Raw genomic sequence first — 120,777 nt, 5'->3', positions numbered from 1 at the left:
TTAATTTTTACTTTTTATTTCTCCTTCATAAAATATTTTTATCCTGATGTTCCTCCATAAATATGCGGATTTTCAGACAATATAAACATTAGATTTTTTTCCAAATAGTGTTTTTCCAACTCTTATCCCTTTGGCACAGAATTTTTTAAAACATATTTATCATCCTTTTTTCATTATTTCATAATAATTTAAATCAAAATAAGTGAAAAGTATTTAGCATTTTAATAATATAAAATAGAACAGGAAACGCTGGCTTCTTTAGGGATTAAAGGTAAAATCTTACGAATATAACTAACTTCCAAACAAATTTGCACTTATTTACAGTATTTTTGATCTAAGAAAAAGTTATTCATCCGTGAAATTTCTTTAATTTACAAAATCAATTGATAAATTTTTGAATAGGAATAAAAAATAAAATAAAATTTAAAAAAAATAAATTTTTCTTTAATTTTTTGTTTCCGTATAAATATAATTCTGATAGTCTAACATATTTTTTTAATAACTATTAGAGTGCTCTTTATGTTTAAAAAACATCAAAATATATTTGTAGGTCTAAGGGCTATTCGAATTAAGTCTCTGTTTAAAGTAAGATGATCACATTATTTTTTTCTACATTCATTCAACCTTTTTTTTTTCTGTGGTGCTTTTAAAATTGTCCTGAATTTCACTAGGTAATTAAAGCCCTTACTTATAATTTCTGCAGGTAAAATCAGTGATTAAAATTAACTAATTATACTGATCTTTTTTTAAAGAAGTATAAAACAATATTTGTTGAATGCTGTGAACTTTTAGTATTGTAAAACTTTGCTGAAAAATAATCTGCATATTTGCTGCTTACCATAAATTTTAAATTATAAAATTGTCAAAATTAAATTATTTGCTGGCTAATAGACCTGAAAATTTAAATTTTTAGCTAGTAGCCAGTGGCCCCTAAAGACTTAATAGCCACTTTTTTCTCAAACTCAATCGCTCGGTGACCAGTATCCGTAGGTCCTTTTGTTTTAGGTAGCTACTTTTTGCATTTTTTTTTTTTGCTTAGATTAAATTTTATTTTTTATTCATATTAAAAATATTCTGTATCCATAGGTCCTTTTTATTTAACTTGCTACTTTTTGCAGTTATTTTTTGCTTAGAATAAATTTTATTTTTAATTCATGTTAGAAATAATCTGTATCCATAGGTCCTTTTCATTTAACTTGCTACTTTTTGCAGTTATTTTTTGCTTAGAATAAATTTTATTTTTAATTCATGTTAGAAATAATCTGTATCCATAGGTCCTTTTCATTTAACTTGCTACTTTTTGCAGTTATTTTTTGCTTAGAATAAATTTTATTTTTAATTCATGTTAGAAATAATCTGTAGCTGTAAGAAGTTAATTAAACAAAATATATATATGTATATTAATTTGTGGAGAAATAATTTTTTTATACACACTGACTTGAAAGAATTTTCTGTGAAAATATTTAGGGAGCAAAATACACTTAATGTATGCATTACAACTTTGAAATATGTGAATTGTTAAAGAACTCTGCATCCATTTAAAACTTACCACCACAAAATAATGGATTCTGAAGGATCAAAATTTTGAATGGACACATTGGGAATTTTAATAGAAAACTGTCACCACTTTTTTTTTTCCGTTGTTGCTGGCTCGCTGTGTGGCAAGTGATTATTTTCAGGTTTCCTAGCTACCATGTTTTCAGTTGTGGTACTTTAAATGTTTATCGAAACGGTTTATTAATTTTCTTTCAGATAGCTTTTGTACCTTGACGTGTTCAATGTGTTTTACCAAGAGGGTTGATTGTTTTTAAGGGAAACTGAATCTTCTGATAAAAAAAAAAATTGTGTGACTGTGATACTTTTTCTGAAGTTCTTGTGTATAGTAAATATGTATAACAACTTGTATTTTACAATCCTTTTCATCATGTCTTCATTCTTTTAAAGGGAGAAAAAAAAAGAAAATGAATGTCTAAATGTATTATTTATTGCACTTAATTAACTGAGAAGTCATTAGTGCCATTAAACTTCTAATCTAGTCACAGAAGACAGTGCCTTCTTATGTTAACAGTGTTGTTCCTGGCGGCAGAAAGAGGGTAAAACAGATTTCAAGTGTTTAATGATGAGGCTTGTACTGGAATGGTGTTTGCTTGTGCAGTAAAACTCATTTTAAAAGTTTCATGATAAAAGTTTTCCATTTCTTAATACTTAGGTCCTTTGCTTCCTTATGGCAATGTTCTGATGTCTCGTTTTCTCTACATTTCCCCCCAAGACATTTTTATAAAACAGATGTGAAGGTTAAAAAATAAAAACTGTCTAGAACTTTTTCCTAGCATCCATAGTTTTTTTTGTTGCTACAGTGACTTTTTGTTCTAAAAGCTTTTGTTCTATTTTTTTGACTTAAAATATTTTTTAAAAAATAGTAAAGGTATGTTAATTCGAAGTTTTTATTTACATTATAATTTATTAATGAGTTATACTTATTAAATTTTAACTTGATATTAACAGACTTAAATACCTGTTTATTGTTTGGTATAACTCCTTGCTCTGGTGCCTCATTTTTCTAATACTGGTGTGAAGGTTAAAAATAAAAATAAGAAACTGCTCTGAACTTTTTCTAAGAATTTAATTGTGTGTTTTTTTTCCCCATCTGAAGAAAAAATACATAGTTGAAAAGTAAGTTTTTCTCTGATCTGTTTTTATTTTTATCACTTAAAAACTCTCTTAAATTATATTTTTATATTCTGGCAGCTATAATTGAAATTTCTAATTGGTTTTGCATTTTATAAACCTGTTATAATTTTAATTGTTAAAGACAATAATTTTTTAAAAACGAAAAAACCTTATATGTGAAATAAAGTTTTTTTCTTCTTCCATTTAACAAATCCTTCTGATTGGATTAAAATAAAAGTGGATTTAATGTGTCTCACCTAACAACATTTCTATATATCTAAACTTGAAGTCTAGCTTTATTTCTGTTTAATTACTCTTTCATAAAAGGATTTTTTAAAAAATCTTTTCACATCCAGTACAAGCCTTGCTTAATAACTGAGCTTATATGAAATCATCCAAATTATTCTGTCTTAGCATTTGCCTTACTCTAAATACTTTTTGTCCAGGGAGGGAAAAAAAAGACATTTCTATTTTTGTTATAATATTAAATATAAATGTCAAAAGTAAGATTTTTTTTTTTTTAATGACCAGTAACTGTCTTTTTACTTCAAAAAAAAAAACTTTTAAAGATCTATTTAAATTGTTAAATTTCAAAATCACTTTATTTATACTTTTAAAAAAAATTCAAAAGATTATGTACCTTTGACTTCCTATTCATTTATTTTTGTGCAATTCTAATTTTATTTCTGTAAAAGATTAGTTTATATATAACCAAAATCGTAACTGCTTTTTGTTTCTTAATTTAATAGATTGAGATAGGTACTAAATTCATTTCTGTGCAATTAAGAAAGAAAAATCTTTATGAAACTTTTTTTTTTTTTTTAAGAGTTATAATGATGAAAGTAAGGTATATTTGTAATCAATTACTTTTACTGATTCAGTATTTTTAATTCATTGTTATTTATTTGAAGTGGTACATGTTAAACCCTGCCAAGCCCACAAAAAAATAATTCACAGTAAAGCTTTTGCAAGTTGACCTTTCGTAGGTGAACAAGAGCAATTCAATTGCCTACTTAGAAAAGTGTTCAACTTATAATAGGAAATAAAATTGCTTTTGCTAGTTAGGTAAGTGATCATTAAAATCGACTTTGACTGGCAATCAACATAATGAGGTGGTCAACTTTACAGATTTCACTTAACACATTAGCATTGAAATGTGTTAATAAACTGTATAGCCTCTTTTATTGTTAAAAAAAACATATAGCTTTTCTGTTTTTCAAAATACAGTTAAATCTATGTAAGTTAACCACTTTTGATCCTCCCAATTGATGGTCCACTTAGACAAGAGGTCAACTTATAAAGAGGTGATACTATTTTTGCAAATATGGTGCTTGATTTTAGAGGGCAATTTAAACAGGTTGTCACCTTAACAGCTATATCTTAAAACTCCTTAGGTTGAATTGGCAGGATCTAATAAACATCACCTCATTTGTTTCATCGTGTTTGAAATATATTGCTAGGCCTTTATTTATTATAAAACTTAAATATGCGAAATTTTTGGCTTGCCCCATAATTTTCTTACATTGGAACCTTTTGTTTATAAAATAAACTTCGAAATAATAAATATGTATCTGAGAATCGTCTAAAATAAAAACTTGAGATAAGTGGAAGAACATGTTAAGTCGCTTTTTTTTAAAGTTTATTATAATTAATAGATTAAAGTGAGTACTCAATAATTAATAGAATAAAGTGATTTTAAAACAGGATAGGCATTCTGTTCGGAAGAAATCTGTTTCTTCCGTGACTTTGGTGAAACTGGATAAAATTTTAGAAACTAAAGATGATCAATACAATTTAGCAATAAGTAATACAAGAACGCTTAATATTAAGCAAGCTGAACTTCATATTTTTATGCAGAATTTTAAAATCTATTTATTATTTAAGAATCAGTTTAATTATTCATACTTAACAGTATTTGATTATAAAAATTAATTTACTATTTGTAACTAAATTAAATGCGATTTGTAGTTATGTGTGTATTTTTTATGTAATTTGTTTAATAATTTGTATGTATTGAAATTTTATGATGTTTTAACAATTCTTTTTTTAATTAAAAATTAGGTTCATTTACGTAAAATATTTAAGAACTATAGTTATTTTAATTTCTTAAATTCATTAAATTAATTTTTCTTTGCAATTATTGCTAAAAAGTTTTCACTTATTTAAAATGATGTAAAAGGTTTAGCTAAAAAGTTTTCACTTATTTAAAATGATGTAGATTGGAAATTATTTACAATATTTAAACTAGATTGTTATTATAATTGATTTATTATTAAATACTTCTTTTTGAAAAATAATTCTTTCTGTTTGGGGTGGAAGATACCTATTTCTGGCCCTCCTTATGTTAAAATAAATGAAATAAAAATAATTAATTTTTTTAATGAAGATAAAATTATAATAGCTAAATGATTTGTGAACAACTTTATGTTGTTTCGCTACATTTTATATCTGATTTTGTCTTAACATGCTGTTCCACTTCATTTTTAAATACATATATTTTAATACTTGTATAAGGTTGTGAAATTTGTATTCTTAACTTCTGTTTTTCCAAAATACGTTTGTTTTTAAAAATTTATTTGGTTGAATATCGTAACATATCATACAAATTGGCTGTAAGGTGTAAACTTATAAGTTATTTTTAGAATTCTCGCCTATTGCTCTATATAGAGGGAGACATTACATTTCATAACACAAACATACCTATACAGCAGCTAATATTGTTCTGCTGTTGTTGTCCACAAGACATTTGTACATAAACATTGTACACAACATGTACATAGTCAGACACTGTACACATGTATAACACAAAATAATGTGTGAAATGTTTGAAAAAAATTGTATCTGATTGAAAAAAATTTTGTTCAATAAATTCTGTGTTGAAGATTCAATATCTTTTTTCCCTTCTGCATATTACAGCACATAAAATATATGATAAAGCAATTGATGGAAATATTTATACAGCAGCTTATTCTATGTGTTAATACCTGTTTTATCCACGAGGTTGTAATTTGCATATACTTATATTTTGCGTGAAAAAATTGTCAGTGAATTTTAAGTTCTTTGATTTTTTTTTCCCCTTCATCCACTAATTTGTGGACTTTCGCCAATCAAAGATTTGTAAGGATAAAAAATTTCAGGGAGATTCGTAAATCTGAAATTTAACGTTAATCTTTATTCCTTCCATCAGGGCTGATTGTGCTCCGGAAAAAATCCGGAATTTTCGCTAATAGTGATCCGGAAGTTTCCGGTGATCGAAGGTCCGGACGTTTCAAAAAATCATTGATCAGAAGTTTCCGGAAATCAAATTTTCAAAGGTGGAACTTAAAAACACAGTTCATTTTATTCGTTTGTAAGGGAGAGCCAGAGAGATACATTATAAGCTTATATTCATGATTAATATTAATTTTTTATCAGTAAATAGTTGTTATAATCATAAACTCAAGAAAGAAAGACATATTTGTAAATTTTAATTACTTCTCCAGGTCATCATAGGTATGTGTAAAAGTTTAAATATATTTTAGGTAAACTAAGAAATATTGAGAAAAAGGGAAAAAGAAACCTTGTTTAAAATTTTTCAATTGTTCAATCAATTGTAAAAATGTTTTTTTTTTTTAACTCAAGAAATTTTCCGAAATTTTGACTTAGGCTCCCAATCAACCCTGTTCCATAACAACAAGGCTCGTAGGTATTATATTCTTATAACAAATGTTTTGTCCTGGTATTCCTGACTTATGTGTCTCAACCGAACATTTTTATACAATTTATATATGAATGAAAATACGAATAGCTATTGTCCACCGAAAGGCAACTACTGAGTTAACATTTGAAGAACTGACCGAGATTATTTGTTTTAAAATTCCTTTTTGTTCAAAAATTTTTGCAATTTAAAAAAAATAAATTTTTTTAAAAATATTTATTTGTTGTAGAAAAAAATTCCCTTGCGATTTTCATTTTATAAGCTCGCGCTTGACTAAATACAATCTCAAAGTTGAAGTGACGCTAAAAAAAGTTTCGAGATGACTAGTTCAGAACTAAATATGTTCAAAAGAGTAGAAAAATATATTCTAAAATATTACTCATATCGTGATTACTTATATTATTATAAAAGTACAGTCATGGAACATAATAACTACTAAGAAATAGATATGTCATGATAGTCGACTATAAGTCTAAATACAACAGAGATAATTTTATTTTTAAGAGTTAATACAAAAATAATTATGCATTAGGTATATACAGGGCTGATTGTGCTCCGGAGATCAAAGGTCCAGACGTTTCAAAAAATCATTGATCACAGAAGTTTCCGGAAATCAAATTTTCAAAGGTGAAACTTAAAAACACAGTTTATATTATTTGTTTGTAAGGGAGAGCCAGAGAGATACTTTATATATGCTTATATTCATGATTAATATTCATTTTTAATCAGTAAATAGTTGTTATAATCATAAACTCAAGAAAGAAAGACATATTTGTAAATTTTAATTACTTCTCCAGGTCATCATAGGTATGTATAAAATTTTAAATATATTTTAAGTAAACTAAGAAATATTGAGAAGAAGGGAAAAAAAAACTAGCTTAATATTTTTTCAATTTAAATTTTTTTTTATTTTTAACACAAGAAATTTTCCGGAATTTCGACTTGGGCTCACAATCACCCCTGTATATAAAAAAGCAATTGGTTGACAATAAACTTAAATTGTGATTTTTCTGAATAAACTTACATTGTAATTTTTCTATTTCGAAAATGGAACATCAAGACACGCCTTTAAAAATGGAAAAAAATCCATTATAGCGATAAAAAAGAATTTTAATCAGGAATTTTTCGTAAATTTACATTTAATTATGTAAAATCGAGCTAAATTAACATTTAGTTTTTACAGATTGAAATGGGAAGAACATGGTTGCTGAAGTCATTTAGTTGATCACGTAAAAGACACAATTCTTAGAAAAAAGAAATAAGCCATGACTAAATACTTAAATGATGAAATTTTTTTTTAAATGAGATAGTCGAAAAATTTATGAATTTAGTTCGTCAATTGTTACACAGGTATTAAATTTACAAATTTGCTTAGAGTAATTAACTAATGTCGATAGTATTAGTAGGTAGTAATTAGTTGTCAGATATTAATAATAATTAGATGTTTCCTTTTCTTTTTTTTACCAGTTTTTTAAATTTTTCTGGAATTGGTATTCCTTGTATTACTACAAACGACCTTGCCTGTAAAAAATAAAGTGGTAGCGCTATGCATGAAATGAAAAGAACAAGGTTGCAGAAGGCATTTAGTTAATCATATAAAATAATTGAACCAATACAAAGTACTTAAATGTTGAAAAAAAAATTACCTAAAACGTAATAAATATGTTTTTAAAGGGAAAAAAATATCCTAAAATTTAAAAGATTCAATAAGAGAAAAAATCCTAGCCTTAGTTGTTAGTATTGCTACAGGTGAATTACACTAAGGCACAAAATTTTGTTCCATTCAAGCAAATACTTCAAATCTGAAATTCGTTTTGCTGCTAAAACTACAGATTCTTTAAAAATTACATTATTAATCTTTTTTTTGTCGAAATGGACAAGTTTAAAACGTTATATATGAAAGAGAGTTAAGGCACATCATCAGGATTAAAATTGCTTAGAAATCTACTCCCGGAAACGCTGTCATACGTGGCCAGGGGCGTTTCCCCTTTTTTAACCTGTTCAGCAGCACCACTAGCGGCGCATGACGGCATTTCCGGACATGGATGCCTATGCAAGTCTGATGATGTGTCCTAACTCCTTTAGAATTTTCTCGCAACATTTACGCGGTATATATAACCTTTTTAAACTTATATATTTCAACAAAAATATACTAAAAATGTCATTTATGAAATAAGAAACTGTAGCTTGGAAAGAGAAATCGATTGCTGAATTGAAATAAGTGATATGAATGTATCTAAGATCTGTTAAAAAAATTTATGCAAAGGAGAGAAAAATTATTCTCTAGCGTTAAAAACAACCTTGCTCATCAAAAATAATGGAAATAATAAAGGATGATAATGCTTGTATGAAAATTGTTGCGTCATGCTTGAGATAAGAGTATTAGATCACTTCATAATAATGAAGTTAAATGTTTAGATAGAGTTAGGTTTTATTATGTTGAAAAAAAATTTAATTTATAACTAACTTTTATTTAATAGTGGCTTGCTAAGTGAGTATGCTCTGAACTTACTTCTAGATTAGATAAACATAGATGATAACTAAAAAAAAGCTAATTTTATGAAAAATGAAGAAAAAAAATCTATTATCTTCTTATTTTTATGCAAATGTATGCGGAAATTATTCTATTGTAGAAATTTATTAATTCCAAAACTTCAGTATTCAGTTTGTTTGAAAATCATATTTCATTCTTCCTAAAATATTTTGCTTAAGAAAAAATCCTAATAAAAAAATTTGCTTTTTTCATATTTGATCGTTGTTCCGATGTTTACCAAATTGCAACTGTGTGAACATAACTACTATAAAATAATTCCTAGGCTATTAGTGTTAAATATATAACAATAATCTCTTCGTAAATTCTGCTTCCAGGTCGAAACATTGTTCAGTTATTGAGATTCATTTAATGAAGTTTGAAGATTGCAAGAAATGTTTTTTGTAAAAACGTTTTTCTTTTCTGTAACTTAATTATAGGCTTAGTCATTTATTCCATTTTTTAGAACTATTGTGTAAAATTCAGCTTAGATATAAAAAAAAATTTATTTATAATTTTTAAGTACCAAACTTTGCAACTTTTGCTGCATATATGTAAGGTTAAGTTAAAATTGTACAGTAATAAATTCTGACAGTTATGAGAATTTTAAAATAAAATTGCAAGAATTTTTTTTTATTATTATTATTATAATATTTTTTTTTTTTGTAAAATATGTTCTATAACTGCCGATTTATGTGCTTATTAACTGCCGATTGCTCTCTAACTGACGAACTGCTAATTTCGAAACGTTTTTTGTGGCTAGTATTTATTCTAAAAAATGTTAACTTCGATTTCACGCGCTGTTTACATGTTTCTTGCGCTTTGACATTACGACAATCATAGTTGTTACGAAAAAATGATGCCATCGCTACGACTGAACTAATACACCTGATTTAATTTTCGATCGTTTTCTTAGAAAAACAAATGTTTGCAAAAGATTTTTTTGTTAATAGATATAGTTTATTGTGTATTGCTGAAGGAAAGTAAGAATCTGTGATTATGAACTTTAGTTTTAAGGCTTAGTGATTTTGTGAAGTAAATTAGTTGTTCGCTTTTCGAAAAATGAGTCAGTTTAGATTAATTTAGAAACTAGGTTGTTCAAAGACAGAAAAAGAATAAGTGTCGAATTTTCTTTACAGGCTTACTCATCCTTGACGGTGGCCGCGAGTGTTTCTGTAACGTAGTTTGATACACTTAAAAGAAAGAAAAAAATGGTTTTGTTTGTTTTCAATCTGGGTACAAATGTAACCATAATAACGGAGTAAAATGGATAACAGTAGCGATGATAGTGAAGTAAGAGTTGGACTTTTACAATATGAAGAAGATACGGAAAATGGGTACGTACTGTTTCTAATGGCAATTGAAGAGAAAATTGCCCCTTTTACAAAAAAAAATCTAGTAGGTAAATTCTGTGAAATTAAATGAAATTTAAAGTTTATGTTCTCCTTTTTCTAGTGTCGAAGGATTTTTTAAACCAGTTTTTTTTATTGCTGAAATAACTGAGGGATTCAGTGCAAGAACAAGAGTAATTTAAAAACATCATAGCTTTATTAAAATTTACTCATTGTCTACAGGCGAGGACTGACTTTACACTTGTGTTTCAAAGATTTCTACATTTTATATATATATATATATATATATATATATATATATATATATATATATATATATATATATATATATATATATATATATATATATATATATATATATATATATATATATATATATATATATATATATATATATATAGCGTGCATTTTAGCTTAAAAAAAGAGAGGATATTTTTATGTCTGTTGTGAAATCGTAGTAATTGTCATTTATAATTCGGCTAACTATTCATGATTTTACTGTTAAGGTGTGTTGATCCCTAACTCTCTATCATTAAGAAAATGGCAAAAAAATTCCACGTGAAAAAATTACGTAGTTTTTTTTCTTCTCTTTTCTGTTCCCTTTCCGGAACAGAAAATTTTAGTCAACAAATGAGTCCTTAGACAGTACATGCTAAGTAGAGTCATGATAGCTTTGCAGGGCCAGATTTAAGCTTGGCGGGGCCCTAAGCTACTGAAAATGATGGGGCCCTTTTAAGTTCAATTCTATTTCTATACACCTAAAGTAAACTGTCGTATTTTTTATTGCTGAATATTAACATTATATTATTAAAAATTTGATAATATTGCTTGATTGTTAAATATATTTATTGTGATGGGACTATAATGTAGAGCCTTTCTATTATTACACATATTTTTTGAACGAGGAAAAAGCAGAAACTCATTTTAAGAACATCATAAGCGCAGAGTAGAGATTTGGTATGTTAGAAGAACCATTATATGTTTAACAGGGTTTTTTTTTTCTTGAAATTCTGAATCTATGTTATTTAGAATTTTAAATGATTTTTTTTTTCTTAATTGTTTTTTTTTTTCAAACGTTACATTTCGCTTTGTTGCTCTATGACTTAGAAACATGAAATTATGAAGGTGTCTCAAAAATAAGCAAGGAGTTAGAAAGAACATAAGAAAATACAATTTGATTATTAGTTTTATTTTTTTTTTATAACCGCCGTTGAACAACCGACTTAATTTGAGTTTACGACTACAAATGTTTAACTCCGTATAATATTGAATAATCACGTTATAATTTTGAACTCTATCCAGAAGACAAGAGAATTGGATCAGTACCCAGAGGTATTGATTTGTTGTGAGGACTTTGTGACCACGACAGATTTAACATGCACCAGTCACCATTTTATACATGGGTATTCTTCTGCTGGCTGGATTCGAAATCCCATTCTCACAAACACGAGTTCAACGCCCTGCCAACCAGGCTATCCCGGCCAAATTATTAGTTTATTTTATAATAGTCATTGAACAGCCAACCCAATTTCGAGTTTACGACTACTAATGTTCAACTTCTTCTAATTTCTTCTAATTTTACTTCTAATTTTAAACTCAATTCAGAACACAAGGGAACTCCAGGATCAAGTATTGGAAGAAATTTTCGTCTTGGAGGGGGACGTTTTGATGGAACTGACCAGCATTTAAGTTACATTATGAGGAAAACCACAAAAGCTTTCCACTGTCAGTCTGACAACAAGGGGACCTATGATCCGTCTACCACTGAGGATATTTTACTTCGGCACAGTGGCTGGTGTAAGCCGGGTGTAGAATTCGTATCGACCAGTCAACACTAGGATTCGAACTCAGTGCCCTTGAGTCCACTGGATAATGATTCTGCAGGAGGTACCAATTTTATTGATTTGCCAAATTTTAGTCATTTTCAAAATGTAAATAGAAATTCAATCGTAATTTTTGTAGAATAAAAAGATGGAAATAAACCGCTTTTCCTCTTAATCTGCAATGATTAATCAGAAGCAACCATGAGGGTTAGTGTGCAAAATGAACAGGGGTTGTAGCTTTCTAGTTTTTTAAATACTTGTTAAATTATTAGTTTTTAACATGCATACTTTAAAAAAATTAAGAAATACATTTTTCAGCATTAAGAAATAATAATTAAAAACTGTCATCAGCTGGAAAAGAAAACCCGAAATCTCACAGTTTTGTGTTAGATTTCATAATCATCAGCCCCAAATATGCACACATGCCTTGCGGACATTTATATATTAATATTATTTTTTTTTTTCAAATTTAATAAATGAAGTTATTTGGATACTTGACATTCTTGAACTGAATACTTTAAATGCTTGACATTCGTTATTACAGAATGAAAAGCTTGGAAAGACAAATATTAGTTAATATTTAATTAAAGAAAAACCCGTATTGAAATCTAACGAATTGTCCCTGATAAATTTTGTGGCAGTAAAAAAATATTGAAGCCTGATACATGTCAGGATTTTTGAAACACTTTCTAGTTTTACTATTTAATCAAATTGGTTTCGATGTCTTTCCCGCCTGTCTCATTAATAATTCAGCATATTTCGATATCATTTTTGATTCGTTCTTACTTAATATTAATTTGTTTGCGACAATTAATTTGTATAACTTTTTTACTACATTTTTGCGAGGAGTTTAAAAATATAATATCGAGGGCATTAACTGAAGTTAAATTTGCTTTTTTTGTATGCCTCTTTTACTTACATCATCCACACACCCACACGCGACCTACTGCTTCTTAGAAACAGATATTAAATAGTCTCTTGATCAAATGATGGGACAAAATTTGCCTTTTAAACAAATCAAAAAACTTTTCTACCTTTTAAAATTGTTTATTTTTAAATAATTTATTAATACTCAAATTGTTTAAAAGATATGTTCCTTTTCATTGCCAACACAGTTTTATATTTTATCTAGCCATTTATTTATATTTTTAAACTTATTTTTTATTTGTTTTTATTTTATTAAATTAGATGCACAGATTTAAAATAAAAACAAATCTGCCAAAATTTTATAAATAGTTTCAATTTGCAATTTTAAGAAGTTATTTCGATTTTGCTTTAAAAATTTGAAATCCTTATAAATTAAAAAATTTGGATGCCCTATTAACTTTAAACACATAATAACAACAAAAATCAGGGAGTCAAAAATAGAAACAAGTATGATCAATGAACAATAAAAACATAAGCTAACTAAATAAATGAATTTTGTGTACGAAATATCATATTTTACAAATTAAACATAATTCATATTTCGGGGATACATGGAAAATTTGGTCAGACAGGAGTTTTGAACAATATTTTTTACATATATATTTAAACATTTGTTTAGCTGATGATCACTTGAATTCAATGCTCTATCAAGCAATATCACATGCTGCTTCTGTCTATTAGCAGGAAGTAAAATTACCACATCTGTTATCTCAATTTCATCCAAAATAAACCAAATCAAGAATTTTGGCAGATGGGCCTGTCAAAGAGGGAATTGAATGGTGGCCCACCATTTAAATAAATAAAGAAAGGAGTTCACGGATTCATGCACGATTAATTTGGCAAATAACAAATTAAAATCAATTACAATAATTAAGTAAATTAAGCAATTAAGCTAGTTAAAACATTTAGGATAATTAAAAGGAAAAAAAGCTTTTGTAATAAATTGGAAAACATATATTTTGCAAAAAAGAAAAGTTAAAATTAAACGAGAAGCTCCTTAACGACAATGAGACACAACGGAAATATCGAAACAGAGTGACCCCCCACAGCCCTAGAAATTTTTTGCCCAGAAATCAGACAAAAGGGTGTTTCTGTGGACAAAAGAGCCCACAGCAATTTAAAGAAGCTGAAAACATTTCCCACAATGTAAATTGAGGCGACTATTTGACTACTCCATGGAGTACCGCTTTTAAGGATCCATGGACTACTCCCATCACTGGTAGCTACGAAAGCTACAGGATATTTTCATCAGTCAAAAGGCCTTTTTATTGCTCTTTTGGTTAAAAAAGTAACATTTATTTTATACTTGTAAACACTTCTATTAGATTTTGAAAAGCGTTCGCCAATGTAATAAAGAAAAAGAAATGTATTTTAGGCTTCAGAGGGCTCAAGCTCCGAATAAAACTTTAAAAAAGAAGGAAAAAGTCGGATCTGGGGGCCCTTGCCATCTCGGGGCCCCCAGCTACAGCTTATTTAGCTTTTACGTAAATCCGGCCCTGTAGCTTTGGGAGCTTTTTGGATGAGTTCATGGACTTGATTTAATGCTTCTGTTGGTCAAGTGGGCATAAGCAACAATAACAACATGCTAAGTAAAGCGACACACGTTATGCTATTTTCTATTTAAAGAACAGTTGTTGCTAAACATCTAAAAGCAATTAGTAATCAGTAAATCAGATAAAACGATTTTTACATAAATATAATATTATTATAATGTCTCTCCAAAATGTATTTATAGAGATTTCATACTACCGTAAACCGGGGCGAGTCTACCCATTTTTTCAGTTTGTCAACTTTCAGGTGGTCAAACTTTTGTAAATATTAAAGAAAAAAGGCTTTTAATAGGTGTTTCGGAATCGCTATTTATCCCTCTTTAAAGCTGTGAAATCGATTTTAGAAAATATTAACAGTTACGCTGTTACTGTATATTTTTATAGAATTGCTGATAAATCTCTCGTATGGGGCGAGTCTACCCATTCTACTAAAATGAATGTTAACATTGTAAATAATCAAATTTTACTATTAAATTATTATTTTAGTTACTATATAGGATATTTATGAAGTAAAATTCATAACTTTATTATATATTCCATTTTTTTATTCATAAAATAACACAAATTGTGTATTTGATCGATTATCACATTTTGATCACAGTTTTGCTTTTATAATCATTAACATTATAAAATAACATTTTTTTCTGATTATTGTTGATAAAAATAAATTAAAATTAATATAAATTTACAATTAAATAATTAATAAATAATAATAATTAAAGATTATTAACAAAATCGAAATTCAAACATTGGGAATCATGAAAAATCCTTTTCCCATTCTTTTGGGAGGTGTGATTTTTCTTACAATGTTTTCTCGTTGAAATATAATATTAAATAAAAAAAGTTAATTTTGTAATATAAAAATTGAAAAAATAGGTAAAATAAACATATTTTATATTTACATTTATATTTAACCTACAAATTTTCTTATTAATGATAAATTTATCAATGCAGAATTAAAATAATATACTCAAATTCATTTAAAATGACTTAATTTTAATATAAACAAAGTTTTAAATTATATTATTATGCTTTATTAAAACTAAATACGAATGGGTAGACTCGCCCCGCGAATTCTGGCTTTTTGTTTACAACAGCAAAACTTACATTCTTTTTGTTTTTTTTCCTATAAAATTAATGTAATCTTAGTCTTAGATAAGTTTATCACTTAACCAAAGTGAAAATAGTAATAATAATATTATACTTACGGAGCACCTACTAAAAGTTTGCTGATTTTCAATACAAATCTCTCAAAAGACGTTTGAACAGGTCTGTTAAAAAGACACCAAATAAATAAAAACGGATCAAACTACTACAGCGCCATCTTCCTTAGAGTCTGAACTAAGTCCTCCGTCGGTAAAAAAATTTTTATTTGCAATTTAAAATAGTGAAAATTAAATAAAACTAAAATGGGTAGACTCGCCCCTGGATGGGTAGACTCGCCCCGGTTTACGGTATAAGATTATATTTTAGTATAAAAAACAAAAATAAAAAAATTTAATCAAAGTTCGTAAATTGAAATTTAAAATTGGTATTTTGTCATTTAAAGTATGTCACAAAAAAAAATTTCATGTTCAATATTTTTTCTTGCTTTTTTAGAGTGTAAAAAAAAAATTCATGTAGAAATAGCGTGCCCCCCCCCCCCAAAAAAAAATTATTTTTGCTTGACCGCCTAGTTTGCGTTTATTTGTAGAATTGCTCATATGAGCAATTCTGCAAATAAACGCCAATTTTTATACTAAAATATATCTTATAGTATGAAATCTCTATAAATACATTTTAGAGAGACATTATAATAATATTATATTTATCTAAAAATCGTTTTATCTGCATAAATGGCTCAGATTTATCTAAGTACATCAGAAAGAGTATGTCACATTTAAAGTATGTCACAAAGAAAAAATTTAATGTTCACGATTTTTTCTTGCCTTTTAAAGGTGTAAAAAAGAAGAAAATTCTTGTAGAAATAGTGTGCCCCCACCCAAAAAAAAAGAAACATATTTTTTTTGGCCGCCTAATTGGCGTTTATTTGTAGGATTGCTCATATGTGTCAGCCTCGGAATATTTTTCGAAGTCTTGAATTGGCATTTCTTGGCCACGTGTCTGTTTCATTCGTTTCGCGAAACAAAATTCTGCATAAATTCTCTGGAATAAGACCTTTCAAATAGATTGATAAAAAATAGTTGTCATATTTCTGTAATCAACTTACTAGATCCATCCATATTTACCTCTAAATTATAATATGCTGTCGTCTTTAAATATGAATTCTTTATGGTGATCGGAAATGGAGATTAAAGATTGTGTTCTTTTTATTTTTAAATATTTACAAGATGAGAGTGCGTAAAGTACTTCTAAGAGAATTTTCTTGAATCAACAAACACATCTAAACTAATGTCATTGAGAAATTGTTTTTGAGAATGGATCTCTTTTTCTTTATTTATTGCTATTATTGTAATTTATGCATTATCTCAGTGGTTTCCAACTGGCGGCCCCGGGGCCGCATCCGGCCGGCGAAGACTTTTTTTGTGGCCCGCGAACTAAAATATATTATCTAGCGTTCTCCATAATATTATTTTGCATTAGTTTTGATGCTATATAATATTAGATTTTGTATTTTCTGATATTATTTTGCGTTGCTTTTTATTTTTTTGGAGTAATCAAGGGAAGATATGGATGGTAGTAGATAATTCGGCGATATAATTTTACTTAATTTTCGGTATTGTTGTGAAGCAGTAAAACATAGAACAATACTTTTATGTCATTCCATGCATTATTTATTTAGCAATACAGATAAATAAAATTATAGTAGCGAATTCTGCTAATGTATGTATCAAATCACGGTTTGTAAGCAAAATATAGCTTTGACAAACCTTGCGTTTACATTAAAAACTGTATTCATTTTGCATAGAGATTGGTATTTTTCGAATTGTATTAAAATCCCCAATGTATAATCGTTATAAAAATACTGGTCACGTAAATAAATAGCAGTTATCTGATGTAAACATTTCTCCAGCTGCAAATTTTTATCTCCTATAAACCGAGTTCATCCGGACATATTTGAGGGTCGCTCGTAAGTGAGTGATGAATTATTTATCAAAATGAATATCAGTTTCCTCATTTTTTTTTAACCGTGCATTATTTATGATCAAAATAAATGAGAATATAAATATTTCCGTCTTGTAACGTTTGATGAACGTTTTAATATTTGTTTACCAACCGATTTCGAATCTAAAGTTTCCCTGAATTCATCCTTTCCTTCGCAGTATTAGAATAGCGAATGAAAGCAATTTTTTGCCCAATATGATATATTTTTCTGTATTCCAAATAAGCCGATTTCGAATCGAAAGTTTCCCTAATTCATCCTTTCCTTCGCAGTATTAGAATAGTGAATGACGCAATTTTTTGCCCAATATGATATATTTTTCTGTATTCCAAATATGCCGATTCCGAATCTAAAGTTTCCCTAATTCATCCTTTCCTTCGCAGTATTAGAATAGCGAATGACGCAATTTTTTGCCCAATATGATATATTTTTCTGTATTCCAAATATGCCGATTCCGAATCTAAAGTTTCACTAATTCATCCTTTCCTTCGCAGTATTAGAATAGCGAATGACGCAATTTTTTGCCCAATATGATATATTTTTCTGTATTCCAAATATGCCGATTCCGAATCTAAAGTTTCCCTAATTCATCCTTTCCTTCGCAGTATTAGAATAGCGAATGACGCAATTTTTTGCCCAATATGATATATTTTTCTGTATTCCAAATATGCCGATTCCGAATCTAAAGTTTCACTAATTCATCCTTTCCTTCGCAGTATTAGAATAGCGAATGACGCAATTTTTCGCCCAATATGATATATTTTTCTGTATTCCGAATATGCATATTCATTTTTATAGCGACTTCTTTAATTTTCAAAAGAATAGGTTGTTCATTTCAATTGCAAGCAAGTATAAAACAGATTGAAGTGAGTTGATAACGAGGATCTACGTTATTGCTTTTCTCCGCTGTGCCTTGAGGGAGTTGAGATGTGTTTAAATTACAAGGTGATTGCGAAAATTGCTGAACAAAGAGAAAATTCAGCGATCAAGAATAAATCTGATTCATGGCATGGTTTGCTATGGATAATGTAGATCATGATAATAATATAGTAAATATAGTAATAATATAGTAAAACACTCTCACTATATCTTGTTCAAATTTTCAATCGTTAAAGACTTTTTATTCATCCACTCAAGCTCAAATACATTTTTTTAAAACTTGTAGTGGATTACACTTGATGTTAATACAGTTTTTCCAAATATTAATTCATTAATTAAATTTAATTAATTAATTTTTGTTTTACATGGGAGAAAAAATAGTAATTATTAAATGAAAAGTAACTAAAATTGAACATTTCTTTCTTGATCTAAGAAAGAATTTTTTTAATACTATTACTTGTTTTATTGAGAAATTAAAGGTAATGAATTGAAATTCATAGTTCATACTCTCTAGAGTTTGGGGTTTTTGCAAACCTTTTTTTTTCCAGAGGTATAAGTGACTAAAAGCTAATAAAATTTATTTTATAAAAAATAACATTTTTATGAAGCCTTTATAAAAATTTAACTGGTTAGAGCCCAGTGTCCTATTTATAGAAGAGCTTATTTTTCAAAAAGTGTTAGGATTACTGTTTCAAGGTTATAATTTCTGTGGGGGGAATTAAAATATCCTCACCACCCACCATAATTTATTTATGATTTAGGTGTCCTACTACTAGTGGGCTACGCCACCTGATCGCTAACGCTCGCCAACCCCCGAAAATTGCTATGCAATCTTATATGGTTTGCTTCGCAAACCAAGCTCGCTTCGCTCGCTGCTGACTTAGGTACAATGCAAATGCACAAAATTCTAAGAATTCAAAACAATCATTCAAATCCATATAAAAACTTTTTTTTTTAAAAAATTACATCTTTTTAGTAAATACTAATTCATTAAAATAAATTTGAATTCAAATAAATGACATGTAGTTCGTTAAACTTATTAGAAATGTGCTATAGTATAATTCGTAATGTAAATCAAAAATCGTCAAATAAATTCGTAATATATAAATTCGTGAAAAAAAGCGCTTTCGACAAAATACTAAAATAGAGATCTATCGACAAAGACTACTCACTTCTGCCTAGTTTAATAGTATGAGATTGCTGCAGCTGATGCTCTCTGGTTATTTCAGTCGTTTGCCTCCGGCGGAAAAGAAATGCAGCCAAAATTAAGGAGTCACGTAAGAGAATTTATTAGATTAAATACCAGTACCAGTAAAAAATATATGCCTAAATTGAATACCCATCACTTTCTCCATATAACAATTTTTTTTTGTATCACTTCAATATAAAAGGTCGTGATAAAACGGGACATGACTATTTGACATAAAACATGACTATTTGCTAAATATTTTGACTATTGTTACATGACTATTTGCTAAAGGCAATTAATCCTTATATACCTCTACAACTGAAAATAATCGTAACTAGAAAGTGTGAAAAACCGTGATCATGAATTAAATAGGTTTCAACTATTTCTTTGTTTTTTTAATGTTTGCAAAAATTGAGTTAATTGAATTGTGACAAAAATTGACTTCGTGCTGTCCTCTGTCGTCAATAAGTTTTGTCAGAAATTAATGTAGCGTGATCAATGGTTAACCCCTTGGGGACGGGTGATGCAGAAAAGCATTCGTACAAAATTAGAATCAGGATGTAATGAAATAAAAAACGGTAACTTAAATGTAATAGTTGCTAATTTGACAGACTTACTTTCCTTTTACTTTAATTATTGTTAGTTTAATCATATATACAATCAATGTTAGCTCAAAGTATAACTAAATAGTTTTATTTTGGACAAAGTAATGGTGAATTAAACAATTATAACTCCGCTCACAAATAAACTGCTAAAGAATTACTTTGATTACCAGTTTTATCTTTTTACCCTGGTTGATGCGGTTTTATGCAGGCACGTATTTGTGACAGTCGGCGCGAACGGGTTAAAGTACCGGCAGTTTCAACAAATGACGGATAATATGCAGAGATGCCAACTGCTCCGGACAGGCCAAAATTATTTAAAAAACGGTAAACATCTACAAACCTAAAATTTGCAAATATTTGACTAATTTTGCTTACTTTTTAACAAGTTCAGCGGGACTTTATTGTAATAAAGTGGTGAATATATAAGTCTACGAATTATTTAGAAATAGTGGTAGATAACAATCTACTAAATTGAATTTATTAAACAAAGAATCGCAATTAATAAACTACTACTCGAAAATATTTATTCGCTGTCCGGAGCAAGTTGGCATCTCTGAATATGAAAAATAAATTGAAGAAAATCAGAAGGAGAAAAGATTGAGAGTTCTTTAGAAACTAGCTGTTTTAAGCTCAACAAGTTTCGAAATTAGCTACAATATTCATCAGCAGACGGCGATCTTAACTTTCATAAACTACGAAACATTCATATAACCACAGTTAGTAGCAACAACATTGTACAGTATGGGAACGAAACTAAAGTATATGTATCTAAGCCGCGATGGCTCAGGGGATAGAGCGCTCGCCTTCCAATGAGGCGAACCGGATTCGAATCCCAATTGATTCGAATTCCGCATCTGGCTTGCACCAACCACAGTGCTGACGTGAAATATCCTCAGTGGTAGACGGATCATGGGTTAGAGTCCACTTGCCGTCAGGCTAACCGTGGGGGGTTCTCGTGGTCTTCCTCTACATGTAGCGCAAATGCTGGTTAGCTTCAACAAAAAAATCCTCCACGAAGGCAGATTTCTTCCAATACTCTATCCAGGAGTTCCCTTACTCTCTGGGTTGGGTTCAAAATTACAAGGCTACGGAGTTGAACATTAGCAGTCGTAAACCCATAAAATTGGGTCGGCTGTTCAACAACGGTTATAAAATATAGTATGCATCTCGGTACCAATCTTAGTATATTTAGTATATATTAAAAAACAACAACAATAGTAAAATTAATAACCGAACACAGTAAAAATAGTGCATATCATCAACATTAATTAAGCATCATTTGCGTCAGTAACAGAATGGCTATACAGTTCTCATAGTACCTTTTTTTCAATAATTTAGCTTTTTGACACAAAATTTATTATTTTTTATTTCAGTATGTACTTGTAGCTAAAATTAATTAATTGCATATTCACGAAACTAATTAGCATCAATTCTAATATTTCTATTAAAATTTTTGGCTAACTGATGTCGGTACTTATTTCGAAGGCCGTAAGAAATCGCTAAACACTCTTTGATGCCAGTGATGCTTAATTAAATGTGGTAACGCCCTCTGAAACGGATAAGTAACCTAATATTATCATAATACACCGCAGGGCTCGAAAAACCACCCGTCCTCGGCGGTCAAAAATTCCCCGCGGACAACGAATTTCTCGAATCCGACGTCCGCGCGGACGGCCATTTTCCCGTTAATGTTGGTGATACATTTTCAATTTTTGTTATCTTACAAGAGTCTAGCGCCTCACTTCTAAAATGACCCTCTAATCTAGAAATACAGCAACATTCTGCGCATGGTGGAATTGATGTTTTCTCTGACTCCCATACTGCAGCGGTTGAAAGGGACTTTTCAGCAATGAACTTACAAAAAAAAAAAAAAAGCATTACGTACTGATCTTAAACAAGAAGCGTTAAGCGCAATTATGAATCTACCTAATGGAAAACCCCTTTCTGATTTTTGTGCAGAAACCTCAGTAAATCACTAGCTTGATTGTGGAACTGGCAAACGTCATATTTGATTCATTTAAAAAACGCAGTACCCTCGGATAAATTGACATTCCGGATAACTTGACATTTGTCATTTAAATTATTTCATAAAAGAAATACTACGTTCCTATTAGTAACCTAGTATTCCTTTTATTACTGTATAATGCAATCCTAGTATTTGTAATCCTAGTAACAATTCATTGTGCAATTTATATAAACTAGGAGGCTTTGCCCCCTACTCGCTGGCGCTCGCCAACCCCCGGAACTGCTTTCGCAGTTCATTTCGGATTGCTTCGCAATCCAATGCTCGCTTTGCTCGCTCATTGGATACGTTCTTAACGTCTAGCTTTTGTATACTTTTTTGAATACTGATGTTCCGAAAACTTTTCACTGTAGAAAATTCTAAACCTGTACATTTCAATATTAATTTGAAATTGCAAACAGTTCACATATTTTGCTTAATCACACTATTCTAAATTTCAATTGTTGAGAAAAGTAACTGTTGTAAGTTTTGTTTTAAAGTCTTTCCCACCAGAGGGCTAAAGCCAAGTGTTGTAAAACAATATGAAATAGTAGTCTGTCACTGAACCCCGGATGTAAAGCATCGGCTTCGATGAAGATAATTTTGTATTTTTAATTCTCTGAAGGGCACCACCATAATAATATGGAATTTGTAAAATAAATGTATATATTTTTGATTGTTGATGAAGCCCATCATTTTGTGTTTTCATCAGTGTTCAGAAGCAGAACAACTAAAGGTTTTTTGATTTTATCACAAAAATATAAAATATATAAAAAACAAAGAAAAGAGTAAAAAAATGAGTATAGTCATAGAAAAAGTTTAAATTATAATATAGTATTTGTCAGTTAAAATAAAACTTTTTGTTTAATTCATTGTTAACAATTCAAATTTCTCCGAGGCAATTCTAAACCTTAATTTTGTTCTAAATGTCAGTATTCAGACACATAACAGAAGTTTAATATGAAGTTCTAAAATGCATATATATATATACATATATATATATATAACGTCGTTGCCGAGTGGAAGGATTAAAACAGGTCATAGGTCGGGAAGGAGGGTACAAAATTTATTTATTAATTATTAGACAAGAGCAGTCATGAGAATGAGTAAAAGTGTCCATGAAAAGTTGCGCTCCTTGGTTATATGTTAGGGAAAATCTTGCAAAGTAAAATGTCTTAATTTAGGGAAAGAGGGAAATCTTAGTAGTTGCTATTGGTTTATGAAATAGATCGAACGTTTCCCACACAAGAGCAAAGGGAAAAATGTCCTGCTCTTAATTAAATGCATACTTGAGCCAAAAATAGATTTAAGAACAGGATGTGGCTTTTAAAAGTGTGAGAAAGTATTTCAAATAGAATAATTAATTAGGAATAAAGTAGGAGTTGTTTTATAGCAAAGAAACTAACATAAAAAGATTAGTTGAAGCTTTTTATGTTACATCCCCCCTCGCCAAAATGTTTAATTAGAATCCAAAAATTTTGAAATTATCCATTTGCAAAATCTTCCCTATGGTAGAAGTACAAATAAAATAACCAAATTTGTAATGGTAACAATATATAAAAGTAATATAAATTATAAAACATTTACATATGTTCTCATTGTAAAAATTTTAACATAATTAAAATTCTGTAGTAGCATCATCAGCAAATTTAAAATTTTCATTTTCAACAGTTTTTTTGACTAACAGTTTTTTCAGTTTCAAAAGTCTCTTGTTTAAAAATCACAACACAGCTATTTCACTATAAGAAGTATTCTTCATAAAAACACTATTTAAGTTAACTCTTCAATCATGATGACAAAAATTTATAAACATTTGTTAAAAATGTGTAATTTAAAATGTAAAACACAAAAAACATTTTTACAAGAAAAATTTCAATCTGGAATTAGACTTGAGTATTGTTTACCTTGTTTGAAAAAAAAATAAAAAAAAATGACACAGTGGTTGTTATTGTCAAGTCCAAGATTTCAGTATTGTCTTTATTTCACTTTATTTATTATTTACCTTACATATTTATCACTTTAATAGCTAATTATCCGAAAAAAATTTCTTTTTTTTTCTTTATGTCCAAAATATGCCTTCTGTAAAATTTTTCTTTTCCTTTTCTCTCTTATTTTTCTTCCTACTTTCTTTTCTTTTCTTTCTACTTTCTTTATATTTATTTATTTCTACTTTTATTTTCTCTCTTGGTATTTTTATTGCAATTATTAACCCGGATTTCAGGAAATATGTGTACAGACAAATTGCTTTCACAATCAGAAAAGGTGATCAGTCTTCTCAGATTTTACATTACAACCCGTTTAACACAACTTATCACTAATTGAAATCTAAAACAAGCTTTCAAATTTAATATGGTAATAAGGTAAATCAGTTTTTAATTTTTGACTGATCTAGCTATTTTCCTTATTTTTAATCTGAAGTGCAAGTTTGGTTATGTTGCAAATTACCTTTTATTTCTTTTTTTCATTTATATCTTTCATTCTTTCTTTTTGGACACATTTTTTTTTTTCAAAAATTTTACTTCGGATATTTTTTAAAGTAATTTTTGTGCAGAGATCTTAATTGATAATTTAATTTGTCACAATTGTTAGAGAATTCAAATATTTTCATTTCTATTTCTTACGTGTTTTTTAAGTGAATTTGGTTACTAATACCTTTCAATTTGTATTTGATCATTTTCCTATCTGTATGCTGGAATTGTCACTCAGCAATAAGAGACTTTGTTTATTTATGGACATATCTGAGCTAGAACTGAGCTATGAACTATTTACCAACGTTGAACTAAAGCATTAATGTCTGGTTTCACATTTCAATTCAAATTCTAAAAACAAATATTTTATTCATTTTTCCAAACTATTTGCATTAGTTTTAACATTTCTTGATTTAATTTTTGCCACACCGTAATTGCATTCATATATTAAAAGTGAATCTCAATAATTATTGCAGTTGCATTACGAAAAGAAAAAAAAAATTTAAATGGCATTTTCATTTAAACCCTAATCACTGTAAAACAAAAATATAATTTCTACTACCCAAAAAATCATAGAAGCTGTAACACATAAAACAATATGAAAATAATTTCTTGAAACACTTTTCAATCAAATAAATCAATTAACTGAAAATAAAAATTTAAAGAAATAAAAATTTCAACAGTAAATATTATCAATATATAAAAAGTAGTTTCACTTTGAAACATCAAATATGGGAAAAAATTAAAATCATAATCATTTAAGATATTGATTTATGAGAAATGTAAAAAACTTTAACTCAAAGGATACCTGAAAAAGTTCGAATTAGTCCGAGATATTTTGAAAACCACAACAGAGATGGGAATGCGTTGAAATTCCGTAAACACAATTCCAAAACCAAAGACGTGAGCTGCTAGGGAAAAAATTTGTTTCTTCGTTAAGATGAATCGTAAATTAACACCAATAGTGACGGAGAAATTGAAGCTTATTTTTCTTTTGAATGTCGAATATTTAAGTAGACCATCGTGGGTGTGAGAATAATTATTCATCGACGATAAGATCCAGCTCAGCACTTAAGAGTGGCAAAATCAACGCTTTCTCAAAGGGATAGTTTCAATAAAACATTTTAATTAACAGGAATTCGATGCAGTTTTTCTTTTTAGTCCAAGGAAGGAATTGAAGCTCAGCTTTCTAGTATTCTCAGGAACGTAGACAAAATATGCAGCATAGACATGGAAAACGGATGATCGTTTTGTTCCACTGTGCGTAGGTATAATTTATAATAAACTAAACGTTTGATGATTGAAGAGATTATTTTTTTTTGATGAAGATACAGGATGAATTAATTATTGCCATAAGTTGAAGAAGAATTTGACTGCTTATTTACCAAATGTCCATTTGAAAAAATGATTTGAAGTTATTCTATATTTTTGAGGTACCCTCTTCCGAATTTGATTTATTTAATTTCAAATGAGATATTAAATATCTTTAATGTACCGTACGAACTGTACCCCTTCCCGACCGTTAAATCCTGTCGACTTATAACGTCGTTGCCGAGTGGAAGGATTAAAACAGGTCATAGGTCGGGAAGGAGGGTACAAAATTTATTTATTAATTATTAGACAAGAGCAGTCATGAGAATGAGTAAAAGTGTCCATGAAAAGTTGCGCTCCTTGGTTATATGTTAGGGAAAATCTTGCAAAGTAAAATCCGTAAAATGTCTTAATTTAGGGAAAGAGGGAAATCTTAGTAGTTGCTATTGGTTTATGAAATAGATCGAACGTTTCCCACACAAGAGCAAAGGGAAAAATGTCCTGCTCTTAATTAAATGCATACTTGAGCCAAAAATAGATTTAAGAACAGGATGTGGCTTTTAAAAGTGTGAGAAAGTATTTCAAATAGAATAATTAATTAGGAATAAAGTAGGAGTTGTTTTATAGCAAAGAAACTAACATAAAAAGATTAGTTGAAGCTTTTTATGTTACATATATATATAAGGGATCATAGTAATTATATAAGTAAAAATTAGTATTGTTAAGTTGAAACACAATATTTTTAGTTTTGATGTCAGCAATACAATTCAATTTTTTCACAAAAATGATTGTTTCCATTATTAAATTCAGTGTCAACAATTCAAATTTTTCTGAGGCAACTCTTAACCTCTAAATATTATTTTTTGTATGTACACATTTCTAAATGTCAGCATTCAACCACAAAACAACTTAAAGTCCTCAAATTTAGCATGAAGTTGTAAAATGTAATGAAAGAGGGTCATAGCAATAATGTAAGTAGAAGTAAAGTTAGTACTGTAAAATAAAAACAATATTTTTAATCAATAAGCCAAGTTCTTCAAGAAGCAGTTGTAGAAGTAGCTGGATAGAAAATTTTTTATTTAAAACTTTTTATAGAATTTCTTTAAAAACACAATTGTTAATCTGGGCATTTGGCGATACAACACTTATAGAATTGAAGGATTTGTACATCAAGCCATCAGGTATCATAATTTTGATCTAATTGTGCTTCTATGTCATTTTGATTTATGTTGCTAAGTTAACTTTCAAAAAATTCTATGACTGGCAACAGCATTTTTATTTTTTAAGTTGTTTATTTTTATTTCTTTTAGAATTCGTAATTTTTTTAGCGAAATGTTTTTTAACCTAACAGAATTCTTTGCCGACTGTTTTCTCTATAAATGAAGAAAATAAAGTAAATATTTAAGTGTTGTGAAAAGAATCTTATTTAGTTGTACAAAGTACTTCTTTAAAAATGAAAACTGTTGCCACCAGCGGAAAAGAAATACAGCCAAAATTTGGGAGCTACGTAAGAGAATTATATATAATAGATGTTTGTAATAAATAAGAGAAAATTATATTTTTATTTATTTAGAAGCGACGGGTTAGTTTCAAAGGAGGACGGGTACATCTTTGGACAAGCCGTCCTCGGGGACGGGTAAAATTTTCGAGTTTTTTCGAGCCCTGATACACCGTATTATTTTTTGTTATTGATTGCACATTTCGTTGCGGCTTCATACTTATAGATCTACCTTAATATAAATTTGAAATTCCGCTCCGAATTCCATTTACCTTTGTGGGTAAATAAGCTTGTAGCTTTATATTATTAGTGATACTTTGTAAACGACAAGCACGTCGCCGTCTTATCAGTGGACATCTATGACGTATTATGGACGGACTAAGTGTTTCGAGACAAGCTGTTAACGTTCTTTCGCACAAATGTCAACTGATCGAATTCTTGAGCACTTAGGACTCTCAATCACTTCGAGACGTTGTGGGCTAATCCTTTGTTGGTCCTTCATATTTTAAGGGTGAACTTTGTTATGGACTTTATTTTACTTTGCTGATCGCTGGGGATAAGCAACAAAAACAAAAAAGATTAAGTTGTTTAAGATTAAGTAATGAGTTAGCAAACATTCGAAATTTTGAGTTCGTTTGAATTTTTCCCGTATTCCAATTGTAATTTCAACTGCAGTGGTTTGATTTTATAACCGTCGTTGAACAGTCGACCCAATTGTTTGGGTATAATAAGTACAAATAATAAATAAGTATAAACTTTAAAAGAGTAAAAATAAACAACCAAAGGGGAAGAAACGTCGAATAAACAAAACCCCTAATCAATTAAAAAAAAAAAAAAAAAAAAAAAAAAAAAAAAACGAAATTGAATTGAAATTACGAGGAACACCAAGACATTTTTCACTCAATTTCTTTTATTTTAATTCAAACATTTGGCTAAATCGGTGACGATTTAGATTTAATTATGAATATTCACAGTTAATTACACCCTTTTGTTTCTCCCTTAAGTATAAATGATTGCATGGCAATGACCTTCTCTCATAGAATCTTTAAACTAACTTTTAAAGAGTTTAACGCAAATAAATTATTTAAGGCGATATTTGTTATATTGAAAGGACAGGATGTTGTTTCTTCCCTACTATCTTCAGGGTTATTCATTCTGCAATTATTACTATTAAAAATACCCTGTTTTGTTTTTAATTAACATCTGAATTCAAGACATCTATTAACTAATGTTTTATCCAGATAAAATTAGTAAGTATACCGGTAAAAATGACTTAGTAAAATGAAATTAGATTTTATTACTAGACCTTAATGTTATTAATAAAATTGTAATGAATAATTTAATCTTAAAATAAAAATATTTCACTTACCTTAAAAGAAATGCATTTTTTTAAAAATGGAGAAAAAGAGCAAATTTTTAAAAGGACTTTTCTTTTACGAGTGTTAAAATTCAAATTTTAAAAACAAACAATCTTGTCTAGGAACTTATGGACGAGTACATTCCAGAAAATGATTGCATTGCCGAAGTTTTAATTAGTAATCAACAAATTCCTTTGACCCTTTAAAAAAAATAGATTGATATTTACTTCACCTGCTTTTTGAAACAGCTGCATTTACCAGTTAGTACATGGAACAAAAATACCCAAATAGCTTCGTAACGCAGACGATTATTAAGTCAATAATTTAAAATCTCTTACTCTTTTTAAAAGTGGCCTTTTATCTTTGATGAACGCATTAGAAGAAGCCAATAGAAAAGAAAAATAATCTTTATTTTAGTTTGGTTATTAAAAAAACGTTTTTTTTTTAAATGTTACAATCAATCGTGGAAAAATTTGCATTTTGGAAAAATATTGGGGGAGGGGACCAAGAGCAAAACATGAATGGTTGGTCTTCATAAGGAGCTTCATGTTTTGGGTGCTCAAAACAAGACTTTTCTTCCATTTCAAATATGGAGCAAAACGCGTATTTTACTTTCCAAGTAAACGAATATTAGAGTTTGTTCATCGACCTCTATAAAAAAAGATAGCAAATTTAGGGGGAATAATTTTCGTTGTCAATATTTTTCGATGCCTAATAGTCACTTTTGTTGAAATCACCAAAGACATTTACTTACGGGCAAACCTCCAAGACTGATTTCGAATACAAAACCAATCCATTCTCAACAAACTAGACAACTGCGATTATTCCAGCGACATCAACGATGCAGCTGTTGCGAAAATTAACATATCGTAGTTCAGCGCTTTTGATTTAAAGAATGTCTCACATACATTCATTTTCATTCTTGCTCTTGACGAACGAAGTAAGGAATAAAATAAGAGAAGAAGATGATCGAAATAAATTAAAACATAGATAAATTGCGTAAATGGTGATTGAATGGACTCTTCACTATAAGGTCAGTAATCAGATTGCCTCTCATTCGCTTTCAGGGTTTTGTTGAGATCACATCAGCTGTCAAGGAATTCTTTCTTACTCTTACGAGAGTCCAGCTCGGTTACAGTAAGTTCTATATTTCTGTAATGCTTATACTATCAATGGAATTAAAATTTATGCTATACTCTTAGCACTGAAAACACTAAAATACATGCAATATCTGTACCTATGTGAATGTAATGTCCGCTTAAAATTTCGTGTACGGAATTAAAATGTATACCAAACTTACAATTTGTTCAGTATTCAATATATTTAAAGCGGGATTATAGTTTCTACAATGTTTGCGATTTGTTAAATAATTAAGACATCAAAAATGTATAATGACACCGATATTTATGTGTATAAATAAGGTTTCGTTTTAAAAATATTCTCGTATGGAATTAAAATGTATTCGATACTTATAACTCAAACCATAATTAAATTTTTAAAAAAATAATTATAATTAAAACTTATACAATACTTAAAATTTTGTCAGAATTTAAAATAATAAAAGTGAGATTATAATATTTACAAAATTTAGGATTTTTTGAAGTAATTAAGACATTTGTGAAGTAATTAAATGATACCGATTTATATGTCTATAAATAATGTTCGTTTCGAGAATTTCTTTGCATGGAATTAAATTGTGTTCAATGCTTATAACATACACCATAATTAAATTTTTTTAAAAAATAATTATAATTAAAACTTATACAATACTTAAAATTTTGTCAGAATTTAAAATAATAAAAGTGAGATTATAATTTTTACAAAATTTATGATTTTTTGAAGTAATTAAGGCATTTGTGAAGTAATTAAATGATACCGATTTATATGTCTATAAATAATGTTCGTTTCGAGAATTTCTTTGCATGGAATTAAATTGTGTTCAATGCTTATAACATACACCATAATTTAATTTAAAAATAAATAATTGTAATTAAAAGTTACACAATACTTTAAATTTTCTCAGAATTTAAAATAATAAATGTGAGAGTATAATTTTTACAAAATTTACGATTTTTAAAGTAATTAAGACATTTGTGAAGTAATTAAATGATACCGATTTATATGTCTATAAATAATGTTCGTTTCGAGAATTACTTTGCATGGAATTAAATTGTGTTCAATGCTTATAACATACACCATAATTTAATTTAAAAATAAATAATTGTAATTAAAAGTTACACAATACTTTAAATTTTCTCAGAATTTAAAATTATAAATGTGAGAGTATAATTTTTACAAAATTTACGATTTTTAAAGTAATTAAGACATTTGTGAAGTAATTAAATGATACCGATTTATATGTCTATAAATAATGTTCGTTTGGAGAATTTCTTTGTTTGGAATTAAATTCTACTCAAAACTTATAACTCACACCATAATTAAATAATTTAAAAATAAATATTTCTAATTAAAAGTTACACAATACTTAAAATTCTCTCAGAATTTAAAATAATAAATGTGAGATTATAATTTTTACAAATTTACGATTTTTAGAGTAATTAAGACATTTGTGAAGCAATTAAATGATACCGATTTATATGTATATAAATAATGTTTTTTTTGGAGAACTTCTTTGTATGGAATTAAATTGTGTTCAATACTTATAACTCACACCATAATTAAATTTAAAAAAGAATTGTAATTAAAACTTCTACAGTACTTAAAATTTTACAAAACTTACGATTTGTAAAGTAATTAAAACATTTGTAAAGTAATTAAGACATTTGTGAAGTAGTTTAGTGATACCAATATATATAATGTTCGCTTGGAGAATTTCTTTCCATAGAATTAAAATGTGTTAAATTCTTGTAGCTCACACTATAATAAAATTAAAAAAAATATGATCGTAATTAAAACTTATACAATATTTGAAAATTGCTGAGTATTTAAAATATTTAACGTGGGATTATAATTTTTACAAAACTTATAATTTGTAAAGTAATTAAGACATACATGATACTGAAACCTATGTGTATAAATAATGCTCTCTTGAAGAATTTCTATGCATGAAATTAAATTGTGTTCAATACTTATAACTCTCGCCATAATTAAATAAAAAAAATAACTGTAATTAAAACTTTTAAAAAACTTATTATTTGCTCAGAATATTAAGAATTCGATTTTAGTTTATTCTATATGTACAAATTGTAAAGTAATTAAAATATTAAAAGTACATGAAATACCGATACTTATGAGCATAAATAAAGTTCGGTCGAAACTTTTTGTAAGGGATTAAAATTTATACGAAACTTACAATTAACTTTATAATTAAAGCGTTAAATATGTGATTGAAACCGTAAAAATGTTTACTAGTTACACAGTAATTAAATTTTTCGTAATTAAATTTTTCTAATTATATGTGATATCTGTACCTATTTGTAAAGAATATGAAATTTTATGTAAGAAATTTAAAATTATTCGATACTTACATGTTGCTCAATATTTAAAATATTAAAATTAGGATTATAATTAATGTACGATTTGAATGTGAATTTATGGACGAGTATCAAAAGATCATGTGATCCCGATACCTATGTATATATACAACGTTAGTTTGAAAAATTGAATTAAGCTTTATAAATACTTATAGTTTACACAATAATTAAAGTGAAAAAAAATTTTTATAGTTGTATTTAAAACTTAAACAATTACCATTTTCTTAAAATTTTCGCAAATATTAAAATATGCAAAGCGGAGTTGAAATTCATCGAATATTCTCATTTTGCGCAGTTAAAAGTGGAATTAAAACTTATTTAATGCTTACGATTTGCACAGTAATTAAATTATTAAGTGCACGCTATATCTTTAATAGTATATATATATAAAACTGAACTAAAACTCAGTGGTGCGATAGCCCTATAGGGCCAAGGCCTACTGCGCCCATCTCAGTTTTCTTGACCTTGGGCTCTGGGGTGCAGGAGCAGATGTTCCGGTCAGGTGGCCAGCCGAACGCGGAACCCCCAGTGTTTAGTTCCCAAGCATGCTTGGTACTCATTTATCGACCCACTGAAGGTATGAAAGGCTGAGTCAACTTTGCCCGGCCCGAGGATCGAACCAGGGACCTGTGGCAAGACAGCGCGAAGCGATACCGCTCAGCCACCGGGCGTCATTTTATATATATATATATATATATATATATATATATATATATATATATATATATATATATATATATATATATATATATATATATATATATATATATATATATATATATATATATATATATATATATATATATATATATATATATATATATATATATATATATATATATATATATATATATATATATATATATATATATATATATATATATATATATATATATATATATATATATATATATATATATATATATATATATATATATATATATATATATATATATATATATATATATATATGTGTATGTGGACTGATCGTTAAGACACGGCTCCCAGCAGATCACCGAAGTCAAGCATCACTGGCTACGGTCAGTGTGCGGGTGGGTGACCACTTGGATCAGCCTGCGTAAGGACCGAGAGTGTGCGGTATTGGTCCTCGTTAAACTGTGCTACCGTAAAGTGCTCGACTTCGTAAAGTGCTACCGTAAAGTGCGCGCAGGTCGTCGGGCTACCGCAGCGGGGGTGCTATCCCCTCCGCAGAGGATCAAAATTGTGATGGCATGTCTTCGGATCATCCTCCGGGATGTTTCCCAGACCGTCGCCAATAGCCCATTGTGCAGCTCTAGTGCGACGTAAATTAACAACAACAACAATATATATATTATATATATATATATATATATATATATATATATATATATATATATATATATATATATATATATATATATATATATATATATATATATATATATATATATATATATATATATATATATATATATATAAATAAAATGCCCGCTTCAAATTATTTTGAACGGAATTAAAACTTTTCATAATCATAAAATAATTGAAGTATTATGCAGTACTTACAAGTTGCTCAGCAAATAGAATATTAAAAGTACACGTGATATCTATACTTGTTAATATAATGTATTCGCTTAAAATTTTGAGTATATAAAAGTTGATAGAATGCTTGCAATTAGCACGGTTATTAAAATATTGAAAGTGGAAATTAAAATACATATAATCAATATTTGCCCTGAGATGAAAGTACTGTAAATGTTTGGGGTATGCATACCTATATGAACTTGTTTTTAGGTGTTTTCTAAATTTGCATGAAACGCTAGTTCACAATTGAATGAAAAACATTAAGTGACACACTAAGAAAATGCTTTTATCAAAAAGCTCATAAGCTGGTATAAAATTGTTTTAATAAAAGCAGTGGTAGTTAAATTCATTCGAGGACATTTTCACTAAGATAGTTTTAATTGACTATTGAAAAAAATTGAAATAAATAATTTCAATTTAGATATGAATAATTTAAATTGTAAGTTGCAACGATAGTTACGATTGAATAATTGAACAAATAAATAAATAAATAAATACAAAAAGAATTGAGTTTCTACCACTTCTTACAATTTCAGTCACCTGTGGAATCCCCGCACATGCTATTTTGCTCCACGCATGAATAAGTCATATTTTAAAAATTCGTTTTCTCAGGAGCTATTCGACTGATTTCCCTCAAATTTTGTATTTTGCATGTAAAATTATATTCTTTAAAAGTATGTAAAAATTGTATATCTTACAATTTAAATCTACTAATATTAAATTAAATTATTAAAAATTATAAATATTTATTAAAAATATTTTTCGAATGGAAATATCTTTGAATTTTACAATAACGTGCAGTATTCATTTCTCGAGGTACTGTGAAATACTCAAAAAGAGTAAAATTAACATTAAAGGGTCCAAACTTTAGACCGCTTTCTTGACTAAACTATATCGAGACCATATTTTCCAGATTGTGGCTAGTTCTTACACTTTGAGGCTCAGAAATCCGGATCTGTCTAAAAAAAGGCATGTTCATTCAGAAAAAGGAAGTTTTTGTGTCTGATTTCGTAACTTTAAGTATTGTCTGCACTAATTAATTTGCATATTTGAGATTATCCCCTTCAAATTATTAAGATTGAATCCTAGAACGTGAAGATCCGATTATTAAATCAAAACAGGTGATCTTTTTTATTCTACGCACTGTACATCTTTGGAGGAAAACTGTTACAAATGAATTCTTGATGTTAGTAGCATGCCCATGATCAAATATGCATCAATAAGTCTTAACAATGGATAATAAACGCCTTCTCGGACCATAAAGCATAACGTGCATCATTTTACTAATGATCCATTGATTAAAATATTGCTCATAAGCATGAGTTAGAGTAACCGATTTCGTAACTTAAAAATATCACCTGATCTATTTAATTACCATATTTGAGGTTATCCCCTTCAAATATTAAGATTGAATCCTAGAACGTGAAGATCCGATTATTAGATCAAAAAAGGTGATCTTTTTTACTCTACGCACTGTACATCTTTGGAGGAAAACCGTTACAAATGAATTGTTGATGTTAGTAGCATGCTCATGATCAAAAATGCATCTGTAAATCTTTACAATGGATAATAAACGCCTTCTCGGATCATAAAACATATCGTGCATCATTTTACTAATGATCCATCGATTGAAATATTGCTGATAAACGTAAGTTGGAGTAATTCAATACACATTTTTCTTTTACGTTGTTTGGTTAATTGGTATTATTAAGTGAAAATATTATCTTTAATTCAATTGACTAAAATAAAGCTTATTTACACGAAGGGGTTAAGAGTGACCTTTGAATATAATTTAAATCACGCTACAGCTTTTAATATATATCGCACCAGGAAATCTTTTTGCAAAACAATGGTCTATTTCATCATGTCTGTTTTGTAAAAGAGTATCCAACTTTAAATCGATTAAATTGATTTTTTTGTAGATTCATAAAATTTTAAATGTTTTAATTTTGTAACTATTTGTAAAACTTTCTGGGAGCCTAGTAGCCCAGTTTTTATGATGTAATTATCACCTTAATGATTTTTGTAACTCTCTCAGAGTTTGCAATATGAATTTGTTTGAATTTAATTGATTTTTCAATAAATTTTGATTTTTTTTAAATTAATTGCACCAAATTTTTATTGTTATTTCTTTAAGTAATTAAATATTTTTCTTTATCTCTTTCTAATATATTTTCATCTAATTGTATCCTAATTATTTATCGCTCTAATTTTACTAACTTATAGGCTTCATTAAATTTCTTAGTATATAGAAGTTAAGAATGTTTTTAAAAAAGTTATCTCTGAATTTTTAATAGTTGTCCATATTAGATAGAATAGATATGGAATTAGAATTAACTATTTTTTAAAATAAATATTAACTATTTTTAACTATTTGTCGAAGTGTACAAATAAAAACGTTATAAACAACAGGGGGTTGAGAAAAAGTTGCAACTAACTTCTAAGGGAGTTAAAACACATCGCATTGGGATTAAAATTGCATAGAAACCCATGTCCTGAATGTCGTCATATTCGTTTAAGGATGCTTATCTATTATGACCTGTTCAAAAGCACACGAGGAAACAATTCATAATAGGGAAATACGCACCTAGCGGCGTATGACGATATTTCAATGCAGGGATTTCTATGCAGTTTTTATCCTGATGATGTGCCCTAGCTTCCCAAGAAGTTTGTCGCAACATTTATGTGATCTCATGTCACATATAACGTTCTCGAACTTGTAAATTTCCTTGAAAAATATATTAAAAATGTCATTAAAGAATTGAGCTAAAAAAAATAAATCAATCGATTGCAGATTTTAGTTAGTGATATAAAAATATCTAAGATCTGTTAAAAACTGAAATGCAACAGAAAGAAATTGTTCCCCAGTGTAACTATCCTAAAAATCCATACCAATTATTATAAAAAAATGCACATTTAAAGATTTTTATTTATTTAGGAAATATTTTATACTCATAACATATTATTGAAAGAATCTTGATACATTATATTTCTTTTAGTTTTGAATGTTTTGTAATAATAAAAAATAAAGCATTGATTTTTTGGCTTTATCTGTCAAGCGTTTTGTATCTAGAAATTTTTAAGATATCCGTAAGAAATTTTAATACTTTTTTATATAAGTTTTTATAATACTTTCTTATAAGATATTGAATGTAAAATTACTGTTATTCTTTAATATGAAAATATTAAATAAATTAAAAATAAAATTTTATTTTCAGTATGAGAAATATTATTTGAAATAAATATGTAATTATAGAAGCTTATTGTAATTATCACGAAAAATCTATACTAATTATTATAATAAATACATAATCAAAACTTTTTACTTATTTAAAAAAAATAATCTATAAATTTATGTTATGAAAAAGGTCCAGATATTTTTTTTTTGTTGCTTGTTTTAATTTCGAGGTGTTTTGTTATTGTAAGAAAAAACGTTTTTCTTTATCTGCGAAGAGTTAACTTTCAAGGTCTCGCCAGTCGAAAACAAAATTTTGTCTCCAGAAATAGACAAGAGACTAGTGAGACAAGATACGGATTGAAAAAAGACTTTTTAAAAAAATAGTTAGTAGTTTCTTAGACCATGTGTAGATTCTCAAAAGAGAGTTTTTTCTAAGAAGGTAAGTTTAGTTATAAATTTAAATGACTTCCTAATACACTGTGCTAACTTCACTTGCATACAATTTAGTTTTGAATACAAATTTTTATTGCTTGCAATTATGGGAAAAGAGTTATTTAAAAGCATAAAAGCAGGATTCGATATTATTCTTGTAGTAATACATTATATATATATATATATATATATATATATATATATATATATATATATATATATATATATATATATATATATACAGTTTATTATTTATTACGAATTTTTATTAATGCATATATTGGGTGGATTTAACGTTAAAAATGTTATATTTATGTTAATAATAGCTAAGATGAGCAATCAGATTCTTTTGAAAAATTAACACGTTCCAAAAGTTAGAAACATATAAGCGTAAACAATTAAAAACGCATAAATTCTATTCTATTTTGTTATACTCACCACTATATCATTTATTTTTTTGTTAGAATAATTTCATTATTCTTGTAGTAATACATTATATATATATATATAGTTTAATATTTATTACGAATTTCTATTAATGCATATTTTGGGTGGATTTAACGTTAAAAAAGTTATACTAATATTAATAATAAAAAAAATGAGCAATCAGACTCTTTTGAGAAAGGAACGCATTCCAAAAGTTAGAAACATATGCGCGCAAACAATTAAAAAAAAACGCATAAATTCTATTCTATTTTGTTATATTCACCACTATATCATTTATTTTTTTGCTTATTGGAATTTATTTTGCTTAATTAGTTCGTATAATATAGTTAAATTAATATCAAAATTTTATCAGTGTTAGTAATTAATATCGGATGACAGATGAACCGTTCCGATTTAACAAATATCTCTGTTATTAAATCGGAGATAACATCTAAAAAGCAGTAAATAAGTTTATGGTTTAACATTTGATACAAAATAATTTTGATCATAATGATACATTTAAATAGGAAAAATACATGCATAAAAATCTCAAAAATTAATTTAATTTCATTAACATTGTAACCAGTGTTGCCAGGTGCTGATAACCGTTCGCCCCCAGATGGCGTTGTAAAATCTCCTAAATATTTTTACAAAATCCTAAAATTTTTAACTTAATGTATAAGTATTAAAAAGTAGTACAAAAGTTAAATAATGTATAGAAAACGTTGCTTTAATACTTTTTAATATTTTATTATCAACAAATTAATCTTTTTTACATTTCAGTCGTTACATTATCTTTAATTTCTACTAAAATATTTAAGATATTTTTTTCAATACTTTTTGACTTGCACATTTTTTCATAAATATTTTATTATCAACGATATAGTCTTTTTAAATATTTCAATTCTAACATTATGCTTAAATTTCTGATAAAATATCCAACATATTTTCGGCAATACTTTCTGATTTGTATATGTTTTCGCTGTTAAACATTTTTAACATGGAAGAAGTAAATACAAAATCCTTTATCCTTAAACCTTTAAACTGCTTTTCGTGTTCCCAATCTTTCTTGTACTTTTGTACGTACTTCTTTTTTTCTTTATCCTTTGGCATTATTTTTAAACCATGCACATTAAAAATTTTAAATAATTTGAATTCAAATTCTCCAAACGTACTGGTTGATCGAGCAAAGTAATAACCTACTACATTCAACAAAGGGCTAAAGGTCTAAAATTATATCTTAATCTATTTGTTTTGGTTGAACATATTGATTTTCATATTACCATCTCACACATTCAGTTATAGAATTTGATATTAGAAGGTAACCAAAATGAAACTAGTAAAATTCACAAATAACCCTAAAACAAACCCCTAAAAACCAATTCCCTTAAAATACCCACTGAAGATAAAAAATACGCCCCCCCCCCAAATTTAGGGGGAAAACCCCTAATCTGGCAACACTGATTGTAACTGTTGTAAGATAAAGGGCATGCGATAAAATATTTAATCGAGATTTTTCAGAAAGAAAAAAAAATCATTAGTGGAGGCCTGTTATCCTATCTTTGCATGTATTTGTTTTGACCTTTTATACAAACATAATGATTACTTCCTAAATTCTTCGTTTATTAAGATTATGAGTGGCATCACGTGACATCTCAAGGTAATGGGTGACGGCAATGGGATTACTGCGATTTAGATATCGAAGTGGACACGTATATATTAACCCACAAGGTTTCTAATTTAAAAAAAGTGGTGAAATATTTACCTTTTAACAATTGTAATATGCTAGCTAAAAGAGATGCAGCATATATATCGCAAACGAGCACTTGCATACATATTCGAACCTGTAACGAAAGTACCCGACAGAGCGAAGCGGTACATTTGATACAAAAGCGTAAATCCTCTGCCACTTTCTTTTTATGCAGACAATTTTACGAGGAAAGTACTTTCCGGTTAACTTAATATTCACTTTTTCCAAGAATGGATTTTCCATGCGTTAGGACAACACCTCCTATAACTGAAAGCCTCCACACGGTTTTTTATAGGTAGTCCGATCAGACCATTGTGAATGTTATCCACTTACTGAACTAGTCATTTAATATAGAATATAGTTAAAATAAGAAAGTGGTAGCAAATATATGACAAAAAATTTATTTTATTTATGAATATTATTGGCTTGCCTTATTCACTTGTCAACCACTACAGATTCAATTCTCAAATATATAAGATAAATTTCTCTCAATTTCTTTTATAAAAGATTTTGGGTTCATGCGCACAACTGGTTCACTTTTTGAACAGTCTGCGTGGACTACTTTTAAAAGACCGTGTGGAGACTTCTTGATGTAGGAGGTGATGGTAGGGAACACATTTTTCGAAAAACAATCTTACTCAATATGTGTTTTCAGAGTGAAATTCGCTATTGTATATACTATCGCACATATATATATTGGTTGCAATTATTTATATGTAGTGCTGGTCTAACTAATTTATAATTATTATTAGAATTCAAAACATTTAATGAAATAATATGAGTTTTGGTACTACTTCAACACGTTCAAGCTGGGTGTTGCGACTGAAAGCGGGATGGAAAAAAGAAAATACTGGGAGAAGAACTATTTCAATATTAGATAATATTCGGGAGGAGTTAATCTATTCTTAACAATAACAATTCACTGTAAGGAAATTTATCAGGGCGAAGAAGCAATTCAATATAAAAATTGCATCCGTTAAAAACAATTGGTAGTTATGGATTTTTATTATTCCCGGAAAAAAACTAAAAAATGAAATTTATTTGTTACCAGTTTTTACTCCGGTGCGCCGCCCGATGAGACAATCTAGCGTGACCCTCCGGTGGGTCACCCCGGCGTGAACGTGTTAATTACGAAAATAAAAAATTAAATAAATGTTTGAAAACCTGAAGAGTTGACAACTCGCTTTCCAGTGTACATATGTAAATAATTTCTTAAAGTGTATATATTTATTATTATTCCCTTCGTGCCTTTTTCATAGCTAATGGTTTTTTTTTTTATCGTGTACTATATTATTTAATCCAGACTGCGTATTTTATTACGCCATATATTTTTTCGATTAAACACTTTTTCTGATGCACGTTAAATCTGTCGAGTCTCAAAGTCCTCCATGTTCCCACAACAAATCAATACCTCTGGGGGTACTGATCCAGGAGTTTCCTTGTCTTCTGGATTGGTTCAAAATTACAAGGCTACGGAGTTGAACGTAAGTAGTCGTAAACCCATGAAATTGGGTCGGCTGTTCAACGACGGTTATAAAATAAAAATAAAACCTATTCTGCAGTAACAGCAACCAAAACAAAGCATCGGAATAAACTGGACATAAGCAACACACTTCGGGTGTCATTGTCTCCGATTACCCCCCAGATGGAACAGTCTCATTGCAAAGAAACAAACTATCAGGGTTCTCATTGATTTAACGTTCTAGTAAGTTAAAATGCTAAATCACTTCATATTTATTTTTTGGTGTAACTGTATTTTATTTGAAGGCATGTCAAATACAATTAAATTTAAATTAATAAATCAAAATAATCTAAAATATAAACAATCAACGCCCCCCCCCCCGAGCTGGCCGAGGTAAAATTATCAAGCGTTGACAGGTCCGCGGTGATAAAAAGGTTGGGGAACACTGCCTTAGAGGACTTTTCCTATACACATACATTTGTGGACAGTGGCATTGCAGTGATGCTTTCTAGTGACTCGAATGCGAATTGGAGGTGATATAAATTACCTACCAGCTCTTCCGGAAGATTGAATTTTTATATTTAATGTGGTAGCAAAATTTTAGCGTTCATGCTTGATTCCTGTTTTAATACAATTTTTATTATCACTACACTTAAATAGTTTAAACGTACATAAAGAGAACCAGTTAGTTATCTTAATGTGCATTATATGATAGCTAAAAGTGAATTAAGTATATGACTACAATATCGCTCAAATAGTTGTTTCGCTAACCACTGGGAAGAAGCTTTTTTGTAGCACGCGAAAGTGGGCAGGTGTGAACTTCTGAGAAGTAAATCTATTTATTTCCGGGGGCAAAAAACTCTTTATATGTGAAAAACTACAAGCTGAGAAAAGTGGGAGTATATTTTTGTTTATACCAAGTGGATATTTCTTTCTCTTACCTACCACTTAAACTTCAGAAAAAGTAATGTGCTTTACTTCAGGTCCAAGGAAAAGCGTTTATATTACTGATATATTATGATAGATAAAGCTACTTTGTTCCAGCAAAATTCATTCCAGCAATGTATCACTTGTGCTACTTTTTTTTGAAAAAGTAATTGATTTCCGACAAGAATTTTCGCTAGTTTTAAGTAAATAGCCATTTTATACGTGAAATAAAGCTGGGATATCCTGGTTGATATGGCGCTAGACTCGCGTTCGTGAGAATGGGAGTACGAATCCAGTCGGCTGAAAACTATGGTGATGTGTGCGCGTTAAATCTATCGATTCTTAAAGTCCTCCACGTTCCCATAATAAATTATACCCCTGGGGGAACAAAATTAGAGATTGATTATTTTCTGGTTCAGGTCAAAATTACGATGCGTGAATGGATGTAAGACTGGGTCAGCCCTATAAACGGGTGTGACGTATGGGTGCGACAGAAATTGAATTCTTGATCATGGATGGCGCTACTGGAAAACAAGACCAATCGCACCCCCTCTGCCTTAGCGGCAGACAACAACATACTTGAAATAAAAGTGGCGATGGGGACATAACAGAAATATCAACCTGCTCCAATTCCAAAAAGAAAAAAAAAATCTAGTGGTAACGAAATGTAAGTTGTAAGTTTATTTTTCCCTTTAAGTAATTTTTCCACCACTACATATAAAAAATTTGAGGTATGATATGGAAAGCAACTTTCTTTCGTGTATTTTGTCACTCTTACAAAAAGGTAAGAGTAATTGTTCTTATTCTACAAGTTTCACTATTTATTCGCTATCAATTTATTAAAAGTTATACAGAAAACGGAGCATTCTTCATATAACTTTGTTAATGTACTTGTTTTTTAAATAATAAGTTTATACATGTATTTTAATTTCTATGTTAACAAAAAGAGATGTTCGGCCATGTAAGAATCTCATTCAGGCACGTATTTCGTTGGGAAATATACGTGGCATGGCTTATGAATAATTCGAGATTTTTCGTACCCAGAAAAGTATAGGAATTTGAAGTCTAGGTTTTGAGCAAATGATATTAAAATATAATTTTTTAAATATAATATTATTAAAATATAATGTTTTCCATACTAGCTCCAAAGAAATAAGATTTAAAACAATTTATTAAGTTTGTAATAATTCTTATTTCTATTTTGAGGAAAGTTATTTGAAATTCGAAAAAGTTAGCTACAGGATGAAGCCTTTTTTTTTAGAATATACGTCAGTTTTATTTCTATAATTTTTATTTCTATTGATTTTATGCGGAAAGTTATTGGAAATTCGAGAAAGTTAGCTACAGGATGAAGCCTTTTTTTTAGAATATACGTCAATTTTATTTCTATAATTTTTATTTCTATTGATTTTATGCGGAAAGTTATTGGAAATTCGATTGGATGAAATTTATTATTACAGGATGAATTTTATTTTTACCCCCCCCCCCCGAATTTACGTCAGTTCTATTTCCATGACATATTTATGCATCTCTCGCTGCTTACATTAATCATTCTTATCATCACGCAAAATAAAATAATACTTCTTCGTTTTTCCCGCCTTTAAATTGAGTAAATTATTTATCTCAATATTTATTGATGTGTTTCTTAACACAAAATTATGATAAAAACCAAGGTTTTGTCCTTGAAAACAAGTGTTTTTCCTTTATTTTTTTTAGTGCATGCATTAATCCGTAGGTCCGAATTCTAATAGTGCAATGAACAAAAACTGTTACCATTAATATGAAAATATAAAATTTATTGAGTAGAAAATAGAATTATATTCCTCATATCTAACCTAAGATTTACCTTAGACTACTTCTAAATTGCTTTTCTATCAGAAAATATTTTCTTTAGTGGTCGCTCAAATAATTTAGACTGATTAGTGGCCACTTTTAAAAAATGCATAGATTCGAAAGAATTTTGTATTTTTTCAAATTATTCATTTATCCACCGCACTTAAATTTTATATCATCAAGAAATGCACCTTTATGCAAAAAGTGGTTCCAAAATTGTGATTAAATAAAGTAAATATCTTTATATCTTGTTACAACTTTCACTTTAAAAATAAATAAAAGAATTAGAAGCCTAAATCACGAAATTTGTCTGCTATGCATTATTAGTGCAGCCTTTACTTTTCTTGACGTAATAATTATCGATCTGAAATCAGCTTGATAAATAACCGTGAATGTTTGTAATTATTAAAGTCCATATTAGTAGTTGTCTAACTCATTCGGAGTTAATAGTTTGATTAGGAAAGTATTTGAAAATTTAAATCCCTTAATGTTAATTTAACTTTTTAAGTGTTTCACCATCTCAAAAGGGTTCGCAGTTTTGAATTTTTATGTCTTAAAATTTCATTAAAACCCTTCCGTTTCTCTTAAAATTTTGAATATTGCCGTTTAAATTTACTTAAATAAAAATGGTATAAAAATTTATGTACCTTCCAAAACCTCTTTGACTATTTCTAAATAGTAAAAAATGATTGATCATAAAAACATTTTTTTATTTTTATATTTCTTGAACGAGTTTTTACAATTGTGTACAAAAAATTTGTGAATCTCATAAAGCAACCAAGGGCCATGGAGAATTACGCAAATAACAAAAATTACATTAGATGGTTCGAACTTTCTACAACTCCTCTTGGCCTAACTATTGAGATAATAATTTCCAAATTTAGGCCAATTGTAGACGGCAGAAATCCAAATCCGCGGATAAGGGGATATGTTTATTCAACGAAAGTACGTTTCTGAGTCTGATACTGTAACTTTAAAAATCTCTTGCTCTAATTTATTAGCATTATTTTAAGGCACGGCACCCACTTGATCTTAGTATATTAACCCTTTTCAAGGCCGTGGTAAGTATGCTTACCACCACATTTTACCACTTTTAATTTAGGTTTCCATTTTTCAATAACTTCAGCTTTCTTGAAGTGAGTTTGAATAAAATTGGTAACCATTTGTCACTTTTAAAAAACGTATAAAAGTTATAAAATGCATAATTCCTTTTAAAGTTTGTAGCATTTAAGGAATTTATTTTATAAAGAAAGAGAAATAAAAGTCAGTAAGTTCCTAATAGGTCATGTTAAATATATTCACCACCAAAAAAAATGGCATTTTTATAAACTAAATGAATTGTTTTTTCTTTATATCAATTACTGTTATTAAAACAATTTCAATTCCAAAAATACTTTAATTTACCTTTACTAGAAATAAAGGGCCCGTTAAAGGGTTAAAGTCTGACCAATTTATATAAAAAATCGATCTGATCAATCGATTATTTAACACATTGTCCGACGGAGGGATAATCATTGCTTTTCAACTCTATATCAAAAACTGATCAAGTCATATTTTCTTCGCACCAAGTAATAAATTGCTCCTCAATTGTGTCTTCGGAAAATGTAACCATTTTTGGTAACACTAGCATCAAATTACTGTAACCAAAACCAGTTGTTTTATGCATGAGAAAACCAATGAGAAAAAGCTCATAGTGCATGTGCCAACGTTCTGCGCTTTTTGTAAAAATATATTCTAGTGGTTCCTAAGTTTATGTCTAATGGATTATTTTTTTATTCATTTGAACTTAATTTCCACACCACTTCATGCAGTTAATTTATAAGTTCAAATGCAACGCCACTTCGCTCTAGCTCTTTCGTGGTAAGGCTTTTAAAATTTAGCAACTTATTTCATATAAATATCGACGAATCAGAATCAATTGATGCCTAACCATAACCAGTTGGTTTCTGACTGAAAAGAGTGCATATGAAATAGTGATAGTACATACTTTTTATACAAATTGAACATTTATTTCTGTTCCCTTCCACATTCGCTTTTAAAAAGCACAGTAAGTTTACTTTCAAATTCAAATATTTATATTACTAATATAGTATTAAGGTAGGCAATTTTGAGGAATAAATATTAACAATTAAGCACTATTGTTACCACTTAAAAAAATGTAAGTGACATTAAATCATTTGATATTCTCTCCCATTATGAAGGTTGGTTAATTTTTCTCCTGCTTGTTATTTTTCAAACAATTTACGTACATTATATTTTATCTTAGTAACGACGAAGCAGAATTAGTTATAGCCTTTTCGCCACTGTTCGCTAAAAAGAGCATTATTTCCATCTTTCGTTATACTTTACAACAGGGGTGTCGAACTCGAGACCAGCGAGCCGTATGCGGCCCGAGATGAACATTTTTGCAGCCCAGTCAATATATCCGACGCAAAGTAAAAATAGAAATAGAAATGTGAATTAGAAAGGAAACTAGCATTTAAAATTATAATATACTTTATTTATAAACTATACTAATCATTTTAAATTGTACGCACGAAAATGTAAAATTCTTATTGTCTTGCTGCACCTGCCATTCCAGGGATACTGCAACGTATCAAAAATACGCAGAAAAAATTTCAAATCTTGGAACAGAATTTGAAATAAGGTTTAAAGATTTTAATTCCTTGGAAGACAAATTTTGTTTGTTTTCGTCAATTTTCTCTATAAATATAGACTTAGTACCCAGTAATATGCAAATGGAAGTGATTGAGATTCAGTGCGACTCAAATTTGAAGGCAAAATTCATTGAAGTGCGTATGCCTGAATTTTACAAATATTTACCGGCAAGGTTAGAAAATTCGCATTTGAAATTATTTCCATGTTTGGAAGTACTTATCAGTTCGAGCAATTATTTTCTGTTATGAATGGAAATAAATCTCCTGTCCGAAACCGTATAACAACGCTCACGTTGGGTCAATTTTGAAAGTAGCCTCGGCCAATAAAATTTCTCCCGAAATAGGAAAGATAGTAGCAGAGAAGAGATATCAAGTATCAAACAATAATTTAACTTTATATATGTTTATTAAAATGTACTATTCAAAATAAAAATATTTGTTTCTATGAACATTGATTTTTTTTTGCGGCCCACCTAAAGTTAAGCATTGTTTATTTGGCCCAAGTTAGCTTTTGAGTTTGACACCCCTGCTTTACATAGATTTCATTATCAAAATTATGAAATCTGAAATCGAATACTGACGCATGATCAAAATTATCTTCTCAAATACGTAACATCCTATTTTCTCGAAATTCTCGGTTGATTTTAACACCAACCGTATTCAATTTAATTCGGAAAACTGATGAAAATTTATCGTATTAAAAGCAATAGAAATTTATATATAAAAAAATTTAATAAATTTACTGGTAATATTTTAATTTAACAAAATTATTTATCACGATATTTCAGTTTTGCGATAATTTTTAATAAGAAATGGTCTGTTTTTATATTTCGATAACGATTGTTTTGAAAAACTATCAATAGAAATAAAACACTACCACTACAACAAGATTAAGTCCAGGGAATATACGGTTTCTCATTTTGTGAACAACCACATAACAGTGGCAATGTGGTAGCCATTGTCTTCATCAGATGTTAAAGAACTCATTCCTTCTTATAAGTTGACCAGCCCCCTCAGGAAACTAAAGACTGGTAGTAAAATTTTTACACGGATATTTGTGAACTCAAAACTTTATTTTTCCAATTCGATAATCTGAGAACAGGAATACCACGCAGACACCCTCTAATAATAACAAGTATTTTAATAATTGGAACAGAAGAGATGAGTTTTTGAATGTTCTGAAAGTTTTGCTACCAGTTTTTTTAGTTTTCTGGTGACTCTGGCCACTTTAGCTTCATAGCTCAGAGTTTTAACGAATATGCCATCACAACCCTTTTCTTCCCTTCGAATATATTTTTCAATTAGGATTTTTTAGTACTAGTAGAAAAATCACAATTGAAATGCCGACTGCCAGAATAATTTTTTAATTTCGATAGCACTTAAAACAAGCCAAGATGATTATCAGGACTATTATAATAAAGATGCGCAGATTTTAAAAATATTTTTATGTTATGGTGGCCAAAATCATTCGAAATCGAATTTTTATAAACGAAAAATCAAATACTAAGACTTTGCTTATACTTTTAATATAAAAATGAAAATCTTATCAAAATTTGATAAAATTGTTATCTAAGAACTATGTATTAAAATAATGTTTTACAACATTATCTAAATAATTTCAATATTATTATTTAGTACAATAGTTGATTAGCTTAGAGTAATCGGAACTGCATTGAATTTATTCATTGAATTTGAATTTTGCGGATGAAAAAAAAAACTGTTTCCGTGGGAAAGTGGTTGAGAATTCGTCACGGTTTCTAAAATATAAGAATAAAAGGTTTTAAATAGAAATATTTCAAAAAAGTGGTTACAAAAATGTATTAAAAATCAATTTTTAAAGATATTTATAACCACTACTACACATTATTTTTCAAAATATCTGTTGTTTAGTTAGACCTTTTTCCGATGTGGCGTAAGTGCCAACTTGTTTGGTCATTGAGGTAAAAAATATTAATTATTACATGTAGCAATGTATTTTAAACCAGAAATTCGTTTACTTAATAAATTGATAACTCTATAAATAATAAATTGATAACTCTACTTCTATACGTTTCTGTGTCAACTTCTCTCATTTAAGTGGGCAATTTATTTTAATATTGAAAGTAGTAGTAAATTTTATTTGCATTGATTTTGGCAAATAATGTATAGAATCAGTTTAATCTAGAACAAATCGACCAGAAAAATACTGTCAAAATTAAAAAAAATCTCAGATGATTACTATTGCTATTTCATTGCCAACTTTAACTCATTCTGGTGATTTTGGATTTCGATTGAATTAAACTTTTTTTTTTGGCGATTTGGATTTGTTGCCAGTCTAGCAACACCTAATCCAAAGCTACCACTATTCTTTAACAATACTATACCTCTTTAATACGTATACACTGATTGAGGTCGCAGTTTATTTGATAAAGTATGGCACACTGGTGCAATATATAAACTCATACAGCTGAATTTTCCACCCGGCATAATCAAACTCCTATCCTGCTATCTTTCTAATAGAACATTTCAAATCACCATCAAAAACAAAAAATCCACAAAGAGAAACATCACAGCCGGAGTACCACAGGGCAGCATTCTGGGACCGATATTATACATATTATACACTTATGATTTTCCTATAAACAAAGCCGATTATAACAGCATAACAGCCTATTACGCAGACGATACTGGTATTATTATTAAATCCAGACACCCAAATCATGCTCTTCAAAAACTACAAGACCATATAGACGAAATAGAAGACTGGTGCTTAAAATGGAAAACTGCAGTAAATGCTGGAAAATCACAAATATTAATTATGCAAAAAAGAAGAATTAAAATACTTCCACAAATTCAACCAAAAATGTTCAACATACCAATACCAATAGTTAAAAAAGCAAATTATCTTGGCCTTATAATCAATAGCAAACTCACCTGGAATGATCACATCAAAAGCACAATAGATAAAGCAAATGCAGCAATAATAGCCATACAACCATTAATATATAATCAGAATATGTCACTTAAACTAAAGAAGCTACTATATACAGCAATGATCCGCCCAATACTTACCTATGCCTCACCTGCCTGGACAACGATACCTCAACATCTACTGAAGAAATTAAACCAATGCCAAAACAAGATCCTTAGAAAAATAACCTGTGCAAGATGGTTCATCCGGAATACCAATATACATGCAGACCTCAAAATACCAACTCTATCACAGCATATATACAAGCTAAACGCAGATTTTTTTCGATAAAGCCATAGAATGTAAAACAGCAAATTTTAATGAAATCTTTAAATTTGAAAATTATATCAAAGATAAAAACTACAGACCAATAGCTGCACATTTCACCTCCGACGCCTCATATCATAACTATCAAAACAAATAATTTCATCAACCTTTCTGAAAATAACGTTTACTCATGCTGATACAATTCTGAACAACTCCAAAATCGAGCAAACACAGTTTAGAGCAAGCTGCTCAATTTATTTTTGATTCCTTTTTAGTTATTCAAGCAAAGAGCTTGAAACATTCATAAAAGCAACTCCATTGCCTGCTTACCTCATTGCTCAACCAAAACTGTTCTAAAATTCCAGATGAATGGGATAGGGGGCGCTTCGCGGCCCAGGTGCCCAATAAAATCAAAATACTAGGACTAGAGGTCGCAGTTTCTAATGTGTTGCCACGGAAAATTTGCAACGGGTATTTTGTGTTCCTCAAGGAGTTATCTCGTTTATATGTACTTCTAATATTGAAGCGACAACTACGGGGTAATAAAAATATTAACTTTCTTTAAGCGCAGATATTGTAATCCAGTTTTATATCTTTACGAAATGACGAATTCAGGAAAATGCATAAATATATTTCCAAGAATTTATTACCCCTTAATAAATGTTAGAATTGTTGGTGCTAGAAATGTTAGAATTGCTATCTCGTTTATATCTACTTCTAATATTGAAGCGACAACTACGGGGTAATAAAAATATTAACTTTCTTTAAGCTCAGGTATTGTAATCCAGTTTCATATCTTTACGAAATGACGAATTCAGGAAAATGCATAAATATATTTCCAAGAATTTATTACCCCTTAATAAATGTTAGAATTGTTGGTGCTAGAAATGTTAGAATTGCTATCTCGTTTATATCTACTTCTAATATTGAAGCGACAACTACGGGGTAATAAAAATATTAACTTTCTTTAAGCTCAGATATTGTAATCCAGTTTCATATCTTTACGAAATGACAAATTCAGGAAAATGCATAAATATATTTCCAAGAATTTATTACCCCTTAATAAATGTTAGAATTGTTGGTGCTAGAAATGTTAGAATTGCTATCTCGTTTATATCTACTTCTAATATTGAAGCGACAACTACGGGGTAATAAAAATATTAACTTTCTTTAAGCTCAGATATTGTAATCCAGTTTCATATCTTTACGAAATGACGAATTCAGGAAAATGCATAAATATATTTCCAAGAATTTATTACCCCTTAATAAATGTTAGAATTGTTGGTGCTAGAAATGTTAGAATTGCTATCTCGTTTATATCTACTTCTAATATTGAAGCGACAACTACGGGGTAATAAAAATATTAACTTTCTTTAAGCTCAGATATTGTAATCCAGTTTCATATCTTTACGAAATGACGAATTCCGGAAAATGCATAAATATATTTCCAAGAATTTATTACCCCTTAATAAATGTTAGAATTGTTGGTGCTAGAAATGTTAGAATTGCTATCTCGTTTATATCTACTTCTAATATTGAAGCGACAACTACGGGGTAATAAAAATATTAACTTTCTTTAAGCTCAGATATTGTAATCCAGTTTCATATCTTTACGAAATGACGAATTCAGGAAAATGCATAAATATATTTCCAAGAATTTATTACCCCTTAATAAATGTTAGAATTGTTGGTGCTAGAAATGTTAGAATTACTATCTCGTTTATATCTACTTCTAATATTGAAGCGACAACTACGGGGTAATAAAAATATTAACTTTCTTTAAGCTCAGATATTGTAATCCAGTTTCATATCTTTACGAAATGACGAATTCAGGAAAATGCATAAATATATTTCCAAGAATTTATTACCCCTTAATAAATGTTAGAATTGTTGGTGCTAGAAATGTTAGAATTGCTATCTCGTTTATATCTACTTCTAATATTGAAGCGACAGCTACGGGGTAATAAAAATATTAACTTTCTTTAAGCTCAGATATTGTAATCCAGTTTCATATCTTTACGAAATGACGAATTCAGGAAAATGCATAAATATATTTCCAAGAATTTATTACCCCTTAATAAATGTTAGAATTGTTGGTGCTAGAAATGTTAGAATTGCTATCTCGTTTATATCTACTTCTAATATTGAAGCGACAACTACGGGGTAATAAAAATATTAACTTTATTTAAGCTCAGATATTGTAATCCAGTTTCATATCTTTACGAAATGACGAATTCAGGAAAATGCATAAATATATTTCCAAGAATTTATTACCCCTTAATAAATGTTAGAATTGTTGGTGCTAGAAATGTTAGAATTGCTATCTCGTTTATATCTACTTCTAATATTGAAGCGACAACTACGGGGTAATAAAAATATTAACTTTCTTTAAGCTCAGATATTGTAATCCAGTTTCATATCTTTACGAAATGACGCATTCAGGAAAATGCATAAATATATTTCCAAGAATTTATTACCCCTTAATAAATGTTAGAATTGTTGGTGTCAACGCTTTCCTTGATTCAGTCCATCGCATTTTTCTTTCCAAGTTTTCTAACCTTCATTGTAAACACCATTTCTCGTTTGATGATAAAATTTTATCCAACTGTTTATAAACAAGGAAAAAAAATTAGGATTGATGATGAAGATGATAATCGCTTTGAAATTGTACTGTTGAGCTCAAAATCTTACTGTTTATAATAAAAAGCAATTTGGCTAATCGGGTCACTTTGATGTTAAATAATATAAGGCTCTATTTTTCATTTAAGAAGCAAATCATGCCTTGACAAAATGGTTAATAAAACAAAATGAAGTCACAAGATGATTTATTTTTATTACTTTAGAAAAGATAAGTCTTTTTTTATTGCCCATCTGATGAAATATTTATATCTTTAGTTACACGGGAGAGTGTTTTATCTATTTTTAATCTACTAGCTGGAAATAATTATTGACGTAATTTCTCAGAATGTTAATTTACGCAGTGCATTGATTGATAGAGAGCTGAAATGGGCGTCTTGGGATATTCATCCACTTTTAGATGCACCTGGATAATTTTTTTTAAAAATTTTTCCGCACATGCGCTGTATAAAGCAACTACTTCAATTACTCTTATCTGGCGCAGTTTTTATTATAATTTTTTTAATTTTAAAGCAATAATTTCGTTATTAGTTTAAAATTGATTCAAAGGCTTTGTTTAATTTTTTCAAAACTATAACAAAAGTGGCACTAGACCTAGTATATATTTCGGACTTTTACCAAAGGTCTAGTCATACTAGGTCTGGTTAAGTGCCACTGCCCGGTATACATTTGCCCGGTATATCCTACACTGATGTTTTTTTAAGGTCAAGTGCCACTGCCCGGTATACCCTACACTGATGTTTTTTTAAGGTCAAGTGCCATTGCCCGGTATATATTTGCCCGATACTCCAAACACTGATGTTTGTTCTAATCTATCGTCAGTAAGTATTAAAATATCGAATAAATATAATATCAACGAATAAATTAATATCAAATCGGATGTAATAAATATTTTGGACATTCACCAAAGTGACTAATTTGATTGTCAACATTCACCGGTGAAAGTCAACAACCACCGATTTCGATCATTCACAGTAACATGCACATCATTTACATAATAACCTCATCAGGACGATTATTCCATACTTTGCCTAAATAGCATCCGGCATTCCAAAAAATAAAAATAATTGGTTTTGTTGGCGATGATCTTGTGAAGCGATAAAGAATCATGCATAGTACAGGTAACGAAGATATTAACCTCGAAGGAAAAGTGGATGAATAGCCCAAGGAACCGCTAAAATGTGCTCTTTTCTATTCTATATCTTTTACTTATTTTATGAATTGTTTGAAAAGACATCTGTTTATTTATCTTCGCCTTTAGTGAATATTTAACGAGTTTCTATTCGACACTTCAATTTTTTTTAAATTTCACTGATTCCTTTATTTTATTTTAAATTTAATTTTTACTTCATTACAGGGTTCGTACGATATTTGGAAAATTTAAAAAGTGGCGTTAATACTCTGTTTAATAGTTGCAAATTTCTTATTATAAACTTTCATTTTAAAATCAAAAATTAGGTACACCGAATTTCGCGATTACATATAGAGAGCTGTTAACCAATACGGATTTTCCGTAATGAATAGTTTTTATAGTTAAAATGGTCGAAAATTTTATTTTAACACACAATTTTAGCTTTAATTTAAGATGATTTTGAACGCCACTATATATAATGAAATTAATCATACATATAAAGGAAAGTTATTCAAACCTTAGTGAGTATCAATTATGCCTTTCATTTTACAAAAATCAATTATTGTACATATCAAATCATGCTTTATCTTTATTTTACCACGTTTATATTAACTTGCCTTCGTGTATGTCTGTCCGGGTGGAATTTTGTAATCGATTTTAAACTAACTTCTCGACTAGCTACAGACTTCAAACTTGGCACATAGTTCAGAATTGGATGACAATGCATGAAAATGAAGAGAAAAAAGACATACAAAGTAAAATTAAATTAAAATTTAAAAAAAAAATATTTTCGAGATTGTCTTTTGTTGTCGATTCCGTTATTTCAAATTATTATTACATGTCAGGTGAAAAGATTTTTATTGTCGGAGTATTTTTATTGGCTGAAAAATCACGTGTTAGGATCCAGTTTTTCCTTATTCATTTCCAGATTGTTTCGGCTGTCATCAGCATAAAACTAATGACAGTCGTAAAGGTATTGTTTTTCTATTCGCGATCGCAACGCTCGAGTACGCCGTCTAGCGGGAGCCTGTAAATATCGGACATTAATTTATCACGTTTTCATTTAGTTCCATCAAAGTCATTGACTGAATCAGACGCCATTTTTTAGCAGCAAATAAGAAACAAAATTTCCCTAAGGAAAAGGCCGAAGAACTTGAAAAAAATCTCCAGAATATTAGTAAATCTTTCAGGAACAGAACACGCCAAACATTTGAAGAAAAATTCGTCAATAATTTTTAATTTCTATTATCAACAAACTTGCAACTGATGACTTCCGATTTCGGATACTGTTACAGATGTGTGTATTAAGGTAAAATGCATTTCTTCTGTCTTCAATTCATTACGAATTAAAGTGAAGTCAACATTGCTTTCGTCATTCCAGTGAATAAATATGAATTCAGAACATACAGAATTGTAATAGTTATAGAATAGTATATATTTCTGTATCCATATAATTCGGAAAACAACAATAAAAAATTATCCAAGTTACTTGAAATAGTGCCATTTCTGCTGATTCTTAATTAATTTAAATCGTTTTCTTGGTAAGTTTTTTTTAATTTTGAAAGAATAAGTTCAACTAGAATTCAGCTATTCTGTTTTTAGCTACATATTCAAATTCATATCAATTATAAAATTTTGCTGTGTAGTATGTTATCTAAAAGTAATGAAGGTATAAACTATGTATCTATTATTTGAGAATAAAGTTTTCAAACAAGGAACTTATCATTTTGGAATTCTCCGGGAATCATAAATCAGGTAAGTGCAATGATTTTTACAATAAAAAATTTGCTTGTAAATATTTTTTTTTCATTTGATGATGGTTCTCTACAGAATGGTTTTTTACGTCTGATTAAGAACTATAAGAATAATAAAAAAAGAAACAATATGAAAGTTTTTATTTCAATGTTAATAATTCTTAAAATCGTTTTTTTTATCCTAAGAATTCTTTATTTTCCGTTTTTTAGTTTATAATTTTTTAAAAAAATTGTTCTCAAAATACTTTTGAAAAATTAAATGGTATAACATTATGTGTTTATGTATACTTCTTGTATATTCCAATGTTTGAAATAATATGATTCAGAAAAGTATGGAATAAAAATTCGGTACTTACGACGTATTAACGCCACCGCCGCTACAGATTTGGCGGTTTTTAAGTGCCGCCAATCTACACTTAAAATTTTTGCGACAGTTCATAAAATAAAACACTTTATTTGAAATCAAAATAGTTAATTGGATTTCGGTGGAAAATGAGCCGATATAGAGTTTAGCATAGATTCAAAACAATCATATCGCCATATGAACTCTGATGAATAAGATTCCAAATGAAATAACATTTCCAAAACGTACGTTTGCCAAGATAAAGTTTTATGTTGTGGGAATTGGTACATTTTCGTTTTTTCGGTAAAATATTTCCCTCCTGAAAAAATAAAATTGCATCTTGTTTTGTTTTTGGGAAATCCCAAAGACGAATATTCGTAGCACTAAAAATGGCGACAAAAAAGAATTGTTCATTTGTTTTTGTTTCGTCAGCATTCTTTATTTTACGTTTCTTAGTTTCTAAATAATGATTTTTATTGAAACTTGAAATTTTTTGATAAAAATTGTTGTCAAAATGTTTACAAAATTAAATTTCATAAAATTATGAGGCTTATGTATACTTTTTGTTCATTTTAATTTTTGAACTAATATGATTCTTAAAACTATAGAATGTAAAGTTTAAATGGGCCTTTCATGTTATATCATTAAATTTAGTAATACTATTTCTCGGGCATTAGGTTTTAACTCTTATAAGAATATACATATTTTTTTCTGTTAATGTACAAATATTTTTCCGATGTGTTTTGGATATTCCTTCTCTTATAAAAAGAGATACCATTTTGTTTTCGGTTGTGCAAGAAAGAAGATCAAGCATTTTTCTTTTTTAAATTTAATAAGCCACATTAAAGAAGGAACGTTGCAATGCTACAGGCTACATTAACGACGTCTCCAGAGTAACTGAATGACGGTTCATATGGAAATCGCAGGTAAGCGTCTCATACAACAACGCCCCCTATAGTTCGTTGCGATCGCGAATAAAGATTTTTGTATCCCTAATTTAAAATGAAAGTTCTATTATTTTAGTAGTGGTCTTGTAGTAGTCTTGACTACTCTTGACTAAGAAAAATAATCTAAATAAAAATATATATTTTTAAAAACCACGTTTTTTGTAGTGAAGAATAATAATTGAAAAGTAATAATTTTTAAAAAATATAAGATAAAAATTAAAAAAGTTATAATTTAAAATAAAAAAATTCAAAATAAAAAATAATATTTTTAAAAACCACGTTTTTGTAGTGGAGAATAATAATTAAAAAAAATTTAAAAACGAAAAACGTGGGGAGCATGAAATACATAACAGTACATATACACATTTTCTTACTCATACACATGCACAGCCGCATGTACATCCACATACACATGCATATACACATGCATATACACAAACATATTCCACATTCAGATACAATTACAGATATACATACACATATCCTCATGAGCACACATTCACACACTAATATAACATTACTGTTATGTATTTCATGCGCCCCACGTTTTTCGTTTTTCAATTTTTTTTAATTATTATTCTCCATTACAAAAACGTGGTTTTTAAAAATATTATTTTTTGTTTTGAATTTTTTAATTTAAGTCTACAATCAATATTTCTAGTGTTATGTGAAAACGTCAATTTGTCATATTGAATTTTTTCATTGTTTTATTATTTCCCAAGCAAACGGCTTGATTTTTTTTATGGCTACCACAATGTTTGCCAAATCAATGTATTTTACCTTACTGTATGTAATTTAATGATGAATGGGATAGGTGCCCAGTTTATTTATATAAAGAAGAAGAAACCTTAGTGTGCTGAACCCTTGAAAAACTAATAAATTTTTTTTTAAAACTATAAAATCATCTTTTTTTTAATAGCATTATTATCTTTCAATATATTTTATTTCAACTGTTTTAATTTTAATTTGAGATGACTTTTAATGCCGCTATACATAATGAAATTAATCATACATATAAATGCAAGTTATTCAATCATTAGTGCGCTAAGCCTTTTAAAAACTAATAAAATTTTCTTTTAGACATTAAAATTACTATTCTTTTCTAATAGCAACATCTTTTAATAAGTTTCTTTTAAATATTTTTATTTTAATTTGAGATGAATTTGAATGCCACTATACATAAAAGTAAGTTAATGATATTTTAGTGCGTTGAACCTTCGACAAACTAATGGAATTATTTAAAATTATTTACCGTCATAGAGGCGAGTTTGTCCCAAAACATCAACCATTCTCATGTCTTCTCGGTGGAGCTCAAACTTACATTGTTGTAAAATTTTTGATTAGAAGCATGTAATCATACACATTGTAAGATTTCAATTTTCATTAACTCTCCATTTTAATAAACATTTCTTAAGGAAATACACAAAAATAAATAATTTGTAACATTTGGAGATCCTGTGAGAGTTAGGCGCTCCTGTCTTGGCGAGTGGTGGCTATTTGGCGATGAGATGTTGAGTTGGATCCAGAAAGTGAAAATGAGATCACTGCTTTTGAACGTTCTCTCGCTCGAGATTTTTATTTTTTATATTATTTCGTGTGTTGTCTGAATGTTATGTTTGTTTGTATTTGTGTGTGTTGTGGAAATAGAATATTTAATAAATAATAGATTTCCAATCATGGAATATTTATTTGCCACACATTACAACATATCTGGTATGAATAAGCTGTTTTACACCAATTAGAAAAAAAAAGGAGCGTATAAGAAAAATATATCTCCCTTAGTAACTTTTGTTCTCAGGATCATATATTTTAGAACAACTTGGCTAATTTTAATGATTTCAAAGGATGACCTCAAATATGCTTATCAATTAGAGGAGATATTTTAATTTGCGAAATAAAACACTCACACAAATTAATAAATGACACAAAAAAAAGCTGAAAAACTATTTCAAACTTTTTTATTTTATCATTAAAAATTACGAAGTTTAAAATCATTAAGAAACTTATAAAGCATATAATTAAAAAATTTTTTGAAACAATTTAAAATCTTTTTATTTATTAAAATTATAAAAAATACAAAATCATCATTAAAATTTCTTTTTGCATGAAATTATCTTCAAATAAGCGAATTTTGTAACTGTGCTCAAACACTTTTCAATTCGCTTAAAAATTTTATGATATAAAGCGATATACGCAAAAAGTGAAGCATCTCTAACTTTTGTCCTTTACCCAGAATTAGGACCATATTTTCTAGACTGCTGCTTTTGTTAATCAAAAATCCGAATCTGTCAAAAATTTTGTATACTTATTAGGAGAATGAGCCCTTTTTGCATCTGATATCGTTACCTAAAATATCATCCTTGCTAATTAATTAGCGTATTTGAGATCACACTTTTAAACTATTATTCTCCCCTTTTTTTGTTGCTCATTATGTGTAGACAGTCAAAAATTTTTAAAGCTTGTCAAACATAATTATGGTTCAAATTCGCAAAACATTAATATCGAACTACATTGAGCTTTACTTCTAAAATTTAATTACACGATACGATAGTTACAACTTGTAAGGGAACTTAGTTCAATTTACCAAATTTAAACCGAGATGCTGTTTTTTACATGTAACCGTCGTTGAACAGCCGACTCAACATTTGAGTTTACGACTACCATCGTTAAAATTTTGAACGTAATTCAGAAGACAAGGGAACTCCTGAAGCAAGTATTAAGAGGAATTTGCCTTCATGTTAGACTTGGATGGTTGTGGAAACTAACCTGCATTTGCGTTACATGGAAAAGAAAACCACGAAAATCTCCCACGGTCGGTCCTACGGCAAGGGAACTGTAACCCATGATCTGTCGGATAATTTACGTCAGCGCTGTAGTCTGTGCAAAACGGGTGTGGAATTCGTACCGATCAGCCATCGCAGGGATTCGAACCCAGGTTACTTCATTGGAAGGCGAGTGCTCTATCCCCTGAGCCACCATGACTCGCTGATTTTTTTATAAAAAATTTCAAGATTCTGTTTTATATGGTTCATTGAACCAGTATATCGATTTTCTTACCGTCGACTTAGACCTCATGTAGAGGCACGCAGTGATTACTTTCAGAAGATTATATAAATTAAGTTATTAAAAAAACATGTCTTTCATGGTAGGCCAGAAGAATGAAAGAGAAAATTTGTCTTCTTCTCTTCTTCTATTCTTTCTTTTCCATCTCTCATCTTTTTTTTCTTTTTTTTTAATTAGAAAAACACCAAATATATCCTTTTAAGTGGTGTTAAAAGATAAGAGTTATTTTATTTAGGTTTAAGTTAAAGGAAAGATGAATATCATATTACATATCTGATTGTGGCATCTTTTGAGTCACATGTGAATGATGTATGTATCTAATTTTAATCTTCTAGCTGTATGCTATATAATACAAATCTGCTTACATAATTTTGATTAAAAGATTTTGTCATGGCAATAAACTGTGTAGTGATAAAGTTTAAATTTATCTCCTAGCTTTTAATATTTTATTTTACTTTGTTCACCATTAAAAAGCATATTAAATTATTCATTAATTTTTTTAAGAATATTAAACAGAAATTTTAAGTTTTAGCTTAATTTTTCTGTTTTTTTGCTTCCATATATAGATTCAATTTATGCAATATGAATGTAAGTTTTATAGGACTAGTTGAGCATTGAATTTAAGATTAAAATAATCATCTCCGAGTTATTAACGTTTTTTTTTTCGGTTCGCGATAAAAGAAATATCGTTTATAAACTTATTTTTTGTTACATTTTCCTTTAATTTTTCTATTTTTCACTGTTCAAATTATATGAACGTAACATCTACAAATGATGTTTTTTTTCTGGGGGGGGGGAGGCAAATTCGTCTGGGCAATTAGATTTTTAGTTTACAAAAACCTTGTGTTTTGCTGAAAAATGGATTTCTTAGATTCTCAATTCCTACTGTAGAAATCCTGAAGAAATTGCGAACAACTGATTGAACCTTTTATAAAACATGATAATTACTAGATGTTTCCCTTTTTCTCATGTTTAATTAAACAATAAAAAAATTAAATATCAAGTATTTTACATTTATATATATACGCACACAACAATATGGAAAAGACCCTAGAAATACTTCAGATATTATTTTATAAATTTAGATATGTTTAGTTCATGCAATTAAATTTCCGGCAATAAATTTCGATCGAAAACAAGTATTTATTAAAAACCTTGATCAGAAAATTAAGCAATAAACTTGTAACTTTCATTGATCACTTTAGGTTTTCTTTGCTATAACTACATAAAATTTCGTAAGCATAGCTTAAATATTTACGGAGATATGGATATTTTTATAAAAGAATACTAATTTTTTGTTTTACGTTTTTTGTTATAACTCTAAAAATCTTCAATAATGTTAAACAAAATTATTGGAGCAAATTAATTTCAAAATTAATGGTTTAAAATTTGGAGAAAAAAATTGTTGAAAACTGCGCAAGATATTTAGAGTCGTAATTTAGAGTTAAAAATTGTTATGAAAAAAGTTTGATTTGAATATCTTAAAAATTTAAAAAGTTTCAAGCAATTTTAAAATGAGGTTTTGAACTTTTTAAAAGAAAGTTCAAACTGAAAGAAACTAAATTGAATTACTACAAAATGAATTTTACACAAATTTTATTTTGTAGTATTACAAATTACACTACCCCATAATAATCTATAGTAAAATTTGAGAAAAACCCCTAATCATTCTTAGTTTTATTTTTAAAAAAATAAAAAACCTACTTAAAAATTGCTTGAAATTTCTTTAAATTTTGAATATACTTAAATCAGACTTTTTTCATTAGATTTCACAATTCACTGCAAAATTGTAAAAAAAAAAAAAAAAAAAAAAAAAATTTTTTTTTTGCTCAAGCGCAGTATTAAAGAACTACTTTAAAAACTCATATCTTACGCAGCTTTTTTAAAAAACATTTTAATCTTAAAACAATATTTTTATCAATAATTTTAACGTTCACCAAAAATATTTTTAAAGTTATGGCAAAAAACTGTAAGACAAAATAGCTATTTATAAAAATATCCATATCTTCATGAATATTTAGGCTAGGCTGGCAAAATTCTAAGCCTTAATTACAAATAACAAACAAAGTAATCGATACAAGTTACGAGCTTATTGCTTTATTTTTTGGCATAGGGTGTTCAAAAATGGTTTACCATCATATTTATTGTCGGTCCCTCAAACTTTTGAAACCTTCTAACCTCATTGCTAAGCATGAAAAATCGCATGAATTAAACGCTTCTAAAGTTATAAAATAATTCTTGAAAAATTTACATGTATCTCTGCTATTATTATAGGGTAGTGTATATAGTGATATAAAGAGTACCCAGCCGATTCTACTCTGGAAATATCTTCCGGAAATATATTCTCTTGAAACATCTTCTCATCGTAAAAGAAAATGAAAAGATTGTTCGCGAATTTATGCCCTTAATTGAAGCAGAATCTTCCTATTTATCTTTTGTGTGTCAATATTTTACAAGGACGACAAAAATGATCAGACTTTGAAAAAAGAAATATATTTTACCTATTATCACTGACGGTCACGGGTAAATGCGTAGTCTAACTGTCTGGTCTCTTTTACAAAACATGAAGACCTCTAATATAGAGAAGAATAGTATAATTAGGAAGAATAGGTTTAATAAAGGATTAAACAAGTTTATTTTTCTCCCTTGCCAAGTATGAAATGCTTCTATACAAACTCATTTTTTTTCTTCTTATTTCTCAAGAAATACTTTAAGAATTATTTCAAAGCTTTAAGAATTGGTTAGGTCATGCGATTTCTCAAACATATCAATATTTAAACCGGTGATAAATTACAAACGAAAAAGAAATTTTTTGAACACCTCATGCTATAAGTTTGTAACTTATATCAATTATATTGGTTATTATATGCCAGGTGTGGCCAAGCTCCTTGATAGTCGAGCTATTTTTCAAAATTTGAAATTTTTCACGAGCCGCAATTAAATACGTATTTAAAAGGCATAAGAAAAGGTATTAAATTTTTTTTTCTGCATACATTATATTTATTGAGAACACATAAGTAAAAGTACAAAATATTTGTGTTGAATTTAAATATTAAAAATTAAACACATTTATTTTACTTCTCTTGATAATTTTTTAAAATTTGGTGAATAATTGGCGTCAGCACTTCTCAGTAATTCTTTGAGATTCTGGTTAGTTAATACTGATTTGGATTTCATGAATTTTAAAGTGGAATAAAATGATTAACATAAGTACGTTGTTCCGAATATTGAAATAGTTCTACAATCAGCCTTTTTTAGTTCAGGAAACTTCGATTCTGGTACAAATTTCCGAAATTCAGTAATCGACGTCGACTTATATTTTAATTGTAGAACTTGATCTTCTTGCATCTCTATTAATTCTAATTCTCCAGATGCTTTTTGTGTCATAATTATATTGGAAATGGAAAATTCACCTTGAATTGAACAACGTTGTGCTTAGTCTGTCATATTTATTTCTCAGTAATTTAAAAGACATTTTGAAACACATACGGAACGAAAAAAATTTTTTGAAATATAATGGCACAAAAATTAAAAAATTCGGGTACATTTATCGAGAGCCACAAGTAATCCTTCAAAGAGCCACATGTGGCTCGCGAGCCGCAGGTTGGCCACCTCTGTTATATGCTATAAAGGCACAGATGCTTTTTAAACCTAGATTAAATATTCAGGGAGATATGGGCATTTTTATTAAAAAAAACTAGTTTTTTTTGCATTAATTTTCTTACTACAACGGCAAATATATTCAAGAAAATTAAACTTAACAGAGTGATAGTAGAGTAAATTAAAAAAAAAAGGTGAAAATTGCGCAATTTTGAGTACTTAAAGTAATCCGAATACCCAAATTTCACTACACTATTTCAAACGGTTATGGAAATAAATACAAGTGAGTTACACACATTCACAAACTCTTCTTTTTAATATAATAAATTGTGCTTTGATTGTGTACTTATATGCCATTTGCTTTTCTACTGCAAATTAAACAAAGTTAAGCTTAAAAGCATTAAAAAAATTGTTTTCTTTCCCAATTTACTGAAAATATTGCATTTTGTTGCTTCCTTAAAGATAAATATATTTTAATAATTATGACTCGCTAATATATTTTTTAATCCCATTATTAAAATTAAAAAAAATTATCACTATACATATTAAAAAATAATACCCAAAACTATTTACCTGTTATAAAACTTAAGTTTTTGAAAAATTTATCAGAACTATGTTACGTGACTAGCTTTTCACTACCACGAGTCACTAAATTTATAATCACTACCCCTCCTTCCTTCAAATGGTCTAAGGCAATTTACTCGCTCTTGCTTTGTTAACACTCAGTGGGCACCCTTATTTGGATGAAAATATTGATTTCTATATATATGCAAAATGTTTTTTCTACTTATTGTGCTGCCATCTAGTGGACATTTTGAAAACTTCAAAGCACCTTTCTGAAAACAATAGTAAGGGAAAGTCTGGTGTAAAAATGTCCTCAAGATATTATTCCGAACTCTTCACTTATAATTTTCAAAACTTAGAACAAACAACAAACTTAGAACAAACTTAGAAAAAACAACAGTTAAACAACTTTATACAAAATCTTAATTTTTTTTTTTTTACCAAAATTTACAATATTATTTTTACGTAACGCGCAAAATCTCTTTATCTTGATCAATATTTAATTTTTGTTTCAGGACTACCTGCGTTGAATACGCGGCGGTCAAAAAATCAAGGAAGATGCCGACAGAGGAAAAGTCCTCGCGCTCCGCTGTTGAGGAGGAGTTTACGGACATCGTAGGAGGCCATGGCAAATGGCAAATGAAAATGTATTTCTTCTGCTTCTTGTGTTCCTGGCCACATTGCTTTCACAACCTCATCATGACTTTCTTTGCCCCAAACGTCGACCACTGGTGTGCGAGACCACCAGATGTAAGTATGCATGGTGGTCTCAATACAAAAAGCTTATGATTATTTTTGGTAATATCTGTCGTCACCTTGAAATATTGCTTTTTAGCTCAATAATGCCCAAGACAAAATTTTTGATGGATTTCCATTGATGGATCAACATAATCTTGATTGTAAACATCAATAGTTCCATCATGAACCATTATATTTTTTGATGGTAACCAATATAAGTAACCATCACCTCAATGTAGGAATTCGGTCAGATTTATGAGGGTCCAACTTAAGAATATCAACTTGTTTTGATGGTTTGTTCATGTTGAACCATGACGAATTTCCATCATAGTATCTTAGAAATCAAATGTTGGAACGATCATGAACAACCACCATCCCAATGCAGGAATTCGGACTGATTTATGATGATCCAACATAAGATAACCCCCAAATTGTTCTGATGGTATATTCCTAAGAACCAACAAGAATTCCCCTTAAACCATCATGGAAATGTATAGTTGGTGGAACCACCACGGATTGTTGGTCCATGAGAGTCAAACCTCTCTTGATGGTTAACCATCATAGCATTAAAGTAGTAGCATTCATGGAATGATGGAAGTTTGTTAGTCTCTCAAAAACGATGAACATATAATGTAAAATGTTGGTGACTATCAAATGATGATGGACCATTATGAATCGCACAGAAACTAACATAAACCATCGAAATTTTTTGATGGGACCATCAAAAATTTTGACTTGGGTATACTGTTGTGTGTTTGTGACAGTTAATGTAAATGGTTCGGTTAAGTTTTACACATCTCATAGTTCGTCTAAATATATCCTTTAACTATACTTATTCTTGAGTATTGAATAAGAACACTTTTATCCGACTGAATAGTTCAATGCTGTCCTATTAAATTTTCTAAAACTGCCATATAAGCTGTTTTTATTTTAACCTGTAACTGTATACTTGTGTATAGATTACAAAATGATATTTTTTCTATTAAATATTCTAATATTGGCTTGTAGAATTTGCTGAAACCCCCTTATTGAATATCTTAAATGTATCTAACAATTATATATTAATTCTTGTGTATTGATGAAGTGTAATTTTATCCTATTGAATATTTTAACATTGCATGTCCCAAACTCCCTTATTGTATATGTTAAATTCACCTAACAGAAATACTAATTCTTGTGTATTGACAAAGTATAATTTTATCCTATTGAATATTTCAATCTTGTCCTATGAACTTATCTAAAACTCTCTCGCTGTAACATCTTAAATTTATCCAACAGTTATATTAGTTCTTGTGTTTTGACGAAATGTAATTTTATCTTATTGAATAATTATCTTGTGAATTATCTTATCTTAATATTATAATTATTCAATAATTATCTTATTGAATAATAACTTATTAATCTTGTTCTATGGACTTTTGTAAAACTTTCTTATTGACTATTCTAATCATGTCACAATGTACTCATCTTGTAACTGAACAAATTTGTTTGAATTAACAAAGTGCAATTTTATCATATTTATCCTATTATTATTTAAGAATGTCTCACTGACGGATCACTTTTATTGACTTTTCTTTTTTCTTTTTTTTTCTTTTCTTCCAGACGTGGACACGTACCTAGGTTTGCAAAACCCTTAACCGTATAGTCCACGTCTGGCCGACAGTCTAACTCGCACAATAAACAGAACATAAGCAAACAATTACAAAATTCGTAACTACGCCACAAATACAAAGCACAATTGCGTTATGCAGATGACAATAATGTGTATCACACTAGTTAATAAAAAATAAATAAATAAAAAAAATGAAACAACAGATGAAGCAAGAACAATAGTGAGCACACCAGTACATATAGGTGAACAGCAAATGGATATGAAAAACAGCGTATGTAGTTGTTGACAAGAAGAAACGTATTTTTTCTTTTTTGAAATTTTCGTTGTGTCAAATTTTGAAGAATAATAAAAAAAGAGAAACGAAAATTTAAAAGTTTTTCAAAAGTCTAAAAAGTTATGGAAAAAAGTTGTTTTTTTTTTTTTTTTTTTTTTTTTTTCCCCTAAAGTTTTTTAAGGTTTCACGAAGATCAAAATTTTGTAGGAAACATTTATAATGCAAATGTATCTAGCTGTCGATGAATTTCATTCTTAGCGAATGTAGTATTTGCTGGTACTTTTGTTGACTAAACTTTATCTTATAAATATAGTAAAATTACCCTGTTTCAATGAAAACTTCTTTTTGTCCTTCAGATGTTGGCGGCAAATATATCAGCCAATGAGTGGAGAAATCAATCCATTCCTTTAGTCGTGAATCGAGCTGGACTCATTCAGAAAAGTCAGTGCACTCTGTACAAAAGTATCTTGGTAAATGGTTCACTTTTCGTACCTTCAACATCTGAAAGTGCAGCAGAATCGTGCAAATCTTGGGAATATGACGATTCTTTTTACAAATCAACTATGGTGGATGATGTAAGCAAGATTAATTACGTATATTTTTCTATTAATGAACCATTTAAAACTAAAATTGAATGTTACGAGAGTTACTAATTCACGACGTGAATATCTCTTTACTGTTTCGGTTTGAATGTTTATGTTTGCCTCTTAAGTAAGGTGATGCCCGAAGCAAGGAAAGAGGTTCAACCGGTTCTGTTACATAGTTATAGTTTGTCTAAGCTAAGAACTCCTCCCGCCATAAAGTCTGGTGCCGTCTGGTGCCATGGAAACAAGAATGGCGCATTTTAGGGAGGGTAGCTTCATACTCCCTTTCTTTCGCCGAGCCGAGCAGAAAACACTCCAAAACAGTGACCCTGCACACCTACTTGAAATAGTCATACCTCGTTACCATAGTCACCTCCACAGGTCCAGACGAATATTTCGAGGAGTTCTTATTTTAGACAAACTATGTGAAAGTCTGCTTTGTGTATGTTTGAGAATAACGCATAACAACATAATTTTATTTCATGATTTGTATTGCTTTAGTATTAAAATAAAATTAATAAATGAAATTGGTAAGTTTTTTATCTCTCATTCAACGTTTTTTTTATTAAATTTTGCTCACCGAGTTTTTGAAAATTTTTTCTGCTTGTTATGATATTTGAAACCGAGAATTTTCCCATCGTTCAGAAATATATTTCCTCCTCGGGGGAATGAGTAAGGGTTTTCAGTTTTGGTATCAGTTTTCACTCAGGAAATATTTCAGCTCGTTTGAAATAGAGAAATTTTTTTTAGAAGTCAGATACAAATAAATTATCTATTTTTTTTAATTGTAAATTTAATAACACAAATATTGAGGGAAAAATTGTATTCTTAGAAGAGGCTGTGTTCTTTCATTTATAAGATGTGAGGGGCTAAAGCCCTCTCTGACCCCTTCCCTGTTCCGCTGTTGCGTATTAGACTTGACTGAAAAATCAACCACTTACGGATTGTTCACATATATGCAGACTTTTTTCAGCTTAAATGGAACAATTTTATTAAGTATTTAAAATGATTGCGAATGTTCACTATAACAAACTTGTTTTTGTTTAATAAAATTAATTTATTTGACCAACAAACATTTTAAACATGTATACATACGAATAACAGAGCACGGACGACTCTGTTATCACAGACTCAATGAGTGAGTTGTTTTTTTCCTGCCTTTAACAAAATCGGTGTTTTGAAATATACTAAGTGGGGATTGCACAATTAAATTACGTTGCTTATTTTGTGTTAAAACGAATTGACGAATCAAGTATATATTTCGAGTTTAATTTTAATACTCTTTTTCTTTCAGTGGGATTTAGTGTGTGACCGGGAGTGGTTGATTTCTGTTTCAAAAACTGTTTACATGGTTGCATTTTTAATTGCAGCAACATTATGTGGTCAGCTATCAGACAAGTAAGTCAACTTACATTTACTATATTATATCCGATCCGTGTAAATATTGTATCCATGTGAACAAATCCATATAATACTGTTGAAGAAAATATGTTTACATATTCTCAGATCAGAACAAATCCGTCTGTGGGCGATTCCACGAAAAGTGGTCCTGAGTGACTAAATTTTCAAAATTATCGTAAAATCAAAAATGACACAATTTCGGAATCTAGAAGATGTACATTTTTTAATAGTTAAGATAGTTTTTTGAATTACAAAAAATATTTATGTGAATTCTAACAAAAGGTGGAACACTATGAATTTTAACAGGAGTTCTCTTCTTTGTTATGTTATATTCCAATGGAGTTCTTAAAATATTAAAGAGCAATAAAATACTTTTTAGTAATAAATATAACTATTTTACTCTTTTATCATTGTTTAATGTATTTTTTTAATTTGGCCTAAATTTTTTTGCTTGTTTAAAAGTCGATTAATCAAGATAGTCTAATTTCCCAGTAACACACGTAACATAATTTTGCATTTTTTTCTGTAAAAACTTTAGTAGAAAAGAAAATTTAAAAATTTTTTGTTTTATAAATTAAGAAGGCAAGATATGCAACGGAAAAAGTTCTCGAATTAAAACTGCCAATAGTTAAAATTTTATAATTAATTTTATTCAAGGTAACACACGTAACGAAAAGTTACGCGCGTTACTGTTATGTGTGTTAGAGGTACTTATACGCTTTAATTATTTATTTATTTTCAATAAAAGATTTAAATCATGTTCGGACAATCCGCCGCACAACTTCAATGCCACAAATACGGAATTGCAAGATTGTGGTTTTTTGTAAATTCAGGTCGGTATAAGCATTAATAAAAAAACAGCATAATAAGACGATAATTTTGAAATTTCTATTTTTTATACGTTTATGTTTAAGTAGAATATTTCGACTGCATTTGCTAGATTATTATAAAATGGATAAACTTAAAATAGTGTCCTTATCTGGATTTAAAAGAATAAGAAGATGAAGAAAAAAAGAAAAGAGCATAAGATTCTGCACTTCAAAGGAAAGAAAATAAGGAAATAATGAAAGTTAGACTTGAACTTTCAAAACAGATTGATAATGATGTAAAAGGTTCACCACTAAGTATTTCAGATGAATTTAATTATTAATAAATGGATTTTCTTCAAAAGTTAGATTGTTTATACTATGCTTGTATTGAAACAAGAGCTGGTTCTCTGGATTATTACGGGTAAAAACGGGCAATAAAACGAAAGAACTATCTAACAATGTTTCTAAGAGAGGCTTATAACTGATTTTTGTCAGTTGCATCCTAAACATTGTTTAATTTTCCATATTTAGTACTTTATGACTAAAAAATTTATTGCTACTGTAAAACTTAGAATCAAAACAAATATCATGAAATTTTTATTCTTTAACTGGAAGGCTAAAATTAAGTTTATGACAATACATGGTGATGGTAGAAGTATTTATGTATATAAAGTAAAAGAAATTTTGGATCTAATTGTTGGAAGGGTGCTTCTGATACTTACAAAAATTTCTCATTGTTTGTTATAGGTTTCTAACCATCATTTATTGTAGTTTGGTAACGATGAGAAAAATATGACAATAGCTCACAAAAAAAATATATAATGGCAAATGTGTAAGAAGAATGTTTTGAAATAACTCTTGGAAATTGGACTAACTTTCAATAATACGTAAGAGTTAAAAGAATCCGAGGTGATACTTTCCAAACAAACATATCTAGCATTAAAACCAGGGAAATTCAAGTTGACTTTGCAATGGCATATTCTTTTGAATATCAAAACGAATTTCAATCAGCATTATGCTATCCAGCCACAGTTCCGTTATTCACGGCAGCTGTTGTCTTAGACGATACTCTCCTAAAGAGTTTAAAATAGAGTCCTTTACAATATTTCCTAAGGCAAAGACAAAGGTGAAACAATGTCTACACTTTTATTTTAAGACTGTTTAAAAACGATTCTACTTCAGAAGATGAGCTAACAGAAACCTTCTATAGTAATAAGTCAAGTTAAGAATTTAAAAATAAATATAAGGTTGAATTATTTCATATTTTGTCAATCAAAATATAAAAAAAGAAATTAATTTGGAAATATTTTACGATATCACATGCAGAAGTTCCTTCTATGGGATAGGTGTGTAGTACAAAATCTTGAAAGCGAAGCAAAAAGCAAAGTTATTTATATCATTGTGTTGTTATACAAAAAAATTTATTTGCTATCTAGTGTTGTTTGCAAAGCTAACCAATCAACTCATGCCTAATACAACAGTATTATATATTAGCCAAAAGGAAATAAAGATATTAATTGAAAATATCAATACATGGCAACGGTAATACAAAGCATAAAATCTATGCATAAGTATCGTTAGATACTTGAATAAGATGCATAGATGCACATTGTGGCACACAAATAGTCAGTAAGTCAATTTCTGTTCCCTCCTGATCAGAAGTGCGCCTATAACTGAAATTAAAACGACATATGCTCTATCTCGGGAACATTATTGACGCAAATGCACATGCTTGTAAACTTAAAATGCAATATTTGCATAAAATAATTGGAAAATATGCATATTTTTGTTTCTAAACAGAAATGATTTTGAAGGAATAGATGTGCCTAAGATTTGCTATGTTTTACTCTCTAAACCAGTATCAAGAAGGGCTACAACCATCTTTCCAGACCATTAACTATTTTATTTGCTAAAATAAATTGTTTTTCTTCTGCTAAATTAAAATAAATAAATGTTTTAGTGCAACATTTATGACTTCTCAGTTGAAATATTCACAGAGGGTAACACACGTAACGTTCAGTTAACACACGTAACGCACCAATTTCACCAAAATAAAGAAGTTTTTACTGTTGCAAGAAATTTTTAAAAATCACTAAACACAGCTTCGATATTGTATCTCTCTATAAAAGAAAATATCTTAATTTTTTGCCTTTATACTTCACAGAATTAAATGAATATATTCAAAGTTTCAAATATCTAGCATTATAAAGGGTAACACACGTAACAAAATTTCAGAAATTTTTTTTTTCAACATCAAATTAATTTGCGCCTTCAATCTTCGTTTTGAAAACTTACAACACATATAGATTTAACAACAAATTAAGAAAAACATAAAAAATATCTAACAAGTTTATTATAATAAGTGTTAAAGTTGAAATATGTCGTCGTGTAAAAGTAACACACGTAACGAAAGAATCGCCCCTGTCTAGATAGTGAATGAGAAACAACTGTTAAACAAAGTGTGGTTTGTCTGTGATTCTTTTCAAAACATAATTATTTATATTCTTGATATTTTTTCTCTTTCCAAAAAGCACATTTCAGACATTACAAACCACTTTTAGATTGATTTTTCGTGGTCTCTTACAAAAAAAAAAAAAAAAAAAAAAAAAAAAAAAAAAAAAAAACTATTACCATGCACAGGGGATTCTATAATCACCTCCCTTAATGTTTCATTTTAGAATTCTTGTAGAAAAATAAAGTCAAAAAAGTTCATCCATTAAAGGTTGGAAAATAATTTTTAATGAATCATACACAGAAACGATAAATAATTCTGTGTAATCACTTTAGTGAAGAAGGCAGCATTGAAAACATATATGTCTCATGACCCTTCCTTAGTAATGCTTCTTTATTTTTTGATAAGGTGCTAAATATCAATTTGAGGCTTCTAATATGCATGCCTTTTTTTATTTAATTTAAAAAAAAGAAATTTAAATACATATAGGGTAAACCAACCAGTGAAGGAACACTACCCAGTGAAGGAACATTTCATATATATTCATTAAAAATAAGAATTTGAAAGTTTTTCTTTAGATTGATTGGTAACAATAGCTTACTGCCAAACAATAGGAAGTCATCTAGCAATATTTTGGATTACCTGGTCAAATAGATTTCTCTGAAAAAATTTTTGAATTTGTTATTATCTCTGCAACACCTTGTTTCGTTGAAAAAATTATAAGGTGAGTGTTTGTACTTATATGTTTGAAGTGGAATTAATTGCATGTAGTAGTCTTATTTTTCTCACTGTGAAAAAGAGAATTCAAAATATAGTTATTGAAGTTACGTTTTATTTTTTTTAAAGCACCATAGCATAATCAAGTACTGAGATAAGGGGGTGTTTATTCACTGGATCACCAAACGATGAAAAACCAGTGAAGGAACAAGTGTTCCTTTACTGGGTTTTTCTCCCAGTTAATGAAAATAAAAGAAATTTTTTAATTTTCTTGTACTTTTAGTCCTATTATACATCAAAATTCTGTTTAAAAGACAAAAAACAACTTCCAACCAGTGAAGGAACAGGCATGTTCCTTCACTGGATCACCAAACGATGAAAAACCAGTGAAGGAACAAATGTTTCTTTACTGGGTTCATTTCTCAGTTAATGAAAATAAAAGAAATTTCGTAATTTTCTTGTACTTTTAGTCATATTATACATCAAAATTCTGTTTAAAAGACAAAAACCAGCTTCTAACCAGTGAAGAAACAGGCATATTCCTACACTGGGAATACTTCCAGTGAATGAACAGTAATGTGTGATATATGATTTTACATGACTCTAGGATAAGTAATTCTGCTATATAGAGGACAACCGAAATTTTGTTAAAAATTGTATGAATAATTCCTGAAATAATTTCAGTTCAAAATGTTAATTTAATAGCTTAATTTATGAAAAAATTATAATTTATATTTATTAACAGGGTGTGTAGTTACATCAAATGTTAGGCAACTTAATAAACTATGTTTACAAATCGAAAACTAATTAAATATAATCATAAAAATAGAACATTTTTTCGCTGGCTTTTGCACCAAGAACTCCTAATAAGCTATCATTATAGGATAGCAACGTGATTATATAATTTATAGAAACTACTTTACAATGTTAGAATTTAGAAGTAAGTTCCTCAACAAAAAACAAAGTTAAACAGAAACGATACTCAATTTCTTCAGAAGCTTGAGAGGGAAATCCCTCAAGATATGTTGTAAATTTTTAACACAGCATTGACGGAAGAGTCTAATATCGAAAATGTCCAAGAGCCTGTACTTTTTCCAATATGGAAGAAGCACGTATTAAAAGAAGACCACTTGGTTAAGTCAAACTTAGGAACTGAAGCTAGTATTGATAATGAATGCATATTAGATATCGAATTTGAAATGAGTCCTCATGCTGATTCTCTTAGTTGAAAAAAGAAATGATTCTGTAAGTAAAATCAGTACTTCTAAAGATCCTCTAGATATAAGTCAACAAGAGATGGATTTGCCTCAAACTTCAAGACACCTTTCCCCCGTCTATTTTCGAGAAAGGCATTCTAGAAATGTTGCTGAAAAATCAGAAGAACTGTGGAAGAGCCATTTACATTGGCCAAATATTGATGATAAAAAGAAAGGTCGAATAAGAAGAAAAGCGAATAAATTACCTTTTGCACTAACTTCAGAGAAATGGCAAAAATTTCAAGAGGCTGAAAGATCTAAAAAACATTAAAACAAGAGAACATGGAAAAGAAAAAGAAAGAAAAAATACTTAAAAAAGAAAAAAAGCTTCAAGAAATAAGAGGAAAAAGAGTAAACAAAAAGGTGATAAAATAATAATGATAATAAACAGCATCGGATGACACAATGATTTAGATTTGACTGTCAAATTATAAGAAAGAACGATTTTTTTAAATTTATTTTGTATTTAACATCACTTTAATTTCTAGTTCATGATTACAGAAAAAAGTTAGCATTTTACAAGTACTTGTATCTCATAATTTCACAAATAGTCTTGTTTTTAGTCGGACCTCTATTTAACAAAATCACTTAATACCAATAATAAGCTCGTTATATGGAAAATTCGTTAAATAGAAAATCACCTCTTAAAATACTTAAACAACACAAAACAGGTTTTAAATTCTTAAACACTAGACATAATTAAAAAAGCAATTGATACACTTTTATCTTGTAAACTAGTATCTACTATTTATCATATAAATCTTAACCATAAAAGAAATCTGCATGGAAAGCAAGAATAGAGCAAAACATTATCCAGTGTTACACTATCATGCTATATACATTTTCAACTAAAAAAAGTCTAAATTTATGTATAAAAATATAGTTGCATTTATTATAAAAGTAATTTTAAACATACATTACCACTTGCGTTAAGTTAAATTGCTACGGATGAAATCCGTTAATTTGAAGTGAGTTTTTCGTTTGAAGTGCAAACAAAAAGGGAAAGGGAATTTACTGCTTTCTCTAAGATAATTTTTAGACAAAACAGTAATACATTTCATAAAGCAGTGGCTTCGAAAATTAATTTAATGTCATTTCCCCCATAAATTGCTTTAACAAGTTTAAAATGTTAGGAAATATTTTGGAAAATAGGGAAATTGGATCTCAATGAAAAGTTCGATAAATAGAAAATTCACTTCACTATATGGAAGTTATTTTACAAAAAAATTTCCAAAATGCTCTTGGTTCCTCGAAAAAATTCGTAAAATAGGGAAATTCGTAGAATGGAAGTTCGTTAAATAGATGTCCGACTGTATTTGTATGGCTAAAAAATTCATAAAGACCATTAAAAAATAACCAAAATTAAGTGTTCCTTCACTGGGCAATTTTGTGTTCCTTCACTGGTAAGAGCTGTTCCTTCACTGGGTCTTCTTACTACTTGTTATTTGAACCTTCAAAACTTTAAAACAATATTATGTAAGTTCTCTGCAATTTTTTTGCATAATTTGCAGTTAGTAACAAATATGTTGACACTGTCATTTAACTGAAATTACGAATTTTGAAATTAATATGATTTTTTAAAAGGCAAGCGAAGCTTAAGTGTTCCTTCACTGGTTAGTTTACCCTATTAAGGGGAATCATAATGGTATGTGTTTATTATTTGATATAATTTTAACTGTACTGGAAACTTTAATTTTTGTTTCAGTTTTTTTCTATATTCTCAATCTTAGAAAATCAGTAGAGTTTTCTTGAAAACCAGGCACTTTTTTAGCGTAAGTGTACCAAATTCCTTAAAGTAAAGATGATTAAAAACTATTTTCATACGTTCGAAATCATATCAAATGTGATAAAAATCAATTTTAATACATTTTGGGGCTCCAAGCATACCGAATGTGTAGATCTGTTTTATTTCAACTAAAAAATCAAGATCAATATATTTTAATTATTATATAAAGTAAATCAAGAATTTTTAAATATTTTTTCTTTCCTTTCTGAGACTGGGACCTAGCAAAAAAATGCTACTTTAAACTGTAAATTAGGAATAAATAAGCTAAAAAACTTATAAACTTGCTAATTTGAAAGTAGAGAGACCTCTCTGTGAATAGACCACTTTAAAAAAAAAGCTATTTTTAACTAAATAGAAAACAAATTATTTTAAAATAAAAAAACTTATGATTTTGTTAATTCAAAAGTAAGGAAACCTGAGTAAATTGACTTTCTTTTTTAAAACACTATAGAAATAAATAAACTGAACAAATTTATAATATCCTTACTTTAAAAGTAGCGATATCGGTTAAGTTGACCACTTGCGATGTACAAATTTGGTTTTTCCCATAGTCACTTAGTCACAAGTAGTATGGTTAAAATCAATTTTAAAACTTATAGGCAGAAAAGATATGCAGTTGCAACTTTTGAGTCAGGATGAGCAGAGGTGCGTAAGCTGATGCAAAAGTTAGGGAATCTGCCTCACGTATGTCTCTTACTCACAACTTGTTTCTTCTGTGTGTGGTCTCCCTTATTAAGATGCAATGAAAAAAAATGTGTTGTGCTGGCCTGCTATTATACATACATAAAAACCAAAATCAATATTAATTTCTAATTATGTATTGCATTAAGTATAAAGTAAATATTTTTAAATAGTTTTTTATTGTTTATCTGACTCGAACTTTTTAAAGCAGCTACTTTAAATTGGAAAAAATAAACTAACTTATAATCTCTATATAAAAACTCTTTAAGTTTATCAATTGCCAAATTTAATGATGACAGGCGGTAAATTTAATGGCTCACAAGAAAAGTGATGGTTTGGATAATATAAAGAAATTTTACAGATTTTGCCATATTAGTGCAGAAGTCAACATGGCCATGTTATCAAATTACTAAAGTGGTCAATGGTCAACTTCACTTGTAGTGTAGATTTCCCCTTTATGTTTATACTAGGTGATATATTCTAAATGTATTTAGCTATGTACCAGACTAATTTTTAATCCCCCACAAAAAAACAGGATTTTAAACTGTGCTTTGGGATTTTTTTCTCCAGGTTTGGACGAAGGCCTGTTATGATTGTATGTGTCTGCTTGTTTTTAATCGCCGGTCTTCTGACTCTATTGTCCAGAAACTTCATGATGTTTGTCGTCTTGCGCTTCTTTCTCGCCATGGGAATTACGTCCACATATACCATATCATATGTATTACGTAAGTGTGTTTCTTGTTTCCTCATGCGTATGTATAGATAACAATGGTCATCATAATACTTATGGCTCAAAATATAAGAGGCAACCGCAAGCTAAAATTATGATATATATAGTTGAGTCAGGAGTTGCTTAAATATTTATATAAAAATGATAAAATGGTACCTTAAAAATCTTTTAAATTCTACTAGCACTATCGTGAATGTAATATTACTATTAAAATTTTCCAAGGCCTGTGGAAATTGTGAAGCCTGGCAATTCTTCCTGACTTTTCGGAAGATTTTAATTTTATATTTAAAATGATTTTAAAACTTATGCTTTTTAATTTAATTCTTTGATCTGTTAAGTTAATATAGCATGGATTTAATCATCACTAAATATGAATAAATTAAAAATGCATATAAATGGTGTTCTTAAGTTCTGGCAAAATGTACAAATATTTGTGCTTAGTATTGATTTTTCTATCCCTATATATCTCTACCACATTCAGGAAAATCATTCTTGAAAAGGCAGGCAGGCATTGTGTACCATTTTATGAAATCGTTCCCTACAATCGTAATTTTGGCAGCAATGCATATTTGTACCATACTCACTTCCAATTTTTTTTCCATTGCCCACCTGGGGGATGACCTATCGTCAATATAGGCATCTGAAGGACAGATTTGTTACCCACTCTTTCAGGGGCACCATATTAGGTGGGCTAATGTTGTTCCCACAGTAAGAACAGATAGTACAGAGACGGTAAGAACAATCATGCCTTGCCCGGGATTCGAACCCAGAATCTTTCTGATGCAAGGCCAATACCCTGACCTCTACACAGGCTGGTCGGCTCCAAAAATAAATAAATAAATAAAAAATATAAAAAATAAAACTAGCTCTTCAAAAAAAGGTTAACCCGGATTTTATTCCTCCATATGTATGGCATCAAAAATGCTATTCGAATACTTCAGTTAAATGGAATTATATTTTCTTTTACAGTATCTGAGGTGGTGAGCGTTGAGTACAGATCAATCTACCTGTTCACGTTCAAGTTTGGCTGGACCTATGCTTATATGTTGATGCCTCTGATAGCCTGGCTCATCCCAAGCTGGTTCTGGCTCCAATGTGCTCTTACACTTCCCTGGCTGTGTCTCTTGTCAGTCTTCTGGTAACATACTTACTTGTTTATTTGTTCGACAAACAAAAACTTAGAAAATTTAAAATTAGAATCAATAGTCTTTGAACGGATGGAAATTTTCAAAGCTTCTTTCCATTTTAGTAAACTTTTCACCAATAAACATTAACTCGGTGATATCTGATGCTAAACATATATGATGATGCAGCTTTGTATCACTAATACATGAGGGGTAATATGATGCTAATCATAAATGGTGATGATAACGAGAAAGAATTTGCATAGAGTTTACCGTAACGCTCACCTTATCGTCTACCCCATTGCGATGTTGCGACTTGTGAAAGAGAGTTTCGCGCATACTCTGTAATCTGTGAAGCTCAAATAGCGTTAACGGTAAAACTACGGTGAACATTTTATAACCGTCGTTGAACAGCCGACCTAAGTTTGGGCTCACGACTATCAGTGTTCAACTCCGTAGCCTTGTAATTTTGAACCCAATCCAGAAGACAAGGGAACTCCTGGGATCAAGTATTTAGAGTAATTTTGCCTTCGTGGAGGACTTTTGGATGGAACTAACCCACATTTGCGACATGGAAAGGAAAATCTTGAAAATCTCCCATGGTTAGTCTGACGGCAAGGGGACTCTAACCCATGATTCGTCTACTATTGAGGATATTTTACGTCAGAACTGTGGTCGGCGCGAGCCAGAAGCAGAATTCGTATCGATGAGTTCTTGCTGGAATTTGAACCCGGTCCATCTCGTTGGAGAGCGGACACTCCATCCCCTGAGCCACTACGGCTCTACGTTGAGCATTAACCTTCTGCTAAATTGTTCCATTATAGCATTTCATGCAAATCATAACACCGTAAGTTGGATTATTGAGCTATAATGATGGCGCTCACAAAAATATGAGAAACTGATTAAAGTTTTCAAAATTCGTGTCCAGAAAAAGTGGAGAAAAGGTTATATATATTGTTGGTAATTTCTCGTTTAACTTCAACTAAAACTTCTGTTTCAAACAGTCATGCGAGATTTTCAGAAATAAAAGAGGGGTCTAGGCAATATACTGATAAGCCACATTTTCCATTAAAACTTTACAACAAACTTTTTCTTTACATTGTTTCAAAACAGTTTAAAAGTTTCTGCATTGTCTTATAGACAGCAGCACAATGCACAGAAAAACCTCTTATTATTGTCTATATGGAACTTAATTATTTTTTTCTCCAAAAACGCTCTTAAAAACAAACTACTTTTTTGACCAATTTTAAAAAGTGACTTATCATTATTCCGAAAACTCTTATATTATTTATTTCAGTATAAATATTTTGTAGCAATCATAACTAAGTTGGTTTTATTATTATACAAAATCTAAAACTATTTTATAAAAAATAAGCAAATCTTTTTCATATTTTCAAGTACTATAAAATGTTGTCAATTGGGGGCTTTTTCATGGCTACACATTACGATGCAATAACATATTTATATTTATAGAGTCATATTTTACCCGTATTCAAGTCTAAACATCTTTCTGTGAGTCTTGTAATTACACATATTTGTCTTACACCAGGATGATTCCAGAAACACCTCGATGGCTATTGACACACGGCAAGTACACGCAACTCGAGAAGACACTACTGATTGCTGCAGAGAAAAACGGGAAAGACATGAAACAAGCGAAGGCATCTATTCACAATTACGTCAGTCGTCAACAAAAGGTAAACACCACTCACGCATAAATGAAAGTGATTAATGCTATTTCACGAAGCTCTGTCACCAAGGAAAAAAACTTCCTCAGTTTAAGTGAGCATTGCGATTATTTTAAACCATATATATAATCTTGCCGTGAAGAATTATCTGGTCTTTAGAATGGACAAATAATTTAAATATTTTAAAAGTTATTAAACTTTTTTAAAAATCGCCAATTTGGTGACATTTATTCATTAGGTGAAAATTAACAAAATCACTGCCTTATTGCCAGTTTTTGAAAATTTTTTTGAGCCTAAGTAATCCAGCATTGGAGTAAGTTCTTGTACATTAAAAAATTAGACAACAAACGCTTTTCATTTTCACGAAACTTGACCTAGCAGTAATAAGTAATAGTCACAAACTCTCAGTAGTCATAAAAATAGCATATCATTTCATAGTCTTCGAAAAACAGCAAATTTTTTTCCACGTAGTACTCTTTAATGGTCATCCTTAATATGCACACACATAGTGTCCGAAACGTATGGAAATGTTACCGATAAAGTGTTGAAATCAGTTATTCTGCAGATTCCACTAGGAACAATTTTTTTTGCTGCATTTATACAATAAAATATTTTTTAACTCTTGTGTGTAGATTTCAAACGTGAAATTAGTTTTGCTTCTAAAGCTGTAGATTTTATAGGTGTCACAGCCTGAATATTTCTCAAGACTTTGAAGGCTCGAAAGGGCCTTTTAATTTTTTACAATGATTTATTAAATCAGGGTATAAGAATCCTCTTGGTTTGTGTAAGATCACCAATGATCATTCAATAGAGAATCTAGTAAAAGCAAGAAAGTGGCAGCGAATATATGTCTTGAAATCTGTTTGATGAATGAATGTGATTAGTTCGTCTTAATTTCTTGTTAAACATCACATATTAATTCATGAAATATATTAATATTAAAGTAAGATGAAACTCTTTCGGGTACTTTTATGATGGAAGTTCAGTTCAAGCTCAAAACTGGTTCTCCTTTAAATAGTCTGCGCAAGCTTTTAATGCAATGATGCCAGTTTTGCTCCAGACAGCAGATAAATATTTTCGAATGGTAGTATTTTAATGCATCATTTTTGGTTCAAAAATTCGATTTATAACGTTTTTACTAACCACTACTTAACCCCTTGGGGACGGGTGATTCAGAAAAGCATTCGTACAAAATCAGAATCAAGCTGTAATTAAATAAAAAAAAAGGTAACTTAAATGTAGTCGTTGCTAATTTGACAGACTTACTTTGCATATACTTTAATTATTGTTAGTTTAATCATACAAAGAATCAATGTTAATTCAAAGTATAACTAAATAGTCTTATTTTGAACAAAATAATGCTGAATTAAATAAATCAAACAATTATAACTCCGCCCACAATTAAACTGCTAAAGAAATACTTTGATTACCAGTTTTATCTTCTTACCCTGATTGATACGGATTCATGCTGGCACATTTTTGTGACAGTCGGCGCGAAAGGGTTAAGGAATTCGAAGGAGTAGGTGAAATGCCACTTTGTTTCAGTTTATCCATGTTCAGCAGTTTAACAAGTTAACTAAAGTTCCCGAAAAATCTCTAAACTTTGGTTTGCAGTTCTTTACCGTTTTTTTTATAACGATTGATAACGATTTATAACGATGATTGTATGCGATTTCTAGCGAGAGTCTAATGAGTAATGCATTTCGCATGGTTGCAATGAAAAAAGTAAATACCAGTAGCAAACCTATTTCACTTCTTCCCTTTTTGAGAAAAATAAATTTTCAACGATTAAATTTTTTTTCCTCATAATATATATTTTTACTTGCAAAAGCACTTACAAGTAAACATCTTCTATAGCAGTAAATTATTTGCGGTGTCAAAAATATTTTACCCCTACATTTAGTTAACTAGGAATTAAACGGTTTTACTACCAGTATTTTCTCTTCTATGGGTAAGTTTTGTCCCTGAATGTTTACCTATTATATGTTAGTATACCTTTGTTTTAAATATATATTTTTACTTGTAAAAGCGCTAACTAGTAATAATTATTTAAAGTTATAATCTGTTATAAGGGAAAATTACGTCCCTGGACTTACCTTTCAGCTTCTACGAGACATTCGCTGTTTCAGAAAATATTCTTCACAGTGGTAGCAAAGTTATTGTTTTAATAATTTAATAAAAAATACCATAGAGAAATTTTGTCCACTACTCAATATTAATAACTTAAACGGATGCATAAAAAAGCAGATCAATAGAAGTTTCTTTAAAAAAAAAAGAATTTAAGTTTGCTCAAAGTGGAAAAAAAAAATACGCTGAAACCTGAAAGGTTGAACGGATCTGTTCCTCAAGATATTGACAAACAAAACTGATGTGTAAGTATTTCAATAACTCTTTTGCTCTCCTTTACCTCAATAGTTTGGGAACCTCTTTTCGTCATTCAAATATTACATTTCGAAATCGAAATACAAGGTTAAATTAAATGATTCCTAGAGTTTTAAATGACTGTTTAGTTACAAGTACAATGACAGGTGGATGAGAGCTACACGTACTCACCTAGATTCTGCTGCATACGGCAAATGTTCAATGTGGGCACCTTTAGTAACCCAGCACACATTCTAGTGGTAAACCAGTTACGTAAATGCTTTCAACAACATATTTTTATCAATGCCTGTCATAGCAGCAGCGAAATGTTGTTGCAATGCTATTGGTATTGCAAGCGCATAAATTTGTGGCGGGCGAAGCTCATATCACCCCAATACTAAATTGTGAAGGAAAAAACTTATATTACCCTAATGCTAACTTGTGAACTAAGTTCATGTCACCCCATTGCTAACAGCACTGTAGGAATGCAACACTGCTGTTGCGACGGGCATTTATAGAAACATATTAACTGGTTTACTATTAGGAGGTGTGCCAAATCACCAAGGGAGCAGACATTAATCATTTGTACATAGCAAAAACTTGGTCGGTAGACTGCCTATCAAGCACGAGGTAGACCCACCACATTGGACTTGTTAGTGGAGGTCACGATTGTTGACGATAATGCTTTGATTTGACAGTCGCTTTGAGCTAAAAACTAATTTCTACTTGGTGGTTTGTTTTAACTAAAAATCACCACCCCATACCCAACTACTTCTTGAAATAAACGCACCTTCCAACCTCCCTGAGTCACTTCATAATTGTCATTCCATGAATTTCTAATCTTCGTACATCTTATGCGTAAATGAACAGTTCTTTAACACTGGATGAATCATTTATGATATTTTTATATATTATTTTCTGAATATAATGTCTAAAGTTTTGGATGTATTAACATTAAAAACTCAATGTTTTCAGAATTTTTAAGGATTTTTTCTCTCCATTTAAATAGATATCGAAAACAGAAGAAAAGAAACGAGATGAAACAGTTTTCGATCTATTAAAAACACCAGCTTTAAGAAGGAGTACTTTAAATATTTATTTTTGTTGGTATGTTGGCACTTTTATTTAATTTTCCCTCTCAACGAATAAGATTGGATTGAATATAGAGTTAATAAAAACCACTATAAGCACTGCTAGTTATAGAAATGTGAATACAATGTGTATTGAATGAGGTGCAATTCGGTTTTTAATATCGCAGTTTTAAACTATACTGATAGGTCTTTATCGATTATTTGACTATTTGAAATTCATACTTAGTTAGAAGTGGCACAACGAAAATACTGGTGCTTGCAAAGAAAGAAAAAAAAATTACAAACTTTCTTGCCACACATATTTATACTGTTCTATTTATGGTAAAAGTAAATACTTCGAGTCTCTTAAACAATTGCTTATAGTAATTAAAGATTTTTTCTTAAATTTGAAACTAATGCTCTAAATTTCCAACGCTAAATAAACGATTTAATTATTAGCATTATTTAGACCAAAACAGATTAGGGTGTACTATGTGCTGTGTAAACTAAAGCAAAGAAGAAAAAAAAAACACGCAAATGAATCACAAACTAAAGTACTGAAATGGACATACTATTTCAGTTCTGTAAATAAGAACCTTCTTTAGTGTCTAAACTCCAAATGATGGTTGAGAAGTAAAGGGATAAGCACGTGCTAACGAGTTTAACCAATAGGAATAGAGGAAGCAAGTTTGAAGAAGATAATAAAAAGGAAAGATAAGAAACAAGTGTGAGGGGATTTGGTGGGAGCCCCAGAGTGCAGCAGATTAAATTGGAATAGACTTCCAAATATTCGGAAAAAGCTGAATGCTTTGAACATTAATTAAATAATTAGAATTTTTCAAAATATGAAATGACTCCCAAAAATCAAGTTCGGTAAATGAAGGATAGTGTTGAATGATTTTAGAAGATCTCAAACATATGGTTAGAATTCTAACTATGCAGAGCGATGGAAGATCAGCTAATATCCTAATTTTGGATACATCTTTCATGTCATTTTAAGTCAAAGTTTAAGGGTGCGTTCAGTTTTTACAAAATAAATCAACCCATAAATTACAAACTGAACATACCCTTAAACTTCGATTCTTCTTATTGTAAAGTAGGTTTTGAGCCTTGATTCCCTACCATTTTTATCTTCAAATAAGTACTCTTTACATTGTTACCAAACGTTTCACAAACACAACGAAATTTTGATAATTATTTTTTTTCACCAGTTTAAGTTGTTGTAACTTTATGATTAAAGAATAAGAAGTGACGAAAAAAATTTTTTTGTAGCAAATATAAATTAGAAATTTTTTATACTCACACTTTTAAAAAATACCATTTTCATATTATTATTCGATTGACATACAAAACTTAAAATCTGTAATCTACTTAATTTATTTTTAAAATGGATTTATGTTATTTTAAAAATATTTGCGCCCTATACAGATAGTTAACGAACGATCTGCGACTTTTTTTTTATTCTGTTGATGCTATTCTTTTGCTTTTTAATGTCCAGATATTGCGAGAACTTCTTCAGGTGCCAGACTCACGCTCTGGGGTGGTTACAAAGGTGAGTCACTACAAATGGGAGTGCGGAATTAAACTTTGTAGGTTGGGAAAGTCATATCATTTCTTTAATTTTTCCCTTAACAAAAAGGTTTTACTCTAGTTTTTACAGTAGAAGACAACGTCATACTTTTTGTCGGGTGTAATCCTTGTAATAACAGGACATTAATTCTTCATTAGCAACACAACCTTCCCCCTCTTGTCTTAGGAACTCATGGCAAGGTGCACCCCAATCTTCTGTAATGTAAGCCTAGTGTTGGATAGAATATATCAGGGGTGGCCAACCTGCTGCTCGCGAGTCGCATGCGGCTCTCGATAAATGTACCCGAGTTCCCTTTTCATTTTTGTGCTATTATATTTTAAAAAATTATTATCGTTCCGTATGTGTTTCGAAATGTCTTTTAAATTACTGAAAACAAATATGAAAGACTAAGTGCAACTTTGTTGAATTCAAGGTGAGTTTTCCCTTTCGAATATAATTGTGAGACAAAAAGCATCTGGAGAATTAGAATTAAGAGAGATGCAAGAAGATCAAGCTCTACACTTAAAATATAAGTCGACGTCGATTACTGAATTTTGGAAATTTGAATCAGAATCGAAGTATCCTGAATTAAAAAAGGCTGCTTGTCGAATTATTTCAATATTCGGGACAACGTACTTATGTGAATCATTTTATTCCGCTTTAAAATTCGTGAAATCCAAACACCGATCAGTATTAACTAAGCACCATCTCAAAGAATTACTGAGAAGTGCTGCCACCAATTATTCACAAAATTCTAAAGAATTATCAAGATAAGTAAAATAAATGTGTTTAGTATTTAAATTCAATACACATATTTTGCACTTTTACTTATACGTTTTCAATAAATATAATTTATGTAAAAAGAAATTTTTAATACCTTTTTTGCATACCTTTTAAATACTTTTTTAACTGCGGCTCGCGAAAAATTTCAAGTTTTGAAAAATGGCTTGACTATTAAGGAGCTTAGCCACCCTTGGTATATATCAACGGAACGTCAAAGTAAAATGGACACAGTGGCGTACGCAAGGGAGGAGTTTAGGGGTTTAAACACCCCCCTTAAGCTCAGATAAAATGGCAATAATAAAAATTTTAGTAGAAATTATGCGTGCTATTATTTTTTAAGACTATATATTTTTATTTGCCTTATGCCAACTTTCTTTTTCTCACGGTATTTCTCAGAATACTGAAAAGACATTTACTATAATAGGGTTGTACTTTTGAAACCAAATTCACGTGATACTGTTACGGACTGGTTCCTTTCTGTCCTGCCAGCATAGTTTTCGAGACTAGCTGTCATTCGTGAGGTCTTTACGCGATGAATCTGGAATCCTAGACGTTCTGTCGTCTTAGAGACAATTTGAGAATTTTGGAGAAGCGGTGAAAAATTATATAAAAGGGGGAACGGAGTACAGTGGAGTTAGTCCGACTAAGAGTTATCTCTGTCGCTTGTCTTTCGGAGCTTGTCGCTAAATATGTTTTGTTTTGTCTTAACAAAAAGTTCATTCAATCACTGAACCCGTCGTCGCCACTATTTCGACTAGTGAAGAAATCAGTATATATATATATATATATATATATATATATATATTTGCTGTTCTAGGATCTTTAGAATGTCAAAACGCAAGAATTTAACAATTTTTAATTATTTTGATAAAAAATCACAACCTGAAATTAATTAGGTGATAGCATCCAGTACCAATGTAAGTTTTTCTGTTGTACAGAAATGTGATACTTCCGTTGAAGAAAACGTTTCTAGCATAACAAAATCTGATGAATGTGAATGTGGTCCTCAAAGTGTTACTTCCCACCCATTTGACATTGGACTTTTTTCAGAAGATATTACATTATGTTCCTAAACTTAAAAAATCAAATCAAAATTTAACTAAACAATGTTGTCTAAATAAAAAGTCAAAATTGTCCAGCTGTCTAAATTAGGGAAATAATAGTGCTTTATTACAGACTCGAATTTCTTTTAGTAGTTTCAGAAAATTATGAACACCCCTCTTGAAAAAATTCTGCGTACGCCACTGGATGGACAGTTACGCATTGATGTTTGTTTACCAGTAACTATTGGCTGATCCGTGGTGTCCCCCTTGACATAAGCGAAACCATCATAGAGCGTATGGTAAATGCTACACATCACCGGAATTTAGACACATGAAAAAAAAACCCATCTAAATCACACAAACTCAAAAATGGATCTACTGTTAAACGCCAGTTTTCAGATGAAATGGAACAATTTGAACCCCAATTTCCTTTTCTAATCATAGCGCCATCTATGAACACGAATACAAAAACCAGTTAGTACTTTTTCTTCTTCTGGAGAATCCAAATCTATAATTAAAAAAATGGATATCTATTAAAGATTTTGAAGTACGACAACGATACTGGTGGTCGAGTTTGGTATGCTTGAATGTATCTTTTGAAAATATTTCACACGGATACGTTTAACTCGAGAAATTTACCATTTCCATTGTTTTCAGACGCCTCTAAAAATATAATTTGCATTTTATATTTTCAGGTTTGTTATTTCTTACATATATTATGCTCTCTCATGGAATACAAATGACTTAGGAGGAGATCCCTATTGGACTTTCTTCATTTGCGGAGCCGTAGAGTTGCCAGCTGGCGTCATATTCTTGTTCCTCTGCAGACACATTGGTCACAGAATGGGTCTTCTTATCGCCAATGTTGGTGCAGGTATATGCCTCATCATAACGATCTTCATTCCAGCCGGTAGGTATAACACTTTTTATAGAAAGCTGTCAAATTTCTTCTATTGGTAGCCAAGTTAATGTTTTAACACATTTGTTAGTAGCTTTCTTTTAACCCTTTCCGGGCTCAGAGTTGCCAATTTAGCAATATTTAATTAAAAAAAAGTTACATACCACTAAAATTCAAAACTGTTTGCTTTAATATGTTCATCAATTTTTAGCTACCGCTATTTTTTAAGCAAAAAAGCAATGAAGTATGTATCGTTAATAAGAACAGATCGTGGGACCTCCCTGGCCGAGCGGCATCGCCCGCCAAATGCAGTGTGAAGCGTGGAGGTGGCGGGTTCGAATTCCGTCGTAACCCTGGATGTTTTCTTTGTGATGTACTCTAAATTGTTCTATCTGTCCTTCTACTTGACAAAGGCTTATAAGCCTAAATTGAGCAAACAAGCCGGCAAATGTATGTAATTTCAATAAAGCAATAAAGAACAGATCGTCTAAGGTCGTATAAGCTGGCGCTGCCAGCTCTGTACGCTTTTTGGAAAAATCCTGCTAGTGGTAGTTGAGTTTATGAGTCATTGTATTATTTCTTGTTCTGTTCATTTTTCATACCATTGGTTGTAAATGATTCAAAAGTTTATATAGAGTGCCACTTTGTTCTAGTTATATCATGGAGAAGCTTTTAAAGTGCTCTAAAAATGTTAGTTTTTATATTCCTACCTAATATTCTGCGAAAAGCGGTGTAGTTGGTAGGCCTGGGTAGATATAAATGTGCTGCTTGACTAAAATGTGCAACCGAAATTTGCAGTTCCGTAAAGGGTTAAGCTTTTTGGGACGGGAGAGCCATAAATGTATTCATACGGAATCAGTATAAGTTTAGTAAAAAAATAAAAGGTGGTAGTTTAAGTTTGGGCATTGCTAATCATCGCCCTTAATGTAAAGTTTTAGAAATGAAAATAAAAAGTAAATGCATTTGGGGTGCCAAATTAACCCCTTGCACTCAAGAGGTGTTTTTCCGTCTGCAGAGCCGTCTAAAAAATACTGATTACTCTATACGTTAAAGTATTAACATCTTAATGCTTATGGTACTGCTTAACATTTATTAACTGGCAGCCTCCCGGTATTTTATGGTTAACATGTAAACATTGATAGTTTTGTCTTGGAAAGTTTTACTGCTTACATACGTTTTTTTTAACCAATGAAAGAATCTCGAGTACAAAGGGTAAACATTAATATAGGACACAAAAATGATATCGAAATCTATCAAATGACTAACCAGAAATCAAATCAAAAGTATCAAAACCAGTTGTCTGTCTTGTAAGATTTTGAATTATTTTTAATAACTTTGTACAACATGAAAAAATACTTTTATATGAAAATATGTGTTTCTCACGTATTTTTGGCAGAAAAAAATGAATCTGTATTTATTTATTTTTTTATAAAATTATTTTCACAAAAATTCCAGTTTTTAGCTAATCTACGTAACATATTTTAATAGCACAAAAATTTACAGGCATTGTAAAGGTGCTCGGATTGGCAATGGTACCATCGCTAACTTGGAGACCTTTTTGGCGATCTTGATGGCATTTTTGGAGACAAAAGTCGTACCTACCTTTATGAAATTTCGAGGCTCTAAATTTGTTCGGAAGAGAGGTATTCAAGAATTCACCGAAACATTAGGCGACATTCTACACACGAAAATGATACGCGATGGGTTTTTGTTTTGTTTTGATATATGAATCAAGCACCTTTGGTTTTTTACAGAGTCGTGTAATTTTATCTAAAAACAGAAAAACTTTAAAATTCGGTTGCACAATGCAGTCACTTTTTTCTCCGCTTTCAATCATTATTTGATTCATTCCTCTATAGTGATTCAGCAATTTTGGATAGAGTTTATATTTCTTTCTCGGTTGAATCATAATTTGCGTCTATAATTTGCACTTTTCTTTCTGTATTTTTAACAAGATTTTCAAAAATGTCTATTAACACGTTGAATGCCACTCTAATTTTACATGTCTTGTTCGTCTGGCCAAACGATAAATAACTACAAACTAAATGTGCAAATTTAGACAGATTTTGCTAGTTTTTCAAAAGGTTTAGCATGACATATTAGATAATAGTGGTGAATCATATAAGCTTACGAATTGTTTAGAAATATAGTAACGATAATAATATAAAAAAAATTAAAAATTTACTCGAATTATGTGTTTTTAAAAATCTTGGCTTCGCCGGTCATCGCTGACCCCCGTGGCGCTGCGAACAAACTCAGTGCCGGTCACTGGTGACCCCCATGGCATTCAACGTGTTAATGATTGTTATAATTTTATCTGTACATTACTGAAAAATTTGCAAAGGCTGTTATTGTATAATGGAAATATAATTTATTGGCTACTAATTACATTGGTTGTTATTGTAGTGCATTATTATTATTTTATTACTTTCTCTTACAGACATGGTTTGGTGGGTCATAGCCTTTTCCATGGGTGGAAAATTCTTCAGCTCAGGCTCCTTCGATATTGTTTACATCTACACTGCTGAGATTTTCCCAACTGTGGTCAGAAATGTCGCTGTTGGATCTAGTTCAACATTTGCGAGAATTGGAGCTCTTCTTGCCCCTTTTATTAGGCAACTGGTAAGTGGCAAAACATTTGACTGGGACTGGGTCCAGTTTCTGATTTTCCAGTCAACTGTTAAAAGCTATGTAAAAAAAAAGAAGAAAAAAACAAGGAAAAAACTTGTTTTAACACATTGCATGCGGACATTTTTTGCCACAACAATTCAAACCGTGCAAAGAAGAGGTAGGCATAAGATTTTATTTAAGCAGGCAAACTTCTCACTACCATTTTAGTTTAAAATTTATCTCCGATAAGTAACTCAAGTATTGAATACATATCTTCTGAATCATTTATATTTTAATAACAAATGAGCTATTTCTTTGAAAAACTGTGAAAATTAAATAGTTTTTCAACCATTTCTTAAATTTTTGTATGATCGCAGAAATCACATCTATACATTTCACATGCTCAAAAACGTAGTTTAGCATGATCTGCATACATATATGTGAGGAAAAACATTTCCTCCAAAATTGTGAATGCTGACACTCATGCAAAAATCACATCTATACATTTTAGACATTCAAATATGTAGTTTTTCGTGATCTGCATTCATATGGGTAAAACATTCCCCCCAAAAATTGCAAATGTTTGCAGCTCTGCTAAAGGTAATTTCACTAAATGTTTGAAAATCGCTGACAATGGAGTATTTTTCAAGCATATTTTTACTTAGTACTAAAATATTTGCATAAAAAGAAAAATATTGAATCATTTTGTACTTATGAGCTGTTTTTAATACTTTTTTGGTTATTGGAAATATGCATTTGCTGGTCTGCTAAATTTAGATGCATGCAAATTCGTTCATTTTAGTAAGTTTTATAGGAAATTATGAGGGTTGATTTCATATATTTATTCTGACGACAGGCTGACGTCACACATCCAGTCGTCCCAATGGCTCTTCCTGGTGGTTTATCTGTGATTAGTGGATTACTTTTGTTACTTCTTCCCAAAACTATAGGACAAGTATTACCGGATACTTTAGAAGAAGGAGAGTTGTTTGCCAGGCAAGTTAACCTTTTATTCCGTTCCATTTGCGCGCATTATTAAAAGGGTACCTTCGACTAAAATAGCCAAACAGCACTGTTATTGATGTTATGATTATTAAGTCCTAATTAAGCTTATTATTGTTGTAATGAAGTCCTGAATAATGTTATTATTAAGATGATGGCGAATCATTTTTATGATATTGTTATTATGATGATAATTAAATGCGATAAAGCAATAGCTAGGTAATTCTGAGGAACAAATTTTTGTTGCGTTTATACAAAACTTGATCTTACCTAATTCGGGTTTAGAGATTTCAGATCTAGAATTAATATTGCTCCTCAAGTTACAGATGTTTTTTTAAATGACATTTTTAGTCTATTTTTGGCGAAATGTACAAGATTAAAAAAGTTACGAGAAACAGGGGTTAGCTTAAATGTTGCGAGTAACTTCTAGTAGAGTATGGACATATGATTAGGATTAAAACTGCGTAGGAACCCATGCCCAGTAATGTTGTCGTACTTGGCTAATGGCGCTTCTCTATTATGACCTGTTCAGAAGCATACGAAGAAACAGTTCATAATAGGGAAGCGCCCACAGCGGCGTATAATGATATTTCCAGGCATGGGTCTCTATGCAATTTTAATCCAGTCGCAACCCTTATGTGACCATCATGTGACCTACACCATGTGTATATATGGCGTTTTTAAACTTGTACATTATGGAAAAAAAAGAAAAATGTCATCGAACGAAAAAGAAAAAAACTAGCTTTGAGAGGAAAACCGAATATAAATTTGAAATAAGTGACACGAAAATGTCTAATATCTGCTTAAATATCTCATGCAAAGGAAATTTTTTTCCCCCAGTGTAATTGAATGGTATGAGGATGCATAAATTATAATTAATTTATAACACTATTACTGCGCGAGTTTACTAATGCCTAACCAAATTATGTTTGTGCAACATTTAGTCTCAATCAAATTTTGATCAGATACCAGTTCCCAGTTTGTATAGCGTATGTAAACGGAGTGAAAAAAATATAACTCTGAATTGGCTTTGTTATAATAATTGGATTTTCAAATTTTAAATATGAATCCTAATGGTTCAAAACGTTAAACTCCGATATGCTAAATGAGTATTGCTAAATATTAATTAAGTTACGGAATCTCACACAGAAAGGCGTTTTCTGTGGGGAAAAACAGACATATTTTTGACTGCCAAAATATGCAGGGTAGTTATATACATAATTTTTGTTCAACAGCCGACCCAATTTTAAGTTTACGACTATCAAAGTTCAACTTGCAATTTATAACCTACGAAGACAAGGGAGTCTTCGTAGAGAATTTTTTAATGGAACTAACTTGCATTTAAGTTACACTGAGAGGAAAACCACGAAAATCTCCGACAGCAACCCATGATCCGTTTATCACTGAGGATATTTTACATCAGCATTGTAGTCGATGTCAGCCAAATGCGGTGGGCCATCGCTGGGATTCGAACTCGGGTCATCTCAGTGGAAGAGTTGCGTTCTATTCCCTGAGCCACCACTGTCGGGGGTTGGTAATTGGAAGTTTTGGGCCCTCAATGTTAATATGATTGTTTGCGTATTTCCCAAAATTTCGAAAAATTTCAAAGCGTCTTTATTGTTTTTATTTTCAGGAAGGAAAAAGTTAAAAGGAAATCTTCAGCAACTTCTGAGTTCGTCAACACCGCTGACGTCGAGATGCGGTAGCCATACTCCTTCTTCACTCTTCTCTGTGATACAATTATATTTTCAACTACTGCAGTAGTTCGTGTTCTTTCTGTCCCCTTGCACAATGTGTCACACATTGTGGTTTATGTGCACATTTAACTCTTATGAAAAGAGGACAGGGCAGTGCAATCCAAATTGGAATAACATATTCTCCATGATTTTATGCGAAACCAAATGTTTCCCATGCATTAGACATTAGATACTATTATGAGAATGGAAAAATGTATTTTAAAATAGCTAAAGAAGTCATCTAATTATACAGAAAAAACAATTAAAGAAATTCGCCGAATATTAAGATAAACATTATAACTTCAATAATCATTACAAATTACAAAAAAAGCCGCCGCTAGATTTTTCAGGCTCCTTGTCGTGCCCTAGTGCCAGATTTATCACAAAGTCTGAGATGTTCGGATGTAGGGCCCCCATATTTCTGGGGCATCTTAACGTTTAATGTTAAAAATATTTTGTGTGTGTTTCTTCTTAATTATCTTTTAAAATTGTCTAAGCAAAGTTGAAATCAAATTAATCTGAAATGTTTATATAATAAAATTTTTTAAATCATTTTATAAATAAACAAAATGCAAATTTGGTTTAAAATTACAAATAATCTAGCCCTCGACAATTTTGTACCTACCGTACCAGATTTCTTAATCGGTCTTGTGGGTACACGTTAGATTCTCGCTTAATTTATTAATTTTTCAAAATGCATTCCTAAGAACGGACGTCTTAAACATTTTTTTCTATTATCAATAATATTTTTTATTTTATTTTCAAGGTTTGCATTATCGTTTAATTTTTATATATCATATTATTTGTGGGGCCTTTAGAAGTGAATAATTTTGCATCTAATGCTTTAGCTTAAGACAAAATCGATTAATAATCTTAGTTTCGCAAGATGTTTCTTTCTATAATTGTAATTTTTGCAAAAAAAAAAAAAAAAAAAAAAAAACTGTGGATGCTACTCCTGGGGATTAAGCCAAAATTATTCTACGGATTTATTCTCCAGAAAGTGTGACATTTGAGTCCTTTAACTCTATTCAAATTATTCTCCTTGCAGTGATTTTTCTTTAAAACGAAATTTTTAAAACCCTTCAACTAAAATCTTTAAAAGCATTAAATTATATCATATTTATGTGACTAATTGAGCTGTTTTATTGGTGTCATAAATTAATGCTACAAAAAAAAATTGACGTTTAAGTCCTTTGCCTTTATTCAAATTATTCTCCTTTCTTTCTATCCTCAAATTACTCCATAGATTTTCTTTAAATAACATTTTTAGTGGATTTTTGTCGAAACGTGCAAGTTTAAAAACGTTATACATAACAGAGGGTCGTGTAAATGTTGCGTCACACTTCTAAGGAAGTTAGAGCACATCATCAGAATTAAAATTTAATAGGAACCCATACTCAGAAATGTCGCCTATGTTAGGGGGTGCTTCCCTACTATGACCTGTTCAGAAGTACACAGAGAAACAGTTCATAATAGGGAAGCACTCCTAGCGGCTTATAACAATTCCAGGCATGGGTTTCTATGCAATTTTAATCCTGATGATGTGCTCTAACTCTTCTAGCTTGACGCAGCATTTATGTGAACCCCTGCTACATAAAAACTTTTTAAACTTGTACATTTCGACAAAAAGTAGACTAAAAATTTCCTTAAAAAAATGGAGCTTGGAGAGTGCAACCGATTGCAGATTTGAAAGAAAAAAATTTGTTAAAAGATTGTTAAAGATTAAGAAAAAAAAATTTGTGTCATTTTTGGTGTCTCCCATATTTTAACAATCACAACAATCTTTGTGCGTTTTCTAACATTTTTTACTAGGATTACTAAACAGTGCTAGATGATTGCAATAGCAAGAAGCTGTTAAGCCTACTTTATTGAAATTCAATAGCATTGTCTCACGCATTGCATTTTTTTTTTGTTGCTGCTATTGGCACCTGCAATTTTATTATGTCGCTTGAAGGTTAAAGCTGATGAATATTCACATAAAAAAAAAAATTGAGCTGATTGCTTAAGAGAAGCTTTATAGGTTTGCTCACCTGTTTCATTACATAAAATCGAATTTTCTCCATAATCCTTATGAGCTGCGTTTGATGATTCAAAACAAGCTTCTATTAAACTCTAATAGAAAACTTATTTTTAGAAACGCAAAAAAATTTATACTCATTAAGTCAAATATTCAGATATTATAATATTTCGCACTTTTACGTTTCTCCATATACTCGTTAAATCGTAAACTTGAAAATAACTCAGGGTCACGTGGTGAGTCAACGAAAGAAAGTTGCTACTTAAATTTAATAAATAACCGGTCCCTTTTCCTCCATTGCTTTTTTTTAAAAAGAAATTGTTTAATAATTAAAGTACATCAATATCATAATTTTTATTAAAATGACTCCTTTCAAAATTTTGATCCTTCAAAAACCATCAATTTTGAGATGGAAAGAGAATTCTTTAACATTTCACATATTTCAAAGCTGTAATATATACTTAAAATGTATTTTGTAAAGTATTTAAAAAAAAAAGTTCCTTAAAGTCAGTTTGTTTTACTAAATTTTGTCACATATCTTTATTGTTAACTTCTTATAGCCGTTGATTATTTCTAATAGGAATTATTTTTAAAAAAAAATTTAATCTAAGCAAAACAAAAAAAAATAAAATGATTAGGTTTGAGGAAAAAGTGGTTACTAAGTTATTAGTCTACCGGCCACTAATTGAAAATTTAAATTTTCAGGTCTACTAACTCGAATTGTAATAGAGGTGTAATTTACTGGTATTTGTTTAAACGAAACCGAAAATTTTCCTATGAGTTGCTTTTCCTTTTTTTCCCGTCAGTTCTGGAAGTTAATAGAAGCTTTTTATACAGGGTATTTCTCAATGATCACTTTTAATGCATCTTTTTAGATCCCTTTTTCGTTTTCAGAAAGTTACAATTTGCAATCACTAATAAGTAATACGGAAACGAAACTTCATTGAGGTATGGGTTAAGCGACAAAACAAAAAAGCTATCGAAATCTAACGATTTAAAATATCAAAATCTTCTGATTACCGCGGGTAACAGAGAGAAGTTGAAAAACTATTTTTAGATAAACCTCAAAATTTTATTAGGCAATCAAACTGGTTTTGATGTTTTTCCCCCTCACCTCATTAGTGATTAGGCAGATTTACTTCTACTTGATATCGATATCGAATCTACTTGATCTACTTCGATTTGATATCGATAATCCATTATTTACTTATTATTTGTAATCCATAGTTTTGACTAAGATTCTAAAAATAATATATTAAGGGCGGTTATAACGTAACACCCAGTATTAGATTATTCAATATCATTTTATCGGCTCCATTTTACTGAACTCGTTGAAAACTATTATGTTAAGCTGCAAATCTATAATTTTGACAAGGATTGTAAAAATATATAAAGGACGGTCATAACGTAACACCCTGTATTTGATTATTCAATATCATTTTATCGGTCCCATTGTATTGGTTTCGTTGTAAACTGTTATGTAAAACAGCATCTTTTTTTACTATTAAGAAATTTATTAACTTCATTTTACATTATTTGTGTTTGAATAAAACGTGTTTGTTTTTGGAAAATTAAGTAGATTTTTTATTTATTGTAAGTTGTAACGCATACTTTGTTGTTCTTTGATTAATAAAAATGTATGTTTTGTTATGGATGATCTTGTAATTATTAAAATAATTAAATAACTTTTTTCTTATTGCTTTCAATTTTTATTTCTGTTTCCGACTTTTAGTTTTCAGCGGCCTCAACCCTCACCATCTTGGATTAATTTTGGTTAAATTTTGATTGATTTTTTCTTGATATTGCAATACATTTTTTGTTTAAAACACACTTATAATGCACTTTTATAGGTTAATTTAATTTTGAAATCAATGTGCTTTTTTTAAATTAATTATTGATTCCTGCTTTTTTAAAACAAAATCTTTTGCAAAATATGAAAGCAAAAATTGCCAAATCCTATTTAAAAAAATATAAAGATTCAATTTTTTTCTCTCTTTTTGTTATGAAAGCCAAAACGCTACAAAAACTATTGTTCCACACCACACAAGTGAAAAGGTACAGAAATAAAGCTTTTTTTATACACTCAAAGTTTGAAAAGGCATTTTGTATTATAATCTATGGTAAAATCGCAATTTATTTTTTAAAATCAAATAAACATTTATAACATTATCATTTGCTGACATACTTCAGTTCAAAAAATAGTATTTGTTCTTAAATGAATTTTTTGTAAGTTGCAATGGTTTATTTTCAACATAGTGTACAATCAGCAAAAAAAAATTAAAATAAATAAATAAAATAAAAAAATTAACAAATTACTTGTATAATTTTTTAAGGGTTGCTTGGATTTTTCTTTTGTTCTTTGATAATATCTCAAAAGAATCTAATAAGTTTAACAGTTAACTATATAATCGTGGCGGAATATGCTTCTTTTGACCAAAAAACGAAATTTTTCTATAGAAACATACCTTTTTTCTCCATCAAATTCGGATTTGTAACCCACAGAATAGGATGAGGGTTTCAAAAAACTGGCTTTAATAGTTTAACCGTTATAACGGCTCAAAAATTTGCTACGCAAATGTCATTTCAATGTGTCATGTTTTTCTTCATATCTTCTGAATGATTGATTAAACTATAATAATTCCTTCACAAACAGTTATAAGTCTTCAACCCAAAGACAGCTATTTAATATAAAAGAGAATATAGACGAATTAAATAATTTTTATTAAAAAATTTGTTAATGATGAAAATTTTGTATTGCAAGGTTAAATTTTTTTTTATCGATTCAGAATTTTCATATCTAAATCTAGATTTTCATGCTATTTGATCAATAAAAATTCTTGAAAACTAATTTAAAAAATAACTTATAAATTGGTATTGAAATGACTCACCAATGTCAGATTAAATTGTCAAATTGTAGCATTTCATATAATATGTCATATGAGTTAACCTAATAATGAAAGAGTTAATTGTTTATACCTGTGAAGTTAAGGCCATAATTTTCAATAGCCCTTATTTACTAATAAGGCCTTTTTTTTAAAGAATTTAGTAGTTATAAAATTGGTAGATAGTCATTTTGTAAAATTTGATATTATTCCTTTTCCTTAAAAATATGTGTTTTAGTTTTCAACATACTTCCACTTGTCAAGTAAGAATAATAACCGTCTTCACAAATTTTTTTCCCCCTTAATAGTGTTACTTCTTTTAAATTTTACAGGATTCTTTTTTACGAACCTTGGTTATGTAAAATTGCTAAAAGATAGAAAAATTAAAATTTTTACAATAAAATTCTAGATGATTTGCTATCAGTCCTTTTAATATTTTGAATGAAACATAATATATTGTTAATAAAATATCGAAGAAAACTGTGTATAAATTTTAAATGTTATTTTTTTCTATGTAGTAACCAAAACTCTTTTTACAAAAAAATTTTTGCCAGTGAAAAAAAAACTTTTTTGTTTGGTTCTTTAATTTCAAATGTGTTTTGAAAGTTTTTTTAATTGATAAAATTGATTAATAAATTGATAAAACAAATAACAATCTGATGATTATGTTTTTGTGTTTATAAATTATTGCAAAATTAAAATAATTTATGCCATATTGACATAATTTAGTTAAGTTTTTAAATAATTCAAACCCAGTTGGATAGAGAAGCAATCATGAAAAGTTTAATTTCTTTCTTAAAAAGCAAATTTCTTTGAAAAAAAATGCAAATAACATCTTTTTTTTAAAAAATTTGTATGAATTTAAAAAATAATTATCTCTGGAATAGTATATTATATCCAAACAAAATTGCTCCACCCACTTCAATTCATAAAGCTAGAAGAAAAAAGAACCGAAAAATATGTTTTTCCTAGCTTTATTTGAGAAAAGAAAAATCATAGTGCTACTTTTTATTTACTTCATTACTCTGAGTCAGAATCGATAGCTTTACACAATGGAAAAGTATTTCTATAACCTTTCATTTCTTTCTAAATTTGGGGTTGCATTTAACTTCACTGTACGAAATGAACTAATATAAATGTGTAATTAACAAACATCTTTTTAGGGTTCCACACAATCTATAATCTATTTCTATAACCTTTCATTTCTTTCTAAATTTGGGGTTGCATTTAACTTCACTGTACGAAATGAACTAATATAAATGTGTAATTAACAAACATCTTTTTAGGGTTCCACACAATAAAACTAATTTTTTCTTTGTAGAATTAACTAAATAGTTATTAAATAGCAGAACAAAATCTGCATTTGGAAAATAAAACAATAACGAAATTTTCACGGCGTAAAATTATTTATTTCAGACGTGTAGGCTTAGTAAAATATATTTAAATGACTCTTTATTTACCCATTAAAGTTACAGAGCAATGAAAATTACACATCTCAATTTATATATGGTACCTATTATATTTGTTACTAAGTCCTGCCAGATACAGAGTTGTAGTAAAAGAAAAACGGTTCTGAAAATTTAAATTCAAAATATAATCATTACTATTTGAAAAAAAAAAATTAACAAGCTTAAAATAAAAGGAGTGCAAATCAGAACAAACTAAGCTTTCTATTTCGAATAAAAAAAATTAAACTAGCAGTAAATAATAATATGGACTAAAATCCATTTAAATGCTGTTAAATTTTTCTGAAATCTTAGAAGGAAAAAAAAAAAAAACTAGTCGAAGTTTCACTGTGATCAGAGAGCAGTTATTCTGTCTCAGATTTAACAGCCATCTTCTCTCTACCACTCGTTTTTTTGCGAGAATGTCTTATTACACGCACTACACAAATAAGTTTTTGTTAAGAGAGGATTGATTTGAAATACTTTAACTTGCATAAGATTTTTCACACATTCTGTGTATTCTACACTCCGCAGTGCTATGTGTTGACATAAGAGAAGGGTGATAAAATATAAGTTAAATGACGTAATTGAGGTTTTAACTTACATCGAATAAAAATAGTTTCAGTTTAGTGACATACTATAACAGAAATGAGCAGCGGAAATCGTTTCAAAACTCTTCCATCAGACAAAAATAGACAGCCGGAATATGTACCTATATTAATGAATACGATGTAAATATACACCGCGTAAAAATTACTTGTACTGGATTTCATTTTGAGTTTTTACGTTATGTTTAGTTTATTTTGAATTGATTCTTTAAAATGACTGAAACTCCAAACCAAGCCAAACTTTCTTGGAGAAGACTACATTTGAGCCGTGCCAAATTAAAAGCTTCGAGTAGAACATCTGCTCTACTTGCAGGGTTCGCAATGGTAAATGAAAAAAGATTTCCTCAAAAACGTATAGCATAAAAATATAAAATGTTTAACTGATTTGCATTAAATATTGACAGTGGTGATATTCATATTTAATTTGTAATTTAAAACAATACTGTTTTTATTTATTCAATCAAATTAGCTTTTAATGAATTATAAAAAATATTTACCATTAAAATTATTACTTAAGTGAAATGTTACGTGTTATTTCATAATGGGAACATAAAAACCTATTCCAACATAACCTATATTACTATTTTTGCTAACTATTATAACCTATAGGTATTACTATATTTGCTAACTATTATCACTTTATAACTCTTAATAATTATCTTAGTGAAGCATAACACTAGTTAACAATAGATTACCGAGTTTTTCTTTATTGCCTCTTGAAATGGTGTAATACCAAATGTTAACAATTTTTACCAGATATTTCTTGTCTTTGTATGATTTTTATTTGTATTTGTGTAAAAAGAATGACATTTCGCAAGTTGAAGGTTGTTTTATAATTACCTATCAATGAAACAGTAGGTTGCCGATTTGCCTACAGAGGTGATTTTTAAGTACTTCATAAACTGTTATTTTTTAAACAGAAAATATTGTTTTAACTAAAAAGAACTGGAAAGTGAAGTAATTATGCTGTATACAGGGTATCCGCGCACCTGGAAAGTCATGAAAAATCATGGAAAGTCATAAATTTCGGTATTGAACAAAATTTGTCATGTAATGTCATGATTTTTACTATTTCTTAAAAAAAATCATGGAAAGTCATGGATTTAGGTCTCCGAAAAATCTAATTTTTAAAATGGTATCTCCCTCCCCCCAATTTCATCCTGTTCCAAATATCTAAATTTCTAACAAAATCACCACTCAGTCCAGGGTTTAAGCTGAGTCTAAAAATTCATTAGCAAAACAGCTAAAATCTGAAAAAAAGTTTTAGCAAAATGCTATTAGGCTTATAAAATTACTTTATATCAAACAAGTACTGTAAGTTATCTGAGAAAGAATAGCTTAATATACAGGAATATCAAAAAGAATACCTACAACAAAAAAAAAAAAACACATTTATTATTTATCAAAACATTTTGGTTTATAATTAACAATCTTCCTTTCTTTCATGTTTGCCCATTTTACAAATGCTTCTTGAAAGTTAAATGCACTTTCAGGGCCCTCAATATTAATCATTAACAAATTGTTTACATGGTTGATTAACAACCCGTTTCGAATATTAGTTTTAATCAAATTAAGGCAGCTAAAGCCCCTTTCACAGTCAACAGTGTGCATTGGTATTGTTGCACAATACTCTATAACAGAAGTTATTAATGGGTACTGTTCAGACACATCATTGGTATATAAAAATAAAAGTAATTCATTAAATGACATGTTTTTACATCGTTGCATTAAGATGTGTTTAAATAATCCCCATTCACAAAGTAACTCAGTTTCTGTAAACTGAAAATCTTTTCTGGGAGATTCCGAAAACAAATTGAAAATGCAACGGATTTCCTTTACACCATAATGCTGTAATTCTTCCGAACTATGGGGCATCCTGCTAGGTATAAATATATTGAACATTTCGATTTTATCCAAATCTCCCAATCTATCAGTAATATTTTCATTCAAGATATTTAGATTTTTTCTCCTTCTTGTTTGATCAAGTTTTTTTCATGGATGTTAGCGTCATGGTTTTTCGCGGAAGCTTTTTTTTAATGGAATTTAGTAAAATCCTTTAGCAAAAATGCGAAAATGCTTTGTTGAATTTTAGCATTTTTGAGGGGTCTTTTCGCATTTTGTGAAAAAAGCTACCGTAGCGGAAACCCTGACTCAGTCATATTTTATTTGAATATAAAATGATTTTATCATGTTCTTTAAAAATTATGGTGTTCTTTCAAAAAATGAAGGAAAAAATATCATTTCTAGAGCGAATTATCCTTTAAACTCTCTTCTGTGATTTAGGAATTTTTATTATTTTTTTTTTTTAATTTTATCAATTTAAAATTTTAGTTGAAGCAAACCAGTTAGTGGTGAATTTTTTTTATTCCAAAATGAACAGAAAAATCAGGAGTATTTCTTTCCTTTCTGATGAACAAGAAAAGTATCTTTAGAATATAATTCTGCAGAATTTTTTTTTTTTTGCTTTTGTATATTTTTCAGCTATTTTATTGTTTCAACTCTCTGCTTACTCTGTTTTTTAAGTTTAAAATCTATAAATATGAAGATGAAGAGTATAATAGTTTTGGTTATACCTATTTCGAATAATGTTATTATAATGCTTTTTTTTAAATTTATTGTTGCGTTTTTGATGGAGAAAATAGCAACTTCGTTAAGTCATGAAGAATATTGAATTAGTCATGAAAAGTCATGAATTTTGAAAATCTAAAATGTGGCAGATACCCTGTGTATAGTTTAGAAAACTTCAAGCTAAATTCAAAACATGACGAAAAGGAAAGTATAGTGTCCCTGCCAAAAATTCAATTAAAAGTAAATAAGAAAGATTATGTTGCTATGTTAAACTCTGGGTCATCTCTTAATGTTAGGGGAGAGTGGCTCACCTTGGGACACTTTTTTAATTTCTTTTTTTTAAATTTTTTTATTTTGATCAATTATTGTCAAACTTTTACCTGGTATTCTTGTAACATTTGAAAGCATTTTTATCTAGGTTTCAATTCTGTATCTGTCATAGAAAAAATTTAAAATTTTTTTTACTTATCTTGTTATTTGTCCCAAGGTGTACCACCTAGTGGGGCACCTTGGGACAGTTGTACAGATCTGAAAATTAGAGTAGAAATTTTCTAAAAATATTATAACTGAATAAATTTACATTTCCTAATTTCGTTAAAGCTTTATTTTATCATTTTCAAGTACTTGTATGCAAATCCAATTAACAAATTTTATATTCAATAGTAGTCAACTGTACAGAATCAAATATCAAACCTAAAGAACGTTCAGTGCTTTGCTCTGGTTCTTTAAGTTTCAACAAAATGTCACTTGAATCAATGTATGATTTGTCCTCTTTTTCGGGATAAATAAATGTTGAAGATTGATTTACTCTTCTCAAAAATGATAGCTCGTATTCGTTTCCATCAACACTTTCAACGCAACCTACGAAAGCAACAACAGATCTTTTACCAGCAAATTTGACAACAGCGAAATCTCCAACATATAATCGTGCTTCAAAACTTTTTTGTAGATGAACTTTTTTCTTACCGTTAAATATTTTCTTGTCACTTTCACTGTTCATTTCATCTAAGCTGTAAGCATCATCATCACTGCTATCATTACATAGATCACTAATTACTGGTTTTCTTCCAGATGTATTTCCCACTAATTCTGCGAGCATTAAATCCTCATCTTCACTATTACTGCTGAACTGAAGCTGTTTAATCACTTTTTTTACTTTTCTATTCACACATTGTCCTTGTATTCCCTGAGAGTCCTTTTTATTCTTATTAGCATCTTCAAGCACCTTTTTTTCAGGTGTGTCTGTATAAATCGCAGATCTTCCCCTTTTTCGCCCTCGGTTACTTTCTTTTCGAGGTGCTGCCTTTGGGAATGGTCTTACACATTCAGGTGTTATTCGCAGAGGTGAATTGCTTACTAGGGACTCATTCCCATTTTGCATAGATGAACTTGTTGATGGCATTGGCCTATCAGTGACAAAAGCTGATAAAAATGCACTGTCATCAAATACATCTCGATTAAAGGGATAAATTCCAGTTACTTGAAAACCAGAAACAATATTCTTTGGTGTAAAGGAAAGGGGATATGCTTTGCCTACACATTCAGCAATATCATATATTGTTATAGGCCTTCCAGCATGTGTGAGCATCCATTGATTACAAGCAATATTATAATGTTCTTTAAAAGAGCTGAATACAGTACGATCTAAAGGTTGCAGTTTATGACTTGTGTGAGGTGGCAAAGTGAGCATAATAATTCCATTTTCTTTGCAGTAATTAATGGCTTCAATAGTTATATGTGTATTATGGTTGTCAATTATTAAGACGATGTTGTTGTATTTTGTTATTTTAACATATTTTACGAAGTGTTCGAGATATTGCAAAAATATTTGAGGTGTTGACCAACCACTAGGATTAGCAGCCCCAATGGTACCAGGGGGTGCTCCTTTTAACATATGATATTTAAAAAACTTTCTCGGGAAAATCAAAAGTGGTGGTACTGAGTTGCCAATGGCATTTACAGCCGAAATAATTGTTACTAGTTTACCACGCTCTCCAGATGTCATTTGCCCCACCTGCTTTACTCCTTTTCCAGCAATAACTTTTGGTGGTACATGGACTGTCGTGAGTCCTGATTCGTCTAGATTAAAAATTTCACTTCCTAAAAAGTGCTTACGTTTGAGAATCAATTCTAAATTGTCATAAAATTTACTGACATTGTCCTTTCTAAAGCTGGTGGCTCGAGAGAGGCTAGTTGGTTCTGGTTTTCGAAGTGAAAACATGGAACTGTGCCTTCTTTTAAATCCAATGTACCAGTCTTTCCCAGCTTTTTTTTCATTCTCCCAGTTTAAAGGAATGTTCTTTTCATTTGCCAAAGCATACTCATATGCAAGCGCACGTGCATCACATATTGTCAATCCATAATGGTACTTGGAGGCTTGCAACATATATTCTACCAATTTTATTTCTTCCTCATCTGAGAATATTTTGCGACTCTGTATATTTGAAATATATTTAAAGTTAGAATTTGGATGCTCTCTTTTTTTAAAGGAAATAATATGGCGGTTCAGAGTCGTCTTACTAATATTGTAGAATTCAGCAGCTTTCCTATAAGTCATTTCGCCTGATAAAACTCTTGCAGCAGCTTTTTCAACTTTGTCAGCACGAACTGCTGCATTATTTTTATACACTTTGCTTCTAATTCTTGCCATTAGTTTAGTCAAATGAGTTCCTAAAATAAGAAATAAAAATTATTAATAAACACAGATTACATAAATTAAAAAATATTTTGCATGCACAATATCTTTTTGTTAAAAATCTAGTTTTAATAAATATTAATTATGTATATCTAGTGTCCCAAGGTGGGCCACTTCCGTCTGTCCCAAGGTGTACTATATATTTAATATGGAATTTTAAAATATCATACTTTTAGGCTTAGCATTAGAACAATTAAATTTGATAACTTTTAAAGACAAAGCTTCATACTTCATTATATTACTGATTATTAAAAATAATTTCATTAAAATTTCTTTCTACAGCTATTTAAACTTTAATATGAAAGTAAATTAACATGCTTAAAAAAATAAAAATCTTAATAAATTCTTACCTGCTTAATCAAAAGAATCAAAATTTGTTCCAAAGTTAGATGATGCTGACATCTATCTGAATCTAAAAGAACTAAGAGAAATTTTAAAATTTAAGGTCAAAAATAAAAATGTCCCAGGGTGTACTGTGTCCCAAGGTGAGCCACTCTCCCCTATATCCAAAGAAACTTTAGATAAAATGCAGTGTAAATTTAAAATTCAAAAACGAAATTTGTTAGTTCAAAATTTTACGAGTGACACAGGTAAAATCTTTTAAAATGATCATTTTTTCTTATGGAAGATTTCCTTATAACCCCATACTGAATAAATTCAGACTATGACTTGGTATTAGGAAACCCATTTTTGACTGGCAATAAATTTAATCAAAATTTTGAAAAGAGATGCATTGAAAATAAAAATTTAAGATTAAAATGAAAAAACAGATAATCGAATGTAATCTATGCTAAAATGCCACAGGACTTAAATTATCTATTTAAAGCAAATATATTTCAGAGCCCAGAACAGATCATCTTTATAAAATCAGGGGTAAAGAATTTTAAGCATACTGAGCAGGTGCTAATTTCTAATGTGCAAAAATTCAGTGATCGTGGTGTTTGGGTTACTAGAAGCATCAATAACTTTCTATTAATATATGTCTGATAACAGCAATTAATACTCAGGCCGAACGTATACACTTAAATAAAAATTCTAATGTTGCAATACTAAAATGTTTAAGGAAAACATTTGTGGAGCAATGTAATTCCTTAGAAACAACACAACTGGGAGATGATTTTGAAGCATGGGGAAATGAAATTGAAATCGATCATTTAGAAGAAGGAAAACAAGAAATTTCAGAACAATTTTTAGAGAATTACCCAGATATTTTCTCAAAAAACGTAAATGATCTTTTAAGATAAGACTACTTTTTACATCGTGAAGATTTGATTGATGATATACCTGTAAGGCAACCTCACCATCTAAAACCCAAAGTGGAAAAACAGATTAATGAGCTACTCGAAAATAAAATTATTAAAGAGAATACCTCTCCATATTCAGCTCCAGTCGTATTGGTAAGTAAAAAAATGTTTTAAATTGGTGTGTATGAACTCATGAGGGGAGATGTAATCAGAGATAATAAACTTTTGATGAATGATGATGTTTTAACAACTAAGAGGATGTTTAAGAGCAACTCCTGGATCAAGCAGCTGCAAGGATGAGCCTTGGTTATAAGTCGAGAGGAGATTGGAGGGTCAATCCAAGCTCGGTTTTCATGGAAAAGGGGTGGAGTCAGATCTTTTTAGAAATCGAAGATGGTGACCATTGTTGTCAGAGTTAAAAGCAGCCTCCTGGAGCAAAGGGTCGACTTCTGGACGGATGGCCCAAAATTCTATAACATCTGCTGTAAATGAGTAAGAGATCTTCAGCACCTTCTAGACTTGTCATCACATAGCTTTACAATCCTAAGATGTATGATGGTCGGCCGCAACCATCCAGGGTATAAGAAGGATTAAGCCGAGTTGCATAATTGTGGAAGATTCCGGAGTCTCACTTGCCCCAACTTACAGCCTGTCTCTACTACTTGGAGCCCACATGAATCAACTTGACACCCAACCTTCTAACTACTACCATACCTAGCTAGGCTATGTCACCAATTTCCGATCAACTGAAGAATAATAAGATAATAGTTGAACCTCGCATAACCAAAGAATTGTGAAAGATATAATCGGAGTAGATAATGTGGGCAAAATGACTGCTATTATTCAGCAAAGTGTTATGGTGATGAACTGTTTTAATGATTGTGATTAAATCATCTTTGATACAAATTTTTACTCATGAGCCATCTTGTGAGGCTGAGATGTATCAATTAACGTGTAAGTTTGGTAGACAGTTAGTTAATAAGTGTTAATGTTTAAAAAGACAAAAGAAAAAGAAACTTTTTTTTCTTCTCCTTGACTGGTTGTATATTAATTTTCCGCCAATTAAAAAAAAAAATAACCAAAGAATTGTTAAAGATATAATCGGAGCAGATAATGTAGACAAAATGATTGCTATTATTCAGCAAAGTGTTATGGTGATGAACTGTTTTAATGATTGTGATTAAATCATATTTGATACAAATTTTTACTCATGAGCCATCTTGTGAGGCTGAGATGCATCGATTAACGTGTCAGTTTGGTAGATAGTTAAGGGAAAGTTAGTTAATAAGTGTTAATGTTTAGAAAGACAAAAGAAAAAGAAACTTTTTTTTCTTCTCCTTGACTGGTTGTATATTAATTTTCTGCCAATTAAAAAAAAAAAAAAAATCAGGACATCACAGACCAATATTTGAGTTGTAAATAAATGTTTTTATTTTAATTTCTTCTTATATTTTGAATATGTTTCATAATTTGGCTAGCAGCTGGGTTGTGTGTTAGCAAATTTCCCTTTTTAGATCTAAAAATCCCTTCACGCGAACGTCAATTCCCTAATAAGCTGTAAATGGCTGTGAATGAATGACGCCACGAGACGAGAACTTTTCAGTGAATGCCAGATGACGCTGTTTTTTCCCCCATGGTTTTCGAATTTTGACGCCAAGCGCATGGTAGTCAGCTAAATTTCCCCCCCTTTTAGGAACTTAGGCCTGATGGCCTTCATTGCCGATAGATCCATTTTTCCGATAAGTACACCATTTCAATTCTAACTTTGAATTTTAAAAGTTGTTTTTTATTTAGGGATGCATGTTTTTCGAATTTTAGAGTATTTAATATGTGAAGCAATGTAGTCACCTAAGATTAATTTAAATCATATTCATTAACTAATAATTACACACTCATTTACTTAGTATGTGCGCGATGAGTTTTCACTCTAAAAATCCCAGCCAAATTTTTATTGAGTAAATTAATAATTGTTTTCCCTAAAATATGCTAACTGTCAAATTTGCTTAAAATTGTCTTTTTTGTAAGGTAGGTGCAGTACTGAATTTTAGAAGATTCTAATGTTATTCTAATTATTGATTTAAGTGTAAGAATTGTTATCTGTTTCAATTGTAAACAAGATTTTGTTTTAATACTTTTTTGTTTATAATTCTAATTGTCGTTCATTATTTGATTGTGCTTTATACTATTTTCTTAACTATTTATGAACCAGAAATATGATAATGCACATGCAGTCCAGTATCTTGAGGATAATGTATAATCCCTCTGAATAACTAATTAATTAATTAAACTAAAGGAATTAAACATTAGCTTTCTAATGTTAAATCAAAATTTATTATACACAAACACAAAGTTAATTTCGTTAATTTTGCATAATTAATCACAACGCAATTCTTACTTTTAGTGATTTGTTGATCAGATTTCCATATGGTCTTCTTATATATCATTATTTTATAAAATGATTAATGCTAATGTAAGAATATCCCAAAATATATGTTAGTTAAAATTGAAACTTAAATTAAAACTACAAAAATCCAAAATATAATAGTTGCTGAAAAAATTTGAAAATTTGTGTGTTGTGGCTTTCTTACATAAGAAAGGAAGAATTATGTGATTTGCTTATTTTTAGTGAGAAGGGGTGAGGGGAAGTGAAAAAAATTGCAAAAAATAAGTTTCTGTAATATTTGAAGGTCTCCTAATTATTAAAATTGTTCAATGATGAAATTATCTGTTTTAGGTGGCCATGGTTGAAATCCAACTCAGCAAAGAAGTACCGGAGGAACTGCTAATTACATTTTGTGTTTGCACTACCCTTTTAGTTGCAGTTCACATGCTGGCTCTGTTGATATCTACCTGCATTTTACCTCATATTGAAGCTGTAACAAGTATGCCCTGTTCTATATCTGAATCACCCCATGAGAAGTTACACTGGTACATAGAAACTGCATGGGCATTTTCTACAGTGTTTGGAATATTGTTGTTTCTCTTGGAAATAGCTATTTTATGTTGGGTGAAATTTTATGAATACAGTTTTACGGCTGCCTGGTGCACTACCATTGTTTTGTTTCCTGTTGTCCTTATTTTGCTTGCTTTTGCCATACATTTTTATCGCACGTTAGTCGCTCATAAGTTTGAACTCTCAAAGCATGGACTTAGAGAATTGGAATCTTTAGCCAATCGACTTCATGGTGATAGCTTAGACAGGAACTCGGAACATTCTGTTCTTGCTGTCTAAGTTAATATGACTTGAGTTAGTTTTCTGTTACATGTTATTAACATTATTCTTATTGTGATAGATATAATTAGTTGTTATTATACATGTTATTTTTACTGGTTTGTTAATTTAATACTTATAATTTAATATTTAAAGTTTTATAATTCTCTTTTTTTTGCATTAAATGACTACTATTCAATATAACTAGTAAGACTTATAGAAATGTAAAATCAGTGATCTGCGCAGTGGCTATTTCCATCATTAGTTGAATTTATAACTAAGTAATAACAACATCAACAAGAAAACAGATTTATTATTTATTAATCTGATGTTCTAATTTGTGTAGTATTTAAAAAAGAAAAAAACCATATTTATGATAATAATAATTTAAATTGTTGTTATTCGTTATTGATAAATTTTTTGGCAGTGTGTACTTTTACATGAGAACTATGCATTTTGTGGATTGAATTACAAGTTTCAAATCAAAATTTCTGATCTGACTCTTTTGTGATCTGATCAGTGGCTGTTTCCATCATTTATATAACTCAGTTATAACAACAACAGCAAGAAAACAGATTTATTATTTATTAATCTGGCGTTCTTGTGTGTGTAGTATTTAAAAAAGAAAAAAAAACGTATTTTCCATATTTATCCTAATAATAATTAAAATTGTTGTTATTCATTAATTGAGAACTCTTTTGGCAGTGTGACTTTTACACGAGAACTATACATTTTGTCAATTGAATTACAAGTTTCAAATCAGAATTTGACAGAATCACAGGGAATAAGATTCTTAAATAATATTTTCGATTATTTTTCTTACAGTATTATAATTTGTTCAATATTATATTATTGTAAGAAACAAGAACACTAATAAATGATGACACATCCTCCGGCCTGTTGTTATCCTTCTATTATTTAGTATATATTTAAGCTAAAGCCACATAAATATAACTGACATAACGAATAAATATTTTAATTATCCCTATTTTCTTAAAAGTGATATTTCTGTCATGAGTAAGAATTTAATTTTATGATTAAAAACTAGTAAATGAATTAAATTGGTTTAATTTTATTGTATTATTCATTACTTTATGACTAAATATCAGAATATTGCTGACTAAAATTGTAAACACTTATTGTAATAAACTATCGTTTTTAGCATGCATCAAACCATTTATTACATATAATTTAAGCTTTAAAAAAAAAAAATTAACCATACATAATATATTAAAATATTTCTCAAAGCTTCTTTATTAATCAATTATTTAATTATATATGTATTAGAAGATGAAGAGATTTTTTTAAAGCAATTTTTTTTCTTTATTTTAACACTTTTATTTCTAAAGAATCTATTGTCTAAATTTTTACTATGGAACTAGGCTTCTCTTTTTAGAATTATTGTTCAGGGTTTAGTACGAATTTATTTAAAAAATTATTTGTTCAGGATATAGTAAGAATTTATTTAAAAAATTATAAACAAATATTTTATAACTTTTTTTTCTTAACATATTTTTTCTGATTACAAAGGCTATTAAATTTTAGAATGACAATCAAACAACCCATGATTCTTAACCAATAATTTACTAAAAATTTAATTCATGCTGTAAGACATTTGTGTTCTGAAGCCAGTGATGCATTATGATTTTTATCTCTAAATAGCCTTTTTATGTAGGCTATCTAAACATGCCTCTCCATCTTTATCAGGCTTATTGATTATAGACTAAATAATAGCCTTTCTATGTTGTCAATGCAAATTAAATTAATCTCAGGTAAAAAAAAAATTTTTTTTTTCAAGCTCTACTTCTAAACCTATGAGATAATAAAGGAAAAGGAATTGACTGTGATAATATATTTTAGAAAAATGCTGTAGTGTATAGGGTTGGCAAGGTTTAGGACAGAATGGATTAATCCACAGTTTAAACCCTGGTTTAAACCGTCCTGTCCAAAACCCCTTTGTCCAAAACTGTCTTAAACTGTCCAAAACACTTTTACTCAAATTATGTCACAATTTTATCTGAACAATATTTAAGAGGTAAAATAAACATAGAACGAATAACATATTGATAATTAAATCTACTGGAGAATATTTGTTTTTAAAAGTATAATGTTTTATTAATATTGTTTGACTCTTCAATTTAAACAAAGGAAGATTAATCAGTAATCAAGTTCAGTTGATCCTCTCATTCAATAGTACATAACTGAAGTTTGGCCTTGCCATACAGGTTAAAATATTAGGGACTAAGTGCTTGGTTAATCATAAACAGGTTTATTTATTTATAGTACTATTCAAGAATACTTTTATTTCATTCATGTTCAATTCTTTTAGCATAGTGGTGATACATCACCAGTGTCAGTAACTGAAATTGATGTTATGCCCTTCAAAACTGTTAATACATTTTTCAGTTATTTTGTATTTTCAATTTAAACTAATATATTTATATTTAAAATATTTTTTTTTAAAATAGATGTCTTTTTTATCATCCTGTGATTCAGAAATTATAACATTTTTTTAAAAAAATATTGCGAAAAATAAAAGGTTAATTTTTGAACAAATTTAGTATTTTTTTAAGAAAAATTAATATTTTTTAATATTGCCATATTTATCCTTATGCAAAAATATTATTGATCAGTATTAAAAGCATATTTATATTTAAAGGATTAGGTATTCACTTTTGTTGTTCAATGAATTGTGGAGCTTCAAAAATTATAAACCTTTTCTTATTATATTATATTATTTTCTTTTAATAAGTTATAGTAAATTATATAAAAAATATCAAATATTTATTGATACATGTAATTATTATGTGTACAATGGTTACACCTATAGAATTTTTACCTTTTACCAAACTTCAAGGTTTGGACACTTTAAGACAGTTTAGGATAGTTTTACCCAGTTTAGGACAGTTTTACTCAGTTTAAGACAGTAAAACCCACGTGTCCTGTCCAAAACCTGTTTAGGACGTCCAAAACCCCAACCCTGCAGGATAAAACTTAATTACTATCAATTGTTTAAACTTAATTACTATCAATTGATAAAATTTAATTACTATCAATTGTTAGTTGAACACCGTTTAAAAATATTCTTATAATATGTATTAAAATATTGTACATGTACATTAAACATATACAATATTTAGATTTTGAGATAAAATTTTTCTAAATATAATAAGTCTTGAATATATATATATATTTTTTTGCTTTCTCTATAATAGTGTTTCTCAATGAGATTAAAATAAATATATCTAATATAGAATTAGTTATAGGAGGACAACTTGATTGTTTAGAGATAGAGATAATTGTTTTAGTTTAAATAAGGAGTTGTTACTTCTGTGTTAAATTTTCTTTTTTTTCTTCTTTTAATATGAAAAATAATGTACTGTTCTAAGGGAGGAAATGCCAGTTTATAAAGCAGGTAATTAATCAAATTTGATATTTAACTATTAGAAATTTAACATTGCACAGTTTTTAATTAATTTATTTTAAATTTATGCGGACTTTAAATTATAATGTATCCGAATCTATTTTTTAGCAACGCTTTAATTTTATATTGATAATGTCTTTATTTTACATTTAAATAATTTCTTTGTATCTAAAAAATGGGTATTTTTGAAAAAAAGGTAGAGAGAATTTCATTTATTAACAACTTTTGCATTTCACTCATGCTATTTATTTTTTCACTTTTATGACTTACAGTAAGACCTTGATTATCCGAGCTAATTGGGACCGCTAGTACCTCGGATATCGGAAATCTCAATTAATAGAAACCATGTATAAAAACCTTTCCTGCTTGCGAATTTAACCACTTTTAAAGTAAAAAACAATAGAACGTTTTTTAAATGATAAAAATAAACATATATGAACTTATGTTTCACAGCTAAAAAGATTTAAAAAGGAAATCAACTCTAGTAGTAAATTTTAAAAAGTAAAATAGAATTTTTTGTTAACTATAGTACTTAGTTAAATATCGAAAGACGCATTTTCAAAAATAACACAAATCTCAAGAAAATATTGTATTTTTAAAATTTACATGATTAAACTTACAAGTCACATGACCACTGTTAACAAAGCATTCATGGATGTTGTCTTCTCAGTTTGTAATATTTCTTGGAAGTTGAGTGCTTTTGTGGGGAATAAGTGCCTGTAACACAGACAACAAACTAATATGTGTATAATTTCTTCCAAGCTCATTTTGGAGAGGAGAAAAAAAAAATTTAGACTTCGTTATTGCCTCGGTTAACAGAAACCTCGGTTAATAGAGGTTCTACTGTACTTCCCTTTTAAGTTTGCTATATATATATATATATATATATATATATATATATATATATATATATATATTAAACTAAATAAATGATTACGATGAAAAATTTAATGAAACAAGGATGTTTTATTAGAAATATGTTAAATTCTTTATTCAGTTATTGTGTTTTACAGCCAAAAAGAGAAATAAAAGGGCGAATATGAATGACCAACTGTATTATGATGAATGGAGGGCTAGACCTCGTAGTCTGGCTCAAAAATACATTGTTGAAGAAGGTTTCCCTGTTGATGATAGCTTTAAATTGGAGGTTCAACTTGGTTATGAGTGGAGGGTTTGTGAATTAATACGATTCCACAGTCTTCCAAACATGTATATTTTGCTCAAATCTTCAGAAAACACGTCAGAACCTGAACCAATCCCAAAAAATATTCTGACTCGCGAAGCTTTCATGCCGGATGAGGAATCGAATTGTGGATATATATTTACATAAATTGATTGAATAGTTTCTGGTAAATGAAATTAAGTTTAGTTTTTTTTATTTTTAAATTTTATTTATATATCATTTTCTTGTGAATGCTACAAAACTGTAATATTGTTATAAAATATGTTTTGCTGGTATTTATTTAAAAATTGTATTGGTTTGCTTTAAAAAATGTTTAAACTCTTTTTGTGCATATAGTATGGTATAGACATCAATTTAGTAGCTTTATTTATTTTCTGAATAGATTTTCATTTCATCGGCTTTATTTATTTTCTCTAAAACTTATTTTAAAATATAGTTTATTTACCTCAATTTAAAGTACTGTTCTTTATGAGTTTGTGTTTAATAGAACATATTTACTATTTCTAAAGAAGTTTTATGTTTAAAATAGTATTTTGGCTTAATGTTCATTTTATGTTAAATAACATAGCTAAGCTCTAAAAGTTAATTTAAAATATTTGTTTAATTTGTTTGTATATGTGTAAAAATGAATTTCATTCTCGTAGAGTTCATTTATATGTTCAAAAAATTGTTTTATAATTTTTTTTAGTTTATTTATATTAGTTTAAAATGTCATTCTTTATAGATTTGTCTTCAACTAACAGCAGTGATTTGTTCAAATGATTTTAGTGTAAATAATCTTTTGCTTAATTGACTATACAGGGCCAAAAATATATAAAGATTTAAATTCATTGTTTTTTTAATTTCATTAATGAGTAAAAGTATCCATTAATGATGGTTTTTTAAATATAAAATCTTAATTATATTATTTTAAGAACCATAAATTTTTTCTTCAAATAATTTAAAATGAAGTAAATGAATAATATATATACCAGTGATTCCATTTATGAGCTATAAAGCATTGAACAGGGCTCGAAAAACTGCCCGTCCTCGGCGGTCAAAAGGTCCTCGCGGACAACGAATTTCTCGAATCCGACATCCGCACGGACAGCCATTTATATAAATATATATTTATATTATATTATATGTATTATTTATAATATATTATATATATATTTATATTATATATTTATATATATATATATATATTTATATATATATATATTTATATATATATATTTATATATATATATATATATATATATATATATATATATATATATATATATATATATATATATATATTTATATATATATATATATATCATACTTGCCAACTTTCACTCTTTCCGAAAATGGATTTTCAGAGTGGTTGTAAAACAAACGAAAAACAATCTGACTCAAAAATAGATTTATATTTTGATCCCTTTGTAATTCGTTTGGGCAAGGATTATTATGCTTTCATATATTTATTGTAATTATTTATATGTAGTGGTGGTCAAAGTCATTTATAATTATCATTATAATTCAAAAAGTTAATTGGAATAGCCTGAGTATTGCTACCACTTTAAATATGAAAATAAAATCTTACAGAAAATCCGGAAGAGTTGCAGGTATGATATATATATATATATATATATAAATGTTTAAAGACTTAAATTCTTAAACTGTCAATGCATTTATTTTGATTTTATTACCTTTTCCATTTCAGCACTGACTGATTTTAAGTGCTATTTATTCTTATTTTAAATTGCATTCATTGATTTCATGTGTAAAAATGTTTAATTTTAACTAAATTGCTAAAGAAGAATCTTTTATTTTAATCTGACTTTAAAATGTAATTTTTTCATCATATGCTGTAAGAAAATTATTTGTAAGATAAAAATGAAAGGAAGATTTTTATTAGCGTTATTTAAAAGTGTCAAATTTTATTTTTAATGTGTACTTAATTAATGCCATTTTTTATAATATACTGTAAGTAAATGTTTTGTATAATTAAAATAATTAGATTATTTTCATTCTAAATCTTGTTTACATAATATTTAAAATTATAATCTTTTCTTTTTAATGTAACTTTAAATAGATCGTGTTAATTTTTATTGTCCTATGTTGTTTTAACGTGTTCTCTTTTATTCTCTAATAAATTTAACCTCGTGATTTATACAGTAAATGAAATTTCTCTCTAGCATTTTTTGTTGTCATATGTTTCAAAGTGTAGTCTTTCAGTCTCTGATAAATTTAGGAAATTTCTCTTTTTAGCATTTTCTAATGTCATATTTTGTTTCAAAGTGTTGTCTTTTATTCTTTGGTAAATTTAAATCCATGATTTAAACAGTAAATGAAGTTTCTCTCTTTAGAATTTTTAGAGATTATAAGAGTACAGTAATATTTCACTTAACTTAAATGTTTGAAAAAAATAATTTTTCAAGGACCATATTTGAAAAAATTAAAGCAATTCAAATTATGCACTTATTTTGTTACAAATACTATATATGTATATTGTATAAACTGCGAATATTTTTAAAAAATTACATGAAGTATATATTTTTTAAAGTGGTATTATTTATGAATGTTGTGATATGATGTATATTTTATAATTATAAAATAAAAATTAGAATAAAAAAATCCTAGATTTTATTTTTATTTTTTACTTTTTCCTATTCAGTGTTGCATAAAGTGTCTAGTCATTGAATATGTCGCCTAAAATCAACTGGCAAAGTATGTAATGATTAAACATTGTCTAAAAATTTTATAGAATGACTAATGAAAACCTTACAGGCATTCAATAGAATGACTAAACAACGTTCGTATATATTATGTCTCATATTTTATGCATAAAAAATTTCGGTCAGAATATGAAGAGTGTATAATAACTTTATGTCATACTTTGCCATGAAATGCTAGATGCCGGTAAATCATAACATTGACGGTAACATAAATGTACCAATGATTATTTATATCACTGGTGAACAAATTTTTTGTTGCATCTATATAACTACTTGATTTTTAGGTGTGGGGATTTGAAATTTACTTTGTTTCAAACACAACAAATTTGTTTTTCAGAATAGTATTTTTTGTTTAGTTCTTGTCTGAATGTAAAAGTTTATTAAGAACATACAGGTTTATGCACATATACATACATGTGTCAGTTCTTTTAAAAGTTCTTAGTGTTCCAGTTCTTAGTGTTACTAAGATTAAAAAAAAAAAGTATGACGTTAATATATCGCATCATAAACTGAAATGCATTATTGCCTTTTTCCTACTGTGCCTTGCATTCTAGAGAAGTGGGTGCACTTAGTAGTCACTCTCTAATACTTTAGGGTATTTAAAAAAATCCTGGTTCGTACTTTATTATTCAATTACATAAAAACTGTAGCTTATAGAGAAAAAAAATTTAAAATCAGTGATGTGAAAGTACTTAAAATCTCATGCAAGAGAAAGCAAAGATTTTCCCTAATGTTATACTATAATGTCGGCCTTAGAATCTATGTTAAGAATGAAGTAACAAAATAAATTATGTTCATAGAAATTCAAAATAATCAACCAATCACTATTGATGTAAATAAGAGCCTAGATAGGATCAAAAGAATTTAAAAATATTTAAAAGAGTAAGCTAAAAGCTGGTTCTTAGCTGAACTATTTCAGAACATGTACTATTGAATCACACACTAATCAAATAAGGAGAAAAACATCCTACTGTGTGCTACGGCTATTTTTATTTAAAATAAAATCATAAAATTTTTTATTCAACTTAGTTTTTTATTGAACATACGCAAAGAAAATTATGTGTGTTGTAAAAGCATATGACAAGTGGTTGATTTACAATCAAATAATTTGCTTGAATAAATATCATAATAATGAAGATATTTTTGTACGTTATTTTTCATTGGTAGATGTTGTTTTGCAATAATGAAATCTTTTTAGAAATTTTGATTACTATCTAAATCTGAAATAAAATGGAGCAAAAAAAAAGTTATTTGCAAAAGACAATATTTATGATGCAGTTTACAAACTGAAAACTGTTTGTGAGAAATTATATGTAAATAAAATTTTGTCGTGTCCTTTCCACTTTCATTGTAAGAGAATATTTTTTGTCCTGGTTACAAAAATCAGAGAAATTCCATAAAAATCGTCCAAGATCGTGGAAATTTTTTTCTTAGTGTTTGTGGCCAAATTTTTATGTTTCTTAATGTTGTTTTTATCCTCGGACTGGACAAGGTTGACTCATCCTTACAGTGGGTCGATAAAATTAATACCAAGCATGCTCGAGGACTTAGTACTGGGAGTTCCGCAGACGAGCCTACGGGATCATTTGCTCCTACATTCCAAAGCACAAGGTCAAGAAAACTGGGATGGACACAGTAGGTCCGGGCATATAATTGGCTATGTTGAATATCTTGTCAATATATAATCATATTCTACTGAAACAAAAGTTTAATTTATTATATTTTCCAAAATGGATATTTTGCATTTTCATTGAATTCCAAGCGGATATCGTTTTGTGCCGACCAAGTGTATGGACTGGAGCACAGCTGAAACGATTTTGATCATCGTCAGTAAAAAATATTTAACGCGAAATGTTCCAAAAAGTGGAACATCGTTAAAAACGCAGTGAAAAAATTTAGTTCAATTTTTTAAAATTATTTTATTGTTTTAGTCCCGCTATGGAGTAATCGTTAAGACACGGTTCCCAGCAGATCACCGAAGTCAAGCATCACTGGCTGCGGTCAGTGTGTGAGTGAGTGACTACGTAGGGACCGAGGGTGTGCGATATTGGTCCTTGTGAAACTGTTCTACCCTAAAGTGCTCGACTTCACGTGCAGGTCGTCGGGGCTACCGAAACGGGGGGTGCCATCCCCTTTGCAGAGGATCAAAATTGTGATGGCATGTCTTTGGATCATCCTCAGGGATGTTTCCCAGTCCGTCGCCAGTAGCCCTTTGTGCAGCTCTAGTGCGACGTAAATGAATTATAGCATCAACAACAAATTTTATTGTCTTTAGGCAAAGAATATAGAAGGTAGGTAAGTACTTTATTTGACGCCGTACTAGAGCTTCACAATGGGTTATGGGCGACGGTCTGGGAAACATCCATGAGGATGATCCAAAGACATGCCAACGCAATTTTGATCCTCAGCAGAGGGGATGGCTCCCCTGCTTCGGTAGCTCAACGACCTGCACATAAAGTCGAGCATTTTACGGTAGAACAGTTAAGCGAGGATCGATACCGCGCCCCCTTGGTGCCTACGCTGGCTGATCAAAGTGATCATCCACTCGTTTACTGACCGCAAACAGTAATGCTTTACTTCGGTCTTCTACTGGGAACCTTGTGTATACGACCAGTCCACTGCGGAACGAATAAAAGGATATATATTCGTATTCTTCTCTTCCCCATAATATTCTTTGCTTTAGGTGTTTATTAATAGTGTATTTATCAAATTCCAAGTTGTTTCGATTAACTTCTTTCTTAATTCGGCATTTAAATGGTTAATTTTTGTCATTGAAAGGTTTGAGAAGGGATTCTTACGGCTTGGGATTACGATAAATTCGTATAAAAAGCAATCATTATAATTTAAATCTAATCTCATTATAATTTAAATTTGATTATTATAATTTAAATCTAACCATTGTAATCTTAAAGTTGTTTTTAGAAACTCTTCTGCCAAGAAAGAGAGAGAGAAAAAGGTTTGAGTGCCTTTAACTTAGACCAAAACCTAAATCTTTAACTTTATATAGGGTAACAAAAAAATTAATAATTCTCAAAATTTTATCTATGCATATTTTCTACATTATTTTTTTAAACTTCTGACCTGGAGACAAACAATCCAGAGAGTAAAAAAAAGACTACACTGGACTGAATTTCAAGGATCGAATCTTCACATTCTAGGACCTTAATCTTAATGGTTCGAGGGATGACCTCAAATATGCTAATTAATTAGTGCTGGCGGTATTTTAAAATACGAAATCAGACGCAAACGTATTTGTCGGAATGAACGTACCACTTTTTTTCCAGTGGAGGCAACCGCACTTGGGGGAAATATGGTCCCAATAGTTTGGTCAAACATGATAGAGGTGATTAGGCGATGGATGGGGGAGAAACATTTTGCATTTAAGTAGTGGTACTGAAGAAGGAGAATTTTTATTGCCTTTGTGATAAATTAACTACCACTATAAATATTTTGAAATACAGCAATAACCCTTGCATTTTGAGTGATTCTAAATATTTAGAAAAAAAATTAAGTCGCCTATTTGGCGATATTTATTCCGAATTAATGAAAATCAATGAATTGCTCTTAATTCTTTTGTGAGACGAAACATTTTAGCGAAGTAATTTTTTTTAAATATTTTAATGTTCAATCACAAAAGTTTTTTGGTGGAGAAAAATTCCTTACGAAAAATCTTAAAAAAAAAAAAAAAAAAAAAAAAAAAAATGTCGAGAATTCTTAAAAATACAAAATAAACAATAATTTAAGCTGGATAAATACTTTCAGTTTGCTGCAGATTCATGGAACGAGTATAATTCATTATTTTAATTTGTTAATTATAAAATATATAATCCGAGCATCAAAGTGTGAATAACAATTTTGAAAAAGGCTTTTCCAAGTACGTATTTTACGTAATAAGAAAATTAGACGTATTATATTTTGACGTTCCTGCA

The 120,777-nt window shown here is 29.3% G+C and overlaps 2 protein-coding genes across 7 annotated transcripts; both read left to right on the top strand.

Moving 5' to 3' along the window:
- Nucleotides 1-9,845: 9,845 nt before the first annotated feature.
- On the top strand, nucleotides 9,846-92,886 carry LOC107457207 (organic cation transporter protein). Of its 6 annotated transcripts, none has more exons than XM_087164390.1 (12): nucleotides 9,846-10,234; nucleotides 64,457-64,691; nucleotides 66,922-67,140; nucleotides 68,444-68,547; nucleotides 76,822-76,976; nucleotides 77,951-78,119; nucleotides 79,655-79,802; nucleotides 83,164-83,261; nucleotides 87,316-87,530; nucleotides 89,959-90,140; nucleotides 90,985-91,124; nucleotides 92,764-92,886. In XM_087164390.1, exons 1-12 carry the CDS (start codon nucleotides 10,164-10,166, stop codon nucleotides 92,834-92,836), a joined length of 1,809 nt encoding a protein of 602 aa, XP_087020516.1. In that variant the 5' UTR covers nucleotides 9,846-10,163; the 3' UTR covers nucleotides 92,837-92,886. The 6 variants fall into 6 exon arrangements, with proteins under 6 accessions (XP_087020516.1, XP_087020517.1, XP_087020520.1 ...); XM_087164391.1 differs by lacking the exon at nucleotides 9,846-10,234 and adding an exon at nucleotides 29,772-30,099; XM_087164394.1 differs by lacking the exon at nucleotides 9,846-10,234 and adding an exon at nucleotides 29,976-29,995.
- A 6,676-nt stretch (nucleotides 92,887-99,562) lies between these two features.
- LOC107457208 (calcium release-activated calcium channel protein 1) lies at nucleotides 99,563-113,870 on the top strand. Its single transcript, XM_016075310.4, has 2 exons — nucleotides 99,563-100,142; nucleotides 109,060-113,870. Exons 1-2 carry the CDS (start codon nucleotides 100,032-100,034, stop codon nucleotides 109,555-109,557), a joined length of 609 nt encoding a protein of 202 aa, XP_015930796.1. The 5' UTR covers nucleotides 99,563-100,031; the 3' UTR covers nucleotides 109,558-113,870.
- Nucleotides 113,871-120,777: the final 6,907 nt, after the last annotated feature.

The sequence above is a fragment of the Parasteatoda tepidariorum genome, chromosome 5, assembly GCF_982258835.1.
Source record: "Parasteatoda tepidariorum strain Cologne lab strain chromosome 5, Ptep-v5.0, whole genome shotgun sequence".
NCBI lineage: Eukaryota > Metazoa > Arthropoda > Arachnida > Araneae > Theridiidae > Parasteatoda > Parasteatoda tepidariorum.
The sequence above is the reverse complement of the archived record's forward strand: the minus strand, read 5'-3'. Positions and strand labels throughout refer to the sequence as shown.

Coding starts and splice junctions, on each gene's coding strand:
- LOC107457207 (XM_087164390.1), top strand. CDS start 10,164: ATGGATAACAGTAGCGATGATAGTGAAGTAAGAGTTGGACTTTTACAA. Junction 78,120..79,654: donor TGTCTCTTGTCAGTCTTCTG/GTAACATACTTA, acceptor GTCTTACACCAG/GATGATTCCAGAAACACCTC. Junction 79,803..83,163: donor ACGTCAGTCGTCAACAAAAG/GTAAACACCACT, acceptor CCATTTAAATAG/ATATCGAAAACAGAAGAAAA.
- LOC107457208 (XM_016075310.4), top strand. CDS start 100,032: ATGACTGAAACTCCAAACCAAGCCAAACTTTCTTGGAGAAGACTACAT. Junction 100,143..109,059: donor TACTTGCAGGGTTCGCAATG/GTAAATGAAAAA, acceptor TATCTGTTTTAG/GTGGCCATGGTTGAAATCCA.